This window comes from Vipera berus, assembly GCF_964194415.1.
Source record: "Vipera berus genome assembly, chromosome: 3".
Lineage (NCBI taxonomy): Eukaryota > Metazoa > Chordata > Lepidosauria > Squamata > Viperidae > Vipera > Vipera berus.
In genome coordinates, this window is record NC_138204.1 from 207,085,940 (window position 1) to 207,230,118 (window position 144,179).

The window sequence follows — 144,179 nt, forward strand, 5'->3', positions numbered from 1 at the left end:
TATTTAATGTCAATAGGTAATTGTTTGTTTCAGTCTATTTTTATAGATCATGCTTTTTCTCCACCATCCTAAAATTTCTAATTACATGAGTCCGTGAATGGAACTGTGAGAAAATTGTCTTTGATTCAGTAATTTTTCCTGAAATACAGAATTAGGCTTCCTTCTGTTCTCCAGTTTTCAATCAGCTACTGCAAAAGAAAATATATTCATTCTCAACTCCCAGAGGAAGAAATGGCCGAAGACTGAAGATGGTTCTGTGAAAAGCAAAGTCAACAACTATGGCAAAAAACAACAACAAGGAAGTCAATGGACCAACTCTTTGAACCTCTCTGGACAAAGAGAGAATGGGAGATAACCACAAGTGCTCCAGACAATTGTTCTCATAAGATGATCGCAACAATACAGTCTCTGGTGGGTTTTGAGCACTGCTGCAACTGCAGTCAGTTACAACAATTTTTGAATCAAGGTACCAAAAACTCACTAACTTAATGCATAAAAAATACAAGACCCATTACTCCTGTGGAAATGGAACTTCCACAATGGTCACACCAATTTTATTCACAAAGTTATGGCCATTGCAGTCCTGCATGTTATATCAGATACTTCCTGTAGCTTCATACAAAGTCACTGGGAAAGCTGGCAGGAAGTTGAAAGTCATTCCACTCCAATTGCTTTTTTGCCTGCCTGTGGTCATTCTTTTTATCTAGGTAAATATTCATTTCTGTCACTAGAATTATTTTACTATTTATGATATATACTCTTCTAGATGATTAAGAAGAGTATTGTTGGAGATGACTAGGCTGAGACTGGAGTCATAATCAAAATCATAATAGTAAAGTTGGAAGGGATCTTGGAGGTCATCTAGTCCAACCCCCTGCTCAGGCAGGAAACCCTATACCATTTCAGACAAATGGCTGTCCAGTCTCTTCTTAAAAACTTCCAGTGTTGGAGCATTCACCACTTCTGGAGGCAGGTTTTTCCACTGGTTAATTGTTCTCACTGTCAGGAAGTTTCTCCTTAGTTCTAGGTTGCTTCTCTCCTTGATTAGTTTCCATCTATTGCTTCTTGTCCTGCCTTCAGGTGCTTTGGAGAATAGCTTGACTCCCTCTTCTTTGTGGCAGCCCCTGAGATATGGGAATGCTGCTATCATGTCCCCCCTCGTCCTTCTCTTCATTAAACTAGACTCCAGCAGCTGTTCCTTATATGTTTTAGTCTCCAGACCTCTAATCATCTTTGTTGCTCTTCTCTATACTCTTTCCAGAGTCTCAACATCTTTTTTACATCGTGGTGACCAAAACTGGATGCCGTATTCCAAGTGTGGCCTTACCAAGGCCTTGTAAAGTGGTATAAACACTTCATGTGATCTTGATTCTCTCCCTCTGTTAATGCAGCCTAGCACTGTGTTGGCTTTTTTGGCAGCTGCAGCACACGACTGGCTCATATTTAAGTGATTGTCTACTTGGACTCCGAGATCCCTCTCACAGGGATGCGCGGGTGCTTATGTGAGTTTCTCGATACTCCCATGTTACACCACTCCTGCGTGAGCTGCATTGGCTTCCGGTTGCCCTCCGGGTGCGATTCAAGGTGCTGGTAATTACCTTTAAAGCCCTACATGGCTTAGGCCCGGGGTACTTGTGAGACCACCTGCTGCCATTGTCAACTTCCCATCACCCGGTTCGCTCCCACAGAGTCGGCTTCCTCAGGGTTCCGTTGGCTAAGCAATGCCGGCTGGCGACCCCTAGGGGGAGAGCCTTCTCTGTGGGTGTGCCGACCCTCTGTAATGAGTTGCCTCCGGAGCTGCGGATGGCCCCTGACCTTCGTTCCTTCCGCCATGACTTGAAGACATGGATGTTCCAACAATCGGGCCTGGACTGACTATAGTTTTAAATTTGGTTTTATTGGGTTAATTGTGTATTTATTACATTTGTTGTTTAATTCTTTTTTAAATTTTGTATTTTATGTTTTTTACTTTTTATTGTTGTGAGCCTCCCTGAGTCCTTAGGGAGAAGGGTGGCATATAAATTTAATAAATTCAATTCAATTCAATACAGTTACTACTATTGAGCAAGGTAGTCCCTATACTATACCTGTACATTTGGTTTTTCTTGCCTAAATGTAGAACCTTACTTTTTTCACCATTGAATTTCATTTTGTTAGATAGTGCCCAGTGTTCAAGTCTATCCAGATCCTCCTGTATCTTAAGTCTGTCTTCTGGATTTTTGGCTATTCCTGCCAGCTTGGTGTCATCTGCAAATTTGATGAGTTCCCCATCTATCCCATCTATCTATCTATCTATCTATCTATCTATCTATCTATCTATCTATCTATCTATCTATCTATCTATCTATCTATCTATCTATCTATCTATCTATCTATCTATCTATCTATCTACAGTATCTATCATCTATCTATCTATCTATCTATCTATCTATCTATCTATCTATCTATCTATCTATCTATCTATCTATCTATCTATCGTCAAATGCATCGTCAGTCTGGAATCCCTATGCCAACAGAAGAGACCCAAGTCCAACTCCCCTTGAAGTCCATTGTCTCTTATCTGGCGCCAATTCACATTGACCATTAGTAGATTAGATTCTTGTGTATAGGCTACATGGAACAGTGCTTTTGAACTCTAGCCTGGCTCATGGTTCCCTGTGCCTGACAAGTACAAATCATAAATAATTTAAAATAATTTAAAAGTACCACTTTAACATCAATGCCAAATGGCCACATGGAAGATCAAAGCAAAGGTGGCAGAATCCAACTGACATGGACAGGAAGAGAAGAGCAACTAGGATGATCAGACGCCTGGAGACTAAAACATACGAAGAACGGCTGCGGGACTTGGGTTTGGCTAGTCTAAAGAAAAGGAGGAATGGGAGACACATGATAGCAGTGTTCCAGTATCTGAGGGGCTGCCACAAAGAAGAGGGTTGTTCACCAGACCACCAGAGGGAAAGATGAGAAACAATGGTTGGAAGCTGATCAAGGAGAGAAGCAACCTGGATTTAAGGAGAAACTTCCTGACAGTAAGGACAATCAACCAGTGGAACAGCTTTGCCTCCAGAAATCATGGGTGCTCCATCACTGGAGATTTTTAAGAATCTGTCTGAGACGGTTTAGGTACTCCTGATTAAGCCGGGGGCTGGACTAGAAGACCTCTAAGGTCCCTTCCAGCTCTATTCTATTCTACTAAGATCACCCAATTGGACCCAGTTGCTGCATCTGACTATGTGAAAGAGCATTTGTTGATTCAAAAAACTGTACCCTTCACCCACAGGAAAGTGGTAGGACGAAGAAGACTTTTATTTTTATTTTATTTTTTTTATTAAAGAGTTTTACAAAAACAAAATTTTACAATATATCCCCAAATCCCTCCCACCCCAAACCCGCCCACTTCCCCCCCCCCACTTCCCAGAGCTAAATACAGGATTATAGTTACAATAATCATATTCTAAATAAAAATTATGCATAATATACAATTAACCAAATTCATAATGTGCTTTAACTCCCCTTTAACATAACTACAAACAAAGTACCAATAACAATATCCCACTAAAATCTACTCATAAGCTAAATGGAACTTTTTAGTCCCATATTTGTTCTGAATATAATTTATCCATCTCCTCCAAACTGAAATATATCTTTCCTGTGAATGATCTTTCAAATAAGCAGAAATCTTAGACATTTCTGCAAGATTCGAAACTTTAAACACCCATTCTTCTAATAGTGGGCAAACTATCCTTCTTCCAATATTGTCCCACTAGTAAGAAGTCTTTTAGATGATCACAGGGCCATCCAGCATTAGGTTAAAAAGAAAAGAAAAGAAATATGGTCGGCCTAAATTTTATTGTTCATTCTGGTCACATCAGATTGCATTACCTTCCTCTCAAAGGATAACCCAGAGGACCACAAGGTTGTCTAGTCTTTAATAAAATTACGTAAAAGGAATACATTAAAAAAAATGATGTATTCCAGTGTTGGTATTTACCTCCCGAACACTGGAGTAGAGAGAAAGGCAGGATGACAACTTTGGTTGACGCCTCCGGCCCTCCAAATTATGGCTGTTCTAATCAAAGAACGCAGTTCAAAATCCAATGAAGAAATAAAATATATATTGTGGGAGGTTGCGCACAACACTGTACTATTTTAAAGTTTGCAGAAGCTCGGGTGCCTGAAATATGCAATGTGCTGGGGGCCCGCCACAAGACAGAGAAAAGTTCTATTTTAAACTTGTGAAAGATGAAGATCGCACCATTTCCCATATCTTAATTGGGTAGAGGAGGAACACTTTCACTTCCTTTTTTCCCCACTCCAGAAAAAAAACTCTTTGATTCCCTGTAAAATTTGTTCTTCCACCTCTTTCATTAAATAACGTTAAAGGTTCTGCTGTTTTATCCCAATGCCTTATCTGTCGCACCCCAGATGGAGACATTTTAATGAGATATGTTTCGTTTCGTTTCAGTGAATTTGTGACATGGCTGGCCCAGGAGATCTTGCATAAAATCTTAATGTAGAGACACCAAGGAGAGGGATTCTGCATAGGAGCTGAATTATAATGCTGGGATTTTCAACCAGGCTGCACTGAATTTGAAACTCCAGCTCCAAGTGACCAAATTGCTTGATTGATAAACTGGAGTTGAAACCATTTACACAGTATGTTCTACATTCTACATTTTTTATTAGATTAGATTTTTATCCTGCCTTTATTACCTTATAAGTAACTTCAGGAGGCAAACATACTTAATACTCCTTCTTCCTCCTGTTTTCCCCACAACAACCCTGTGAGGTGAATTGGACTGAGTGACTGGACTGAGTGACTGAGTGACAAAGTCACCCGAATGAATGAACCTTTATTGTCAAAGTACAACCGTGTATACATCAAGATTGGCTGAGCCTCCCTTCGTGCCCCCCCCCACAATTCACAGTGACAACAAACCCACCGTCTTGTTACACCATGTGAGCTAATTGCACAACACACCGGTCTCGCAAGTCAATCATACATAGAGTTATTTCCCATTCAGGAGCCTGACAGCCCACGGATAGAAGCTGTTCTTCAGCCTGTTGGTACGGCTGGCTATACTCCTGTATCTCCTACTCTCCTGGTAGGAGAGTAAAGAGGTACCGACCAGGGTGTGAGTCATCCCTGAGAATTTTCCTCACTCTTCCAAGGCAGCGGGCCCTGGCGATGTCATCCAGAGGTGTCAGGGGACAGCCCACGATGTTTTGTGCTGTTGGTTTTCGTGCCTAAGGTGGGAGTAAAACTCAGAGTTTCCTAGTGATTGGCCAAAAATCACCTTAGGCTTTCATGCCAAAGACAGGACTAGAACTCAGAGTCTGCTAATGATTGCCTGAAGTCACCTAGCCAGTTTTCAATGCCTCAAGTGGGAATAGAACTTACAGTCTCCTGGCTTCCGGCCTGGTATCTTAACCACTAGACCTAACTGGTTCTTTCAAAATGATTTAAAATGATTTAAAATGAACGGTGACAGCCATCAATTAAAGGGCAGTTAATCAAAAACTGGTTAAAGAAACCCAATAGAATAAAACAAGTGCTGGAAAATGGTCATATCTTGTTAAAACCATCACTGTCATCCGTAACTCGACAAGAATAGCTGTTGAAGGGAGAAAGAAATTCTGTCAGCTTTTTCTGAGTTAAACAAAGCAGATTTGCCAACTTGCAAGGGGAGAGTCATTGAGTTTTGAAGTGCAGGATTCACCTGGAAAAGGGCACCAAATTCCCTGAAACATTTGGAACAGGGATGCACAAATAATAATAATAATAATAATAATAATAATAATAATAATAATAATAATAATAATAATAATAATAATAATAATAATAATAATAATAATAATAATAATAATATGGAAGGGACCTTGGAGGTCATCTAGTCCAACCCCCTGCTAAGGCAGGAAACCCTATACCATTGTGTCCTTGCTAGGGAGGGCTAACTTGCAAGTCTAAGTTATGTGGGGTCCTTGGTGCTTGGTGTTCTCTGAGCTTGGTTGTTTTCTTGCAGACCTTTCATTACTCAGCTAGGTAACATCATCAGTGCTGCTAGCTACTACTATTAGCATTGATGATGTTACATCGTTGGGTAATGAAAGGTCTGCAAGGAAACAACCAAGATTAGGGAAGACTAAAAACCCCACAGTTCAAACCTGAGCCATCAATATACTGTTCTGTTAGTCTACAGTAGTGCCAAAAACTGTGGAAAGCTTTTGGGGAAAGTGTACAGTAGAAATGCCAGCTTTGGTTAAGTTTCCACCAATTTTTCTTCTAATTTCTTTATAACTGTAACCTTGTTCACTTAATAATACTATTTTACAACGCTTTCTGAGTGACCAGTCAACTCTTTGCACCATTACTTTAATTTTATTATGTTTTACACGCTCACTAAATGAAAGAACATAAAAACCCCAACCCACTTGATAGCGATCACATAACCCACTGACAAATGTCCTCCTCTCAGCTTCAATACACGACATCAATAACTGAATCCTACTGTGCTCTGATTGGCTCATTGCCCAAACAAGATGACACCTGATTGGCTCTCTAAACACTCATGCTCATTGGCTCCAATCAGGTGAAGGAAAGCTACCTGATATCAACCTAAGCAAGTTGTGCTTCCTTTTTCTGGTTATTTGGCTATAACGTTTCATAGAATACAGTATGGATAATTGAACAAACTTTGTTGCATTACATTCTTGATTAAATAATCTTTCCATTGATATATAACTTTACGGTACTACTCCAAGAAAAAAAGTGGTGTTATTAGCCATCAAACCTCAAATGTACACTTTTTCCCAAACGTTTTCCACAATTTGGGCCATTACCGTAGGTTTTGATTTCGTTCTTGTAGCATGCTGCTCATGCCCCATTTTCTCCAGTGGAAAGAAAAATACAGCATTCTCTTCCCCAGAATATCTTCTCCTGGGGATACATGGAAGTGAGAGACACCAAGAAGGTTGTTGAGAGCAAGAGAAACCGGACAAAGAAAGGGCGTGGAATTCATGGCTCCATCTACAACTAAAGAAGAGAATATTTGTAGCTCAGGATTGAACTGGTGTTCTACGAGCTTGGTTGTTTTCTGGAAGATGTTTCATTATCTGACTAGGTGACATCATCATTTCGAGAAGAGGCTGGGATTTGTCCCATTTCCTTCTAACGCTTATGATGTTACCTACTTTGGTAATGAAACATCTACAAGAAAATACCCTATCTCAGGAACCCCACCTATAACGATGTTAGAAGAAAGTGCAAGGCCACCCAGATTCCACCCACGAGGATGTCCCTGAATTTCTCTTCTCCTTTGAAAGGACACACACACACAAATGTTCTTCATTAACTAGATTGAAATTAGATTCCCCCCCCATATTAAAGCAATTTTAAGGCAGGACAAGAAGGAACTAATTAAGGAGATAACCTACCTAGAACTAAGGATAAATTTCCTGACAACAAGAACCATTAACCAGTGGAACGACTTGCCTCCAGAAGTTGTGGGTGCTCCAAACCTGGGGTTTTTAAAGAAGAGATTAGACATCCATTTGTCTGAAATGGTATAGGGTGGTTGGACTAGAAGACCTCCAAGGTCCCTTCCAACTCTGTTGTTCTATTATTCAACCTACAAGTTTTTGGTGGGCAGTGTTTCTCACTGCTCTGGACTGTTTACCAATGAGCCTTTCTCCTTTTCACTCGTCTCCTGCACTGTGATTGGATAATGTACCACCTTTTGCATCTCTTCTTCTTAAAAACTTCCAGTGTTGGAACATTCACAGCTTCTGGAAGCAGGTTGTTCCACTGGTTAATTGTTCTAACTGTCAGGAAGTTTCTCCTTAGTTCTAGGTTGCTTCTCTCCTTGACTAGTTTCCATCCGTTGCTTCTTGTCCTGCTTTCAGGTGCTTTGGAGAATAGCTTGACTCCCTCTTCTTTGTGGCAGCCCCTGAGATATTGGAACACTGCTATCATGTCCCCCCTCGTCCTTCTCTTCATTAAACTACACATACCCAATTCCAGCAACTGTTCCCTATATGTTTTAGCCTCCAGCCCCCTAATCATCTTTGTTGCTCTTCTCTGTACCCTTTCTAGAGTCTCGACATCTTTTTTACATCGTGGTGACCAAAACTGGAGGCAGTATTCCAGGTGTGGCCTTACCAAGGCATTGTAAAGTGGTATTAGTACTTCACTTGATCTTGATTCTCTCCCTCTGTTAATGCAGCCTAGCACTCTTCTCTTAATAACAGGACTGATGAAAAGAGTTGAGGGGGAAAAGATATTATTTTCTTTATTTAACGAGCCAAGATTATTCTAGCCACCAAATCTCATTAGCCTTTAGTATTTTAAATCTTTGGAGGAGAACATTTCATTATTTTGCAAATGATACTTGCGCGCGCACACACACACACACACACACATATATATATATATATATATATAAATTTTGAGTGTGGGTAGGATTGCTCTAAAGCCTGTCCTGTAAATTAGCCAACTTGCAATCCCAGCTTCTATTGGCTTTGAGGTTCCTTTTCTTTCTTTTGTTCATAGGCTGGTATTTTTATCTCTCTGTTCTAAAGCTGAAAATAGAAATCTTCAGGGCTGCTATCCATGGAGATAAAAGGTATAATGCAAAGCAATCTTGGCCAACTGGCTGCCTCACAACTCTCAACAGCCACAGCTGCTGAAGCCAGGAGTCTTTTGAAACATCTGGAGGCACCTGTGATGAGAACAAACTCAGGAAAAAGGTAAGAAGCATTGTTTTCTGTTTCTCAATCTCTTTCTCTTTTACTCTCTACCTACTCTACTGCTATGTAAACCATCCCTACCTCCCCTATACAACTGTACATCTGCTAGAGAGAAGTTCTCTAAGGACGGGCTCCAGTACAAGTCCAAAAGCTCAGAAGATGAAACCTCTGGTCTTGTTGACCGACCCAGATTGGATCCTGCAACATTATCCAGGGACACGTACGTATATTTACCTTCATTCATGACGCATATTTGTTCTTCCAGGCTGTAGCATGTCTGCAAAATAAAACTGAGGTAACTCCCATGTTACACCTCTGCTCCGTGAGCTGCATTGGCTCCCAGTTGTCTTCTGGGTGAGATTCAAGGTGCTGGCAATGGTTTTTAAAGCCCTACATGGCATGGGTCCGGAGTACCTCAGGGATCACCTGCTGCCGGCGTCAACTTCCCTCCGTCCTGTGCGTTCCCACAGAGAGGGCCTCCTCAGGGTGCCACCGGTCAGAGAATGTCATCTGGTGGCCCCCAGGGGGAGGTCCTTCTCTGTGGGCGCCCCGGATTTATGGAATTGGTTGCCGGTCGAGCTCCGGATGGCGCCCGACCTTCGCTCCTTCCGACGCGATCTGAAGACTTACTTGTTCGAACAAGCCAGCCTGGCCTGATGGGTGATGGGTTTGGGTTTTATTGTTGTTTTAATGTATTTTAATCTACTGTTTTAAGCTTGGGCATCTTGTTTAATTCTTTTTAATTTTTGTATTTTTATATGTTTGCCCTGTTCACCGCCCTGAGTCCTTCGGGAGAAGGGCGGTATACAAATAAAATTATAAAAAAAATTATATATAAAAAAATAAAAGGAGCTAATGACAAATGGCTCCATAAGAATCTGTAGATCTATAGATATACATTTATTTACTTATTAGAAAATTTATATGGCCACCCAGCTCACCCACAGTGACTCTGGTTGACTTACCAAAAGAAAACCTCAATACAAACCCCAATAAAACTCCAACCCCCTGGCAACAACAATCAAACCAGCAACCTGATGGAATCCATATCACTCTGGGGTCCCCAGGCTAGCAAAACCACATCTTCAGGGTCTTTTGAAAGAGTGTCAAGGTGGGGCCAATCTTACCTCCGCAGGGATGATGTTCCACAAAAAGGAAGCCACCACAGAGAAGACCTGGGACCCACTAGATAGACCTCCATAAGAGAGGGAACCCATAACAAGCCTTGCCACCCCACTCTTGTGGGTCAGATAGATGTAACTGAGGAAAGATAGTCCTTCAAATAACCTGGCCCCAGGCCATGTAGGGCTTTAAAGGTGATGACCACCACTTTGAGTTGCACCCAGAGGCAAATTGGCAGCCAATGCAACTTCTGCAAGACAGGTGACATGTGTGCAAATCCAGACATGCACAAAATCATGTGGGCTGCTGCAATTGAAGCTCTCAGATACTTTTCAAGGGCAGTTGCATGTTGAACATATTGCAAAAAGTATTCACCTTTCAACACAGCTATCTGAATTTTTTGAATGTTCTGATATGTTTATGTTTATTGGACTTATATACCGCCCTTCTCCTGTAGGACTCAGGGCGGTTCACAAGGTATTTAAAATAACAATACAAATACAAAAGTTAACAACAATTAAAATAATTAAATTTAGTCCTTGAATAAAGTATAAAACCCCTGTTAAACTCCAATTAAAACCCAATTAAAATAAAATTAAAATTAAAATTCTCAGTCCTGGCCGGAAAGCTCAAAGAGCCAGGTCTTCAGGTCCCGGCGGAATGAACGAAGGTCAGGGGCAGTCCTGAGCTCTACGGGCAGCTGGTTCCAAAGGGCAGGCGCACCCACAGAGAAGGCCCTCCCCCTGGGTGTTACCCGCCGGCAGTCTTTTGCCGGCAGCACCCTGAGACGACCCTCCCTGTGGGAGCGCACAGGACGAAGGGAGCTTGATGCCGGCAGAAGGTGTTCCCTCAGATATCCCGGACCCATGTCTGCCACTGAATGTTAGTGTCAACGTCCTTACTGGTCCCTGGTTTCTTCCACCCCAAACACGGAATCACAGGTGGCTGGAAAACAGGAACATTGCAACCAATGCTTTAACGGTTCACAAACAAAGTCAGCACTGGGAGTGGTTTGCTCCCAGTGTGTTAAATCCCTTCCCCCACCCTTCCCCTCACAGCAGGCCAACCTCCGATGTTCATCTGTAAAAGCCACCAGATCCTCCTCCCGCCTGCCTTCCTGCTCGGTGTTGGTCCATGGAGCGTTGGAGCTGCCTCCAGCTCGGTAAGTCTCCCTGCTCTGTAGAGACCGTCCTGGTCGATCAGCTGCTCGGCAGTGGTGGGACTGGGCCGCCAGACCGCCCAGCTGCCTGGCGGCGTGTTGGGAGGCTGTTCCGGATTGATCAGCTGCTCGGCGGCATCAAGAACGGGCCGATGGACCTCCCAGCTGTTGTAGCCGGGGCAGTTGTAGCTGTACTGTCACTGGGTTAATGACCTGTGTGACCTGGAAGGGCCCCAGGTACTTGGGACCTAACTTTCTGCAGAGCACCTTCAACTGTAGGTATTTTGTGGAGAGGCACACCTGGTCGCCCACCTGGACAGGTTTTTTGGGCCTTCGTTTCTTGTCGGCCTGTTCCTTTGTGCTTTCCTCTGCTTTTGCCAAAGCTTTGTTTATGTCCCCCCCCCTTGATGTGTGTTATCTACTCTTGTGGCTGGCAGGGCGAAGGGTCCCCTTGTTTGTACTCAGGGATTAGGATGAAGTCCAGGCCGTGCACCACCCTGAAGGGGGCAAACCCGGTGCTGCTGTGCACCACATTGTTGTATGCCACTTCCGCGAATGGCAGGAGTTCGACCCAATCCGTCTGCTGGTACAAGACGTAGCTCCATAGGTAACGCTCCACCATCGTGTTTGCGCATCCCACCACTCTGTTGGTGCTGGGGTGATATGCTGAACTGAGGCCCTGAGACGATCCAATGGCCCGGATGAATGTTTGCCAAAACCGAGGTGTGAACTGTACCCTCGATCCGAAATGATCCGCCGGGGTACCCCATGCAAGCAATACACGTTGAATGAAGAGGTTGGCCAGCTTCTGGGCCAACAGCAACCCCTTACTTGGGACAAAGTGGGCCTGTTTGGAAAAGAGGTCTATGATGGTCCAGATCATGGTGTAACCACGACTCTCTGGCAGCTCCACAACAAAGTCCATTCTGATGTCTTCCCATGGTCGGGTTGGGTCTGCTACCAATTGTAACAACCCTATTGGCTTCCCTATTTGGTGCTTTGTGGTGGCACAAACATGGCAACCTTGGACGTAGGCCTCTATGTCTGTTTTCATGTGCAGCCACCAAAACTGATGCCACACCAGGTGAAGGGTCTTAAGGAATCCAAAATGTCCCGCTTGTTTTGCATCATGGCACTGCCGTAATACCCCTTCCCGTAGGGCCTGTGGGATGTACAGTTTATTGCCCTTCCACGCTAGACTAGATTCAGGATCTCCCATCAAAATCCCTTCAAGAGCACAGAATAAAATTGTCTAGAACAGGGGTGTCAAACTCACAATGTCACGTGATGTGTTGCGATGTATCGCAACTTTTTTTCCATTGCTGGCAATGGGGTGGCCGTAGTTTCAGCATGACGCATCCAGACTGCGGGCTGGCAGTTTGACACCCCTGGTCTAGTAGGTCACAAAGGGCCTAGAACAGGGGTCTTCAAACTTGACCCTTTTATGACTTGTGGACTTCAACTCCCAGAAATCCTCAGCCAGGCATGCTGGTTGAGGAATTCTGGGAGTTGAAGTCTACAAGTCATAAAAGGGCCAGGTTTGAAGACCCCTGGCGTAGAACAACATCGTAGAACAGCATCCCTTTTCCTTCTGTTTCCGGTATTAGAGAATTTTTATGGACAACATCAAGCCATCTCTTTCTTAAGGCACCAGATTAGAATGTGGAACATCATTAGATCAACTCCTGCCTTACGTACAAAAGCTGGCCAGATGATTTTGGGGCAACCACCAGGAGACTATGACTTCTAGTCCTACATTAGGTATGAAAGCCAGCTGGGTGACTTTGAGCCAATCCCTCCCCCCTCTCTCTGCCTAACTCACCTTGCAGGGTTGTTGTGGGGAAAAATAGGGAGAGGAAGGTATGTTGGACGTGTTCGCCAGCTTATTTGTAAAAATAATAAAGGTGGGATACAAATCAATCAATAAATAGGTCAAGCAAGAAGATGAGGAGGATTCCAAACATACAGATCAATTAATAATACAATGAATGAAGAGGAACAAATTAAAACTTTTAGACTAGCTAGGTCTAAATTAAATCCATCCAAATTGATTTTCTAACAGTTCATTCAAGAAAATCCTCAAATGGTACTGGGGGTGGGGGGGAAGAGTTAATCATAAAGGAGTAGTCAAAATTCCTCCATAATCATAAGAAGTATAATAAGAGGGTGATCATCAATTACAGGAAGTGTTTGAGTTGCAAGTATTGTTGCTAAATGTGGTGAAATCAGTTACTGAATCTAAGGGGCCGATTGCTTAAATAATTGCTTGCTGAATTACCCCTGTTAATGAACTAAATAAAATGTGAACCAAAATTTGGCACTGTTTGTTCACTCAGACTCCATGGAGACTCAGGTACAGCTGTTTCACTGGGAAAGAAACACGGACATTCAGAAAATTCAAAAAGCGAGTTAATATTTCTTTCACAGACCTGCAAGTTCATAATACATTTCTGATATTATCCAGGGATGTAAGCAGAGATTTGAACCTCTTCACTTGGGTGGGTAAATTATGTTCCTGTGCTTGAATGAGATTTTCAGAAACTCTTGCAATTACAATTGGCAAACACTCCCAGCAGAGTCCTGTCCTTGCAAGGCAATAAATAATTGTATCATCATCCTCTCTCTCTCTCTCTCTCTCTCTCTCTCTCTCTCTCTCTCTCTCTCTCTCTCTCTCTCTCTCTCTCTCTCTCTCTCTCTCTCTCTCTCTCTCTCTCTCTGTGTGTGTGTGTGAGAGAGAGAGAGAGAGAGAACTGAATTTCTCTACCCATTTGAAAGTAAAGAAGAATCCACAAAACCTTGATTCTGCCCATAACTACAGTATAACCCCACTTACTTTGCATTATCACCCTACCCAATTATCCTTTCTCCTTCCAGAAAATTATGTTCGATCCATCAATAAAAACCTGGCCAACCCATCACCTATTAATCCACCTGATGCCACAACTTTTCATATATCTGGAAAGGTTCTCTCTCTAACTCTGTGTGTGTGTGTGTGTGTGTGTGTGTGTGTGAGAGAGAGAGAGAGAGAGAGAGAGAGAGAGAGAGAGAGAGAGAGAGAGAGAATGATTTAATTTAGATAAAAAATAGGTCAAGTCCAATCAAAACCAGCCAGGTCGATCAAGGTGGGAGAAATCAGATCAAAGGTATTTACTTGTACGGTTATAGCAGATTTTCAAGAGCAAAAAAAAAAGGTGACTTTTGGGGACCAGGGACTGGCTCCGTGGAGAGAGGTTTTTCCATGGACAGGAGAGTGCATGGTTTTGTGTGCTGCCTGCATCTCACAGATGGGGCTTTGCTTGTTTGTGCAGACCGGTTGCTGGCATGCCGCAGCCCGGTACCAGTCCACGGACCAGGGGTTGGGGACCCCTGTTCTAGAGATTTAAGAAGGCTGTCTATGATTCACTTTCAAGGGTTTCCACTCCCCAAAACATCTTCTCTGTCTCTCTGTCTCTCTGTCTCTGTCTCTGTCTCTCTGTCTATCTCTCACTGCAGCTTCATTCTCCCAAATAAGAATTGCAAGGGCTCCCCCTTCATCCTTAAGGCCAACTTGATGATAAAGTTTGGGTCTAAATCATGTCCAGGGCAATTCTGTGGTCCAGATGTACAGTAATAAATAGATCAGACTCCATGCTCTGCTCTGTTGTTGCATCAAAGATAAACACTCTTTAATTACTTGAAGCCATAGTTGTCTAATTGCCTGGCTTCTAATTAGTTCAACATCTGCAAAGATTCTCACCAGTTGTGGGCACAAATGCCTGATTAACAACTCTACTCAGTGACAATAACTGGGACTGATGATCTGAGCCAGGTGGGGGACAAATGTGTTGACTTAGGAGATCATATGCATCCTATATTACTTTGGGGAACCAAAACGACACCTTCAGGAACATTTTGTTCTTCTAAAATACCTGCCTACTAAAAAAAAAGATGTAAGTCACTTATTCAGTCGAGATAAAATAAAAGGAGACATTCCTCTACTTGTTAACATGTCTATGGAATTACCAATGGATTTCTACTGTCAAACAAGCTCGTCTTAAGGGACTTTGACATTTAATGCCACAGATGAAATCTGACAGATTGGACATGACACACCACTAAAAGGATACCCATGACATGAGTGCAAGGACTGGGATTGTAGAAGAAATTGCCAGAAGTCACAAGGTAGATACAGATTGGTGCACAGGCAGTCCCCAACTTACAACCATTTGTTTAGTGACTGTTCAAAGATACAATGGCACTAAACAAAAATTACCTATGACCAGTTTTCATGCTTACAGCCATTGCAGCTTCCCCATGGTCACGTGTTAAAAGTTCTGGTGCTTGACAACAGCCATGTATTTATGACAGTTGTACTATCCGGGGTCATGAGATCACCATTTGTAACCTTCCCAGCCAGCTTTTGACAAGCAAAGTCAACAGAAGGATTCTTGGTGCCCTCTGAGCTTGTTTTCTTGCAGACATTTCATTACCAAACTAGGTAACATCATCAGTGCTAGAAGGGAGTGGTGTTTGTGGAGAGGAGGAAGAGGAGGAGGACTGTGGGGTCCTGGATGCTCCTCGAGCTTGGTTGTTTTCTTGTAGACATTTCATTACCAAACTAGGTAACATCATCCGTGCTAGTCAATAGAGGAAGCCAGATTCACCTAAGAACTGCAGTGATTTATTTATTTATTTTATTATATTTGTATACCGCCCTTCTCCCGAAGGACTCAGGGCAGTGAACAGGGCAATACATGTTAAAAAACAAGAATACAAAAGTTAAAAAAAGATTAAACAAGATGCCCAAAAACTATAACAATAAGTTAAGTTAAAATACATAAAAAACAATAAAACCCAAACCCATCACCCATCAGGCCAGGCCGGCTTGTTCGAACAGGTAAGTCTTTAGATCGCGCTGGAAGGAGCGAAGGTCAGGCGCCATCCGGAGCTCAACCGGAAGATGGTTCCATAAATCTGGTGCTTAATAACTGTGGCAAAAAAAGGTGGTAAAATGGAATGCACCTCACTCAACAAATATCTTGCTTAGCAATGGAAAGTTTGAGCTCAGCTGCGGTCGTAAGTTGAGGACTCTCTTGTATATGCCATCTAAGCAATGTTCAATGTTCTTTCTTTTCCTTCTCTTTTTGAAGAAGGTAACTATGTCTTCAGATGGGATTAACTATTTCAAAAAAGAAAGCCCATTTCATTTCAGGAGTTGGACTCCCACATCCCTTTGTCCACACAGTCAAAGGATAGGCTTCGTCAAAGGGATTAAAGTGGTTTCTGCAGAATAAGGCTAATAATAATGATGATTTACCATGGAAGATAAACTTTATATTCTGCATTACAGAGTGCCTTCCTCTTAATGCCACTTGCTGAAGAACAAGAACTCTATGTAGACTTCAGTTTTATCCCTATAGGGATTGAATGTGTATCAGGTAGGCTTCTGATCTGACCTGTTCTGTACCAGCCTGCTACCAGCCCTGCAGAAAAGGCAGGGACAACCCCTCCACAAACGGCAAGAGGCTGGAATACGCTTGCCAAATTTATTGCAACAAAAACAAACAAGACACGAACCAAGAAACAGAAGCTTAAAGAAACATGAACCATCCGAGCGGTTGCCTTCAGCAAACCAGCCCTCCCAGACATTCCCCTTATATAGAGTTCAGGGCGTGGCTTCTCTCTGCCTCCTTCCGAGAAGCCCCATTGCCTTCCTCTGTTTACTCCTAATTGATTGCCTCCTGCGTCGGGCGTCCTTGAACAGGGCCAGCTGCGGGTCATCTTCATCCACACTGTCAGGCTCACACAGCTGGGTCTCCGTGGTGACCAAGTGGGAGGGGCCTGGCTGAGGGCTATCATCAGCAAGATCTTCAACCCCCTCAGCAAGGTCTTCAACACCCCCCTCCTCCTCTGAGTCGTCCGAGCCAACTGCCGAACCCACAGGCTGACCCTGAATCACAACTTGACCCAGCATGGATTATATTCTGCATTCTGTGGCGTAAATTCTCACATGAACTTGAATAGAGTTCTTTTTCTAGTGGGATTCTTCCTGACAGTTTCAAGATGAAATGAATGTTCTAAGAATTATTCTTCAATCTAGTCCTGCTTGGGAAAGTCTACTTATTGAAACTCCTTGATATTCTCTGATCTCAAGGCACAACTGAGGACCTGCTTAGCATGCCCAAAATCTCAGGTTTCAGCCTTTAGCTTAGAGTTAATAAAGACAGTACAGCGATGGATAGGGTGTTTAATACGGTATGTATAAGGCAAATGTTTCTTCTGGGAATGGAGGGAACATCTCTCTGGACAAAAACGATAATTTCGGGGAAAGAGCTGTTCTCCACCAGACAAACAAATAAGCAAACACCAAAAGGAAGGTTTTCTGAATGTTGCCATTTCGGGAGCTGTGCAAAACTCATTCATCTGGCCAACCTTAAGGATATCGTTATGGTAGGTTTCATAGTCTGTCAGATGTTTAGACTGGATTTGGCATTTTTATCCACCCATCAAGTCTTTCCCAAAGACCTGGGATAGGCAGATGTTTTAAGATGTTAAAGGCATCTTCACAGAATGTAAGCTATTTGAAACCAAGCTTCCTTTTACAATTGACTGACTGTGTTTGGTCAATGTCAATGGTGTTTAAGTGGTGTTCCAGATGCTTTGGGATTGCATCTAGTTGCCAATTACAATTGGCACTATTTTTCTTCTTCTTCTTTTCTTTGCCATAATAGTTCTACTTCTATTTGTAGGTCTTCATATTTTGGTGATTTTCTCCAGATCTTTCTCTTCTATTCTGCTTTTTCCAGGTACCACAATCCAGAGGGGTTTTTTTGTCTTTCTTATATACAGTTATTTAGTCTGCAGTGTTATATCTTAGGTGCTTGTCTATCTCAATTCTAAAGTGTCACTTTGGTTCATATTTAGTTTCTTCATTTTCTGTTCATTTGTCTGTTTTGTGGTCCCAAAAGTTCTTGCTCTGAAACAAATGCTATTTCTTGAAGATCTTCCAATGCACCCTTGTTACTCCTTTATCATACCATTGTTTGCAGTCTGTCTATATGATCTTGCATCTTGGTCCTAGTTAGTTAAACTTTGCTATTTAGGGAATTCTGCAAAATTCACTAATTTGCCCTATCTTTAGTTTGGTAGGATAGTATTGTTGTTGATGTTATTATGGTTTGTGGCACAGTCAGCCAGATGTTTACACTGGATCTGGCATTTTTGTCTACCTATCAAGTCCTTCCCATGTTTTTTTGTTGTTGTTGTTGGTTGTGGTGGTATTAAAGGTATTGTTGCAAGATGCATGTTCCAACTAAAGCTTAGTGTTTTTTCCATACTGCTTCAGACTGTCCATATAAAGGTCGTAAGATAGCCTGGTAGTATTACTGATGTTTCATAGACATGCCTGACTTGCTCAGAGTTGTTGACAGAAAAAATCAGTTTAATGACAAACAGTAATGACACCAGTGAGTTTCTTTGAAAGATTCTTCTCTTGATATTAATCTCTCCCAGTTTTTCACCACTGACCAGCCAGTGTGATGTTCTTACTAACTCCTGATATTTGTAGGCACTTGACTAACCAATCATGTAGTGGCCAAGTTGTCATAATCAATCCAAACTACATTAGGGTTGGTCTTCCTTATCTTGCAGTTTTCCAAAACCATCTTGTCAATGAGGAGCTGACATATGGGATGAATGAAGGGAGGGGTCCCACTATCCCTTGCCAAAGGCCTGGGTGAAATAACCACACAGATGTGGATAAACTCTAACCAATATTGTTGGTTTGTTTGCTTATTCATGTCAGAAGCATCACAATTAAAATAAGGTATACTATATGACATAAAATGTAAAATATAAATTACAAGATTAAAATATGTACACATTAAACAGCTCCTGGCCAGAAACTAGCAACATTGTGTTCTGTCACACTGCCATGAGGTCCTCAAGTGTCCAGTGAATATTGTTGGCTGTCTGTAGATACTGGAGAACAAGCCAGGGGCTCTATTAATGACTGCAGATATCCACCTGCTATCTCTCTCCCTCACCTCCATTTGGAATACCTAGCAGTTTTTCCCATTTAAACCCTGGAAATGAATTGTTAATGAGAACTATCAAGCTTCCAAGCTTCGGAAATTTACCCAGTTAATGAAGTGGAAAGCTGGCAGTGTGGGCCATAAAATAGATGAAAGATGATAGAAGAAAAAGGAGAGATCCTTAACCCCCAGAAAAGAAGTTTGAACTAATAAAACAATGTATTACTTTTTAAAAAAATGAATAACATAGAAAGCTGTGAGTGTCTTTAGGGAGAGGACAGCTCTGAATGCTTACAGGAAGAATCCCAGTTTTGTTGATGGAACTATAAGCCTGCCATTTCCCACTTTATATAATTTGTGCATTGGGGTTGTCACAAGTACTTCTAATAATTCAGCCTAATAATTACATTGTTGTTGTTTGGCTCAGGAAGTGTGAATTAAGTTGGTTGGCATGACAATGCGAAATAAATCAATTTCTCCTCTTTCTCCGATCTTCTTAGAGATGGGGTTAGGTGGTTAAAGAGCTCAGATATATCAGACAACAACGGATTGACTGTGGCCTGCTTCTATAAATTCATTGAGCAGATGAGATTTGGACTGCTTCATCTGTGAATGATGTTGCTAGTAATAATACCATTTGTGAGAATATCATATAACTCCAATCAGAAGTGAAAACATACTAGAAATATTGAAAAGGCTCTGAGGTCCTTGGTGCTCTCTGAGCTTGGTTGTTTTCTTGCAGACATTTCATTACCCAACAAAGTAACATCATCAGGGTTAAAAGGGAGTGGGGTTAACTCTCTGTTTTATACAGTGGATTGCCTGTCAGTGATGGTAGGAGTGTTCTTGGTGGTTCCTTGTTTAGGCTGTTGTTTACTATCTGATTGTTTGTCTGAGTTGGTAGTTTCTTGATTGGGATATTGTCTATTTACAAGTACAAGGATATAAGGGACGCAGTGGCTCAGTGGGTTAGGACGCTGAGCTTGTTGATCAGAAGGTCGGCAGTTTGGCGGGTCGAATCCTAAGTGCCGTGTAACAGAGTGAGTGCCTGTTACTCATCCCAGCTTCTGCCAACCTAGCAGTTCGAAAGCACGTAAAAATGCAAGTAGAAAAACAGGGACCACTCCGGTGGGAAGGTAACAGCGTTCTGTGCGCCTTTGGCATCTAGTCATGCTGGCCACATGACCACAGAGACGTCCTCGGACAAGCGGTGGCTCTTCGGCTTTGAAACGGAGATGAGCACTGGCCCCTAGAGTTGGAAACAACTAGCACACATGTGCAGGGGAACCTTTACTTTTACCTTACAAGGATAAACCAAAAACACTGCCAGCAACAAAAGAAGGGTCAAAGAGGCCATCTGTGTCAAAACTGAACAGCCCTCTCTCAACAGAGGGGGAGGGATACAACATCATCTCTCTTCAGTCTACAACATGGTCCTTTCAACAATTCCAAGAAGGCTCCACACCCATTTGCACCACTCAGGTGACCCTGAGAACACAGATAAACCTCCAAATGGCATCAACAACTCGCTAAAAGAATGCAAATGAACAGCTGTCTGCAAGGAATATAAATTCTTCCATTCCCCACCATCCAGTCAGAGCTGAAGAAGCTTCTTGGATGAGAAGGGAAATGTCTTCAAAGAGAGAAAAGAAAGTCCAGTTGCCTCCTGAAAAAAGCACCTTTGGGACAACCATGAGTTGGACAACTGAGAATCTCCATAGACAACTACCACCAGCACTGACAGGGAAAGCTACTTGTATGTAAATACAGCAAACCCTCCTTCCTTCTAGCACTGTTGATGTTACCTAGTTGGGTAATGAAATGTCTGCAGGGAAACAACTAAGCTCAGAGAGCACCAAGAACCTCACAGTTTAACCCTGAGCTACAGATATTTTCTTCTATTAGTACATTACCAAGAGTTACAACAAAGATTTACCAAATTATATTATATTGAGAATGGATGGATTAGTGAATTGGACCCAAGTATTTTTTTTGAAAGATATGGATTCGCCTCAAGGGTTTAATAATTATTTTATCAGAATCAAAGTATAACAATATTGGAAGGGGCCTTGGAGGTCATCTAGCCCAACCCCCTGCTCAAACAGGAAACCCTATACCATTTCAGTCCAAATGGTTGTCCAATCTCTTCTTAAAACCCTCCAGTGATGGAGCACTCACAACGTCTGGAGGCAAGCCATTCCACTGATTAATTGTTCTCACTGTCAGGAAATTTCTCCTTAGTTCTAGGTTGCTTCTCTCCTTGATTAGTTTCCATCCGTTGCTTCTTGTCCTGCCTTCAGGTGCCTTGGAGAATAGCTTGACTCCCTCTTCTTTGTGGTAGCCCCTGAGATATTGGAACACTGCTATCTTGTCCCTCCTCATCCTTCTCTTCATTAAACTAGACATACCCAATTCCAGCAACTGTTCCTTATATGTTTTAGCTTCCAGTCCCTTGATCATTCTTGTTGCTCTTCTCTGCACTCTTTCTAGAGCCTCAACATCTTTTTTACATCATGGTGACTAAAATTGGGTGCAATATTCCAAGTATGTTCTTATCAAGACCTTACAAAGAAGTTTCAACACTTCGCATGATCTTGATTCTATCCCTCTGTTAATGCAGCCTAGGACTGTGTTGGCTTTTTGGGCAGGAGCCTCTGCCAGCACTAGTAAAACATACCACCCATCCTCCACTTCATATCGATTTATCATCTCTGGACAAGATTTCCCCTCATTTAGACAACTTTAAATGGACTCAGCTTGATTTGACATTCCTTGCCTGGATCTCATATTGTCTGCTTTAATTCAGTTTGCCTTCGTGTAATTTGTTTTCTTTGCACAAAGATGAATGTTGAAAGTGACATAAATGCAAGTTGGCAAACGCCAGATCATTTGCATGTTTTAAAAAGGGAGCTGAATTTTTAAAAAGTCACTTGCTATTGTAATTCTTGTTTCAGTCAGTTCTAGTTAGAGATGATGAAGCAGGCCCATGGGAAGTTTGTTTCCAAATCACAGAAATAATGTTTGGGAGATCTCCTCTCAATGAAATAAATACTGGAGTTTATCAAAGTCTTCAGCTGCCAGCATAGCTCATTCCAGTGTTTTCAACCATTTACAATTTTATTACACCCAGCAATCTTTATTGCAGTATCTGTGATCCATCTCAGCCTCAATATTTTCAATTACATTTTTTAAAAAAATTCAAGGACTGCACTTCAAAAAGTGGGTGGGGTCAGGATAAAAAAAAATAAGGAAGATAATTACGCCATCAGTATTTAATCATTCTTATTCTCATATTAAAAATATAACTGATGAGAATCTTGGAAGGCTATAAATGCTGCACCCACAACTTTTGGATGAGATAAAGCACATAGTCTTAAAACACCTTTACACTATAACTAAACTGTAATTCATTTAACTCTACAGTGTTAGAAGAGGACCCCATGGTCTATCTACTCCAAATCAAATAGCATTAGTGCTTCTGGTTCAGGAACCTGGCTGAAACGAAGATTTATTGAAAGCAAATTAGAGATGTAAGATGTCACTGAATACCACTGAAGATCTCATAACATACAAGCAAGCCTTTCAGTCCCATTTCTTATGTCTTACTTTAGCCAACCAGAATAACAGAGTTGAAAGGGACCTTGGAGGTCTTCTAGTCCAACCCCGCCCCCTCCTGTTCACCCAGGAAAGCTTATACCATTTCAGACAAATAATTGTCCAATCTCTTCTTAAGGACCTCTAGTTTTGGAGCACCCACCACCTCTGGAGGCAAGTCATTCCTCTAATTATTTTGACCCACATCTAGCTTTTCATTTCTCAGTCATCCACCCCTTGAAGACTAACTTTTTCTGCATTCTCTGCCTTTCCCCCCACAGATATACAGGAGCATTTACACCTCAGATCCATAAGGCTCACAAATAAATGTGGGGATCCTGCAAATAAAATCTATGGAGAATGCCTCATGATGGTGGTCTTCAATGACCTGCAAGTAAAAAAAATACCCCACCTTTGACCATTTTTCCTTATTCAGAGCTCCTCCAGATATAAAAAGTAAAAAGGTAAAGTTTCCCCCGCACATGCGTGCTAGTCGTTTCCGACTCTAGGGGCCGGTGCTCATCTCCGTTTCAAAGCCGAAGAGCCAGCGCTTGTCCGAGGACGTCTCCGTGGATTCCAAATGAATGTAGTCCTTTTTTTCCCCAATGGCAAATAGATTGGGATTATTATTTATCATAACTTAGACATTTGGCTTGAATGAATGCACCTTAAAAGAAAGGAGAATATTTGTAGCTTAGGGTTGAAATGAGGGGTGCTTGGTGCTCTCTGAGCTTGGTTGTTTTCTTGCAGATGTTTCAATACCCAAACTAGGTAACAACATCAGTCCTAGCACCATCGGTTTCATTTGGGTAATGAACCATCTGCCAAAAAAAAAAAACCCACACACAGAAAAAACAAACAAACAAACAACCAAGCTCAGAAAACACCAAGGACCCTGCATTTTAAAATTTCAGTTTGCTATATTACTCATTTATACACCATTGTTTGACTGGTGATCATTGCCAACTCAAAGATCCTTAATACTGTTATTAAGCCAACCCCCCCCCCCCGATTTTGGGCCTCTGCATCTGATTTCTAAAAACTTATTTATTTGAGCAATCCGGCCTGGTTTGATGGGTTAGGGGTTGGGGTTTTAACTTGGTTTTTTAATTACTGTATATATCGGGCATAATATTTAATTGTTTTTTAACTTTTGTATTTCGTTTCTAATATTTATTGCCCTGTACACCGCCCTGAGTCCTTCGGGAGAAGGGCGGTATAAAAATTAAATAAATATTTCCTTTTGCTAGAATGCAGATTTCACATTTCTATTTCCTGCTGTTATGGTCAGTTCAGTTTTGGAGCCTATCAAGGTCATCTTCAAAGTTGTCTCTGTCTTTTACAGTGTTTGCTATGCTGCCAAGTAGTTAATTGATTTCAGCATGATGTGTCATTCTAACTCAGCCGTTCCCATACCTTGTGATGGCAAAAGTAATTGTCCAACTAAGCCCTATGTGGAGAAATCTGTGCTCTTGTCTAATCTGTCCTGAATTCCCAACTTATTATTTGGATTAGGTAATGTACAGCACCTGCATAAAGACTTTGATGTAAAGCTCCAAAATGTAAACTGGACTATTGAACGTTCAGATTCTGGGGGAAAAATATACCTGACCCTACACAAAAGTTAGTGGCTTTTGATGCCACCTGCCAGTGCTGGAAAACTGATCCAAACCTTTGTGGCATCTGCCAAGACTTTCTGTTTAAATGAAATAACAGAGCTGGAAGGGACCTTGGAGGTCATCTAGTCCAACCCCCTGCTCAAGCAAGAACCCAATATCATTTCAATCCAAATGATTCTCCAATCTCTTCTTAAAAACCTCCAGTGTTGGAGCACCCACAATTTCTGGAGGCAAGTCATTCCACTGGTTAATTGTTCTGGCTGTCAGGAAATTTCTCCTTAGTTCTAGGTTGCTTCTCTCCTTGGTTAGTTTCCATCCATTGCCTCTTGTTCAGCTTTCAGGTGCTTTGGAGAATAGCTTGACTCCCTCTTCTTTGTGGCAGCCCCTGAGATATTGGAACACTGCTATCATGTCCCCCCTTGTCCTTCTCTTCATTAAAGTAGACATACCCAATTCCAGCAACTGTTCCTTATATGTTTTAGCCTCCAGACCTCTAATCATCTTTGCTGCTCTTCTCTGCACTCTTTCTAGAGTCTCAATATCTTTTTTACATCATGGCGAGCAAAAGTGGACGCAATATTCCAAGTGTGCTCTTAACTGAGAGCTTATACAGGAGGAAAGCAGATTTTCTCCAAGTAACAAATGCTGAGCTTAATTGGATAAGTGGCCTAGATATTACTATAAGGTAAGGTAAAGGAAAAGGTTCCCCCGGACATACATGCTAGTCGTTTCTGACTCTAGGGGCCGGTGCTCATCTCTATTTTAAAGCCAAAGAGCCAGCACTTGTTCGAGGACGTCTCCGTGGTCATGTGGCCGGCATGACTAGACGCCAAAGGTGCACGGAACGCTGTTACCTTCCCACCGTAGTGGGCCCTATTTTTCTACTTGCATTTTTACGTGCTTTCGAACTGCTAGGTTGTCAGAAGCTGGGACAAGTAACAGGCGCTCACTCTGCTACGCGGCACTCGGGATTCGACCCGCCAAACTGCCGACCTTCTGATTGAGAAGCTCAGTGTCCTAACCCACTGAGCCACCACATCCCTATAGATATTACTATATAGAACACTTATTCCATTCTTACGAATAATCGTATTTTAAAATATAATCTATAACTCATATTTAATTTCCTGAATTCTTCAAATCTTACAAAATTGACCACATACAGTATTTTCATCATACATCTACCTGTTGTGATTCAGGGTCAGCCTGTGGGTTCGGCAGTTGAGTCGGATGACTCAGATGAGGGGGAGGAGGGGGGTGTTGAAGAAGAACTTGCTGATGATGGCTTGGAGGCTCCGCAGAGCCCCCAGCCAGGCCCCTCTTACTTGGTGGAGACCCAGCTGTGCGAGCCCGACAGTGTGGATGAAGATGACCCACAGCTGGCCCTGTTCAAGGACGCCCGACGCAGGAGGCAGTCAAGTAGGAGCAAGCAGAGAAAGGCTGTGGGACTTCTCGGAAGGAGGCAAAGAGAGGCCACGCCCTGAACTCTTATAAAGGGAGTGTCTGGGGGAGGGCTGGTTTGCTGAAAGCAACCGCTCCGATAGAGGATCAAAGCTCCGGTATCTTGTTTCATGTTTTGTTGTTTGTTTGTGTAATAAATTTGGCAGACATATTCCAGCCTCTGCCGTTTGTACAGGGGTTGCCTTTCTGCAAGGCCGGTAGCAGGCTGGTACAGAACACTACCACACAATTATGTGCTCCTTGTATATGATTTTATTACAGTTATATGTGCTTTATGCCACATGCTAAATGCATATTTGGATTGGGTAACCAGCTATTCTAGCATTTAAAAATGGGAAGATAAGCTCCAGATTAAAAATGCCCTCTCACTTGCCTTTATTCTAGATTTAAATTATTGCACTTTTTCTTTGTAGGAGAATGGTTCTAGCCCATTGATTGAAGATCCCTTTCTCCATTTTACACAGCTTTGCAAGATCTTTTCAGTCAGTGTGACTACATTGCACAGGCATTACACTTTGGTGTTTTCAAAATGTCAGAGAACGATAAATAGCCAAATTGCCACTTTTTATAAATAACTCAGAAATGGGAGAGAAAAGAGGACAGTTTGGCACTTCATCCTACATTGCAATATCACGTTGTCTTTGCAGCCTGAGATACAATGTTGGAAAACTAGATTACCAGCCGTCAGACAAACTCAAGAGCTTTCAAACAGAAAGGCTACAATTAACATTAAGCAATTATCCTTAATTTTAAAAAAAAAACAGGGCTGAAGGGAACATTTAGTCTGCTGGATGTTTATCTGATAGAAAATGATGCAGCACTAGGGCAGAAATGACAATGTCTCATGCTTCGTTTTGTTTCTTTCGTGGTAGGACTCAAAATGAACATCGATGCAAGAACACATCAGGAATCTGGAGGTCTCTTGGATCACAGCTTCTTCTGGACCAGCACACCTAAGGAAGCCCTTTCCTGGGGCTGTTCCCGAAATGGGCCCTAGCCTGACGCCAAAGCCGATAAAGACCACCAGACACAAGGAATGGTGTTTTCAGCTTCTTTTATTGGAATACTCCAGAAAAAGGATCTCAGCAGCTAAAGAAGCTAAGATCCCAAACAGTGGAGTGGAATGGAATGGAATGGAATGGAATGGAATGGAATGGAATGGAATGGAATGGAGTGGAGTGGAGTGGAATGGAATGGAGTGGAGTGGAGTGGAGTAAAGTAGAGTAGAGTAGAGTAGAGTAGAGTAGAGTAGAGTAGAGTAGAGTAGAGTAGAGTAGAGTGGAGTGGAGTGGAGTGGAGTGGAGTGGAGTGGAGTGGAGTGGAGTGGAGTAGAGTAGAGTAGAGTAGAGTAGAGTAGAGTAGAGTAGAGTAGAGTAGAGTAGAGCTGGAAGGGACCTTGGAGGTCTTCTACTACAGCCCCCTGCTCAAGCAGGACAAGTGACTGTCCAGCCTCTTCTTAAAAACCTCCCATGATGGAGTGCCCACAATTTCTGAAGGCAAGCTGTTCCACTGATTAATTGTCCTCACTGTTAGAAAGTTTCTCCTTAATTCCAGGTTGCTTCTCTCTTTGATACACAAATTGTATATAGTTATGATTAAGGAAGTCAATACCCTAAGAATCACTCATTGGTTGCTTGATACGTGTTTCTTTTGATTGGATTCTTCTACGTAACCTTCCTTCTTCATACATTGCATGTTTATGCTAATAAGCTTTCTTATCAAAAGGGGTGTGTGCTTTACTACTATAATAAGCTAGAGGTTACCAAAGTTTATGTCTACGTGCCTTAGCTAGCATCCTTCTAATGTCTTGTTATAACTTGTAACTTTCTTGTTGCTAGGCAGTAATGTCCCACCACTATTACTGGTCTTGATACACTCATCACAGCTGCAACTTTCTGCCTGAGCAATTCCTTTAACAAACTTTCCAAATTCCAGCCTGAGACCTTCGCTAGCTTCAACGTGGTGTCCATTTGTGAAGCAGGAGACTCTGGAAACAGTAACTCGGTACTCATTCAATTTCGAGTAGTGCAGTGTGCTTGACCTAGGACTGCCTTTGAAGACTACCAACTTGGAAACTATCAGAACCTTGACTGCCTCCATCAGTAAGGTGGATGCTACCTTAGCTGCACAGATGTTTCCAGGTATAGTTCAAAGTTTGGGTCTACAAAACTTTCTATAGCTTATAGTCAGGACTAGCCTCTCTAGATAGGTTCTACCACCCTGTGCAGTGAACCTGGGAAGGGATGCTTTAGACCAGGGGTAGGCAACCTCGGCTCTTTTATGACTCATGGACTTCAACTCCTAGAATTCCTGAGTCAGCTATGCTGACTCAGGAATTCTGGGAGTTGAAGTCCATGAGTCATAAAAGAGCCGAGGTTGCCTACCCCTGCTTTAGACCTTCCCTTTCCAGATGTTAGAGGGGTGAGAATTAGGCAGGAGGCTTCTACCCCTGGTTTTTGGCATGGCTCACGCCCTTCTCCAGCTCCACGTGGCCCCTGGTTTAGTGACGTCTTTAGTGAAGCCTCTGTTTTTCCATCCCACTTTTGGAGCTTAATGGTTGCTTGCTAGCCGATTACAGCTTTGGTTTTAAACTCATCCTACTGTAATTTTAATTGTACATAATTTTAATTTGGAAGGGAGGAGGCTGGTTTTATCAACCCAAACAGCATTAATCTGCTGTTGTTTTTGGATGTGCATGCAAGCTGTCCACAGGATATAAGTTATGAAATAAATATACTGTTAGCAGATTTCAGCGCTGAACTGCCTTTTTTTGATAATGAAGATTATAACTGACCTACTTGGTTTCTTTAGATCCTACATTGTTTGTTTGTTTGTTTGATTGTCTGTGTACATGTATATCTCTCTGCGTATGTCTCTTTATTGTTTTTATCCAGGGTGGTGAATATAGCTAATGCTCCTTCCTTCTCCTCCAATTTTCCCCACAATAACAACTTTGTGAGATAGGTTGGACTAAGAGACAGTGATTGGCTCAAGGTGATCCAGTCCGCTTTCATGTCTAAGGTGGGACTAGAACTCACAGCCTTCTGGTGATTGGCTCAAAGTCCCAGCTAGTATTCATGCCTAAGGCAGAACTAGAACTCACAGTCTCCTGGCGATTGGCCGAAAGACACCCAGCTAGCTTTCATCCTAAGGCAGAATGCCGCTGGGGGGGGGGGGGGAAAGCCTTAATAAGCAGGCATATACATAGAATGAAGGCTATTGCTAAACACATTGATTTGTGCTTTAAATTGTAAGCCGCCCTGAGTCTTCGGAGAAGGGCGGGATATAAATGGGATTAAAAAAACAAAAACTAGAACTCACAGTCTCCTGGCAATTAGCCCAAAGACACCCAGCTAGCTTTCATCCTAAAGCAGAACTAGAACTCACAGTCTTCTGGTGATTGGCTCCAAATCACCCAGCTAGTTTTCATGCCTACAGCAGAACTAGAACTCACAGTCTCCTACTAATTTGTCCAAAGTCACTCAGCTGGCTTTCATGCCAAAGGCGGGAATTGAACTCACAGTCTCTTCTAGCCTGGAGCCTTAACCACTAGACCAGACTGGCTCTCCACATTCTTTATTCACAAACATTCAAAGTCTGCATCTCCAAATATTTAACTAAGTTTTTTAACTCCCTCATTCTCTCTCTCTCTCTCTTTCCTACACACATAAATGTACATGCACATTGCTACTTACCTATCTGCCCACAGTACCTATTGCAAAGATAAAATGACAATTTAAGTAGCCTTTATATTTTAATGCAGTTTTTAAAACTGAGATATAGATTTTTCCCCCCAATGTATTACCCTCTGAAATTGCTTTGCTCTGCAAAAACAATTTAAAAGAAGCTGGGAGATAAAATATTAGTAGGAGAAGCTATATCATAATTATCGGCTTTTTCACCTTAAGGAAGGTAAAATGGATTTATAAATATGCATGACTGAACTGGAAGAAGATGGGGAATGGATTTCTATATTCATTGCATTGTTCTTATTTACACTGTGGCTTTGGGCTTCTGACTTCAAGCTGAAAATCTGAATTTCTAGTTGTCACCATCCTCTCAAACGGTGCTATCTGCATTCTATGGAATTCAAAGAGGCATAACTGATCGTGCATTTAAAAGTAAGATCTTTGGACAAAGGATGATTTTGGTGTCGTATTGTTTTGGTGATTTAGATCCAAGTGGTTTAACCCCAAATTTTAAAAGTGTTCTCTATTAGAGACTTAGCTAAATGATAATTTAAACCATTAAAATCATGGAAATTTTATTCTAATTCCACTTCAAGGAACTTGCTGTACGTATGTTGAGATTACAAATGGAAAAAAAGGACTCAAATTCCATACTCTAGGGATTATTTGTTTGTTTATATTTTAATAATAATAATAATAATAATAATAATAATAATAATAATAATAATAATAATAATAATAATAATAATAAAGTTGGAAGGGACCTTGGAGGTCATCTATTGTGTTATGCAATTAGATCACATGGTGTAACAAGATGGTGGGTTTGTTGTCACTGTGAGTTGTGGGGTGGGTGGCACGAAGGAAGGCTCAGTGGGTTGGGACGCTGAGCTTGTTGATCAGAAGGTCGGCAGTTTGGTGGGTCGAATCCCGAGTGCTGCGTAACAGAGTGAGCGCCTGTTACTCGTCCCAGCTTCTGCCAACCTAGCAGTTCAAAAGCACGTAAAAATGCAAGTAGAAAAATAGGGACCACTGCGGTGGGAAGGTAACAGCGTTCCGTGAACCTTTGGCGTCTAGTCATGCTGGCCACATGACCACAGAGACGTCCTTGGACAAGCGCTGGCTCTTCGGCTTTGAAACGGAGATGAGCACCGGCCCCTAGAGTCGTAAATGACTAGCACGCATGTGCGGGGGAACGTTTACCTTTACCTCACATATTCAATTTCTAATTTAAGTGTGGAATTAGCTTCCGTCCAGTCCATTAGAGACTCCCTTCAGATGGAGGTCACAAGTGTTCTTTGGCTGTAGGACATGTAGAAACAAATCCAAATGTATTTGCCTTAAAATAATAACATCTCAGAGAATGCCATTACTTTAAGACAATAAATCCAGATAAGAGATGGGCAGCATACAGGTAATTCTCAACTTACAACCGTTCATTTGATGACCGTTCAAAGTTACGACGGCACTGAAAAAAATTGAACTATGATCATTTTTCACACTTGGGAACCACTGCAGCATCCCCAGGGTCACCTGATCCAAATTCAGATGCTTGGCAACTGGTTCGTAATAATAATAATAATAATAATAATAATAATAATAATAATAATAATAATAATAATAATAATAATAATAATAATAATAATAATAATAATAATAATAATAATAATAATAATTTAATTTCTATACCGCCCTTCTCCCGAAGGACTCAGGGCGGTGTACAGGGCAAATACAATAAAAATACAATATACAATATACTTATGACGGTTGCAGTGTCCCAGGGTCACGTGATCCCCTTTTGTCACCTTCTGAAAAGTCAGTGGGGAAGCCAGATTCATTTAACAACCATCTTTATTTATTTATTTATTTATTTGTTTGTTTGTTTTTATAAACCGCCGTAAAATTCACTTAACAAGTAACAGAATAAGAGAACTGGAGGGGACCTTGGAGGTCTTCTAGTAGTCCAACCCCCCTGCTCAGGCAGAAGACCTATATCCTTCCAGACAAGTTGCTGTCCAGTCTCTTCTTAAAAGTCTCCAGTGATGGGGCACCCACAACATCTGAAATCAAGCTGTTCCAATGGTTAGTTGCTCTCAATGTTAGGAAATTTCTCCTTAGTTCTAGATTGCTTCTCTCCTTGATCCATTGCTTCTTCTCTTGCCTTCTAGTGCTTTGGAAAATAGGTTGACCCTCCCCTTTTTTGTGGCAGCCCCTCAAATATTGGGACACTGCTATCATGTCAACACTAAGCCTTATTTTCATTAAACTAGAACGTGCCCATTTCCTGCAACCGTTCTTCGTATCATCTAATCATCTTTCTTGCTCTTTTCTGCATTGTTTCCAGAGTCTCCATGGGAGAGCCTCTGCTGGCATTCAGGTTTCAGAATCGGCCATTTTGCCTCCCTCTTCACAAGCAAAGCCACACCCACAAGGGATCGCCATTGTGCCTTCTCCCTCAAAGACAGAGGCACGCCCACAGTGGAATCTTGTGTCAGACGAAAGGGAGCCTGACTGTCTTCTGTGTCCAAGAATGCAGAATGCATTTTCACAGATATCCCTTCAGCAGGCATCGCTTCAAGCTGCCACACCTCCTCATTCATTGAGAGCTTCAGCTAGAATGCCTATTAATACTGCTACTATTAAAGTTCCTGTCTCAGATGGAGCACAGCAGTCTTCAACCCAAGTGCAGCCTCCACTGGTTCCTCAAATACAAAGGCCAGTGCTGACTGCAGGCCAACTTACTGTAGCAGCTCAAGCACCAGCACCTTCTGCTGGCCAGGGTGGCATTGCAGCTCAAGTACAGCCACCCCCAGCACCAGTACCTGTAGCAGCTTCAGTGCGACTGCCACAGGCCCTGGCACAGGCGCCACTGGTGCCCCCTGCAGGCCAAGTCCCAATTGCACAACCTGCACAGCCAGTACCCCAATTGCATGTTCCTCAACAGGCACTCTCTATTGTACCACTGGCTGGTGATTCAAAACTGAAGTGGTCAGGACAGAATTACAGGGCATGGGTCAGTGAAGTTGGACTTTTGCTTCGTAGAGAAGGTACCCATGTGATGGTGTTTAATCCTCCTGCCCAGCCATGGCCTCCTGACATATGGGACTTGAATACTAGAGCATGCACAACGTTATTGATGTCCATGGACACTGAATTGCAGCTCACATTTTCACAAGATGCAACTGCCCAACAAATTTAGGCTCAATTAGAAGCATGTTACCAGCCTACGTCCATTGAGTCTACATGTTTACTTTTGTCTGAGTTCCATGGTTCTAGAGTTCCCACAGAGAGGGCCTCCTCAGGGTGCCACCAATCAGAGAATGTCGATTGGTGGCGCCCAGGGGGAGATCCTTCTCTGTGGGCGCTCCGGAGCTGTGGAATCAGTTGCCGGTAGAGCTCCGGATGGCGCCCGATCTTCGCTCCTTTCGTCGCGATCTCAAGACGTTTTTGTTTGTACAAGCCGGCCTAGCCTGATGGGGATTGGTGGGGTTTTTATTTTTTTGTATTCTTAATTTTATTTTTGGGGTTTTATTATTGTATTAATTGTTTTAACTTGGGCAATTATTTAATCTCTTTTTAATGTTTGTACTTTGTATTTGACTTTTGCCCTGTGAACCGCCCTGAGTCCTCAGGGAGAAGGGCGGTATATAAATATTATTAAATTAAATTAAATTAAATTAAATTAAATTAAATTAAAACCTGGTGAGCATATTGGAGAACACTTAACTAAAATGAAAGGAATAAGAAAAGAACTGGGTGAAAAAGGCTATCCTATTGATGACTTTCAAATGATCAGCATTATCATTAACTCTTTGAATTATGAATGGAAAGATGCTATTTCTAAGATTAATCAAGTGCCTATTGCTCAACGCACAGTGGATCATGTATGCAGAATTTTAACCGAAGAAGAGGCACTTATGCAAGCCGCGCCACATTTAAGGGAACCACCTGCATCAAAAGCTTCAGCGAGGCGTCCGTTCCGTGGAAGAGCCTACGTTCCAAGAATGCCAAGATGCTACATCTGCAATCGTGTGGGACATGCCACCCGGGATTGTCCCCAACGGTTTCCAGCGCCCGCCATGTACCAGCCCAGAGGAACAGATTCCAGAGGAGGCAGAGGTAGAGGCGGACGACAAGGTCGTGGTCATGGTCCCAGGCGTGATCCTCAAGCTCCACTTGCCACATTGGTTGTAACCAACGATCCACAGCCTCAACCAGAGTACGACAGACGCCTACTTTGGACTTTGGACAGTGGAGCAGCGTTACATGTTACCTACAGAAAAGAGCTTTACACAGAGATGCACGAGCCTGAACCTGAACTTCGTGAACTGTACTCTTTTTCAAATCATCCTGTTCAGGTCATGGGAAAAGGAACTGTCTACATTAAAGAGCTCGGTGCATTCATTCCCGATGTTTACTATGTTCCGTCTGCCAGTAGTAGTTTGCTTAGTCAGAGTCACTTGTCTAGAGTATCAAAATTCCAGGTACAACATCTCGAAAAAGCAAGTTATGTAGTTAAAGATGGAGATATTGTTGCTGAAACCATGTTGATTGGTGGTGTTTATTACTTAAAACCAAAGTCTAAGCCGCAAGAGCAGGCAAGTATACAAGCTCCAAAAAGGGAGAGCACAGGCCCAGTGAGAGATGTCCCAGAGAGAGATCCTGTTGCTACTCCAAAGGTTCCTAAAGCCAATAAAAGGACAAATAAGACACAGGTTGCTCACAGCAAGCCTGAGGTTCCTAATAAAAATGTTAATGTTGAGAATTCACTAACAGGTAAACCTTTGCATTCCAGGTGTATCCATAAGTGGCATAGAAGATTGGGTCATGTCAGTTTCCGTGTTCTGAAGGAGATGCCAGAGTTCGCAAGAGGTTTGGATCTTAAGGGGTGTAAGGTGTTCTTGGACTGTGCTGTCTGCAAGAAAGCCAAATCTAAAGCAGCAGCAATTCCAAAACGCGCTACACGCCTGTCAACACGCATTTTTGATTTGGTACACACTGACATAGTGGGTCCTTTTGCACCAACAATTGGTGGTAAAAGATATTTCTTGACAATTGTTGATAATTACTCTAGATATGGTTATGTATTTCCTATGAGAGAAAAATCTGAGACCTTTCAGATCTTTAAAGACTTTGCCAATCTTGTCTATACCCAATTCGAAGTCAGCATCGCCAGAATTCAGAGTGATCGTGGTGCTGAATTCATGTCTCAGCGTTTCCAGGACTGGATGCGTAAGAGTGGGATACTACACCAGACCTCAGCTCCTTACACTCCAGCTCAGAATGGAGTGGCAGAACGCAGAAATGGAGTTCTGCAAACCATGATGCATTGCCTCCTTGAAGATGCTAACCTCAGTCTTCCATACTGGGGTGAAGCTATCAAATATGCTAACCATATCATCAACCGCACTTGGAGTAGTGTGATAAATCAGACCCTTTATTTCATGTTATATGGACACAAGCCTGACCTCTCACATCTCCATATTTTTGGTTCCTATGCTATGGTCAATATTCCTTTAGCCCAAAGAAAGAAAGGGGGTCCTGCAGCAAAAAGGATGAGATTTATGGGCATTGATGATAATTCAAAATGGAGCAAATATATTGACTCTCATCATGTAATAGTGATTTCACAATCTGCTATTTTTGAGGAAGATGCTGACTGGTCCAGGATTCATTCTAACGATCCTGGAGTTTATTTTCCTAGAGATGATGCTGCTGATGCCACACAGCCTGATGACCAAGATGCACAGGTGAATGTTCCTTCCACGAGTTCTTCTCAACCCACTGTTCCGTCTTTGCAAGCCACCAATGCTGCTGGCGATGAAGACGAGGACGAAATGGAAGAAGAATGGACAGTTGGTCCGAGACGTTCCAAGAGGACCACAAAGGGAATTCCACCAAAACGGTATTCGTGGCAAGTAACGAAAGCACCTTTACCTTTGATTTGTAACGTTACACTTCCTCCTGAGACGTTCACACAAATCAAACATCTTCCTGAAGCAGAGCAAGATAAATGGTTTGAGGCAATGCAGGCTAAAATGGACAGTCTAAAGAAACCTCAGGTGTTTACGCCTGCAAGCCCTCCAGCAAACAAGAAAGTCATTGGCACTCGATGGGTCTACAGAATTAAAAAGAAGCCAAATGGTGAGTCATTGTACAAGGCCAGACTTGTAGCCCAGGGTTTCGCACAACGTTATCCTGAGGACTATACAAATACCTATTCACCCACAGTGCGGACGGAGAGTGTGAAAATCGCCTTAGCCACTGCAACTATCCTTGGCCTAGAAGTTTTCCAGTTTGATGTTGAAACAGCTTATCTACACGCTGATCTTGATGAAGAAATTTATGTCAAAGGTCCTCCAGGTTTCCGACAGCAAGAAGGGGATACTTGGTTTCTACACAAAAGTCTTTATGGTCTGAAACAGTCTGGTTTAATGTGGTACTTATGTCTTTCTGACAAACTAAATTCAATGGGCTTTATTAAGTCTGAAACAGATGAATGCGTGTTTACAAAAAGATCTGATAATAGGTATGAGATAATTCTTGTTTATGTTGATGATATTGTTTATATTGGTCCAAATAAGCAGATGAGTGAATGTTTTGCTAAAGCTTTACAACAGTTTTTCACATTGAGGTCTTTAGGACATATTAACACTTATTTAGGTGTTCAAGTTACCAAAACTCAGAAGGGGTTCAGTCTTACACAGGAAGATAAGATTGAACAACTATTGCATCACTGCAACATGAAGGATGCTAAACCTGTGAGTATACCCATGCAAACTGATTTTCACAACTTGACACATGAACCGAGTCCTGAGTTCGAGGATCAAACACTTTATCGCTCAGTCATTGGGTCGCTGCTATATGTTAGTAGTTGGACTAGACCTGACATTGCACTTAGTGTTAATCTCCTATCACGACATGTAGGCAAGGCAAAGCAGTTTCATTGGACATGTGTTAAGAAATTATTGAGGTATCTAAAACACACCAAAGACATGAAGTTGTTGTTAGAACCCACACATACTGACTATGCAGAGTTATGTTGTTATGCAGATTCAGATTGGGCAAGTGATAAGAAATCACGTAAAAGCACTTCAGGTTATATGATGTTTTTGAATGGATGTCCTGTTTACTGGCATGTGCGTAAACAGAATTATGTTTCTTGTTCTTCTACAGAAGCTGAGTATGCTTGTGTTTCAGATGCATGTAATTCTCTAACGTGGTTTGATGCCTTAGTCACAGATATCTGGACACCTCCGATTCAATCAATCACTGTGATGGAGGACAACGAATCTGTGGTTTATATATCTGAGAATCGCTTTACAGGTTCCAGGTCTAGACACATTGACATCCGTTACCAAAATATAAGACAAGCAGTTAAACAAGGTTTTGTCAAATTGCAGTATGTGCCTACACATGACCAAATTGCTGATATGTTGAACAAACCACTTCCTACAGCCCAACACGAGTATCTGCGCAAGAAGATGTGCCTTATCTGATTCTCTGCTTCGCTGACAAAAGAAGGGGATGTCACTGCGTGTTTTTTTAGTTTTGCCAGCTTCGCTCATTCCTAAGTGTACATCTCTTTCTGCTCTGCACCTTATCTTATCTTGTAACCATAGTGACTCCAGATATGTCCAGCCAATGTTTTGGTTTTAAACTGTTTTGTGCGCAGGCCTGAAAAAAGTTCAGTTTCAGTTTTACTTTCTCCTTCTGCCTGATGGAAGAATGTGGTCAGTCTAAGGTCTTTTGTTTTCTCATTAAAAGTTTTACTACAGAATATGCCTTGGATTTCTTTTCTTTGATATTGACCATGCAAATGAACCACGGTCCATCCACCTCTGGTCAGACTGTTAATTGTTCCGCGACATTTTTGTAACATGGTGACCAAAACTGGACGCAGTAATGGATGCAGCTAAGGAATATCTTGCTTAGCCATAGAATTTTGGGCTCATTTGTGGCCATACAGTTGAGGACTATCTGTAAAGGTTTGGTAAATATATAAATAATAGCAGTTAGGTTTGATAATGTTTAGCTTTTGCAAAACAAAGCGCAGCAGGATTTTGGATTTCAGCCTGTTTATTTTCACTTTTATTTTCCTGTTTTCCTTTGCACAGATCAGGTAAGGACAAATAATAACGGTTAGCTGTTTGTCTCAAGGACTCTCTAGCTACTTGACACATACTTGATAGCTCTACAAAAATGAAATATGTACAGAGCTAATGTTTCTAGTGTGGTTTGCTCTAAGCAACTGCTCTGCATGAGTACAGCTCCCTAGCTTAGATGCCGCAGCTGGGAATACCAACAGGAAAAGCACCAGTTTGAAAAAGCAAGCGTGCATTACAATCAAGGAATCCTTTCTTTTTCACCCATGGTTTGCAAAGGCCTCGGAAAGTATCTGACACCAGAACAATAAAATCAATTGATGCATTAAAATGAAGGTGAAGCACACTTGAAATAATTCAATACCAATTAGCCACAGGTATCAGAGAAACCCCCTTCATGGATTACTGCCTTGTCGTGGCGAAGGGGCTTGCGTAATTCAATGAAGCTATGAGCTATGCCGTGCAGGGCCACCCAAGACGGACAGGTCATAGCAGAGAGTTCTGACAAAACGTGATCCACTGGAGAAGGAAATGGCAAACCACTCCAGTATCTTTGCCATGAAAACCCTATGGACAGTACCAAAAGGCAAAACGATATGACGCTGGAAGATGAGCCCCTCAGGTCGGAAGGTGTCCAATATGCTACTGGGGAAGAGCAGAGGGCTAGTACTAGTAGCGCCAGAAAGAATGAAGCGACTGGGCCAAAGCCGAAAGGACGCTCAGCTGTGGATATGTCTGGTGGTGAAAGGAAAGTCCGATGCTGTAAAGATTTTTTCTCCATAGGAACCTGGAATGTAAGATCCATGAATCAAGGAAAACTGGATGTGGTCAAACAAGAGATGACAAGACTGAACATCGACATCTTAGGTATCAGCGAACTAAAATGGACAGGAATGGGTGAATTTAATTCAGATGACCATCAGGTATACTACTGTGGGCAAGAATCCTTCAGAAGAAATGGAGTAGCCTTCATAGTCAATAAAAGAGTAGGAAAAGCAATACTGGGATACAATCCTCAAAATGACAGAATGATCTCAGTTCGAATCCAAGGCAAACCATTCAATATCACAGTAGTCCAGGTCTATGCCCCAACCACCAGTGCTGAAGAGGATGAAATTGACCAGTTCTATGAAGCACTACAGCACCTTATAGAACTAACACCAAAAAATGATGTTCTTATCATCATGGGGGATTGGAATGCTAAAGTAGGAAGCCAAAAGATAACTGGAATAACAGGCAAGTTTGGCCTTGGAGTGCAAAATGAAGCAGGGCACAGGCTGATAGAATTCTGTCAAGAGAATACGATGGTCATAGCAAACACTCTTTTCCAACAACCCAAGAGACGGCTCTACACATGGACATCACCAGATGGTCAACACAGAAATCAGATTGACTATATGCTCTGCAGCCAAAGATGGAGAAGCTCTATACAGTCAGTAAAAACAAGACCAGGAGCTGACTGTGGCTCAGACCATGAGCTTCTCCTTGCAAAGTTTAGGCTTAAACTGAAGAAAGTAGGGAAAAACACTAGGCCACTCAGGTATGAATTAAATCATATCCCTGTTGAATATACAGTAGAGGTGACAAATAGATTTAAGGAATTAGATCTGATAGACAGAGTGCCTGAAGAACTATGGACAGAGGTTCGCGACATTGTACAACAGGTAGCAACCAAAACCATCCCAAAGAAAAAGAAATGCAAGAAAGCAAAATGGCTGTCTGAGGAAGCTTTGCAAATAGCTGAGGAAAGGAGGGAAGCGAAAGGCAAGGGAGAAAAAGAAAGATACACCCAATTGAATGCAGAATTCCAGAGAATAGCTAGAAGAGATAAGAATGCCTTCTTAAATGAACAGTGCAAAGAAATAGAAGAAAATAATAGAATAGGGAGGACCAGAGATCTTTTCAAGAAAATTGGAGAAATGAAGGGAACGTTTAATGCAAAAATGGGCATGATAAAGGACCAAAATGGCAGGGACCTAACAGAGGCAGAAGAGATTAAGAAGAGGTGGCAAAATTACACAGAAGAACTATACAAGAATGAGCTTAACGTCCCTGATAATCACAATGAAGTGGTCACTGACCTCGAGCCAGACATCCTAGAATGTGAAGTGAAGTGGGCCTTAGAAAAGCTGAGCAACAACAAAGCTAGTGGAAGTGACAGTATTCCAGCTGAGCTATTCAAAATCTTAAAAGACAATGCAGTAAAAGTGCTACACTCAATTTGCCAGCAAATTTGGAAAACTCAACAATGGCCACAGGATTGGAAAAGATCAGTTTACATTCCAATTCCAAAGAAAGGCAGTGCCAAAGAATGTTCAAACTATCGCACCATTGCACTCATTTCTCATGCTAGTAAAGTCATGCTTAAAATCCTACAAGCTAGACTTCAGCAGTATGTGGATCGAGAACTACCAGAAGTGCAGGCAGGATTTCGAAGAGGCAGAGGAACTAGAGATCAAATTGCCAACATACGCTGGATCATGGAGAAAGCTAGGGAGTTCCAGAAAAACATCTACTTCTGCTTCATTGACTATGCTAAAGCCTTTGATTGTGTGGATCATAACAAACTGTGGCAAGTTCTTAAAGAGATGGGTGTACCAGACCATCTTATTTGTCTCTTGAGAAACCTATATGCGGGTCAAGAAGCAACAGTGAGAACTGGACACGGAACCACTGATTGGTTCAAAATTGGGAAAGGAGTCCGGCAAGGCTGTATACTGTCGCCCTGCCTATTTAACTTATATGCAGAGCACATCATGAGAAAGGCAGGGCTAGATGAATCAAAAGTTGGAATTAAGATTGCCGGAAGAAATATCAACAACCTAAGATACGCAGATGATACCACTCTAATGGCAGAAAGTGAAAAAGAACTAAAGAGCCTCTTGTTGCAGGTGAAGAAGGAGAGTGCAAAACTTGGGTTGAAACTTAACATTAAGAAAACCAAGATCATGGCATCTGGCCCTCTCAATTCCTGGCAAATAGATGGGGAAGAAATGGAGGTAGTGACAGATTTTATTTTCCTGGGCTCCAAGATCACTGCAGATGGGGACTGTAGCCAAGAAATTAAAAGACGCTTGCTCCTGGGGAGGAAAGCCATGGCAAATCTAGACAGCACACTAAAAAGCAGAGACATCACCCTGTCAACAAAAGTGCGTATAGTCAAGGCTATGGTCTTCCCAGTTGCAACGTATGGCAGTGAAAGTTGGACCATAAGAAAGGCTGAGCGCCAAAGAATTGAGGCCTTTGAACTGTGGTGCTGGAGAAGACTCCTGCGAGTCCCTTGGACCGCAAGGCGATCAAACCGGTCAGTCCTAGAGGAGATCAATCCTGACTGCTCTTTAGAAGGCCAGATCCTGAAGCTAAAACTCAAGTACTTTGGCCACCTAATGAGAAGGAAGGACTCACTGGAGAAGAGCCTAATGCTGGGAAAGATCGAGGGCAATAGAAGAAGGGGACGACAGAGAATGAGGTGGCTGGATGGAGTCACTGAAGCAGTAGGCGTGAGCTTAAATGGACTCCAGAAGATGGTAGAGGACAGGAAGGCCTGGAGGAATGTTGTCCATAGGGTCGCGATGGGTCGGACACGACTTCGCAGCTAACAACAACAACAACATCAGAGAAACAGAAATACACTGGATAAAAAGACATAAATGTGCAAACAAATTACAAGATGAGGAGAAAAACATGGCTGTGGAACGCTGCAAGGATAAATCTATTGTTCATTTCTCCAGTTCTATTTAGAACATGGAGCTCTTCGCATTGCAGGTTCACTGTTTGCATACTGTGCACTTTAACGCTGCTTCATTGTTGCAGGAAGGGTTCTTGGGAAGGATGAGCAAAAAAATCGCCAGGAATGTATGCCAAGAATTTATACTGATGATATTACCTAGTTGGGTAATGAAAGGTCTGAAAGAAAACAACCAAGCTCAGAGAACGCCAAGGACCCCCTCAAGAAAAGAAGAAATAGGGGTGACATGATAGCAGTATTCCAGTATTTGAGGGGCTGCCACAAAGAAGAGGGGGTCAGATTATTCTCCAAAGCACCAGAGGGCAGGACAAGAAACAATGGTTGGAAACTGATCAAAGAGAGAAGCAACCTGGAATTAAGGAGAAACTTCCTGACAGTGAGGACAATCAACCAGTGGAACAGTTTGCCCCCAGAAATCTTGGGTGCTCCATCACTGGAAATTTTCAAGAAATAATAATAATAATAATAATAATAATAATAATAATAATAATAATAATAATAATAATAATAATAATAATAATAATAATAATAAAAACCTTTATTGTCAAAGTACAACATGTGTACATTGAGATTAGCTGAGCCTCCCCCCGTGCTCTCTCCCCCCAACACACAGTGACAACAAACCCTCCATCCCACCACACTATGTGAACCAACTACACAACACACCAGCCTCCCAAGTCAATTCTGCATAAAATTATGTCCCATTTGAAAGCCTAACAGCCCATGGATAAAAGCTATTTTTCAGCCTGTTGGTACGGCTGGCTATATTCCTATATCTCCTACCGGATGGTAGGAGAGTAAAGAGATACCGTCCAGGGTGTGAGTCATCCCTGAGAATCTTCCTCACTCTTCCAAGGCAACGAGCCCTGGTGATGTCATCCAGTGGTGTCAGGGAACAGCCCACAATGTCTTGTGCTGTGCTCACTACCCTCTGTAATACTTTCCTGTCCGCGGCTGTCAGACCAGCATACCAAACCACAATACCATACGAGAGGACGCTCTCTATGGTAGACCGGTAAAAGAGGGTCATTAGCCATTGTTCTACCCTGTAGAAGAGACTGGACATTCAACTGTCTGAGATGGTATAGGTTCTCCTGCTTGAGCAGGGGGCTGGACTAGAAGACCTCCAAGGTCCCTTCCAGATTCTATTCTATTCTATTCTATTCTATTCTATTCTATTCTATTCTATTCTATTCTATTCTATTCTATTCTATTCTATTCTATTCTATTCTATTCTATTCTATTCTATTCTATTCTATTCTATTCTATTCATTATACTATTCCTTATTCTATTCTATTCTATTCTATTCTATTCTATTCTATTCTATTCTATTCTATTCTATTCTATTCTATTCTATTCTATTCTATTCTATTCTATTCTATTCTATTCTATTCTACCTTTTGTGAGGATCAGTGGTTACTTTGAACAGTCACTAATCTACTGATCTATGTCAAGGACTAGCTGTAAAGGCATTATTTTATATAGGTAATCCTTGGACTTCAATAGACACTGGAAAATTCATGCTTAGAAAACTCATTCATGCTTAGGAAAATAGAAATCCCTGAACACTAAATGGTTTTCATGCAAAATCTTGGTCACCATATCACAAAAAAGATGTTGAGAGTTTGGGGAAAAATTCAGAGAAGAGCAATTAAGATGATCCAAGGACTGGAGACTAACTCTATTTTGACTGAAGTTTCCAGAGAGTAGAGTTCCCCTGGAATAGTCTATGGAAGTAAAAGTTGAACTTTCACAGCAAGGTGGATAGACTTAATTACTTTAATGGTATGTGAGAATGACCTTGAGAGGCAGGAGGAAGAGCCACAGACTAGGCAACATCAAACAAGAAATAGCTGAGCCCATAAAAATAATGGGGCCATGGTAAGCCAAGAAATTAAAAGATGCTTGCTCCTGGGGAGGAAAGCCATGGCAAATGTAGACAGCACACTAAAAAGCAGAGACATCACCCTGTCAACAAAAGTGCGTATAGTCAAGGCTATGGTCTTCCCAGTTGCAATGTATGGCAGTGAAAGCTGGACCATAAGAAAGGCTGAGCGCCAAAGAATTGAGGCCTTTGAACTCTGGTGCTGGAGAAGACTCCTGCGAGTCCCTTGGACTGCAAGGCGATCAAACCGGTCAGTCCTAGAGGAGATCAACCCTGACTGCTCTTTAGAAGGCCAGATCCTGAAGCTAAAACTCAAGTACTTTGGCCACCTAATGAGAAGGAAGGACTCACTGGAGAAGAGCCTCATGCTGGGAAAGATTGAGGGCAAGAGAAGAAGGGGACGACAGAGAATGAGGTGGCTGGATGGAGTCACTGAAGCAGTAGGCGTGAGCTTAAAGGGACTCCAGAAGATGGTAGAGGACAGGAAGGCCTGGAGGAACGTTGTCCATAGGGTCGTGATGTGTCGGACACAACTTCGCAGCTAACAACAACAAAACTTCTTAGAAGGGACCCTCCCTAGCTCTCGGACTGTAAAGGGGTGGGGGGAGATATACCTTCAGACTTGCAAGATTCCATTGATGTAAAACATAAAAATAGCGCTAGCACTCCTAGTTGTGCTTCTTGTCTGAATTACTTCACCAATCGGTATTTACAGGTGTGATGGGTGCACTGTTGAAAGACCTGAAGAAACCTAACCTGTATGTGGTCATCTATATATGTTAACCTGAATGTGTTAATCTATATATATATTAATCATTAGATTTTGTCTGATCTGACTCTCAGCATCAGACCAAGATGTTAACCAACAAAGATCCTAAGGTATTTTTTTAACGGTGAATTATTATGCCCATGAAGCTGGAAGTGACCAGTGTCTAAAATTAACCAGGTTAGATTTTGCATTTTTATGAGCAGTTTACAGCTATAATTTAAAGCCAAAAAACAAGTTCGCTTCCTATTGATACAATTATACTTTATTGAAGCTAAGTAAAATAAATGTATAAGAACTAAAACCAGTTCTACAGCCAAAACTCTTTGAGTGCAAATAATTGAATTTGGGTGGATTGATCCCAGTGAGTCAGAGGGATAAAAACCAGCTGAAATGCAAATAATTTTCTACTCAGTTATGGATGAAGCTATAAAATAAAATAAGGTTTTAGAACTTCATGTTAGTAGTAAAGTAAGCACCCTCTCCTCATCAAATTAAGGATCGATGGAAAGTCATCTCAAGGACATTTCCCTGTGTTGGTTCCCTGATCGTGGTCAGTGGGACTTAATGCATTTAGGGGAAAAAACTTAAAAACTGTCTGTCTGATTGGGCTTCTGAATTCCTATTTCAAAAGCAAAGCTCTCTTCTTACACATTGCAGCCATTCCGGAAGACATAGAATAAAAGTTTCCATGAAGTACTATTTTGTTTCTTATAAAAAAGAATATTTATAGCTCAGGACTGAACTGTGGGGTCCTCGTCACTCTCTGAGCTTGGTTGTTTTCTTGCAGATGTTTCATTACCAAGCTAGATAACATTACTGTATCAATGCTAATAAGGGAGTAGGGTTTCCCCTCATTTTATACATGAGAGCAGGGGTCTTCAAACCTGGCCCTTTTATGACTTGTGGACTTCAACTCCCAGAATTCCTCAGCCAGGCACGCATGCCTGGCTGAGGAATTCTGGGAGTTGAAGTCCACAAATCATAAAAGGGCCAAGTTTGAAGACCCCTGCATTAGAGGCTTGCCCTGTCTATTTTGGTGAGTGGACTTCACGATTCTTTGACTGGGCTGTTTGCTTGTTTGCCTGAGTTGGTAGTTTCTTGACTGTGGTATTGTTTGCTTCTTGATTGCTGACCAAGTATTAATCTTGATATTAATCTTTGGTCAACTGGGCATTGATTGCTGGTAAGGAGGGGGTTTAGTTCTTTTTGTTTCCATTGTTGCTTCTTGAGCGTCCCTTTTGAATGATATGTAGATGTTCTTTATCTCTGTGTGCCTATTGATGGCTGATTTGTCTGATTTGTCTTCCAAGAATTCTCTAGCATTTTTTGGGCTTGGCTTGGCTTAGGATGCTCATTTGAAACTACAGTTAAGTCTGTCCATGTGTTGTGAAATTAAGGAGTTTTCATCATGCCTCCTGACTGATAATAGCTGTTCGTGGATGGGAACACCATTTTTCAATTCTGTGTTAATTAAAGAATAGGGTGCCTCCATCAATAAACTAACTGAATTGGAATTGTCTATTCATGTACAGAACACATAAAAGCCTAGATCAGAAAACCAACATTCGTTCTGTATTAATCTACATCTTCAGTGTAAAAAAATCCTCTATGTTTCAAGCTTGTTTTAATAGCAGCACGTGGAAGAAAAGATGAAGATGGTTGATTTTTAAGACAAGCCGTCATGCTCATCTTAGCAGGCTGAGGAAGAAAAATAAAGCAGAACTTGTAAATCTCTTTCCAATATCGTAAAATGGATGATGCAGGAGATAGTTGATCAGTTCCTGAGAGACGTAATTCGATGTAGGACTTATAAATGGGCTCATCAATCAGTCATACCTTTGTTTCTCCTGTTGTATTAGCTCTTCTATCCTCTCTATTAAATTAGCCCTTTTTTATAAATCTGCCTTTATTCCACCTTCTGTGAACATTTGAAATATTCCCCCTTACTGGAGATGTGCTACTGAGATTGATGAACTGCTTCCAGTTTCAGCAGGAATCTTTTTTCTTCTTCCCCACATGGGATGACAATGTGGTTCTTTTCAGGATAGTCATGCTGTAGATTTATCAGCCAAAACAAGAAAAGAGACAGGTCTTCTTTCTGATTTTACTTGCAATATAAAATTTGAATTTACTCCCTTTATTCTGCCTAGTTTGCAATAGCAATAGCAATAGCACTTAGACTTATATATTGCTTCATAGTGCTTTTGCAGCCCTCTCTAAGTGGTTTACAGAGTCAGCATATTGCCCCCAACAATCTGGGTCCTCATTTTACCAACCACAGAAGGATGGAAGGCTGACTCAACCTTGAGACGGTCAGGATTGAAGGAATCAAACTCCTGGCAGTGAGCATGGTTAGCCTGCAATATTGCATTCTAATCAGAGCCTGGGGTTGGGGTTTATTTATTTTTTATTTATTTTAATTCCATTTATATCCCGCCCTTCTCCGAAGACTCAGGGCGGCTTACAAGCTTAGCAGTTAAGAGAGGAATCAGCCTAGAGTCATTACATTTCCACAATTCCAACCCCTCTTGAATTTTGTGAACTCTTATCTAGTGCCAATTGAGTATTGACAGTTGAATTAACTAAATGATAAGCTTCTAGGGATAATCAATAAATCAGCTTAGGTGTAACTGAACATGTGGTCCTGATTCTTCACACATAATATATTCCCACTACTTTTTTGAGCTGGGTTGGGTTGAAAGAGATTGACTTAGCCAATGTCCATGTCTAATGGAGGACTAAAACTCACTCTGCTTAGCTTCCAAACAAAAATGAAGGTAGCCCAATGCTATCCTCTATTGAGATAGTAGATTTAGTAGAGCAAGGGTCTTCAAACTTGGCTCTTTTATGACTTGTGGACTTCAACTACCAGAATTCCTCAGAAATCCACAAGTCATAAAAAGTCCACGTTTGAAGACCCCTGAAGTAGAGAGTAGCTGGCAGTTGTTTAATAGACAATAGATAATATAATTAGCAACAGTTGAACTATCATTACAATATTGACTACTAACAAGCCCAAACTTACTTCTGAAGGTACTCGGGAGAGCTATGATCACCTTTTTGATAGATTTGCAAAGGTGCATCAATTGAATCCATAATTCTGGCTATATGTCTATCTGGCTGTTTGCCTACAGGTATATAGCCTTCAGAAACTGCATGAAGTAAGTTATTTTCTTTAACTCTCTGATTATTAGATAGAAATGTTGGCATAAATCCTTAGTGGCCCATCCCGTAGTTGATCTGAGGTTGGTAGCATCTCTTATGCCACAGAAGAATACGATGAATTACATTCTTTGTGTATGTGCAATGATTAATTAAACTTGTCTGAGTGCATTTAATTCCTTTTGAGCCTCACTTCTATTTTTAGAGACTGTAATTTGGGAACTGCCACTTCTTCAGTCTCAGCAACAACTTCTGGTGAGACTATTTTTTTATTATTATTTAATCTCCAAAATAAGAAAATGAATTTACAGCTGGCAACAACTTGGGAGAAAACTAATTTAATGGACCTTCACTGTTCCCATGGAGAGATAAATTCATCATTCTGGAACTATGGGTTTTGGACTGGTGTTATGCCATAGATAACATGTGGGGACCTTAGTGTTCTCTGAGCTTGGTTGTTCTCTTGTCGACCTTCCATTACCAAACTAGGTAAAAGTGCTGATGATGTTATCTAGTTTGGTAACGAAATGTCTGCATGAATACCACCAAGTTCGGAGAGCACCAAGGACCCCAACAGTTCAACCCTGAGCTACAAATGCCATCCCAAGTGCTCTTAAACCCTAGGTAAAGGTAAAGGTTCCCCTGCACATGCATGCTAGTCGTTTCCGACTCTAGGGGCCGGTGCTCATCTCCGTTTCAAAGCCGAAGAGCCAGCACTTGTCCGAGGATGTCTCTGTGGTCATGTGGCCGGCATGACTAGACGCCAAAGGTGCACGGAACGCTGTTACCTTCCCACTGTAGTGGTCCCTATTTTTCTACTTGCATTTTTACGTGCTTTTGAACTGCTAGGTTGGCAGAAGCTGGGACGAGTAACAGGCGCTCACTCTGCTACGCGGCACTCAGGATTCGACCCGCCAAACTGCCGACCTTCTGATCGACAAGCTCAGCGTCCTAACCCACTGAGCCACCGCGTCCCTTTTCTTAAACCCTAACATCCTAGCAAATCAACAGAAACCTGTTCCTTTTTCAGTTCCCAATGGTAATGAAACTGGACTATTCAAACTTGATTTCAATAGTTTTTGCTCTTCAGCTGGCCCCAGTGCCCTTCAACATCTTCATAAATTATCTAGATGAGGGGACAGAAGGGGAACTCATAAAATTTGCAGGCAACACCAAACTGGGGGAAATTGTTGACACCTTGGAAGACAGACTCCTGATTTAGAACAGGGGTCTTCAAACATGGCCCTTTTGTGACTTGTGGACTTCAACTCCCAGAATTCCTTAGCCAGACACGCGTGCCTGGCTGAGGAATGCTGGGAGTTGAAGTCCACAAGTCACAAAAGGGCCAAGTTTGAAGACCCCTGGTTTAGAAGGATCATGATAGAGTTGAGCTTTGGGTCAGTTCAGTGGAGACGAAAGCAAGGTCCTGCAATTAAGCAGGAAAAAAACCAAATGCATAGCTACAGAGTGGGTGGTACCTGGACAAACAGTAGTAACTTCAGATGGACCTTGATGTCAAAAAGGACCATTATTTAAGTATGAACCAACAGTGTCCTGTAGCTGCTAAAAAAGCCAATTCAGTCTTCGGCTGCATCAATAGCACAGTAGGATCAAAATCATGAGAAGTGATAATATTTCTCTGTAGTGTACTAAAGAGACCACACTTAAAATACTGGATCCAGTTCTAGTCACCATGGTACAGAAAAGACACTGAGGTCCTAGAAAGAATACAGAGGAGAGCAACAAAGTTGTTTCAGGCCCGGGTACAGCACAGAGACGGCATTGGTCGCTCTGGTGAATGATCTCTGGAGGGCTCGGGACAGAGGATATTCCTCTGTCCTTGTCCTATTAGACCTCTCGGCGGCTTTCTATACCATCGACCATGGTATCCTGCTGCGACGTCTCAGGGGATTGGGAGTGGGAGGCACAGTTCTTCAGTGGTTCTCCTCCTATCTCCTGGGACGTTCGCAGTCGGTGTTGGCAGGAGGACAGAGGTCGACCCCTAGGACCCTTGCTTGTGGAGTTCCTCAGGGGTCGGTCCTCTCGCCTCTCCTGTTCAACATCTACATGAAACCGCTGGGTGAGATCATTCGTGGTTTTGGAGTTGGGTATCATCAATATGCCGATGATACCCAACTTTTTATTTCGACCCCAAACCACCCCAGTGATGCACTCAATGTGATGTCCCGTTGCCTGGAGGTGGTTCGGGCCTGGATGGGGAGGAACAGACTTCAACTCAACCCTGACAAGACTGAGTGGCTGTGCATTCCGGCATCCCGGGACATTCAAAATATTCCATATCTTCTTATGGGGGGTGAGTCCTTACCCCCTGTGGATAGGGCTCGCAACTTGGGAGTCCTCCTAGATTCACGACTTACTCTGGAAGATCATATAGTGGCCGTGACTAGGGGGGCTTTCGCCCAGGTTCGCCTGGTGCGCCAGTTGCGGCCCTATCTGGACCGGGATGCCCTGTGTACGGTCACTCATGCGCTCGTGACCTCTTGCCTGGACTACTGCAATGCTCTCTACATGGGGCTTCCCTTGAAGACCACTCGGAGGCTCCAACTGGTACAGAATGCGGCCGCGAGAGTTGTCTTGGGAGTTTCCCGGTACTCCCATGTTACACCTTTGCTCCGCGAGCTACATTGGTTACCAGTTGTCTTCTGGGTGAGGTTCAAGGTTTTGGTTATGATCTTTAAGTCCTTACATGGCATGGGTCCAGGATACCTCGAGGACCACCTGCTGCTGGCGTCAACTCCCCTCCGCCCTGTGCGTGCCCACAGAGAGGGCCTCCTCAGGGTGCCTCCGGTCAGGGAATGTCGACTGGTGGCCCCCCAGGGGGAGGGCCTTCTCTGTGGGTGCTCCGGCATTATGGAACCAACTGCCAGTTGAGCTCCGGATGGCATCGGACCTTCGCTCCTTCCACCGCGGGCTGAAGACCCACTTATTTGAACTAGCTGGTCTGGCCTGATGGGGAATATTAGGGTTTTTTAATGGGTTTTTACTATTTTATTGTCATTGTATTTTAATTGGGCATTGGTTTAATTTCTTTTTAATTTTTGTACTGTTATTTATATATGCCCTGTTAACCGCCCTGAGTCCTTCGGGAGAAGGGCGGTATAGAAATTGAATAAACCTAACCTAAACCTAAGGAGTCTGGAAGCTAAATGGTATGTGGAGCAGTTAAGGGAACTAGGTATGTCTAGCCTAATGAGAAGATAAGCATTAGGATGACACCATAGCTGTTTTCCACTTCTTGAGGAGGACAAACACAGGGAGAAGGGAGACAACTTCAAAGCATTTGAAAATAAGACAAGAAGCAATGGGCAGAAGTTCTCAGAGAGCCACACTGGAACTAAGGAGAAATTTCCCGACAGTGAGAACAATTGATCAATGGAAGAGTTCCTCCTGGGGTTGTAGGTGCTTCATTGGTGGAGGTCTTCAAGAAAAGATTAGAGAGCTATTTGTCCAATGCAATAAGACCGTGGTGGCAAACCTATGGCACGCATGCCACAGGTGGCATGAGGAGCCATCCCTGTGGGCATGTGCGCCATCGCCCCAGAGGGAGGTGGGCCCAGGCTGCTCCCCTCCATCTCTCCACGTGTGCCTGCTCTCTCTCTCTCTCTCTCTCTCTCTCAGCTGCAAGAGCTGAGTGGATCTGGACTGGATGGGGGAGGCAGCTGCCAGTGCGAGTCCAGGTAAGCCTGCAGAGCAATTTCGCGCACCTGCCCATGGCTGATCTGGGCAGCAGACGCCTTTTCCAAGCCTCCAGAGCTCGGATCGAGCCACTGGGGTGCTGCAAAATCACCCCGCAGCCATGGATTCAAGCTCTGGAAGCTTGGAAAAGGCCTCTGCCACCCGGATCTATGGCTGCAGAGTGATTTCACAACCCCCCCCATGGCTGATCCGGGCGGCAGAGGCCTTTTCCAAGCGGCAGCGATGGCAGGGTGATCCATGTGATGGATGGGAGGGAAATGGCAGTGGCAACGCAATCTGCATGGCAGGTGGGGGGGAACTTGCCCCACTTGTTCCAGGGCCGCTTTCATCTGAGCCACATTGCAGCAACATTAGGCACAATACGCAAGGTGGCAAACAGCTGTGTTGTGCCGAAACTGTCCATTTGCTGCCCAGTGCCACTGCCATGAGGCCACAGAACAAGCTAGGCGGTGGTAAGAAACCAGTGTACTGGTTCCTTACCTCCACCTGGCGTGTTCCTTGGCCTTATGGCAGCCACATTGGGTGTGATGCGTGAGGCAGCAAAGAGCCACATCATGCCAAAACCGAGGGGCCAGCAGGCTGTGGCTGCTGATGGACACAGTTGGCCCCCATGCACTCACTGTATGCGGGGGCCAATAGTGTCAGGTAGCAGCCACCCTGGCCCCTGCATCACCTTGCCTTGCCCTGCGGCAATGGTACCCATGCCCTGACCCCCTGCCTCACCCTGCCTCAACCTGCAGGACGAGCCTCCTGCCCACCATCCCACTTGCCAGAGATCCCCTGGATCTTCCCCAACCCTGCCTGGCCCCCACAGGCATCCCTCCTCACAAGCAACAAGGTGGTCACGCCCACCCAATCTGCCATGACCACTGCAGCCATGCCCACCCAATCGGCCATGCCCACCCAATCGGCCACACCCACCCAGTTTTGGGTTGCAGTTTGGGCACTCGGTCTCTGAAAGGTTCACCATCACTGCAATAAGATGTCTTTCCTTGGGCAGGAGGTTTTAACTAGAAGACCCTCAAAGTCCCTTCCAACTTGATGAGTCCATGTTTCTGGTTCACAGCATCTAGAAACCTATTAATACTTGTCATCTGGTAATTCCTGCAGGTCACGTTGCTCTTGACTGGCTAACCCTCCTCTTTCAATATAAATATTAAGATTAGATTTTTTTTAAAAAAAAAGTTCTGACACTCTTTCTTGCATGCTACTTTATAAAAAAACAACAATAATCTTAATCATCCCTTCATTGAAAAAGGTCTACTGTCTTTATGGGGATTTGCAACATTCCCAGAAAAAGTTGCTTTGCATCTTCTTGGATACATTAAGCCATCATTGCAATGTAGTACTACATATCCCAGGAAACATTGCAACCAGACAAGAAAGGAAGCGGTTAGGAAAGGAGTAGAAGAGAGAAAGAGTTGGAATAGAAATGGTGAGATTGTTCTGTCTAAAACTGCTGCATAGTAAAGGGTTTTGAGTTATAGCTTCCTTTGAAATCTGTATTAAGGACCCTCTAAGAAAAAATAAAGGGAGGCGGTGGCTCAGTGGGTTAGGATGCTGAGCTTGTCAATCAGAAGGTTGGCAGTTTGGCGGGTCGAATCCCGAGTGCCGCGTAACAGAGTGAGCGCCTGTTACTTGTCCCAGCTTCTGCCAACCTAGCAGTTCGAAAGCACGTAAAAATGCAAGTAGAAAAATAGGGACCGCTACGGTGGGAAGGTAACAGCGTTCCGTGCGCCTTTGGCGTCTAGTCATGCCGGCCACATGACCACGGAGATGTCCTCGGACAAGCGCTGGCTCTTTGGCTTTGAAACGGAGATGAGCACCGGCCCCTAGAGTTGGAAACGACTAGCATGCATGTGCAGGGGAACCTTTACCTTTACCTTAAGAAAAAATAGAAGCCTCATTTTGCTTACTTCCAAATTCACCCCTCAGGAAATGTGACTAGGTATACTATCATTTCCCCCCCCCCCCGAGTTGAAATCTTTAGGGACTTGGCTCAAATGAGCTGCAAAACTTCACCTTACTGCATTGTGTGCCAAGGAATTTCTTTGTGTACATTTCTTTCTGTCTATGTCTCCAGGCAGGAATACTTTCATTACTGTAGGTGGGTCAGCCCTCTTGATCTCTCATAGACTTTAGAGTCCTTACCAATGGCAATTAGGACCAAACTGACTTAATGATGGCATTCTGGCAATCTTGGTTGCCATCATTAGGTGAATCCCCCATGGTCACAGCATTCCATATGATCTTGAACCTCAAAGGAATGCATGATGAGACACATTTTCCCATTGGCTTTTTTCAGATTGAGTCAACCAATCCAAATGGCAGAGGTGTTGCAGAAGACAATCATATCAGAAGTTCCCTTCCTACCATCTCTTTTTCCTCCTCCTCTTCCTCCTCCTCCTCCTCCTCCTCCTCCTCCTTTTCCACCACCATCACCACCTACTGGAAATAGAATAGAATTTTTTATTGGCCAAGTGTGGTTGGAAACACAAGGAATTTGTCTCTGGTGCATAAACTCTCAGTGTACAAACAAGCAACAAGTGATAAATCATCATCATCATCATCATAAAAATACATTCATCATAAATCATAAGATGCAACACTTAGTGATAGTCATAGGATACTAGCTAAGCAAACAACAGAAATCTTACTGGGATACTAAATAAAACAACATAAATCGTAAGATGCAAGCAATAAAGTTATAGTCATAAGAAGCCAACACTGTGCTAGGCTGCATTAACAGAGGGATAGAATCAAGATCAAGTGAAGTATTAATACCACTTTACAATGCTTTGGTAAGGCCACACCTGGAATACTGCATCCAGTTTTGGTCACCACGATGTAAAAAAAGATGTCGAGACTCTAGAAAGGGTACAGAGAAGAGCAACAAAGATGATTGGGGGACTGGAGGCTAAAACATATAGGGAACGGTTGCTGGAATTGGGTATGTCTAGATTAATGAAGAGAAGGGCGAGGGGTGACATGATAGCAGTCTTCCAATATCTCAGGGGCTGCCACAAAGAAGAGGGAGTCAAGCTATTCTCCAAAGCACCTGAAAGCAGGGCAAGAAGCAACGGATGGAAACTAACCAAAGAGAGAAGCAACCTAGAACTAAGGAGAAACTTCCTGACAGTTAAAACAACTAACCAGTGGAACAACCTGCCGCCAGAAGTGGTGAATGCTCCAACACTGGAGGTTTTTGAGAAGAGACTGGACAGCCATTTGCCTGAAATGGTATAAGGTTTCCTGCCTGAGCAGGGGGTTGGACTAGATGACCTCCAAGGTCCCTTCCAACTTTATGATGATGATGATGATGATGATGATGATGATGATGATGATGATGATAAGGATAGGTAATAAGAAAGATGAGAATAATAATAATAATAATTTATATTATAAATTATTATAAATGTATAACATGATATGATATATGATACAATATGATATGATACGATACGATACAATATAACAGTAATGTATAAGCAATGGTGGGATTCAGCCAGTTTGCACCATTTTGGAAGAACCGGTACCTAATTTTTTGTTGCCCAGGCCCAGAATGGACTTCTGGAAGAGGCATCCACACAGAGAACCGGTTGTTTACCTATCTGAATCCCACCACTGTGTACAAGTAATAGTAATGATGGTAATAGAAATGTGAAAACGTTAGAAATCCTTTTTTACGAGGAAAGAAAATTTTGAAAGGTTAGAAAGGCAAGTTTCAAGGGTGTTCTTTCTGGAAGAGACCATTGGTGTGAAAAGTCAGATTCAGGCGGAGAATGGGAACTGGGCAGAGCATTGCCCACTTGGTCCCTCAGGCAGTGAAGATTATTGATAGGGCCAGATCTGGGTTGAGAAAAGAAAGGAGACCTCCAAGATTGGAATGAATGAAAGAATGACCTCATGAAGAAGGTCTCTTTTAAAAAACTGAAACCAGGATTGGAGCCTCTTTGGTGGATCAGGAGGAAGACTTAAGTTTGGTTTTCCTAAGTGTATTTTTTCTAAAAGATGATGATGATGATGATGACGACGATGATGATGATACCCATTCAATCATGATCAACTCTTGGTGATCCAATGGGCCAGGGCTCTCCATGTCTTCCGACCTTTGCACTACTTCTTTGAGTTGTTCTATGCTCTGGCTGGTGTCAGCTTGGATGGTGATCAGCCATTTTGTTCTTTGGTCACCTATTTTCCTTTTTAGTACTAACTCTTCCAAACATAATTGCTTTCTCTGGTGAATTCCCCTGCATGCCACGGCCAAAGTAAGTGAGACTTCTTAAAAAAAGAAAGAACTAAAAATAGATCGCCCGTTGGACGCTAAACACCTCTATACAATTGCTTTGTCCCACCTGGATCAACTATGGAATCCAATGGAGTGGCATGATCCCTTTTAAGTCCAGGTATGATTGTGTGTATGTTCATCTCTGTCCATCTCTTTTGGATGTGATTGTTGTTGGTGTTATATTGTTCTGTGTCGGTTTAATATCGGATGTTCCCAAGAGCCATTATGGAGTCAAGCTATCTTATAAAAATTTAATAAATAAAGTATGTTCTGGCACTCACATACACCCAAGAGGGGAACAGGCTTCCCTTGACAAACACAATTTCTGTTTATACCACACATGAAGCTCAGTTCATGTGTTAACCCTTTTTAGGGTTGTATATTGAATGTTCAACAAATTGGGGAAATTTGTACTATGTCCCAAATCTCTCTCTCTCTCTCTCTCTCTCTCTCTCTCTCTCTCTCTCTCTCTCTCTCTCTCTCTCTCTCTCTGTGTGTGTGTGTGTGTCTGTCTGTCTGTCTGTCTGTCTGTCTGTCTGTCTGTCTCTCTATCTCTGTCTCTGTGTATCTGTCTGTCTGTCTGTCTGTCTGTCTGTCTGTCTCTCTCTCTCTCTCTGTCTGTGTGTGTGTGTGTGTGTGTGTCTGTCTGTCTGTCTCTCTATCTCTCTGTGTGTCTGTGTGTCTGTGTGTCTGTGTGTCTGTGTGTCTGTGTATCTGTCTGTCTGTCTGTCTCTCTCTCTCTCTCTCTCTCACACACACACACACACACACCCCTAGATGAAAAGCAACCAAGCTGAGCATATAGGAATTGCAAGCACTGGGTCTTTCCCTGGCCTGATTAAGAATGCAATATGAATGCAGTCCTCGAACTGAAAATATGTAAAGGAGGATCCAACTCAGTCACTCTCAGTTTCCACCCAGCCAATAAATCCCCTTCCCCTGCTCTGTCTATGCAAAGCAGAAATATCTCTTCCAAGGAAGCTTTGCCTGATACCTCTACTAAGTGATGTACCGTGACCATTTTTGACCCAGAAAAAAATTAGAAGGATTTGCTTAAAATGCTTCCCAGTCTGCCTGCTGGGGTGTGTAATCAGCCAGCTACAGCCACAGTGGAATAAGCAAAAGAAATGTTTTTTCTCAGCTTGGCTCGGTCCAAACAAAAGGTGTATGAGAGCTGTGCCTCTGAAATTAGCTAATAGGATAGAATGCGAATGCTTGTTGAGCTGGAAACTTCACCAAACTTTGTGAAGACCATTTAAATCAAACTCTTAGGGCATTACTTCCCTTTTGGTCTTCTGAAACTTTCTGAATCCAAGTGATTTGACTTTTTTCTCTTCCTTAATCTGTTTCCTGCCCATCACTGAACCGTAGTCACATCATTTCTACAAGAACAAGCTATCTCAAAGGTGCTTTTTTCAGGAGGCAACTGGACTTTCTTGTTTTTCTTTGAAGATGCTTCCCTTCTCATCCAAGAAGCTTCTTCAGCTCTGAATGAGAAGGGAAATGTCTTTAAAGAAAAGCAAGAAAGTCCAGTTGCCTCCTGAAAAAAAGCACCTTTGCTATATGACCTGGATGAGTGAAAATCTCCATACACAAGAACAAGATAATATGCAAATTCTACTTCTTCTGTTGCCACAACAAGAAGACTTGGAGGAATATCCGAATTGCCAGCCCAAATGTTGGAGGTGTGGTTGTGAAGATGCAACGTATTTTCATATATGGTGGACCTGTAAAAAGGTTAAAGCTTTTTGGATTAAAATTTGGTGGAATATGCAAAAAATATTCAAGAAAAGGATAAAGTTTTGTCCGCAATTGTTTTTACTGGGCATTATTACAGATACTACTGTCGTGGACACTAAGTTGATGTTGAACTTAATTATGGCAGCGAGACTTTTAGTAGCGCAATATTGGAAGAAGGAAGAACTGCCGACTATAGAAGAATGGACTTTAAAAGTTTCCAATTTGGCGGAAATGGCAAAGATCTCAGCATACTTGAAAGACCAGTCGCAACAGAGATATATTGTGGAGTGGAGAAGATGGATTGATTACATCCAGAATAAATATGGGACTAAAAAGTTTCACCTAGCATTTGAATAAGTATTGATGGGATATATAAATTACTTGTATTTATTTTAATAAGAGTTAAAGTGCGATAGAACTTAATATTTTATTGTTGTTTGCATATGGTAGACTATGATTGTTTGTATTTTTATACCCTGTATTTAGCTCTGGGAAGTCGGGGAGGGGGGAGGGGGAGGGGAGGGAAGAGTTGGGGAGGTTTGGGGAGAGGGGAGGGGGTTGGGAGGGGTTTTGTCTTTTAAAAAATGTACTGTAAAACTTTTCAATAAAAAAAGAAGAAGACTTGGAGGAATATTTCCATATTTAATTGTGGCTCATGGTGTTTCTTGATCTACACTGCTTCATTGGGTAACATGTCTGAAACCGAGCTAATTTTAATACGTATATAGTTTAGGAAGCAGCTTAGAGATACCATGGATAACAAACATGATACAGTATGTCTAGTCTAGTGAAAAGAAGACTAGGAGATGGCATGATAGCAGTGTTCCAATATTTGAGGGCCTGCCACAAAGAAGAGGGGGTCAACCTATTTACCAAAGTACCAGAAGGCAAGATGAGAAACCATGGATGGAAGCTAATCAAGGAAAGAAGCAACTTAGAACTAAGGAGAAATTTCCTAACCATGAGAACAATTCACCAGTGAGATGGCTTGCCTTCAAAAGTTGTGGGTGCTCCATCGCAGGAAGCTTTTAACAAAAAAACTGGACAGCTGACCAAGGAATTCTGGGAGTTGAAGTCCACAAGTTTTAAATTTGCCAAGTTTGGAGACCCCTGCACTAGTGATCCCTATCTCTAGAAATAAATTTCTGCTGAGACCCGACAATTGTTTCTAATCCTGATAGCCTCCTCAATGGAAGAAATTAGTATCCAAAATAAGATATGTGGGATTCTGCTTCAGTGTTTCCACCAGTCAGAATGCCTTGATTTATTTTGGATGATGGCTGAAATTCAAATAGAGCAAAAAGAACCTTAATTTGTGGTATCCTAAACTCTTTGCCTAATTGACACAATCAGTTTTTGGAACAGTTTGGTTGGGTCTCTTTTGACTTCCTCCTTCATAGAGTCATAGGGCTGGAAGGGACCTTGGAGGTGTCCCAGTCCAACTCTTTGCCCATTACCAGCTTGGCATGAGTCTGTGACATTATTCTGCATTTCAAAAAAAAAATAATAATCCAATTTTATCTCCGACAGTGTTATGCTTGTTCTAGTTCTGACTCTTCTTTTTGCAGTGGCTGAGGTGTTCCATGCTTTAGCAGAGCAATCCTATTTTTAAAAAATGTTCTGACAACACATCTTTAAATTTGGAGAAGAAGTTATTCTAATTGTGCATTAATGAAACCCTGTCTAGAAGTGGCTGAGGTTTCATGCTATATTTTGTTTTTTTAAGAGGCAGTGCAGACAGTTGAACATAATATCCAAGGGGTTGTCCCATAGATGAAGGCAAGTATTGGGTCTCTGAAGTTCTAAATCTCTACTAGATTTAATCAGCTTAAGAAGATACAAAGTAAAATATAGTAGATTTAACCTGAAGATCTGATGGAATCTTACTTGAAAGAGTGTTTTACAATGGAATCGAAGAACTAGTTAGTTTTCCCTCATGAAAAGTCTTCAGAGAGATTACACAAAATCATCTGTCATGGTTGGTATAGTTTTAGACTTAACATCAGCTATAGAATCACACATGAGCTCCTTCGAAGTCTTGTTAAGTTCTAGGACTTAGAAGTCCACCACACTTCATTGAAGTAACAGAGTCTCCCCTATGTTTTGCTGGATGAAGGTTTAAAAAAAGATATCAAAGGCAAAATCCCAGTAGAAAAATCATTTAATGAGATCTCTTTTTGCTTTCAAGTGGAATTAAATGATCCAGATGAAATCTTTCTCAATCATTGACTGGTTCCTTTCGTATTGTCCTCCTCTCATCCAAACAGCTTGTGCATGGCTAAACTTAATTTAGGGGACATTTTTGGATAAAGTTTTTCATAGCTAAGAGAAACTTTTATTACAAGGAATCTCTCACAAAAGAAAACAAAACCATGGAAGATGTCTCATTAGAACTTATGAATTCACGGTGAGAAGAAATTAGCAATCGTACAGCAACATGGGCTATGGGGAACAAATTAATCAACTAGATCAATGAAAGATCCAGCCCAGAAAAGTCAAGGTTGGAAGAAGACTTCTTTATACCAACTGGATTTGCTGAGTGTTTTTCAAATAGGGCTGCTCTTGAAAAGTATCTGGAAGCTTCAACTGGTTCACAATGAGGTAGCCCCCATGATTTTGTCAAGTCTCAATTTTCACACATGTTATCTTTCTTCTGGGAGCTGCTTCTGGGTCCAATTCAAGGTGCTGGTTGTCATTGTTAAAGTCCTACGTGGCATGGGGGCAGGTTATTTAAAGAACTGTCCTTTCCCAGTCATATCTGCCAGAGCAGGAAGTCAAGGAATGTTATGGTTCTCATCTCTTAAGGAAGCCCATCTAATGGGACACAGAAGAAGAGCTTTCTCTGTTGTGGCTCTTCCCATCCTGTGGAACATCATCCCTGTGAGAATAAGATTGGCCCCCACTTGAAACTCTTTCACAAGGCCTGAAGAAATGGTTTTATTAATGAGCCTGGAGACCCCAGGGAGATATGAAGCCCATCAAGTGAGATTGATTGATTGATTGATTGATTTATTGATTGATTGATTTTACAAGGGTGGTGAGGTTTTATTGGTTGCTGTATTGGAGGTTTATTGCTGTAAGCCACCTAAGTTCAGTGTAATTTGGGCAGCTATATGAATTTTCTAAATAAATAAGCAAACAAATAAATAAATAAAACCCTAAGACAAAGTAGACTACACTCAGCTAATGTAAATGTGATCAAACTACGCATAATTGTAGTCAAATCCTCCTTCATTAAGAAATGTTTCCATCAGCACAGTTACTAAAATTGTGCGGAGATGCTCCCCTGTATGGCCTGCCTATCACGTAGCAAATGTCAGGCATGGAAGAACTGAAATGTCTTTACAAAGACAAGAGCGAGACCGAAGGCATAGATTCATAAGTTTATTCGGTTCAGCTCCGGGCAGCTGACTGTCAAAACAATCCCGGCTTTTATAGGGAACTGTCAAACATCATAACCAATCAGATAACAGTATTTTTCCCGCCGCTCGGACAACAGCCAATCAACGGCGGCACTCTGACAGCTCGGCGGCTGTCGGGGAATTCCTCTCAGCTGAGCGCTTGGCTCGGTTCGGAGGACCAGATTGTGAACTGCCGATTTGACAGTTCCGGGAACTGTCAAATCCGGCGCGTGCGTGTTTGGTCTCGGCAGCCCGTTTGACAGCTGTCATCGGGAATGGCGGCCGGCAGGGCGGCGCGCGTGCGCAGTTGCTTCTGGCAGCCATTTGACAGCTGTCAACTGTCAAAGGTCTGCCGGGCCGGTGCTTCATTTGCTGTTTGGAAGCCCCTGGGTTCCTGATATGATTCACCCCCTTTCCCCCCCCATGAACTGGTACGTTATTTGTAACAACAGTTGAACTTTTAAAACAAGTATTGTTAACGGGGTTTTTGTCCGTCGGAGGGTTTCCCTTCCATTCAAAGTCCGCGAGGTATGCGGGGGGTCTAATGACTCAGCTGGACCGTCGGAGGCAGGGGGTGCTTTCTTCGGGTTGCGTTGCCAGTGGAGTTGTTTCTGGAGGGATTTCGGCAGGCGGTTGTAGGTCCTGGGGAACAGGAAGTTCGATGGGTCCGGGGGTGTCGGATAGCGCAGGCTCCTCCAGAGTCGGTGGCAGCGTGGGGTTGGGGGGTGACCTGGGTCGGAGCTGATCTGCGTGTCTGCGTTGTGCAAGTCCTGTCCCCGTGTCCACTGTGTATGACAACGGTCCTGTTTGGTCCAGGATAACCCCCTGAACCCACTTATCCCTTCCCCCATAATCCCGAGACCAGACATTTTGTCCCCTGGAGAATGTTTTTGGCTGGGCGTTGGGGGTTATTTCGGCTGCAGGTCTGTCCGGGTGGAGTCTGTCGAGCCTTGTCACCAGGCGGCGGCCCCATCGTAGTTCGGCAGGACTTTTGCCGGGGGAGGAGCAGGGCGTAGCGTGGTGGGCTAAAAGAAATTGTGCCAGGCGACGGTGCCAGTTCCCCGTGATGATTCTCTTGAGGGCGTCTTTGGTGGCCCTTACCATAACTTCCGCAAGGCCGTTGGACGATGGGTGGAAGGGAGCCGACGTTGAGTGCCTAATACAATTGCTCCTCGTGAAGATCTGAAAGTCATGAGAAGTAAATTGAGGGCCATTGTCTGATATTATTACGTCGGGGAGACCGTGTGTTGCGAAGATTCCCCTGAGGGCTTGGATGGTTGCGGTGGATGTCATGCTGTGAACCGGGAGAACCTCCAGCCACTTGGAATAACTGTCCACGACTATGAGGAAAACCTGCCCTTGGAAAGGTCCTGCATAATCAATGTGGATGCGGGACCAGGGGTTTTTTGTGAGTTCCCATTTGTGAATCGGAGCTCTGGGTTGGAGCGGGAGGGATTCCTGGCACAAATAGCAGCCAGCGATGTGTTTTTCTATGTCTTGGTCTATTCCCGGCCACCAAACGTAGCTGCGGGCCAAGGCTTTTGTTTTTACGATGCCAGGGTGACCCTCGTGTAACGTGTGCAGTACCTTGGGTCTGTGTTTGGGTGGCACGATTACCCTGCACCCCAGAGTATGCATCCCAGGTGAGAGGTTAATTCATTTTGCCTGGAAAAGTATGGCTGGAATTCTGTGCCTGGACAGGAGGATTGCCAGCCAGTATGTACCCCCGCTAACACTCTGCTAAGCGTTTTGTCCTGGGATGTTGCGGCAGCGATATCGTTCGCTGTCAATGGGCATTCTTGGAGTTCCTGAATAGCCAAGATGTTGCTCGCTGGGGCAGGGTCTGGTTCCGTGTGGGGTAGGAGCAGTCTGCTGAGGCCGTCAGCGTGACACATTTGGTGTCCCAGCTTGTATACTAGTTGGTAGGAATATGCTGCGAGGAATGTTGTCCAGCACAGCATCCTGGGAGACAAGATTTGGGGGGTTTGGCGGTCCCAGGTGAACAATCCTAACAATGGCTTGTGATCTGTGTAAATCACAAAGGGGCGGCCATAAAGGTAGTCGTGAAATTTTTTTATTCCCACCACTATTGCCAGGGCTTCCTTATCTATCTGGGCATAATTTCTTTCCGTTTTGGAAAGAGTCCTGGAATAATAGGCCACCGGGGCTTGAGTGCCGTCGCTATCTAAATGGCTTAAAACTGCTCCGATCCCGTATGGAGATGCGTCGCAGGCTATGCAGAGAGGTTTGTCCTCTTTATAGTGGGAGATGGTGGCGTTGCTGGATAGCATTTGTTTGAGTGATTTGAAACTGTTGTCATGGACTGTTGTCCACTGCCAGGCTGCTCCTTTATCGAGCAACCTGTGGAGTGGTTCTGCGATTGTTGCCTTTCCAGGTAGGAAGGCGTGATAAAAATTCAAAAGCCCGAGGAAGGCCTGGAGCTCTGTTTTATTTTTGGGTGTGGGGGCGGCTTTGATTGCAAGGATTTTTGAGTTGGTGGGGTGGATTCCTTGCGAATCAATTTTGTAGCCCAAAAAATCTGCGGATGGGACGCCTATGGAACATTTTTCTTTTTTGAGTTTTAACCCCGCTTTCTGAAATCTGGATAGTACCTCTTGTAGTCTGGTTGCTAAGTTGTTTTCAGATTCCCCTGCGATGAGCACGTCATCGAAATAGGGGCAGACCCCTGGGATTCCTTTTAAGGTTTTTTCCATGACTTCCTGGAAGATACCAGGAGCCACTGAAATACCGAATTGTAGGCGGTTTACCTTAAAGGCGCCGCGGTGTGTGACAATGGTTTGGGCCTCAGCTGTTTCTTGGGTGACAGGTAACTGAAGAAAAGCATGCGCCAGGTCGAGTTTGGCGAATATTGAGCCAGAACCTATTTCAGAGAGTACGTCCCTAACTGCGGGAACTGGGTATGCATGGGGATTTAGTGCGCGGTTTAGAGTTGCTTTATAATCTGCGCATATTCTCACGTCCCCATTTGGTTTAACTGGTGTCACGATGGGTGTTTCCCAGGTTCCCCCATCTGTTGGTTCTAGGACCCCGAGGCTGACTAAACGATCTAATTCGGCCTCGATTTTTGTTTCAGCGCGAAGGGAACCCTTCTTGCCTTGATGCGGATGGGACCCACCTCAGGTTTTAGTTTGAGGTCGGTAGGGGTGCCGGTATATTTGCCAAGCGTTCCGTCGAAAACATCCGTGAACGCTTGGCAGACCTGTTCTAGGGTTTGGGATTGTATGCAGTTGGTCCCCTCCAGGCGGATGCCCAGAGCCTCGAACCAGTCTAACCTGATGAGGCTGGTTCTGGGTGCCTCTGTGATCTGGACTGTTAAGTGCCCCAGGAATTTTTTGTATTCTACTTTTAATTGTGCTTGTCCCTTTAATTGGATAGCAGCCCCCTGGAAGTCTGCGAGGAGTATTTTGGAGGGCTGTAGGGAGATACGGCGTCTGCTTTTAAAGCCGATTTTTTTGAGAGTGTCCCAGGACATTATTGAAACAGAGGACCCGGAGTCGACCTCCATTTCGCAGGGCACCCCTTGAATCTTTTTTTTTTATTGAAAAGTTTTAACATACAGTTTATCTTTAACAATCCCCCCTCCCCCTCCCCTCTCCCTCCCTCCCTACCCCTCCCCCCCTCCCCCCCCCCGACTTCCCAGAGCTAAATACAAGGTATAGAAAAGAAAAACAATCATAAACAAACATATGCTAACAACCATAAACTCTAAAATCCATCACTCTCTAGCTTATACAGGATAATACAAATCTTAATAATATTAAGTATATATAGAAAAGGAAAAAGAAAGGGGAAAAAAGGAAATAAAGAAAGAGAAAGTGAAGGAAGACTTATTCAAATGCTACATGAAACTTCTTAACCCTGTATTTGTTCTGGATGTACTCAACCCATTTTCGCCATTCCATAATATAACGTTCTTGCGAGTGATCTTTCAAATAAGCCGAGATCTTTGCCATCTCTGCCAGGTCGGAAACCTTTAAAGTCCATTCTTCTATAGTCGGCAGTTCCTCTTTCTTCCAATACTGACCTATTAAAAGTCTTGCTGCCGTGATTAAATTCAACATCAACTTAGTGTCCACAACCGTAGCATCTGTAATTATTCCCAGCAAGAAGAGTTGCGGACAGAACTTTATCCTTTGCTTGAAAATCTTCTGCATATTCCACCAAATTTTTATCCAAAAGGCCTTAACCTTTTTACAAGTCCACCATACATGAAAATATGTTGCATCTTCATCACCACACCTCCAACATTTTGGTTGATAATTCGGATACATACTTGCAAGCTTTTTAGGATCTAAATGCCATCTATAAAACATTTTATAAAAGTTCTCTCTTAGATTTTGAGCTTGTGTAAATTTTACATTCCTCACCCAAATCTTTTCCCACGTGTCTATTGTAATAACTTCTTGAATATTTTGGGCCCATTTTATCATACAATCCTTAACAAGCTCTGTTTCTGAATCAATCTCTATCAATGCAAGATATATCCGTTTAATATGTGCTGGACCCTGATTTCTGATTTGCTTTATCAGATTTTCATCAGTCATTGTAAAACCATTTTTCTGATCTTCTTTCCACCTGGCCCGTAGCTGAGTATATTGAAACCAATTCTGAACAATCTTCTCATCTCGCAAGACACTATATGGTTTCAAACACCAGATATTTCTTTCCAAGTTTAGAATCTCCTTGTACGTAGTCACATCATGTTTGAAACCAGCATGTATATTTTCTATTGCGTGTTTTGGAATTGCCCACAATGGTATCTTGCAGTCTAGCTTATGTCTGTACTTCTTCCAAACTCTCAGCAATGCCTGTCTTAAAATATGCACTCTAAACACATTATCTACCTTCTTATCATACAACAAATATGCATGCCAACCAAACAACAAGTCGTGGCCCTCAAGATTTAATAATCTCTCTTGTGTCAAATTAATCCAATCACTTATACCTACTAACGCAGCAGCTTCATAATATAATTTAAAATTAGGCATTTTAAGACCACCTCTTTCACGAGTATCCTGCATAATCTTAAGTTTAACTCGTGGTCTTTTCCCTGCCCAAACAAATTTATTGATACCTCTCTGCCATTCCTCCAAATTAGAATCTTTCTTAAGAATCGGTATCATTTGAAATAAAAACAAAAATTTAGGCAGGACATTCATTTTCACTGCTGCAATTCTTCCCAGTAAAGACAATTGCAATTTTTCCCAACTCTCCATTTCTTTTTGGATTTTTCCCCATAATTTTTCATAATTATTTTTATATAATTTTGTATTAGAGGGCGACAAAAGCACCCCCAAATATTTGACCCTTTTGACAATCTCAAATCCAGTTAACCCTTCTAGAAGGGCCTTTTGCGATGCTGTCATGTTTTTGGCCAAAATTTTAGTTTTTTGTACATTAACTTTAAATCCGGAAACCTTCCCATATTGCATTATTATCTCCATCAGGTCCACAACAGAGCTCTCAGGCTGGGTCACTGTAACAACCAGATCATCTGCAAACGCTCTCAATCTATAATCCTGATCTCTAATCCGTATACCCTTAATTCTTTCCGAATTTCGTATTTTTACCAATAATATCTCCAATGTTAACACAAATAACAAAGGCGATAGCGGGCACCCTTGCCTTGTACCCTTCTCAATACTACAAGCTTCAGTCAAGCTGTTGTTAACTATTATTCGGGCAGTTTGTTTTTGATATAATGCCCTAATTGGTTGCAAAAATTTATCCCCAAAATTCATTTTATCTAAAACTTTCATCAAAAATTGCCAATTCAATTGATCAAAAGCTTTTTCAGCATCTAAAAAAATTAGCGCCGCAGGGATCTGGTTGTTCCTTTCCAAAAATTCCAACACATCAACTATATGCCTCACGTTATTTTTCATTTGCCTACCACTAATAAACCCAGTTTGATCCCCATGAATCACCCGTTGCAGAACCCTCATCAATCTATTAGCCAACACCTTAGCAAATATCTTATAGTCTGTATTTAATAGTGATATCGGTCTATAGTTTTTTACTTGAGTAGCATCTTGGTCTTCCTTCGGAATCAAAGAGATAAAAGCAGTTCTCCAAGATGGAGGCACCTTTCCCCCTCTCTGGATTGTCTGGAACAATTCCTTTAACGGTTTAACCATCTCTAATTGTAAATTTTTGTAGTAGGCCGCAGTCAGACCATCTGTACCTGGCGCTTTGTCAACCTTCAACTCCTTAATTGCTGTAAATATTTCTTCTTCTGTAATCAATTGATTAATCTCCTCTTTTTGTACTTGCGTGAGAACCGGGATGCTAGCATTCTCCAAATACTCATCAATATCTTTTTCATTAATCTTCTCCTTAGCATATAATTTAGAATAAAAATCCACAAAGGCTTCCTTAATAAAGTCCTGTTGAAACACTACCTTCCCCTTATGTTCAATTTTGTCTATGTTAGAAGCCCTCTGCTTTTTCCTTAGTCTATAAACTAGCCATCTACCTGGCTTATTAGCATTGCAAAAAGTATTATGCCTGGCAAACCTCAAGTTGGTTGCCACTTGATCAGCCATTAATTTATCAAATTGCCCTCTTAATAGCTTAATAGCCTCCTTAGTCTTCACATCCACTGGATTCAAAGTCAAGGCCTTCTCTTTTTCCTTAATTTCATTCTCCAATTCTTTCCTTCTAGCTTCCAAAGTACGTCTGCATTTATTATTCATATATATCAGCACCCCTCTCATATATGCCTTGCTAGCATCCCAAACCATGTCCATAGACGTATCCTTATTCATATTAATTTCAAAAAAATCCTTCATCCGTTGTTTACATTCTTCCACATTTTTCTGGTTTCTAAACAAGTTCTCATTTACGCGCCACGAGCGCCTATCTCTATTGTCCTTATTGATCTCTAACCATACTGGACTATGGTCAGAAATAGCTCTTGCACAGATCTTTACCTTCTTAATCCTAGAAAAAAAGTCATTAGTCAGCAAAATGAAGTCAATCCTAGAAAAAGATTGATGTCTATCAGAAAAAAAGGTATAATCCTTTTCATGCGGGTGTGTGTCACGCCAAATGTCTCGCAATTCCAAATCATCCTTCATTTCAAAAAAAGACTTAGGCAGTCTGGCATGGCACGGAATACGCTTAAAAAAACCAGCTTTATCCATCTGTACGTCCAAAACGCCATTCCAATCCCCCATAAAAATAAACGATTTGTAATCCAACTGAGTAAGCTTTGTATGAAGTGAGCTAAAAAAAATCAGCCTGTTGTTGTTGTTGATTAGGAGCATACAGTCCAACTAAAAGCGTTTTTTTACCTTCTAACAACAAATCTATCATTACGTATCTTCCATGCTTATCTGCTTCAATTAAGTCCGCTGTTATAGCACTTTTAACATAAACAACCACTCCGTTTTTCTTATTCATTGCAGAGGCAACAAATTGCGTACCCAATCTTGAATTCAGTAAAAACTTTTGGTCCATAGCCCTAATATGCGTTTCTTGCAAACATATAACATCAGTCTTAAATTGTTTTAAATATTGAAAGACTTTCTTCCTCTTCTGAGGCGAATTTAGTCCATTAACATTCCAAGTTAAGAATTTAATCGCCATTCTTGTCCCCCCGAAGCTTCTGGAGCACCTCTCCAATGGCCCCATCTTCTTTGGGCCGCGCTCCTCCCACTGCCTCGCTGTAAGTACGCTTTGAAAGTTCCATAAACTTCTGGTGGTCTTGTTCTTTTATTTGTTTTGCTCTTTTTAAAGCAGCACGCGTCACCCTTAGCTCTCCAGCATCAGCCAACAAAGTTGTAGTTTGATCCCTTCCAGCACCATCCTCCTCTGTCAGACCATCTTCAGCCTCATGAGGTTTTTCTTCACCAGATCCCTTTGCCGCTTCCAAAAGTGATAGTGGGGTTGCTTTTAAGACATTATTGTAGAAATCACGCGCCTGTGCCACAGTAGCCAGACGGTATCTTTTACCTTCATACATCGCCACCAGCCCAACTGGAATCTCCCATCTGAACCTTATATCACGTTGCTTAAGTTCCTGCACGAGAAATGCAAAGTCCTTTCTTCTCCTTAAAATCTTTGGAGGAATTTCCTTTAAGACCAAAACTTCTTGGTCAGCAACCACCACTTTAGTATCGTAGGCAGCTTGGATAACTTCATCTCTGATTTCTCTCTTTGTAAAGTAAACCACGACATCTCTAGGTAACTTCCTCTGTCTGGCAATCCATGAGTTAACACGAAAAGCTTTATCCATACATCCCTTTATTTCAGATGCTGGCTGACCCAATACTGCTTCCAGGGCTTCAGAAATCAGCTGCTTTAAATCTTCTTTAATATTTTCTTTTAAGCCTCTGATTCTAACAGCATACTGCATCTGATGAAACTGAACAAGGCTTAACTCTCTGTCCATTTTGTCTCTTAAGTCTTCATTCTCCAATACCTTTACTTCTAGTACAGCATTTTTTTGAGTCAAATCTTCCACCTTTTCTTCCAAACTTTGCACACATTCAGCCACACTTTCCACTGTAGACAAAATGTCTACCCTCATCGCACTAAATTTCTCTTCCATCCTCTCTTCTATTCTCTCCTCCATTTTTGCCAGTTTATCACCCAATGTTACTAAAATTACCTGGGCATGTTTTTCAAGGGCATCTTCTAAATCCTTCGATGTCAATGCAGCAGGAGGAAGCAAGGCTTGCAACGGTGTCTGTTGCACCGGAGAAGTTCCAGCACTCTGAAGGGTTTTTGAGGGAGGTTTAGCCGCCATCTTTTACTTTCACTTGTGACGCAGTTTCACTTTAAGTTTAAAAAGTCCATTAAGCTCGAGAGTAAGAATAAAGATCCTCTTCTCCTTTTTCTCTTGTACCGCTCTGCCTGCTCCTTTTATTCCAGGGTCTTTCCTTCTGGCAGGGGTGGTCGTAAACGCCTGGCTCTGCTCCAAGAAATCCGGAGCAGAGACGCTGACCAGCTGGGAGCAACCCAGGCTACGGGGGAGTTCGATCCTTCAGCCGCCCAAGTTTTGAACTCAGGCGGCCCCGGAGAACTCAACCCCTACCTGGGGCCTCACCCCCTCCTCTTCTCCCGAGGAGGGGGCTTCAAATTCACCCAAACAGCTGATCGGCGCTGTTTCGGGTGAAATCTACACAGCTGAGCCGCGGGCAGCCCGAAAAGGCTGTCTCCGGCGCTCCGCCGCCACCGGAAGTCGGCACCCCTTGAATCTTGACCCAAATCTTAATTTTGGGTTGTAAATGGTGGATGGTCGAGATTTTTTGTTTGGCCCGAATGGACAATACTGAGGGCTGGGGGATTTCTTTGGCAGGGGGAAGGATTTTGGTCCTACCTGCCGGAATTTCCTCAAGCTCGTGGAGGTTTTCCTGGTTCAGGCTGCGGCACGCGGAGCGAATGTGCCCAGTCTTCCCGCATCCGTGGCATTTGGCATTTCTAAAATGGCATGTGGCTCTGGCGTGAGCCCCGCCGCAGCTGGCACACTTCGGTCTGGGGCCGGTGGAGGTGGGTCTTTGGCCTGGACCGGCTGGTTTGAATGGCCTACGGTTCCTTCCGTGGTCGGCGCTCATTTTGTTGAAGCGGGACATGATGTCGTCGACGCCGGTGTAGGTCTCCGGTTGCTCGTTGTCCGGTTCCCAGGTGTGGTGGACTGACCCGGCCGGACTGCTTCTGAACGCAGGGGAGCCCTCACGGTGGCTGTCTTCGTAGGCCATGATCTCTAATGTGAGTTGAGCGAGGTCCAACGTGGGCTTGGCTACCAATTTCCACTGGAGCCGCTCGTTAGAGAGACCGGCGATAACCTGGTCTCTGATGCGGTCTTCCAGGTCAGGAAATTGGCACTTGCGGGCGGCGTGACGTACCCCAGCGATGAAGGCTGTGGTTGTTTCGCCAGGTTGCTGGCGGCGGTGGGCGAAGTGGAGGCGCCAGTACAGCTCAGACCGACGGGGCATGAAGTGCTTGCTGAGGCGGTCGGTCAATACAGCATATGGGACGGTCACGACTGGGTCCGGGCTGCAGAGCCCTACAGCGATGTCGTAGACGGCAGGCCCGCTGAGACACAGAAGGGCTGCAGCTTTGTGGCGGTCCTCCGTTATCTTGTTGACAACGAGGTAGCCTTCAATTTGCCCCCAGTGCGACTCCCATCCCTCGGGATGGTGGACGTCGAATTCTCTGACGTGACCTAAGTTTGCCATGGTCTGGGTCCACAGTACTGTTCAAGCTGCAGAAGGGTTCCTTTGCCCTCAATAAAGTGGCTTCAGCAGTGACTTGTCAGCGAGAGGGATCGGAACTCCTTCGCGGTGTGACTTAGCTCAGCAGGCAGCTCTATAGTACCCGGATCCCACCTTCGTCGCCAGGTGAAATGTCTTTACAAAGACAAGAGCGAGACCGAAGGCATAGATTCATAAGTTTATTTGGTTCAGCTCCGGGCAGCTGACTGTCAAAACAATCCCGGCTTTTATAGGGAACTGTCAAACATCATAACCAATCAGATAACAGTATTTTTCCCGCCGCTCGGACAACAGCCAATCAACGGCGGCACTCTGACAGCTCGGCGGCTGTCGGGGAATTCCTCTCAGCTGAGCGCTTGGCTTGGTTCGGAGGACCAGATTGTGAACTGCCGATTTGACAGTTCCGGGAACTGTCAAATCCGGCGCGTGCGTGTTTGGTCTCGGCAGCCCGTTTGACAGCTGTCATCGGGAATGGCGGCCGGCGGGGCGGCGCGCGTGCGCAGTTGCTTCTGGCAGCCATTTGACAGCTGTCAACTGTCAAAGGTCTGCCGGGCCGGTGCTTCATTTGCTGTTTGGAAGCCCCTGGGTTCCTGATATGATTCACGAACAGATCCACACATGAAGATCCAATTAAACTAATTTATTGCTGCTCAGTCATGCTTATGCACAGGAATTTTCTCAACTAACCGCTTGAGTTTAGATAAGGGTCCACAAAATTCAAGGGAGGTTAGACTAAGTCCACTTGTGACTATATAAGGATTCTACACTGATCCCTCTTTTAATTCCAGCCCCAGGTTCTGCGACGTCTTCTCTTACAGCAATTTTCCCCAATGTGTCTCACCTTCTTGAATCTTCAGCTCCAAACATTTCTAGATGTTCAACTCAAACAACAGTGCCTCAGTTCCATCTGGCTTCAATTCCATCTGCCTTATGTTAAAAAAAATAAATCAAATGCAAAAGCCAAATAACCATACTTGTTTAGCTGACCTTAGATTTATTGTCCATATTTCCAAAAAGGTTGCGACAGAAGACATGAAATTAACTTTTATATTAGGTGCCACCTTGTCTGTTGCAAAATGCTGCCAAACTAAAGTTCATCTTTCTCTTTTTTAATCAAAGCTATTTAATTAAAAGTGTAGGAAATAGCACCAGCTTAGGAATTAACAAAGCAAAGAGCCTTAACAAATCCTTAAAAGAAGGAATGTTTTACTCAGCTTTGCTGTCAATTAATATTTGTGGCATTAGAAACTTCCTAACTGATTGTCTTCATCAGTAGAAATACCTTTCTGGGTCCAAATTAATCTACAGAAGTTTAGAACTTTTGTGTTTCTAAGGATATGAGATAGCATTAACACACTTTGAAACTGTTTTTACTCAATTTCAATGTTTAATGCTTTGTCCTCTTTTTTTATTGGTCTAGTTTGTTTTTCTTGATGTTCTGCTAAGTGCATAAGCTGTTTAATGGGCTGTAGGCAACAACAGGATGGTTTGCAAGAAATTTCTAGCAGGAGATTCTTGCTAGCCTGGAATAGTGTAGCCATGCAAAAATAAATTCAATGATGAAAAAAGTAAAGTTCTACATTTAGGCAAGAAAAACCAAATGTACAGGTATAGCATAGGTGGTACCTTGCTCAATAGTAGCAACTGTGAGAGGGATCTCAGAGTCCTAGTGGACAATCTCTTAGATATGAGCCAGCCGTGTGCTGCAGCTGCCAAAAAAGCCAACACAGTCCTGGGCTGCATTAACAGAGGGATAGAATCATGATCATGTGAAGTGTTAATACCATTTTACAATGCCTTGGTAAGGCCAAACTTGGAATTCAGCATCAAGTTTTGGTCACCACAATGTAATCAAGATGTTGAGACTCTAGAAAGAGCACAGAGAAGAGCAACAAAGATGATCAGGGGACTGGAGGCTAAAACATATAAGGAACGGCTGCTGGAATTGGGCATGTCTAGTTTAATGAAGAGAAGGGCCAGGGGTGACATGATAGCAGTGTTCCAATATCTCAGGGGTTGCCACAAAGAAGAGGGAGTCCAGCTATTCTCCAACGCACCTGAAGGAAGGACAAGAAGCAACAGATGGAAACTAACCAAAGAGAGAAGCAACCTAGAACTAAGGAGGAATTTCCTGGTGGTTAGAACAATTAACCAGTGGAACAACCTGCCTCCAGAAGCGGTGAATGCTCCAACACTGGAAGTTTTTGAGAAGAGACTGGACAGCCATTTGTCTGAAATGGTATAAGGTTTCCTGCCTGAGCAGGGGGTTGGACTAGATGACCTCCAAGGTCCCTTCCATCATCATTATCATTATCATTATCATTATCAGATTAGTATTAGTATTAGTATTAGTATTAGTATTATTAGTATTATTAGTATTATTAGTATTAAACATTCTGATTGTTTATTTTATTTATTTATTTATTATATTTTTATACCGCCCTTCTCCCGAAGGACTCAGGGCGGTGTACAGGGCAATAAATACAAAAACAGGATACAAAAGTTAAAAGCGATTAAATAAATGCCCAAGGTTAAAACAATAATTAAGACGTATTAAAACCCCAACCCAGAAAGAGAGAATGAATGAATATAGACTGAATTGCAAAACAAAGTATAGAAGGAAAAGTGAATGAAACTGAGAAAGTCATGTTTGGAATGCATTTATAAGATCCTCAAAAATTAGAGATGTTCATGTTAATGTGTTGTCTTCTTTTTTGAGTGGTCTAGCTTGTTTGTTTTTCCTTAATGTTCTGCTGAGTGCAGAAGCTGTTGATTGCCTATAGGCAATCAAAATGTTGGTTTGCAAGGAATCTCTAGGTAGGAGATCCTTGCCTGCATAGAAAAGTATGTCCATGCAGAGTGACCGATATCAGTGAAGAACATTATGGTGGTCTGGCCAGACAGAGAGAATGAATGAATATAGATTGAATTGCAAAACACAGTATACAAAGGAAGAGTGAATGGGAGGAGAGGAAGGCAGAAATAGAAAGTCATGGTGGGGTTGCATTCATGAGAGTCTCAAAAAAGAGCAATGAGAAGTTTAAAGAACAAAAGAGAAACTATGGATAAGAGAACAGGATTTTGTAAGGTGGAACTCTTAGAGAGAAAACTTCATCTCACCCTAAACCTCAGACCTCAAAGAAGGAGAAAATGTTCAGTAAGTATTCTCTTGTCCCAAAGGTGTTTTCCCCCCCCCAAAAAAAGCAACTGGACTTGCTTGGTCTTTTCTTTGAAAACATTTTGCTTCTCACCCAAGAAGCTTTTTTCAGTTCAGTTCCAAAACTAAAGAAGCTTCTTGGATGAGAAGCGAAATGTTTTCAGAGAGAGAGGGGGGAAAAACAACCACCGTATTTTATTATTTTCAATAAATAAATAAATATAGTTTGATTTTGTAAAAAATCTTGTGAAATTGTGAAACCCAAGGAAGAGCTGAACTCCTTAGCTTCACTTCTTGCCAGAGCGTACACAGTCTTATTGTGCAAGATAACCCAGGAATAAAGAGTAAACAGTGATCTATAGTAAATGATGGTTTATCTTATACTATCTACAATATCATACATCAGGAACAATATGCATACACATGCTAATACAGCAGGATCCAACAAACCACAGTTACAGCAGGAAACAGAAGAGAGAAAAACACATCAGCAGAGCCTTCCCTTTATACAAAGGCTCTTAAAGAGACACAGACCCTGCTGAGTCATTCCCATTATTACATCTTACATCTTACATTACATAAGCTGGTTAGCTGTTAAATCATTACCTTGACACATCTGTAAGCTACTTAGCCAGGAAGTTGCATCGCAGTAGTCATTCCATTTTTATTTCATTTTTACAGGATTGCTCCATCATCAGTATATAAAAGACCCAAAACAAGACCATTGCAGGACAAGGCGGGGTAAAGCTCAGATTTTTGGCAAAATTTGGACCAATGACTTTATAGTAAGAACTACAGGGTGGCAAACTATTTTATGAACACAGTTTATAAGTGAGAGATACCCTAAATAAATTTAAAATTAAATGACTCAAACTACTGGTTTCAAACTACTGTCGGCAATATTTGGTATGCATTATAAAGGTAGTCCACAACTGAGCCAAAAATTGTGTTGCTAAGTGAAACGTTTGTTGAGTGAGTTTGGCCCATTTTATGATTATTCTTGCCACAGTTGTTAAGTGAATCACTGTCGATGTTAAGTTAGTAACCTGGTTGTTAAGTGAAGCTGGCTTCCCCATTGACTTTGCTTGTCAGAAGGTTGCAAAAAAGAATCACATGACCCCAGGACACAGCCACAGTCATAAATACATGCCAGGTGCCAAGTTCCAAATTTTGATCACGTGACCATGGGGATGCAGCAATGGTTGTAAGTTAGGGTTATGTGATCAAAATTCTGACGCTAAAAGCAAATTAGAAATCAGAGTCAAGCACATATCAAACGGATATATCTTGCACTGATAGAAATTGATTCAGAGACAGAACTTGTTAAAGATTGTATGATAAAGTGGTCTCAGAATTTCCAAGAAGTCATTACAATGGATACTTGGGAAAAGATTTGGGTGAGAAATGTAAAATTTACGCAAGCTCAAAATTTAAGAGAGAATTTTTATAAAATGTTTTATAGATGGCATTTAGATCCTAAAAAATTAGCAAGTATGTATCCGAACTACCAGCCTAAATGTTGGAGGTGTGGTGGTGAAGATGCAATGTACGGTATTTTCATATATGGTGGACCTGTAAAAAGGTTAAAGCTTTTTGGATCAAAATTTGGTGGAATATGCAGAAGATATTTAAGAGAAGGATAAAGTTTTGTCCGCAATTGTTCTTACTGGGTATTATTACTGACACTACTGTTGTGGATACTAAGTTGATGTTGAATTTAACTACGGAAGCAAGACTTTTAGTAGGGCAATATTGGAAGAAGGAAGAACTGCCGACTATAGAAGAATGGACTCTAAAAGTTTCTAACCTGGCGGAAATGGCAAAGATCTCAGCGTATTTGAAAGACCATTCGCAACAGAGATATATTGTGGAGTGGAAAAAATGGATTGATTACATCCAGAATAAATATGGGACTAAAAAGTTTTATTTAGCATTTGAATAAGTATTGATGTGATATTTATATTGCTTGTAGTCATTTTACAAGAGTTAAAGTGCGATAGGCTTAATAACTTATTGTCGTTTGCATATGGTAGATTATGATTGTTGTTACTTTTATACCTCGTATTTAGCTCTGGGAAGTCGGGGAGGGGGGATGGGGAGGGAGGGAGGGTTGGGGTGGGTTGGGAAGGGGGGGTGGGTTGGGAAGGGGTGGGTGGGTTGGGAGGGGTTTTGTTTTGTTAAAGATAAAATGTACTGAAAAACTTTTCAATTAAAAAAAAAATTCTGACGCTTGGCAACTGACTCATATTTATGACAGTGGCGATATCCTAGGGTCAGTGATCACCCCAGTGGTGGGATTCAAATCTGTGAACAACCAGTCTTCTGTGTGGATGCCGCTTCTGGAAGTCCATTCTGGGCCTGGGCAGCAAAAAATTAGCTACCGGTTCTGCCGAACTGGTGCGAACTGGCTGAATCCCACCACTAGATCACCCCTTCTGACAAGCAAAGTCCATGGAGGAGCCAGATTCACTTAACCACTGTGTTACTAATGTAACAATGGCAGCAATTCACTTAACAACTGCCTTGCATAGCAACAGAAATTTTGGGCTCAGTTGTGGATGTAAGTCAAGGACCACCTGGGGATTAGGATATTTCTTTTTAGAAAAATAAAAGTAAAGATAGGCCTCAAAGCCTAGTCCAGGGGTAGGCAACTTTGGCTCTTTTATGACTTGTGGACTTCGACTCCCAGAATTCCTGAGCCAGCCACGCTGAGGGGAAAGGGAGAGGTTTCCAAGCTGAGCCATGCTGGCTCAGGAATTCTGGGATTTGAAGTCCACAAGTCATAAAAGAGCCAAGGTTGCCTACCCCTGGCCTAAACCTAGGTCACTTTATGACTCGTGGACTTCGACTCCCAGAATTCCTGAGCCAGCCATGCTGAGGGGAAAGGGAGAGGTTTCCAAGCTGAGCCATGCTGGCTCAGGAATTCTGGGATTTGAAGTCCACAAGTCATAAAAGGGCCAAGGTTGCCTACCCCTGGCCTAGTTAAAGGAACTCCTTGACTGAAGGGATTTTCTGCTGGGATAGTCTGAAGATGAAGGATTGTAAAGAAAAAACAGTGGTTTTCAAATTACCCTTCATCTTGGACAGAAAATGTCATAAATAACACAGGCAGGCTAATAGGTCTTCTCCGTCATGCTGGGCTTTATTGTACTTCAGTTTTAATAAGTTCTACTGATTATTTTTGGCAGCTATAACTATCAATTAGCACATATAATACTGGATACTGAATAGAATCCCTGGCTCTCATTAAAAGCACATGCAGCTTCATCTCCTCCCTCAGATCCTGAATTTTGCAGATCTGTTCAGGCTGTTGTGTCGCAGCTGGGATTTTTTTTTTTTAGTTTTCACTAAAACGTTTTGTTTTGTTCACAATTTTGTTCAATCCACCTGGATTTCATAAGCCACTTGGCTAGATTTTGGTCCGTATTTGTGAAAAACTGAGGGAATTGCATCGCAGAAGAGTAAATGAATGAATCAGAATAGAGCTGGAAGGAACCTTAGAGGTCCTCTAGTCCAGCCCGCTGCTCAAGCAGGAAACTTTGTACCATCTCTGACAAGCGACTGTTCAGTTCCTTCTTAAAAATCTCCAGTGATGAAGCACCCACAACTTCTGAAGGCAAGCTAGTCCACTGGTTAATTGTTCTCCCTGTTAGGAAATTTCTCCTTAATTCCAAGTTGCTTCCCTCTTTGATTAGTTTCCATCCATTTTTTCTTGCCTGGCCTCCTGTGCTTTGGAAAATAAACTGACCCCCTCCTCTTTGTGGCAGCCTCTCAAACACTGGAATATTGCCATCAGATACTCCTTAATCCTTCTTTTCTCTAGACTAGCCAAACCCAAATCCTGCAACTGTTCTTCATTTGTTTTAGTCTCCAGGCCTTTTATCATCTTAGTTGCTCTTTGCACTTTTTCCAAAGTCTCAACATCTTTTTTTGTAATGTTGGATGCAGTATTCCAGGTGTGGTCTTACTAAGGATTTATAAAGTGGTAGTAAGTCTTCATCTGATTTTGATTCTATGCCTCTGTTTATACAACCAATGATTGTATTGGCTTTTTTGGCTGCTGCTGCACACTGCTGGCTCATATGTATGCACTTGGGGAAAAAGAATCCACTAGCAGGGTTGAGGAGTACAGTGTTAGACAGAACAGCAGAAGAAAAAGATTTAGATGTCCCTATAGCAAATGACGGGACACGGTGGCTCAGTGGGTTAGAACGCTGAGCTTGTCGATCAGAAGGTCGGCAGTTTGGCGGGTCGAATCCCGAGTGCCGCGTAACAGAGTGAGCGCCTGTTACTCGTCCCAGCTTCTGCCAACCTAGCAGTTCGAAAGCACGTCAAAATGCAAGTAGAAAAATAGGGACCACTACGGTGGGAAGGTAACAGCGTTCCATGCGCCTTTGGCGTCTAGTCATGCCGGCCACATGACCACGGAGACGTCCTCGGACAAGCGCTGGCTCTTCGGCTTTGAAACGGAGATGAGCACCGGCCCCTAGAGTCGGAAACGACTAGCACGCATGTGCGGGGGAACCTTTACCTTTACCTTTTATAGCAAATGACTGCAAAATGTGCAAACAGTGTGCCCAGGCAGCTGTGAGGACAAACAAAATTCTGGGATGTATCACTAGAAGGACCACAACTGAGCTCAACACTTCTCATGGTAAGCAAGACCATTCTTAAGCAAGTTTTGCCCCACTTTACGACCTTTCTTGCCACCATTGTTAAGCGAATCATTGCAGTCGTTAAGTTAGTAACATGGTTACTAAGTGAATCTGGCTTCTCCCATTGACTTTGCTGGTCAGAAAAATCACAAAAGGGGATACGTGACCCCAGGACACTGCAACCGTCCTAAGTACATGCCAGTTGCCAAGCATCCAAAAAAAAAATTTGTATAGATTTTATTAGTTTTTATAGAGTTAGGAATAAGGTAGGGTCGGGATTGGGTTTGGGATTTGGGATTTGGGTTAGGGTTAGGATTAGGATTGAGGTTGGGGTTTTCCCAAATAACATTCTCAATATTTAGCAAACAGCATAATGTCTGGGTTCATGTGTTTAACAAACAATAATAGATAATAGTTAATTATCATAAACAATATGTTAATTAATCTCTCAATAGCCTTCTTCTTGCTAATATATATTCAAAATTACATATCACATTTCTTTCTCTCTAACTCGTTTTTCTAGCCATTGATAGAAATTATCCCATGTTCTAAAATACACTGAGTCTTATTTCTCTTTTATCTTTAAAGTCACTCTGTCTATTTCTGCGCACTCTAAAATTTTCTTAATTAGTACTTCTTCAGCTGGTAAATTTTTATTTTTCCAATGTTGGGCAAATACAATTCTTGCTGCCGTTAGTATGCGTAGTATTAAATATCTGCAATCTTTCTCATAATTTGCTCCTATTATTCCTAACAAAAATAATTCTGGTTTAAAGTCTATTTGTTTTCTAGTCATTTTCTCCAACCATAAATATATTTTAACCCCAAATCTTTTTGCTTTAGGGCATGTCCACCAGATTTGATAATGAGTACCTGGTCTTTCTTTGTCATTTCCAACAGTTATTTGAAGTATTTTTAAACATTTTTGCTAATCTCACTGGTGCCATCTGTAAAACATTTTATATAAGTTTTCTTTATATGCCACTGCTTTAGTTAATTTAATATTTCTTTCCCATAACTTTTGCCAGTCTTCTAATTCTATATTATAGCCAAAGTTCTTTGCCAATGTTATCATTGTTTCTTTAACCTGTTCTTCCCCCATCTTTAAGTTTAACAGAAATCTATAGAGGTTCTTAATCATCTTTTCATCTGTTTTTATCAGTATCTGATCAAATTCTGTCTGTTCTTTATAAAATCCCATTGTTTTAACATCTTTTTCATATCTCGTTTGAATTTGCAGATATGGCCACCATGCTAGATCAACACCTTGTTCTTGCAAATCTTGTCTGTCTGTCAATTTTCCTTCATTTTCCAAAATATCTTTATAAGTCACAACTTTAGTGTGGTTAATTAAATTTGGATAAGCAAAAGCTTCCATTGTTGAAAGCCATTCAGGTATCTTAATATATATATATATATTTCTTTTATTTTTTCCCATTCTGAAAGAAGTGCATTTCTTACAAAATGGTTTTGAAAGTATCTGTGAATTTTATTCTTCCCCTACCACAGATGGCAAGCATCCATATTTTGATCATGTGACCATGCGGATGCTGCAGTGGTTGTAAGTGTGAAGTTGTAAGTGTGCCACTGTAACTTTGAACATTCACTAAATGAATTCTTGTAAGTCAAGGACTACTTGTAAATTATTCTTGGGTCCCATTCCAACTATATCCTTCTGCTAGTCTTTCCGTGACATCTGGACCCCCTGTTTCAATTCTGCATTTTGCTCTGGACTGGCCACGGATGCTTCCAGAGACTTGCGTAAAAACTGTCCTACAAATAGACATCAGGAATGTTTCGCTTAAGGAAAGGGTGGTGTGAGTTATAAACCAGGAGACAATAGAAGACAGCAGAGTATTTGTCTCCATAAATATGCCTCTCATCTGGGATTATCTGCAATGGAGATATTTTCCCACCCCCATGCTTCTAAGATGAGAAAGGACAGAACAGAGTAGAATAAAATAGACCAGCAGGTGTAATAGATGGGAGCCATTAAAGGAATGAGCCATGCTGAGAAACATTAAAAAGAGAAAAATGAATAAGTGCCACCACATTCACAATAATAATAATAATAATAATAATATAAAAAAAATAGGTCAGGCTTTCACCAAGTCCATCAAGACCGTAGTTTTAAAGTTTAGAAGAGAACAGTCCCAGATCTGAAATGTTAATGCTTAAAGTTGTGTTCTTTGCCAGGTCAAAATCTGTCTGTTTAGCTGAGCATTTAAACTTCACATATTTATTTATTTTATTAAATTTATATGCCGCCCTTCTCCCTAAGGACTCAGGGCGGCACACAACAATAAAAATTAAAAACATAAAATAGAAAATTTAAAAAAGAATTAAAAATAAATACAATAATTATATGACAATTTAAAAACCAGTAAAAAGCTAATTTTAAACCGTGGTCAGTCCAGGCCCGCTTGTTGGAACAACCATGTCTTCAGGTCACGGCGGAAGGACCGAAGGTCAGGGGTCGTCCGCAGCTCCGGGGGCAATTCATTCCAGAGGGTCGGCGCGCCCATAGAGAAGGCTCTCCCCCTGGGGCTCACCAGCCGGCATTGCCTGGCCGACGGCACCCTGAGGAGGCTGACTCTGTGGGAGCGAACCGGGCGATTACAAGATAGTTGCACTGCTTCTGTTTACGGTTCCTCGCCTATTTAATTCCTATGCCGCCCATATCCCCAACAAGATGATTTTGGGTGGCTTACAACTTATTGGTTGATATTGATATTTTGAAGGGTGAGTTGTGTGGTGCCCTAGTGGGGAAGATGCTCGCCTCCCATCAGAAGGTTGAGAGTTTGATCTTAGATAGTGGCAGGGCACAAAGAGAAAAATATCTACTCAGAACTCTGTGTAGACATCAGGAAGGGCATCCGTCTAGTAAATGCTCAGCTCCATCCAGTTGCCCTGACCCCACCCTGAATTAAGGGACTACAGGGTTGTAAAAAAAAACACCAATATTTCGAAGGGCCCCCAAAATGTGGTTTTCCCCCCAGATCTTTGGCAAGGAGGATGGGTGTCACCCTATTCACCCTTTCCCTCATTACCGTCCTAGTTCGTTTTCTCTGCTATCTTTATCCCCCGCTCTTGTCTTCTTTGGGTGTTTCTGTATTTGGTCGTTTTTAAATGTTTGTAGCAATTTGCAAAGCACACAGAGTTGCTGGGAGTCAGGTAGCATATAAAGGATTGCCTCTCAATTCAATTTAAATTAACAGATCGGTAAAATTATTGTGTTACTGTACTATTTGACACAGTTTCATCTTGACTTATATTATTAATCCTATTCAATCTCTATGCGGGTTTTGTATGAATTGCTTTGGATGATTTCAAAAGTAGCTCAGCAGGAACTATTGTCTTGGAGGAGAGACCAAAAGTGGTACTTGAAGCACTTGGAGGAGAGGCCACTGGTGGTCCTCAGCTTATGACTACAACTGGAACAGAATTTTCATTACCAAGCAAGATGGTTGTTATCTGAGTTGTGTCCAATTTTACGACCTTTTAAGTCAATGGTTGTTAATCAAATCACTGCGGTTGTTAGGAGAATTACACGGTCGTTAAGCGGATCTGGCTTCCCGCATTGACTTTGCCTTTTGAAAGCCAGATGGGAAGCTCACATGTGATGATCACATGAAATCATGGGTGTTCCATCACTGGAGGTTTTTAAGAAGAGACTAGACAGTCACTTGTCTGAAATGGTATAGGTTCTCCTGCTTGAGCAGGGGGCTGGACTTGAAGACCTTCAAGGTCCCTTCCACATTCTGTTCTGTTCTGTCCCTGTTCTGTCCCTGTTCTGTCCCTGTTCTGTTCCTGTTCTGTTCTTGGTTTTGTCATTGACCAAAAATAGGCCATTATTGCTACATGTTTCTGGTAGAAGCCAACATATCAGCAGATGGGCTGGACTCTGTGTTTCTCCACATTCACATAACGTGTTGTTATCTGCTAAGAGCGTAAGTGTGAAAAATGATCTAAAGTCACTTTTTCCAGTGCCACTGTAACTTTGAACAGCTGCTAAATGAACTCTCATAAGTGAAGGACTACCTGTACTTAATTCCAGATTTTTTCCCCCCTAGTTTTGCGATTTTTTCCTAATTTAGACCTTTTTTTTCTGCCCTCCAGTGGCACGTCATTGTTGACAGATTAACTTTGAGAGAATATATCTCCCAGCAGAGGGAGAGCACTGAATCAGATTTCCGGATTTAATCTATCTTTAAATCTGGATAATCCTGAGCCAATCACCCTGTTTTCAGACTCCTTTATTTGCTTTATACAATGACCGAATATTTCTGAGAGGAGGGGTAAAAATAAGAGAATAAAAATGTTCTAAATAAGGAGGGACTTAGATTTTGGTCTTCTTAACTTTGTAACACCATCACGGTTTAACCAAGGATCAAGCAAGAGCCGCATAATTAGCTAAGCAATGTGTACACTCCTGCCAAACAAAATGTACAATTAGGAAATGGGCACTGACCGTTGCATAATTTTGCCTTAATTTGGATAAATAGGCATCATTAGCATCACAAAAGATTGCAAGCTTCTTGGCGAAGGATTGAAGTGTTCTCTGTTCACAAACAACTGAAATGACCACATGAAGCTTTCAGAAGCTGATCTGGTCTATATTTATGTGGAGGGCAGAAGTGCAAGCTAATGCACAATTTCCCAGGGAAATTACACCTTTTCTTCAAAGAATAAGTGAAGGAGAACTTCTTTTGAAAAATGCCGTCTTCCTGGGAAGACAGCCACAAGTGTATTGCTGGCATGGTGTCAAGAGGTGATCGGATGAGCTGTTTTCCTTGCTGTAGCCTCCAAGACAGGTGTTTTAACAGTTAAACTCCACTTTCTTTTCTTTATTTAAGCAGAAAATTACTCTCAGTGGCGCCATAATCTGAAGCTTTAGCATCAGACAACAGCCTGCTGAGCTGTTCTGTAAGTTGGCCAGAAGCTTTTCTCCAAAAATGGAAGTTTCTGCCATAGCAACTCACATTTCATGCTTGTTGACAGCAGATCGAGGTTTCCAAACATGCTCTTTGGCTGCAGAAAAGTATCTATCTATCTATCTCTATTTGTCTATATCATATCTATATTTATCTATATCATATCTATTTGTCTATCATCTATCTCTATTTATCTCTACCTATAATCTATCTATCCCCCGCCTTTATTATTTTTATAAATAATTCAAAGCAGCAGGACTAGAACTCACCATCTCCTGGTTTTTAGCCTGGTGTCTTAACCACTAGACCAACCATTAATTAGACAAAGCAGTATAAGGTTATAATCTTCTATTCCTAGCTTAGACAATTGTCTCTCTTTAAGTAACACAAACTGATGAAGTAGCTGAAGTCACAGGAAATGACTTCCCCATTAACTTAATTTATTAATCAGTTGTTTTAGCCTTGTTTCTACAGTCCTGCTACATATTTTAAACAGGGTGAGGCCAGTTGATTAACTTTTGTCAAAGAAGAAGGGCAATCCTATAGAAATTAATCTAGAGTGGTGCAAAAAATCAGTGCAAAAAACATTGTTGCATGTCACCCAGAATCACTTTCCATGAGATAGGTGGCCATATAAATTTTATTTAAAAATAAATAAAAAATAAGTTCTTTTTGCTGAGACAAAAATATTCCCTGAAAGATAATGGATAAATTTCAATATATATATATTCGTAGATTTTCATGGGTATACTGTAGGTATGTAGGTCTTGGCGTATTCAGGTCTTTTCCCGTGTAAGATTGAGTGTCTTGGCGACGTTTCGATGAGGTCCCACTCATCATCTTCAGGCTGGTGTCTTCAGCTTTGTGCTTGTGCATGAAGCCGAAGACACCAGCCTGAAGATGACAAGTGGGACCTCGTCGAAACGTCACCAAGACACCCTCAATCTTACATGGGAAAAGACCCAAATACACCAAGACCTACATATATATATATATATATATATATATATATATATATATGGATCCTTGGTTTTTCGGGTTTTTCCCCCGCGTAGAACTAAAGGTGTAGGCGCAACGTTTCGACGGAATCCCATCCGTCATCATCAGGCTGGTGGCTTTAGCTTCCTTCTTCTGGGAGAAGCATGTGGCTGTTTGTTCCTCTTTTTAAACTGCCAGAGGGGGTGTGTTCTGTGGAGGTGTGCTCTGATTGGGTAGGGGACCAAGTGTGTTCTGATTGGGTGGGAGTGTGTTTTGAATGGTGGGTGTGTTCTGATTGGGTGGGGGGGGTGTTCTGAGTGGATGGGCTGGTCTCAGCTGCCAGCTCCAGACCTGAGCTGGTGAGTTGTGCTGCTTTTGTTCGGCTTCGTGTTTGTGGTGGTGCCATGTTTTTATAGTGGGTGTCAGTTTGCTTATTGTGTGGTTTGGAGGGGTTTAAAGTGGCTGATGTTGCAGCTGTAGTTAGGTTTCTGTTTTGTGGTTGTGCCTCGTTATCATTGTGGGTTCGGATTTGCTTTTTGAATGGTTGTGTGGTGGTGATGTCATGTGATGTTATCATGAGTTTGGGTCTGGCAGCTGAGACCAGCCCATCCACTCAGAACACCCCCCCACCCAATCAGAACACACCCACCATTCAAAACACACTCCCACCCAATCAGAACACACTTGGTCCCCTACCCAATCAGAGCACACCTCCACAGAACACACCCCCTCTGGCAGTTTAAAAAGAGGAACAAACAGCCACATGCTTCTCCCAGAAGAAGGAAGCTAAAGCCACCAGCCTGATGATGACGGATGGGATTCCGTCGAAACGTTGCGCCTACACCTTTAGTTCTACGCGGGGAAAAACCCGAAAAACCAAGGATCCACATACAGGCACCCGCGAAAACCTCAGAAAACATATATATATATATATATATATATATATATATATATATATATATATATATATATATATATATATATATATATATATATATATATATATATATATATATATATATATATATATATATATATATATATATATATATATATATATATATATATATATATATATATATATATATATAAAGTGTTTACATATGTGTGTGTATGTGCATATATGTATGTGTGTATGTGTGTATACACACACACACACACACACACACACACACACACACACACACATATATATATATATATATATATATATATATATATATATATACACACACACACACATACATATACATAAATTCCTTTTATCATAATTAACCCTGACTTTGTATTTTATTCGCTGGATTAAATTAAGATTGGGTTAAATGGCCTTGATTAAAACTAACCATTTACTCTAAGTTGAAACAAAAAGATAAAAATATCATATAAAAGTATTTAGATTAAACAGTAAAAATAACATTAAAATGACGTAATAAAAAACCCTCTTTCTCTAAATTTCAACACGAACATGTCAGTCCCCACCATCTTGCCTGATTCATCTTTATTCTCTTAACAGTGTGTGGTGAGAGAGGGGAAAAAATGGAAGGACTTTTTTAAAAAAAAATTGCTGAATAACCTGGACAAAGAATTAATGATTTTCTATGTTAGGATAGCAATTCAGCCCGCTTTGATAGGGGTGAGAACATCACTTTCATCATCGTTCACATATTTCAGGATGCTAAGCAACACTCCTTACACATCCCCACTATTTATAGTTTTTTTTTGCACTTTTGCTTCCCATATCCCAAGATGGCTGTTTATACATTTTCCAGGCCTTGATAATAAATGAGATGCACGATCTTTACTTTTTGAACTGCATTAGCAAATTTTTATATGGTATTCCAGGGGATGTTATCATAGAACATAGAACACAGAATAACAGAGTTGGAAGGGACCTTGGAGGTCATCTAGTCCAACTCCCTGCTGAAGCAGGAGACCCTATACCATTTCAGACAAAGGGTTGTCCAATCTCTTTTTTGAAAGCCTCCAGGGATGGAGCACCCACAACGTCCGAAGGCGAGCCATTCCATTGGTTGATTGCTCTCACTGTTAGGAAATTTCTCCTGAGTTCCAGGTTGCTTCTCTCCTTGGTTAGTTTCCATCTATTGTTTCTTGTCTTGTCTTTTGGTGCTTTGGAAAATAGTTTGACCCCCTCGTCTTTGTAAGAGCCTCTCAAATATTGGAAGATTACTATCATGTTTCCCCTGGCCTAGTCCTTCTTTTCGCTAGACTAGATATATCCAATTCTAGCAACTGTTATTTCTATATTTTACCCTCCACCCACCCACCCACCCTGGTCATTTTTGTTGCCTCCAGACCTCTAATCATCTTCTCTGTACTCTTTCCAGGGGCTCAACATCTTTTTCACATTGTGGTGAGCAGAACTGGATGCAGCATTTCAAGTGTCGTCTTACTAAGGCTTTGTAAAGCAGTACTAGAGCTTCACGCGATCTTGATTCTACCCCTCTATTAATCAGAATATCTGAATATTACAACTCTGAATGGGATAAATCAATAACAGTGTTATTGGTTTGTCCATCTTGATCTTTGGTAGACAAATGCACAGATCCACCCGCCCACTCACACCAATCATTTGGAGAATTTCCTGACGAGATTAAAATCTATCTGCGATAGGAAAAACAACACAAGTTTGGTGAGATCAAAGTGCACACATGGGAGGAAAGCGATTGAGGTTGACAAACGGAACTTGAAACAAAATGTTGTTATCCCTGTGTGGTTTTTTTTCCTGAATTCTAGGCAGGCATTCATGATTTCCCTGAAGATATTCCACATCTCTCTTTTAGGTTTCATTTCCAACTGAAGTGCAACAAGAATTATTATTTTTTTTTAGAAGTAACATGCTCAGTTCTCAGTGGACATTATTGAGAGGAGAGATGTCTATTCTCATCTAATTTTTCTACATGTTTCTTCAGCTATGGGTTTTTGTATATCTGTCAGTTGTGACTTCCTTCTGCAGGTGCTAATAACTCCGCATGCACACACCTTGTTTTTGTGGGTTCATTTGATTCACAATATGTTGGGCATGGGAGGTGTGGGACTGGTGTTGGAAGTCAGAAAGAAGGGTGGGCTACAAAACAGGAATTTTCTAATTAGAATGAAGGAATGTACATTCTTGGAAATTAAGGCTACACAGCTGTGCATACTCACATGCAAACACAAAAGCAAACTGTAGCCTTATTGTCCAAGACAATATAAGAGAATAACAGAGTTGGAAGGGACCTTGGAGGTCTTCTAGTCCAACCACCTGCTCAAGCAGTCCAGTCACCTTGAATTCCATTAACCCTTATCTAACTCTTAGCAAGTGCTAACTCTGTGCATAGACATGAGTAGCAATAAATCACTTTAATTGGACCTTCACCTTTGAACCTGGTCTTTTGCACAAAACAACTGGTGAAAATATAAAGATTCAATATTCTTCTCTTTCCACTTCAACACAGCAATAACTTTCTGGATTCAACTTCTTCAGTCATGCAAGAACTTAAGCTAACCACTATGTATCTCCCATGTATGTGCATACTGGCCATACACAATTCAGATGTAAACTTGTCCTGTCCTTTAGTACCGTCTCTACGATAAAGGTAAAGGTTCCCCCGCACATGCGTGCTAGTCGTTTCCGACTCTAGGGGCTGGTGCTCATCTCCGTTTCAAAGCCGAAGAGCCAGCGCTTGTCCGAGGATGTCTCTGTGGTCATGTGGTCGGCATGACTAGACGCCAAAGGCGCATGGAACACTGTTACCTTCCCACCGTAGTGGTCCCTATTTTTCTACTTGCATTTTTACGTGCTTTCGAACTGCTAGGTTGGCAGAAGCTGGGATGAGTAACAGATGCTCACTCTGCTATGCGGCACTCAGGATTCGACCTGCCAAACTGCCGACCATCTGATTGACAATCTCAGCGTCCTAATCCACTGAGCCACCACGTCCCTATACCGTCTCTACAGGAGAAGCTAAAATAATTTTTCTATAACAAATAGGAAGGGAGAGAAGGACATGGGGGAATATCAAGATGGAGAGCATGGAAAAATATAGGCTCAAGCACATTCTAATAGCACAGACATATAGATAACAAATCCCAGGAGAGAAATATTTATCAGCTCTAAATGTTAAAGCTCCCAAGGTGAAATTTCAGAACCACGGACAGCTCCTTTGCTTATATATTGCTTTCTCTGTTTAGCTCGGTGGCAACTCATGGTCTTCTGCTTTACTAGCCTGATGCCTTAGCTTCTACATTAAATCAGCTCTCTTTGTTTAGTATAAGATGGGGCAAAGAGAAATTTAGACAGGCCTACATGATTTTGAAAAATCCTACCATGTCATTTTCTTGCCTTTCTCTGTCTTGAACAGCTGACAGTAAAGTAGAGAGGAAAAAAATCATTCAAAACCAACTATCTCACTGTCCAGTGTCTCTGGCCAACATAGCAACATCATTAAAGCAAAAATACAAAAACATTAGACATTAAAAATTAACCAAAGGTAGGAACCAGTTTATAAGTAGGGTGAAGGTGGGATCTTCTTAGTTCATATGTTTTAGTCCACTAACCACCTCAAATTATTTTCAGTAGAAATACACCTACATCCCCACATTCTTGAATAAATAAAAATTTTTTCCTCCTTTCCATTATAGTTACAATTTTAACTGATGGGAGTGGAAGAGAGATAAGGAATCAGAAATTGGATCCATCGAACCCTAGGTCTTTAAACACTAGTTCATTCTTCAGAGTTCTTTGTATTTGATAATAACTGTGGAGAACACATGCTACTATGTTGAACAGCAAAACAGATTGTGACGGTAACCCCTTCTCACTTGAGTACAAAACTGCCTTTAGGAATAACAGACTGAAATCTTTTCACTGCTTTATATACATTTTCAACCTAATCAAGACAAAAATGAGTGTCAGATTCACTGAGTCAACTAATTGCACTCTGATTAAAGCACCAGGGTTTATTCCATTGTAGAAAGAACAGAAGAACAACATTTTTGGAAATACGAAGTACAGAAAGCAAATGTTAAAAGTTACAGTCACTAACTTCGAAAACAATTTAAGCCTGATTTTCCCCCCCACAAAAAATGCAGTGATATTTTTCCCCTCTGCTTTTGTCAAGGAACTGAGGCAACAGTATGAAATCAAAGAAATGGGAGTGAACATAGAATAACTGAGTTGGAAGGGACCTTGGAGGTCATCTAGTCCAACTCCTTGCACAAGGGTCTATATCATTTCAGACAAGTGGCTCTTTAGTCTCTTCTTGAAAGCCTCCAGTGATGGGGCACCCACAACTTCTGAAGGCAAGACATTCCACTGGTTGAATGTTCTCACTGTCAGGAAGTTTCTCCTTAGTTCTATAGGTTGCTTCTCTCCTTGATGAGTTTCCATCCATTGCTTCTTGTCCTGCCTCCTCTGCACTCTTTCTAGAGTCTCAACATCTTTTTTATATCATAGCAACCAATCATTCCTTGGCTCTGTGTATATATGAATGGATTTAAACAATGAGTTCAAAATACAGATTTTATTCTAAGTAGATGCTCACTGGTCACCATTCTCATATAGTCTTGAGTCTCTTAAGGTGAAATTGTTTTTTTGTTTTTGTTTGGTTTTTGTTGTCTTATCTTGTCCTCACCCATCCATTCCTGTCATCTAGCAAAGTTCTTTCCCTCTGAATTGCATTTATTTAGGCTATGAGCATGGGGTTGGACTAGATGACCTCTAAGGTCCCTTCCATCATCATCATCATCATCATCATCATCATCATCGATCATCGTAGTCAGACAGATGTTCAGACTGGATTTGGCATTTTTGTCTACCTATCGAGTCCTTACCAAGGACCTGGGATAGGCAGATGTGGATGTTTGATGGTATTACAGATATCATCACATCCAGTTTTGGTCACCACAATGTAAAAAAGATGTTGAGACTCTAGAAAGAGTACAGAGAAGAGCAACAAAGATGATTAGGGGACTGGAGGCTAAAACATATAAGGAACGGTTGCTGGAATTGGATATGTCCAGTTTAATGAAGAGAAGGACGAGGGGGGACATGATCGCAGTCTTCCAATATCTCAGGGGCTGCCCCAAAGAAGAGGGAGTCAAGCTATTCTCCAAAGCACCTAAAGGCAGGACAAGAAGCAACAGATGGAAACTAACCAAAGAGATAAGCAACCTAGAACTAAGGAGGAATTTCCTGGTGGTTAGAACAATTAACCAGTGGAACAACCTGCCTCCAGAAGTGGTGAACTTCCAACACTGGAAGTTTTTAAGCAGAGACAGGACAGCCATTTGTCCAAAATGGTATAGGGTTTCCTGAGTGAGCAGGGGGTTGGGCTAGATGACCTCCAAGGTCCCTTCCAACTTCTTCTTCTTCTTCTTCTTCTTCTTCTTCTTCTTCTTCTTCTTATTATTATTATTATTATTATTATTATTATTATTATTATTATTATTATTATTATTATTATTATTATTATTATTATTATTATTATTATTATTATTATCCGTTGTCTGAAATGGTATAGGGGTTTTTTTTGCTTGCTTGCTTGGACTAGACCTTCCAAATCTATTATTCTGTTATTCTGTTATTTTCCCAAGAAGCCACATGAGAAACTGAGACTGTTGTGGAGGTCCATTGCTGCCACCCCCAACTCCCCCCCTCCATGATACCCGACTCTCCCACTGATGCTGCCTACTGATGTGGACCAGACTGGAGCAGCCCAAGGGCCAGACATGACCAGTGGGCTATAAAGTTCCCAGGTCTGACTTATACCCAACAGAATGAATCCTGCCAAAGTAAGACAATAATCTTCTACCTTACTTGATACATCCGGAGAACGTCTAGTGTGAGGCTATCCTGAACCTCTTCCCACTTCTGCCATTCAGTTTGGGACAACAGAGTCTCTTGTTTTGGGCCCCTCTCTGGAATGTGCTGCCTGCACCCCGGGAAAGTTCTGGGCTGCTAAGACTCTCTCCACTGCTTCTCCAGGTGCACGCTCCATCGCAGTTTGGCAGAAACCTATTTTTCTTTTTCTTTTTTCTACTTCATTCATGAATTCCTGCTCTTTACAATTTACTCTTCTGACATTCCACAGTTTTCCCTATAACGCGATCATCAACAGATGGAGCCTGCAGGTATTTTAGCTCTACTCATAAACAAGGCATTCATATACTGCTTTTTAGAAATGTACAGATGGCGACGCTTAGATTACCAGACTTAGTCACACCTCTGCTACAAAGGTAAAGGTAATTCCAATCAGATTGTGCAGATTTGAGCTAACATGGCACAAAGTTTTATCCCAAGCTTGCTTGCTAACAAAGACTAGATCTGGCAAGTCCAGAAACAGAGGCTGTGGGACCAATATGATTCAGGGGAAAAAAGAAACATTTGACTTGGAGGAAATCACTTGTACGGATAATCCACAGCTTATAGCAATTCATTTAGCACCATTTCTGTTAGAGCATGCACAGTCTTATTGTACTGAGATAACCCAGGGGTAAACAGAGTAAACAGTGGTCTATATTATATGGTGGTTTATCTTACACTATGTACCATATCATACACCAGGAACAATATACATAGACGTGCTAATACAGCAGTCTCCAACACACAGTAGTTACAGCAGGAAACCAGAAGAGAGAGCACACATCTGTGGAGCCTTCCCTTTTATACAAAGGCTCTTAAAGAGACACAGACCCAGCCGGCCCTTAAAGGGACACAGACCCTGCTAAGTCATTCCCAACATTACATCATACATCTCACATTACATAATCTGATTAGCTGTTAAATTATTACCTTTACAATTTCAAATTATAATGGCAATGGGGGGGAAGTGAATTACAACTTTGGACTTTAAACCGTCACAGCATCTCCCCGGTCACATGATCAAAAATCATGTTGCTGACAATTGGCTTGTATTTACTACAATTGCAAGGTCCTGGGGTTATGTGATCACCATTTGCAACCTTCCCAGCTAGCTTCTGACATGCAAAAACAACAGGGGAAGATGGATTTGCTTAACGACTGCGTGATTCACTTCACAATTGCAGTGTTTCCTTAATACCATGGCAAAATAGAATATAGAATAACAGAGTTGGAAGGGACCCTGCAGGTCATCTAGTCCAACCCTCTGCTCAGGCAGGAAACCCTACACCATTTCAGACAAATGGTTGTACAATCTCTTCTTTAAAACCTTCCAGTGTTGCAGCGCCCACAACTTCTTGAGACAAGTTGTTCCATGGGTTGATTGTTCAAATTGTCAGGAAATTTAAATAGATTTTAGAACAGGGTGCAACTCAACAACCGCCTTGTTTAGCAATGGATATTCTGTTCTCAATTGTGGTCATAAGTCAATAACAACTTGGAGAGAGAGACAGAGAGAGACAGAGAGAGAGAGAGAGAGAGAGAGAGAGTGAGAGACAGAGAGAGAGAGACAGAGAGAGAGAGAGAGACAGAGAGAGAGAGAGAGACAGAGAGAGAGAGAGAGAGAGAGAGAGAGAGTTTTTAATATATTTTTAATATATATATATATATATATATATATATATATATATATATATATATATATATATATATATATATATATATATATATATATATATATATATATATATATATATATATATATATATATATATATCAAGGCCTTCTCCGTGCTTATAATAAAATGATCAAGAGCTGAGTCCTCTAATCTCTGCTTCCATGCTTCCAGTATATATCTGACAGCTCAAATCTGTAATCCAGGGATTACCTTGCCACATAATATATTGCTGCCTGCATCCATCAACTCGAGAGATTCACACAGAGGCTGACACCCACACACTCAGGATACCTTAAAGTAATGAAAAGTAAAAAAAGAAAAAAATGCCAGGATCTCAAGATCCTCCATTTCTTGCAATATTCTCCAGAAGGCAGTAAAAAGTCAGTCCCCCTGACCCATTTTGAAGGAATTACTTTTCTTCTAATGAGGCAAAATTACTAGTTAACCTCGTCAAACCACAAAGATTTGGTCAAATCAGTTGCGTTTATATCTCCAGCTCTGGAGGAGTATTCCTGTTGATGCTGCCCGCTCGAATTACAACCTTTCACTTAGTTCAGGGGTCACCAACTTTTGGGGCACCAGGGACTGGTCCTGTGCAGAAAGGTTTTTCCACAGACTGGAGAGCACGTGGTTTTGTGTGCTGCCTGCATCCCATGGATGGAGCTTCGCTTGTTTGGGCAGACCGGTTGCTGGCATGCCGTGGCCCAGTACAGGCTCACGGACCATGGCTTAGTGACTATTCGAAGTTACAACAACATTGAGAAAAAGTGACTTATGACCCTTTTTTCACACTTAAGCCCGTTGCAGCGTCCCCAGGGTCACATGATCAAAACTGGGATGCTTCGCAAACTGGCCTGTATTGGTGACGTTTGCAGTGTCCCTGGAATCGTGTCATTCCCCCTTTTGCGACCAGCAAAGTCAGTGGGGAAGCCAGACTGACTGGACCACTGTGTCAGAAAGTTAACAATTGTGGTGATTCGCTTAAGAACCGTGGCAAGAAAGGTCATTAAAAGGGGCTGAATTCATCTAACCATCGCTTCGCCTAGCAACAGATTATTATTATTTTTGGGGGGTTGTGGTTGTAAGTTGAGAACAACCTGTATTTTAGCCTCTCCCGGATAAGAAACATGATACTATCCGATACTGCCAATTTCTTTGAGGAGCAGCCCAAAGTTCACTCTAAACCGTTTGTACTTGTTTCCCAGCTGTTGACTGTTAAATTGATCTCCTCCTCTGTCTGCCTCTTCCCCCACAGCTGCGATCTCACTGGGGCTTTCTAAATGGAAATCTGGGTTTTCTGAAACAAGAACCATCACGCTGGGAAGCCCTCGCTGAAAGAGAAGGTCAGAAGTTTCCTCTCCTGGCGGCTGCTGCCACAATTTGATGTCTCTATTTGGGCTTCAGCTCATTTCTTTCTTTCTTTTTTATTGTTATGATTATTCCCAAGTTGTAAGCCTCTCAGCAAATATTTGATTCAGCTGCAATTTAGAAAAAGAGGTATTTACTAGCCTCACAGGAGTGAAGAGTGGGGGGGGCGGGGGGGAAACACATCAGTTGGAGAAGACACAAAGGGAAGACTAAATCATAGCAATTGAGCTCTGAAAATCGGAGGCCGTGCAGGGCAGAGAGACTTTATTTTTTATTTTTTATATTTGTAATCCCATTTATATCCCGCCCTTCTCCGAAGACTCAGGGCGGCTTACAATTTAAGCATAAACCAATGTGCTTAGCAATAGCCTTCATTCTATGTATATGCCTGCTTATTAGGGCTTTCGCCCCCCCCCCCAGCGGCATTATTACAAAGTCAGCTTATTGCCCCCAACAATCTGGGTCCTCATTTTACCTACCTCGGAAGGATGGAAGGCTGAGTCAACTTTGAGCCTGGTGGGATGCGAACCTGCACTAATTGCAGGCAGCTGGTGTTACTTAAGGAGGCATTAGCCCACTGCTCCACCAAGGCTCCTTATCTTGGACATAGGACGTAGAATAATAGAGTCAAAAGGGACCTTGGAGGTCTTCTAGTCCAAACCCCAGCTTGAACAGGAGACCCTATATCATTTCAGAGAAATGGTCTTTTTGATAGCCTCCAGTGCTGGTGCACCCACAACTTCTGAAGTCAAGTTGTTCCGTTGGTTGACTGCTAGGAAATTTCTCCTTAGTTCTAGGTTGCTTCTCTCCTTGGCTAGTTTCCATCCATTGTTTCTTGTCTTGCCTTTTGGTGCTTTGGAAAATAGTTTGACCCCCCTCGTCCTTTCAGGAGCCCCTCAAATATTGGCCCACTGCTATCATGTCTCCCCTAGTCCTTCTTTTCATTAGACTAGACATGCCCAATTCCTGACTAGACATGACCAGTTTCATTAACCTAAACATACCCAGTTTAGATCCAGGATAAGAAGCATCTGGACCATGGACTTTCCATCTCTGGAGGAGAAGATGGGAGATGCTTATATGTGAAAAGTTGGCCCAAAGTTGTTGTAAAAGCATACCCGTTGTTTGCAAAAGTTTATTTGGAGAAGGGAGCCCTTTGTTCTGTTTCCCGCTGAAGGCCCTTGGCTCTGCCATACCAGGAAATACTAGGATCATGGAAACATTATTTCTCACTACAGTTAGTCCTCAATTTATGACCACAGTTGAGCCCAACATTTCTGCCACTAAACAAGGCAGCCATTCAGTGAGTTTTGCCCTGTTTTGTGACCTTTCTTGCCACAGTTGTCAAGGGAATCACTGCAGTTGCTAAGTTAGTAACACGGTTGTAAAATAAATCTGGCTTGCCCACTGGCTTTCCTTGTGAGAAGGTTGCAAAAGATGATCACATGACCCCAGGACACCGCAATCCTCAAAAACATGAGCCAGTTGCCATGATCGCACACCGTGGGGATGCTGCAATAGTGGTAAATGTGAAAAACGTTCCTAAATAACTTTTTTAAAAATATTAATTTAATATATAAAATGCAAAGAAAAATAGGAATGAAAAATAAGGGAAGGAAAAAGAGAGGGGGGGGGAGAAAAGGTGAGGTACAAGGGAAAAAAGAAAAAAAAGGCATTGACTTCTGAAAAGCACAGTACAAGATGAAAACACTCCAGCCTCAACTTTTTGCTTTTACACATTAGTATATAACTAGCCATTTCTATAATAACAAATCTATCTAAACGACAAAACCAAGTCAAAATTTTATATATTTTTTCTTTTTTTTATTGAAAAGTTTTTCAATACATTTTATCTTTAACAAAACAACCCCTCCCCACCCCCTCACACCCTTCCCAACCCAACCCAACCCTCCCCCCTCCCCGACTTCCCAGAGCTAAATACAAGGTATAAAAGTAAAAAACAATCATAAACTACCATATGCTAACAACAATAAACTATTAGGTCTATTGCACTTTAGCTCTTATAAAATGACTACAAGCAATATAAATGTCCCATCGATACTTATTCAAATGCTAAATGAAACTTTTTAGTCCCATATTTATTCTGGATGTAATCAATCCATTTTTTCCACTCCACGATATATCGTTGTTGCGAATGGTCTTTCAAATACACCGAAATCTTTGCCATTTCCGCCAGGTTAGAAACTTTTAAAGTCCATTCCTCTATAGTCGGCAGTTCTTCCTTCTTCCAGTATTGCCCTATTAAAAGTCTTGCTGCCGTAATTAAGTTCAACATCAACTTAGAGTCCACAACAGTAGTATCAGTAATAATGCCCAATAAAAACAATTGCGGACAAAACTTTATCCTTTTCTTAAATATCTTCTGCATATTCCACCAGATTTTATCCAAAATGCTTTAACCTTTTTACAGGTCCACCATATGTGAAAATACGTTGCATCTTCGCCACCACACCTCCAACATTTAGGCTGGTAATTCAGATACATACTTGCTAACTTTTTGGGATCTAAATGCCACCTATAAAACATTTTATAAAAGTTCTCTCTTAAATTTTGAGCTTGCGTAAATTTTACGTTTCTCACCCAGATCTTTTCCCAAGTATCCATTGTAATAACTTCTTGAATATTCTGAGCCCACTTTATCATGCAATCTTTTATATATTTTTTCTTTAAACGCACAAAACCCAGAAGTGATATCCAAGTAAAAAACGTGCTTAAATATATTCTCCTCTTTGAATAAAATGGTCATTTTAACCATTCCTGTTTAATCTTCCTTGCTATGGAAATATTTGCACCTAATAATCTTTGTGAACTATCCCCATTTGTTGTTAACAAGGTAATAAATAATTTTTTTCAAGGGCGGATTGTGGCTTTGAATGGTCACTAAACCAATGTTTGTAAGTCAAGGACGACTTGTCGTGGCAGCCATTTTCATTTCGTAATAACAGAGCACCCAGAATATTCTTGGAAAAAAGAAGGGTAGATAAAAAAAAACTGACCAGCTTGTTGCCTCAGCCTGATGTAGGTTTGGTCAGTGTTCAGCTCAGGACCTCCCTGGTAGGTGGGCAGTATCCAGCAGCCACCACTAGCAGGAACTACCCTCACTGCCACCCAAATCGTCTATTATCCTAAGAATATCAAATCTGATCAAAAGCCAACAGCTCTTCCCCAAACAAAGAAGCAATGACATCTACAAATGAAATGGAGGTTGTCTTAGAAAGGAAACCAAGAGTCACATTGATCACCATGATGTCAACAAGATGTTGAGACTCTAGAAAGAGTACAGATAAGAGCAACAAAGATGATTAGGGAGCTGGAGGCAAAAACATATACGTAAGGAACGTAAGGGACGCGGTGGCTCAAAGGGACGTGGTGGCTCAGTGGGTTAACACACTGAGCTTGTCGATCGGAAGGTCGGCAGTTTGGCGGGTCGAATTCCAAGTGCCGCGTAGCAGAGTGAGCGCCTGTTACTCGTCCCAGCTTCTGCCAACCTAGCAGTTCGAAAGCATGTAAAAATGCAAGTAGAAAAATAGGGACCACTACGGTGGGAAGGTAACAGCATTCTGTGCGTCTTTGGCGTCTAGTCATGCCAGCCACATGACCACGGAGACGTCCTCAGACAAGCGCTGGCTCTTGGGCTTTGAAACAGAGATGAGCACCGGCCCCTAGAGTCGGAAACAACTAGCACGCGTGTGTGGGGGAACCTTTACCTTTACCTTTAAGGAACGGTTGCTGGAATTCGGTATGTCTAGTTTAATGAAGAGAAGGACTTGAGGTTACATGATAGCAGTGTTCCAATATTTGAAGGGCTGCCACAGAGAAAAGGGGGGGTCAACCTGTTCTCCAAAGGACCTAAAAACAGGACAAGAAGCAGTGGATGGAAACTGATCAAGGAGAGAAGCAACCTAGAACTAAGGAGTACAATTAATCAGTGGAACAACCTGCCTCCAGAACCTTTGAATGCTCCAACACTGGAAGTTTTTAAGAAGAGATTAGACAGCCATTTGTCTGAAATGATACAGGGTTTCCTGCCTGAGCAGGGGGTTGGACAAGAAGACCTCCAAGGTCCCTTCCAACTTTATTATTATTAGTTAAAAAACTGCAATTGCCCAAGCCCTCCTGTTAATAATGCTCCCATAATGAACAGCCTGTGGAAAAGTCTTAACTCCCTGAGCCCAAGTGAACCATTAAACCGTATCTGTCAGAAGAGAGAGTGCTATAAGCCTGATAAAATATTTAGCTCCCATCAAGGGTTCCATTAGCAGATTCAGACTTTTCTGGTGATGTGCTTTGTCTGATAAAGCCTGGGTGATTTATTTGCTGTGTCTCGCAGAGAACGCTCGCCCGGGACGGGTTCATAGTGGGCTATTGAAAGCTCGGATTTGTGTCAAATGAGAAGACGAGGGTCAGTGACTCGCCTGGCAGATGCGTCCAGGAAGCCCACAAAATCAGTGGATGATGACCTGGCAAGCAGAGAGGAAGATTGGCAGAGACCTTGCACCAAGCTCAGATCCAGATGCCAGGGAGATGAACACAGCATTTATGGCCAGCCATACTTAATGGCTGGTATCCTGATTTAATAAGAGAATAAATGGTACAGCTCACATGGAATGCCTTGTGAGAAAGGCGAGTCCATAGTTCTCTGAATGCGCCATAGCTGTTTTCTCAACCTTCTGCAGAGACTGTGGGGATTGTGTTTTGTTTTTTTTTTCTGCACGCAGCTTTATTTGCAAGGAGAGGCTTCTTCTATTATTAACCAAAGGGTTTGGTAGAGTGGTTAAAGCATCAGGCTAGAAAGCAGGAAGCTGTGAGTTCTAGTCTGACCTTAGCCATGAAAGCCACTGGGTAACTTTGGGCCAATCACCAAGAGACTGTGAGTTCTAGTCCTGCCTTAGGCAGGAAAGCCAGCTGGATGTTTTTGGGGTCAATCACTGGGAGACTGTGAGTTCTAGTCCCATTTTAGGCATGAAAGCCAATTAGGTGACTTTGGGCCAATAACTGTCTTTCAGCCCACCCACCTCACAGGGTTGTTGTGGGGAAAATAGGAAGAGGAAGGTGTGTTGGATGTGTTCAGTGCCCTTGAGTTATTTGTAAAAATAATAAAGGTGGGATGTAGATAAATAAATGCCAAGTCAGATATTATCCTGAGCATTGTCTCTTTAACCCTTCCCGGGGGTTTTCAAGTCAAGCCAGGGCGTGGTACATTTTTCGGCCTGAGGACCACACTCTGTGGTGGGATTCAGCCAGTTCACACCACTTCGGCAGAATTGGCAGCTAATTTTTTGTTGCCCAGGCCCAGAACGGACTTCCGGAAGTGGCATCCACACAGAGAACCGGTTGTTCCCATATTTGAATCCCACCACTGACCACGCTTCCTGTTTTTAAAGGAATATTGCGATACCAGCCACAAAGTCTTCGCACAGAGGACAGCAGTGAAATTCTCTTTCCACTTAAATTTGGGAGAAGACTTAATGGTAGAGAATATGAAAGTTATAAATGCAAGAATTTGTTTGTTTGTTTCCTATCTATAGGGCCATCCATAGAATGTGACTCTGGGTGGCATACAAGACAGGCAATCCTCAGCTCACAACGTTTCATTTAGTGCCTGTTTGAAGTTATAGCAGCACTTGGGGGGGGAAGTGACTTATGAGCATTTTTCACCCATTATGTTTTCCCAATTCACACTGCGGCATCCCCAGAATTACATAATCCAAAATTTGGATGCTTGGCAACTGGTTCATATTTACACAGCATCCCTGGATCATGAGATCTACTCTTTGCGACTGTTCTTTCCCAGCCTATGTGAGTCCTTGTTATGCTGACAAGGAGAAACCCCTCTTCCAACAAGCAGGCAGGAACCACAAGAAAAAAACAACCTTTTTTATTATTTACAGACCTGAGTCAGTGTCCAAGGCAAACAAACACAGTCCACAGAAACTTGATCTTCAACACAAATGGTTGCCTTCAGCAACCAGCACCTCCCACACCTTCCCTTTTATAATTCAGCCAAGGCATGGCTTCCTAATGCCTTCTCCTTTGCCTTTGGAGCCGCCCCATTGCATTCCTCTGTCCTACTCACTTCTCTTGCTGGCACTTTCGTGCATCCTGGATTTGTCCCAGCTGCGCTTCATCACTGTCCAACTCAGACTCCCAGCACAGCTGTGTCTCAGCCTGAGCGCGAGTAGAGGGGCCAGGTTCTTCATCATACTGTAAGTCTTGGAGCTCCTCAGAGCCTTCCTCTGACTCTAATGTCACTCCAGGCCCCTCCTCCTCATCTGATTCCTCAGACTCAGTTGCCAGATCCACTGGCTGGCAAGGAATCACAACAGCAACCTTCTGACAAGCAAAGTCCATGGGGAAGCCAGATGCACTCAATGGCCAGGTTACTAACTCAACAGTTGCAGTGATTCACTTAACAGCTGTGGCAGGAAAGGTTGTAAAATGGGGCAAAGCTCACTTAACAACTGTCTCGCATAGCAAGGGAAATCTGGGGCTCAGTTATGATGGTTAGTTGAGGATGACCTGTACAATCATAAAATGACAATGTGAAAACACACTACCGTTAAAAACACTTGATGTTATTATGAAGGGAAACGATGTGAGAGCATTGGATATTACAAACTAGCGAGCCACCTCAAGAGTTCACTGCTCCTTTGAGACGTCCAAACATAGCCACATTTTGAAGGATTTCTAGAAGGATGGCAGAGAAGGTCCAATCACATCTGGCCGGGAAGGTGTTCCATAGAGCTGTTGCCACTGCAGAAAAATCCTGTGTCCCATCAAATGTTACTCCAGTATAGCTTTTTTGCTAGATCTGATTGGACAGATCAGTGGTACAATGGGTGAAAAGGTTGAAAATCCCTGCTCTAGACTTTGACTCTCAGGATGATAGCATTGACATTGTGGAGAGTATGGGGGTTGCATCAGGAGAGACCAATACTGATAATTGAGACAGTGAATGTAGGTTCCAAGAGGATCTCAGTGCTAGGCTGTGACACCAATGAATCAAGTTTCCTAGACTTTTTAGCCAGCTCCTGTCCTTCCACCTTCTTCTAGCACTGAGGAAGTCATGATGCCACTCTAAATGATGGGAAGTTGTTAAGATGGTAGGTAGACATCCTGCTGAATTTTTCCATATGGATCTCTTTCTTAGGGTAGAGTGGAGAAAGAGCAGGTGTTGTACTACTGGATTCTAGATTTATCCCAGGATTTGGTGGGAACAAAAGTTGCTTTCTAAAGGACAATAAGCTGCCTATAAACAATTATCAATCTTTACGTGAAATGAAGACCATAGCTCACTTGACTTCTTCTCCAGACAACACATGTTATTATCATGGTGGCATAGTGGCATAGTGGTTAGAATGCAGCTGTCACAGTTCCGATTAATGAGACAGGTCAAAGAACAATGCATGATTGTTTATTTCAAAAAAGTCTATTATAATGAGAACGGAGCATCGGCACTCATGGATGGATGCCAGAATCTGAATTCTCCTTCCCTTGACATACCACATCATACAGAATTTCCCTCCCTTAATTACATTTACCGATTAGTTTAACACATGAAGTTTCACTTCCCTTCTGAAGCTGCTATCCCTTATCTTCTGAAAACATCCGGGTTGAATTCCTCCCGTGCTTTAGTGATTCAAAACCAAACAGTTAAAGCAAAAGGCTGCCTCTTATATTGTCAGTGCAAAAACATATCAATGTTTACAGCATCGACAGCAGGCTACTTCGGCTGACTCCCAGCTGCCAGCAGCACAGCTGTTCGAGCCTCACCAGCTCAAGATTGACTCAGTCTTCTGTCCTTCCAAGGTTGGTAAAATGAGGACCCAGCTTGTTGGGGGCAACAGTCTACAACACAGTCCTTTCAACAGGTCCAAGAAGGCTCCACATCCATTTGCACTACTAAGGTGAGCCTTATGGCACAGATAAACCCCCAGGGTGCTTCAACGACTCTCTAAAAGAATGCAAATGACCAGCTGTCTACAAGGACTATAAATCTTTCCATTCCCCACCATCCAGTCAGAGCTGAAGAAGCTTCTTGGATGAGAAGTGAAATATCTTCAAAGAAAAACAAGAAAGTCCAGTTGCCATGTGAAAAAGCTTCTTTGGGATAACTATGAGCTGGATGACTGAGAATCTCCATAGACAACTTCCTCTTAACATCCCCACTTCTAAAATATAACACAAAATCTCTTCCAGCTACAAGCCTGAGGAGACAACTGAGGGGAAGAGAAACAATGAACCACTCACACTATTGCTGTGGTCAGGCCCAGCGTAGCATCTTGTCCAACTCTCACAATCTTGCAAGTTTAGAGTGAGAATTGTTCAGTAGTGCCAGTGCTTTTTTTGTAAAAGAAAAAGGCGCCGGAACTCACACATGCCATACAACCCGCCTTGCCTACCCTATAAGGTTCCATCCAAAAAAGGTGCCGGAACTCTGTTCTGAGCGTTCTATGAGAAAAAAAGCCCTGAGTAGTGCTAACAGGTTCCATGAATGTAAAAAAAACACAACCCAGCCACTTTCACGCATAACAGAAAAGGAGAAATCCATTTAAATTGAAAACCCACAGGGCCCTCTTTGGAATGATTATACAACAGCTGTAACTTTAGCACTGAAGTTTTTCATACTTGACAGTCTCTTGGCTGGAGCTGCTTCCTTCATAATCCATCAGCTCTTCAAGTCAGAAGAGTTTGTTCATCTTCTCAGCACAGACATAAAACCTCGGGCAGAATTGTTGATCTCCGCATTGTGTTACAAAGCATGGCAAAGCTGCACTTCTCATCGAGCTAAGTTCAAGGTGCAACATTTTGCCCCTATTCGCCACAGATATCCATGTTCTATTATGTTTCAGAGGCTGGCAGATTTCATAAGCACGAAATATGCTACGCAGTCATCAGTCAAGTGGCTTCGTTTTGACAATGATCAAGACACTCCGAATTTCAGCTTTTCTACTGAAATTTCTACCCCTTTATGCCCAGAGTATGGGATTGGACTATAAGACCTCCAAGGTCCCTTCCAAACTCTGTTATTCGGTTATTCTGTCCTTGATGCTTGTAAAAATAGTACCACTGAATTTCCAGGCTGTAAACCGTGGCTGAGGTGAAAGACAATCAGTCCATAACAATAGCAATAGCACTTAGACTTATATACTGCTTCACAGTGCTTTACAGCCCTCTCTAAGTGGTTTACAGAGTCAATATGTCACCCCCAACAATCTGGGTCCTCATTTTACTAACCTCGGAAGGATAGAAGCCTGAGTCAACCTTGAGCTAGTCAGGATCAAACTGACTGTGGGCAGAGTTTGCCTGGAATACTACATTCTAACCACTGGGCCACCACAGCTGCTTTAATTGTTTCTGTGTTAATATCACATGTACAAGAGAGAGATCCCTCAACAATCAGAGTCCTCATTTTACCAACCTCGGAAGAATGGAAGGCTGAGTCACCCCTGAGCTGCTCAAGATTGAACTGCTGGCAGTGAGCAGTGAGTTAGCCTGCGATACTGCATTCTAACCACTGCATACTAACCACTGCGCCAACACAGCTCTTTCCTTCCTTCCTTCCTTCCTTCCTTCCTTCCTTCCTCCCTCCCTCCCTCCCTCCCTCCCTTCCTCCCTTCCCAATAGTACTTAGACTTATATACCACTTCGGAGTGCTTTATAGCCCTCTCTAAGCAGTTTACAGAGTCAGCCCATTGCCCCCAACAATCTGGGTCCTCATTTTACCGACATTGGAAGGATGGAAGGCTGAGTCAACCATGAGCCAGTAAGAATCGAACTGCTGAACTGCAGGCAGCCAGTGACGTAGCCAGCAGTACTGCATTCTAACCACTGCGCCTGTTTACATGTGGGATTTATCAAAGATGATAAAGGCATCTAGAATTGTTGGTTGTCCTAATCCTATTAGTTTGGATCATCTTGCCACCCACAAAGGAAGCACTTCCATAATTCTGAACAGGTTCCATCCGCCCTGAGTGATATCAACAGATTAAAAAAAAACTGATATCACATATAAATGGAATTAAAATAAATAAAATAAATAAATAAATTAGGAAGCACAGCGTCGACTTATGACTGTGACTGAGCCCCAAATTTTTGTTGCTAAGTGAGCCATTTGTTCAGTGAACTTTGCTCCATTTTGTGACCTTTCCTGACCTAGCTGCTATGTGAACCACTGCAGTTATTCAATTAGTGACAGCGGTTGTTGACTTTGCTTGTCAGATGTTCGCAAAAAGTGATCGCATGACCTCCGGGACACGGCAACCACCATCATAACTACGAGGCATTTGCTAAGCCACTGAATGTTGATCGTGTGAGCATGGGGATGCTGCAACGGTCGTAAGTGTGAAAAACGGTCATTGCTCGCGTTTCAGTGGCGTTGCAACTTTGAATAGTCACTAAACGTACTGCTTGTAAGACAAGGACTACCTGTACTAAGAAGAATAGCCCCATGAATCAGAGATCATTCCTGTTTCTGGCCTTCTGAGATACAAAAAAAGTCATCTCAGATATTATTATTATTATTATTATTATTATTATTATTATTATTATTATTATTATTATTATTATTATTAAGTTGGAAGGGACCTTGGAGGTCATCTAGTCAACCCCCTGCTCAGGCAGGAAACCCTATACCATTTCAGACAAATGGCTGTCCAGTCTCTTCTTAAAAACTTCCAGCGTTGGAGCATTCACCACTTCTGGAGGCAGTTTGTTCAATAGGGTAATTGTTCTAACTGTCAGGAAGTTTCTCCTTAGTTCTAGGTTGCTTCTCTCCTTGATTAGCTTCCATCGGTTGCTTCTTGTCCTGCCTTCAGCTGCTTTGGTTACCTCTCTATTTGTCCAGGAACCTAAGATTAGAAAAACAGCTTTAGGAATCACAGTCAGCACCCAGAAGATACGAATCTTAGGCCAGGATTTTGCAGCTTTCTTAAAGCTGTGGTTGTCTCCGGATACTTTGCTAAGACTTCATCTCTGCTTCTGACATAATACCCCAAACAGTATTTTTGCTCCACACTGAACACATCTAAAAATAAACACAAAGACGTCATAAAACAATAGTACATCAAAACAACTGCTTCTCTGCAGCACAGGATTAAAAATAGAACCATCGCATGGAAGCAAAAACGAGGAGAGTTAAAGACTCTGGGAGAAGGGACGAGATACTTCTCCTCCAAAGAAGGCAGATGAGATGCTACAGGCAGAAGGCACACAAAGAGTAAAGTCATAGCCAGTGGTCCTTTTAGAAGCTCAGACTAAAGGTCAACACAGATAGTCCTCAAATTGCAACGATTCATTTAGTGACCATTCAACGTTACAACGGCACTGGGAAAAGTGGCTTACAACTATTTTTCACACTTACAACCATTGCAGCGTCCCCACGGTCACGTGATCAAAATTCGGATGCTTGGCACCTGGTTCATATTTACAACGGTTGCAGTGCCCCGGGGATACGTGATCCCTTTGTGTGACCTTCTGGCAAGCCCAGTCAATAGGGAAGCCAGATTCACTTAACAAGCCTGTTTACTGACTTAACAGTGATTCACTTAACAACCGTGGAGGTCGTAAAATGGGACAAAACCCACTTAGCAACTGTCTCGCTTAGCAATGGAAAGTTTGGGTTCCGTTGCGGTCACACAGTAGATAAAAATCCCCAAACAAGGACAAGTTATCCATTGTCCATCTGGGTCTCTCAATCGTTTTCTCTAACGGTCAATTGTCAAATGGTTGTCTGGTTTTGAATTAATTTACAGGTACTCCTTATCTTACAACATGTGTTTAGCCACCACGTGTTACAACGGCACTCAAACAAGGGACTTAGAACCAGTTGCCTTCCAACATTATTATTATTATTATTATTATTATTATTATTATTATTATTATTATTATTATTATTATTACTATTATTATTATTATTATTATTATTATTATTATTATTATTATTATTATTATTATTATTATTATTGCCTCCAACAAGCAAAATCAATAATTTGCTGAACAACTGCATAGTTCACTTAACAACTGCAGTGTTTCGCTTAAGAACCATGGGGGGGAAAGTACATGAAATCAAACATAACTTGCTTAACAACCACCTGGCTCAGCCACAAAAATTCTGGTCTCAATTGTCATCATAAGTCAAGGACTATCTCTACAATTTCCAAAAAAAGTTTCTTTAGGAGAAAGACATACACCAGGGGTCTAAATATTATATTCTCTCCCTTCTTCTAAGCATCATTAAGCTGACTTTGTAATAATGCCGCTTGGGGTGTGTGTGTGAAAGCCCTAATAAGCAGGCATATACATAGAATGAAGGCTACTGCTAAGCTTGTAAGCCGCCCTGAGTCTTCGGAGAAGGGCGGGATATAAATGGAATTAAAATAAATAAATAAATAAATCTGTATATGGGATTTGAAGCTTAGTGGTAAGTTTTGCTCGCTTCTATGTCAGGGGTTCCCAACTGGAGGTGCTCGCATCCCCTGGGGGGTGTGAGATGATATTCGAGGGGGCGCAGAAACTTGGGTTTAGAACAGGGTTCTTCAAACTTGGCCCCTTTATGACTTGTGGCCTTCCAGGCATGCTGGCTGAGGAATTCTGGTAGTTGAAGTCCACAAGTCACAAAAGGGTCAAGTTTGAAGAACCCTGGTTTAGAAGTTTCAAAATTATAGTGTATTTGCATAATTCGTTGCCATTATTTTGAAGTTTTCTATGGGGTGCAAGAATGTATTGGAAGCGTTCTAGGGGTGTGGGGTATAGAAAAGGTTGGGGGCTGCTGTTCTATCTGAATGCATTTAAAAAAAAACACATGATGTTTCATTATCTTTTTACAGCTTGGTTGTGTGTGCTGGGCTAGCACAGCCACGAATAAAGATGCTGGTGTCCAAATGCCTTTGGATAATGTTCCTCTATATTTTATCAGGCTCGCCTTCTGTGAGGCTTTAGTGATAATATTTTAATTGCCCTTAATTGTCTCCTTGTGCAATGGAAGCTATTGTACAATATTTGTCCTTTTTGCTCTTCATCTCTTTTGGAGCCATTGATTTCCCCACGTTTTTCCTGGATCGGTCATGTTGCAATCTTTTTCAAAACCTGATTTTTATGAAAAATCTTAGCATCGCTTTGGCTTGGCCCCTGTTTATCTTGTGTTGACCTGTGGCAGCCAGATCCTCTTAGACACAGCTGCCCGTGCACTGTGTGCACAGAGGTCTGGACGCAGCTCAGCCATCTGCCAATTGGTGACTCTGTTTCAGCCTCTGACAGACAGCCTCTCAAGCCTTCTCTGCAGCAGTTTTGACTGGGTCTATTTTTAGATGGTGGTGTGATCTGAAATCAGATGTTCTCTGCTTAATTCCTGGCTGCCTATCAATGGGGAGAATCGTGGTATAAATTACAGGCACGCTGAAAAATACAACACAGTGGGAAAGGAGAGAGAGAGAAAGGTTTTGTTTTACTAGAGGTGGGAAGCAGGTCTTAACCAGGGACAGTCTGTGGTCACCATAGTCTGCATTTCTTAGCTGGGCATATTCGGAACCTGGTAAGTCCTTGGAGAGCACACTGGGTGTAGGAGATGACTGGGCTAAGCCTGAGGGAGGGGTCAAATGCGTCATTAGTCATGCATCCTTTCATGCCCACAAGAGATCTAAGTCCAACCCACCCTGGATTCCTGTGACTCTTATCCACCACCAATTTGCTTGGACAGTTAGTAGTTCAGATTTTTGTAGAGAGCTTAAGCTTGCAATAAATCTTTATACTCATTTGAACTGCCTTGATCTCCTGATTTCCCTGGCACTTGACACTGGGAATTAAAATAACAGGACAAGATGGAAACTTATCAAAGAGAGAAGCAATCTAGAATTAAGGAGACATTTCTTGACTGTCAAAACAATCAGGAACGACTTGCTTCTGAAAGTTGTGGATGCTCCATCACTGGAGGATTTCAAGAAGAAATTGGACAGCCATTTGTCTGGAATGATGTAGAGTCTCCTGCCTGCACAGAGGGTTGGACTTGAAGACCTACAACAGGGGTGTCAAACTGCCAGCCTGCGGGCCGGATGCGTCATCCGGAAGCTGTGCCCACCCCATTGCCGGCAATGATAAAACTGTCCCGATACATTGCATGACGCGAGTTTGACATGTCTGACCTACAAGGTCCCTTCCAACTCTATTATTCTGTATTCTGTATTAACTCTCCATAGAAACTTCTTACATATTTGTTTCTTGAAGGCCACTAAGCATATCACTTATCCACAAAAGAAGATATGGATATTTTTCTACTTTCTGATTAAATTTGGTTGATGATAGGGGAAACTTCAGATTGAAAATAGAATTAGCTCCTTAGGAAAAGAGACATTCCCCTTTGAAGGATATGCTCAAGAAGAAGATACGTAGACATATGGTGTGGGTGATTTCATTTCAATTCCGGCTCTAAGCAGGAAATTAAACTCAGTGCTGTGCTTCTAACACTAAAGAAGATGCCAAATGCACAAGCAAAGAGAGCAGTGAAAATAATCTGCATTAACAGTCTTCTATTTTGGGCTTAGCAACATCGAGCTAAGTTTGAATGCTTATTTCTGATTAAGATGGCAAAACTCTCTGTCAAAGCAACTCTGATATCTTACAGGGCCAGGAATAGAATAGAATAGAATAGAATAGAATAGAATAGAATAGAATAGAATAGAATAGAATAGAATAGAATAGAATAGAATAGAATAGAATAGAATAGAATAGAATAGAATAGAATAGAATAGAATAGAATAGAATAGAATAGAATAGAATAGAATAGAATAGAATAGAATAAACAGAGTTGGAAGGCATCTTGGAGGTCTTCTAGTCCAGCCCCTGGTCAAGCAGGAGACCCTAGAGTATTTCAGACAAGTGGCTGTCCAATCTCTTCTTTAAAACCTCCAGTGATGGAGCACTCACAACCTCTGGAGGCAAGTTGTTCCACTGATCAATTCTCCTTGCTGTTAGGAAGTTTCTCCTTAATTCTACGTTGCTTCTTTCCTTGATTAGTTTCCATCCATTGCTTCTTGTCCTGCCTTCTGGTGCTTTGGAGAATAGCTTGACTCCCTCTTCTTTGGGGCAACCCCTGAGATATTGAAAGACTTATATCATGTCACCGCTAATCCTTCTTTTCATTAAACTTGTTGTTAGTTGCGAAGTCGTGTCTGACTCCTTGCGACCCCATGGACAGCGTTCCTTCAGGCCTTCCTGTCCTCTACCATCTTCTGGAGTCCCTTTCAGCTCACGCCTACTGCTCCAGTGACTCCATCCAGCCACCTCATTCTCTGTCGTCCCCTTCTTCTCTTGCCCTCAACCTTTCCCAGGATGAGGCTCTTCTCCAGTCAGTCCTTCCTTCTCATTAGGTGACCAAAGTATTTGAGTTTCAACTTCAGGATCTGGCCTTCTAAAGAGCAGTCATTAAACTAGACATATTTCCAGCATGATGTTAATGTTTCTACAACCTATGGATCTTGGCAAAGTGAATAGCAGAGGAATAGCTTGGCTTTCAGACAATCTTTCAGATCCCCAAATCCTTATTGTCTGCCTTGCATATATACTCTTGTGCTCTTGTTTTGGGGCCTGCCCTTCTACTGGAGGGAGGGGGGATATTTGCTTGGAATAACTTTCGCTTTCTACTTTTCCTCTCCTGCCTCTATCCAAGGAATGTGTGAGAACAGTGAGAACAATCAACCAATGGAACAGATGCCTTCAGAAGTTATGGGAGCTTTATCACTGGAAGCTTTCAAGAAGAGACTGGACATTTCTGTCAGAAATGGTCTAGTGTTTCCTGGCTGGGTGGGGGGGGGGGGGTTGGATTAGATGATCTACAAGGTACCTTGCAACTTATTTTTTTCCAATGCAATAAACGAAGCTGAAAATGTCATTCCTCATATCTGGTGGTCTTTATTGGCTTCTGCCTCCATCAGTTGGGGTATTTCATCCCATTGATGTGGGCATTCTTTGGTGGGGAGGAAAAAAACCCCCTCGTAACATACTGTATATCAAAACGTGGGGTTATTATTTCTAATTTGAAGTTGTTTCCTGACATCACTTCTTCCGACCTGTAAAAAAAAATCACACCTTGGAGAGTATTTCAAGATATTTCTGGCAAAAATGGCAGCGTAAACTGTTTTTTTTTTTAATGTCATGTTAATATCAGTTTGTCAACCTTTTACTAGTGATATGCCCACATGGCATTTTAATAATAATAATGTTGGAAGGGACCTTGGAGGTCATCTAGTCCAACCTCCTGCTCAGGCAGGAAACCCTATACCATTTCAGACAAGTGGCTGGCCAGTCTCTTCTTAAAAACGTCCAATGTTGGAGCATTCACTGCTTCTGGAGGCAGGTTGTTCCACTGGTTAGTTGTTCTAACTGTCAGGAAGTTTCTCCTTAGTTCTAGATTGCTTCTCTCCTTGACTAGTTTCCATCCATTGCTTCTTGTCCTGCTTTCAGGTGCTTTGGAGAATAGCTTGGCTCCCTCTGCTTTGTGGCAGCCCCTGAGATATTGGAACACTGCTATTATGTCCCCCCTCGTCCTTCTCTTCATTAAACCAGACATACCCAATTCCAGCAACCGTTCCTTATATGTTTTAGTCTCCAGTCCCCCAATCATCTTTGTTGCTCTTCTCTGTACTCTTTCTAGAGTCTTGACATCTTTTTTACATCGTGGTGACCAAAACTGGATGCAGTATTCCAGGTGTGGCCTTACCAAGGCATTGTAAAGTGGTATTAGTACTTCATGTGATCTTGATTCTATCCCTCTCACTTTAGAGAATGTCAACAATGATATAGAATTATGAGTCAAACTTTATGACTCAAGATTCTGTCAGGGCTGGGTGAGTATTCTCTACAAGTTGGGGCTTAATTGGGAAAACAACAAGCAGTCATTGTTCATTTCCTGAGAAATCTCCTTAATCAGAGATTTTAAAAAGTGGTTTTAGAAATAACAGCACAGAACAGAATAACAAAATAACAGAATAAGAGTTGCGAGGGACCTTGGAGGTCTTCTAGTCTAGCCCCCTGTTCAAGCAGGAAGCCCTATACTGTTTCAGACAAATGGTTGTCCAATCTCTTCTTAAAAGTCTCCAGTGTTGGAATGCCCACAACTCCTGAAGGGAAGTCATTCCACTGATTAATTGTTTTGACTGTCAGGAAATTTCTCTTTAGGTCTAGATCTGATAACAACGAGAAAGTAATTGCAAACACTCAGTCCATCTCAGTTGGCCCAGCTTTTCCATTGCAAGGGCCTTTCTCCATGTATTTTTTGTTCACATGAAGGGTTCAGAGTGTTCCACTCCCACTCCGATTTTCAACCCAGAGAAAATATAATTCCTAATGGGGTCCAGTCCTGCCAACCTACACGGGTGCACACTTTTTACATAAGTTTGCCTGGTTCACACAACACTCTTAGTTCTTGTCAGCCCATCTAGATTGTCCAGATCAAGAAACAGATTCCATAAGAAACCTAAAACTATTTACTATGTATTGAGGCAGGCTATAGAAAGAGACGCGGTGGCTCAGTGGGTTAGGATGCTGAGCTTGTCGATCAGAAGGTCGGCAGTTTGGCAGGTCGAATCCCGAGTGCCGCGTAACAGAGTGAGCGCCTGTTACTCGTCCCAGCTTCTGCCAACCTAGCAGTTCGAAAGCACGTAAAAATGCAAGTAGAAAAATAGGGACCACTACGGTGGGAAGGTAACAGCATTCCGTGCGCCTTTGGTGTCTAGTCATGCCGGCCACATGACCACGGAGACGTCCTCGGACAAGCGCTGGCTCTTCGGCTTTGAAACGGAGATGAGCACCAGCCCCTAGAGTTGGAAACGACTAGCACGCAGGTGCAGGGGAACTTTTACCTTTACCTTATAGAAAGAGAATCTTACAAGACTGATTGTGTCTTTCTTCCTTTAGGGACTAGAGGAGATATGATAGCAGTGTTCCAGTATTTGAGGGGCTTCCACAAAGATGAGGAGGTCAAACTCTGGCCCAAAGCCCAAGAAGGCAAGACCAGAACCAATGGATGGAAATTAATCCAGGAGAGAATGTTTTAGCATGAGAAATGTGGCTTATGGTGCACTTGGCATTTGATAAAGGGAGTAGGCTTGAAATATACTGTAGATAGTATTTACTGTTTTGCAGAAATATGAAGGCAAGATGAAAACTCCTTAATTTTGCAACATATGGACATAACCATAATTTCAACTGGGAAACTGTGAGCAGCCTAGACCCAGCCAAGTCCAAATACGCTAAAGAATTACTGGAAGTCTTGGATAAATCAGCCATCAACAGGCACATAGAGATAAACAACATCTACATACCATTCAAAACAAGCAATAAAAAAACATAAAGGAAACAAAAAGACCCAAACACCAGCAATCCATACCCAAATGATACCAGGTTAAAGATATTGGAAATACAATTTCAGTGGCATTGATTTTTCAGTATCTCGCAAGCTGCTGATCACAAGAAACAGCAAACTGCAGATGGAGAGAGAAGATTTAGTATGTGTGCTTACTTTTCCTATCACTCTCCCTGTTTTATGTCTGGAAAATTGCTAACATTGGTATAACTTCCGTCTGCTTTTGTGCCCGCATTTTTGATTCTCCAGAGATGATACAGTTCACCATGTACTAGACTTTATCTTTTCCTATCATGTGTTTTCTTAAATAAATCTCTTTTCTGGAATAGTTATGAAAGCCGCTTCAGTAATCACTTCCAGTCTCAGGAGTACTCATATGTATGCACCGAGATTAGATGGATTGCTTAAAGCAGTTTGAGGAGTATGTGACGGAAATGAACCAGGCATGAGACTAGATGCGGTGCTTATATTAATATTTACTTACAGAGATTATGGATACACATGTAAGAAATGTTCGGTGTGACAAATTTTAAAAGACAGTTACAAAAGGAAACCACCATCAATGAAAGAGGAGTCAGCCTGCCGTAATCTGGAGAGGGGTGTGTGTGTCGCATTCATATCTTATCAGATACTTAGCATACCAAACTCCTGAGAACAGAAAAAGTCAGTTCCTGGATTAGAAAAAGAGGTTCTGGAAGAATGAGGGTGCTAATAGGAGAAAGGAGCATGTAAAGTGATTAATTAATTAACTGTGTGCCGTCAAGTCAGTGTTGAGTCTTACCAGCTCTGGAAAGAGTGCAGAGAAGAGCAACAAAGATGATTAGGGGTCTGGAGGCTGAAACATATGAAGGATGGTTGCAGGAATTGGGTATGTCTATCTTGTGAAAAGAAGGACTAGGGGTGACATGATAGCAGTCTTCTGACACTGTATTTGAGGGGCTGCCACAAAGAAGAGGGGATCGACCTATTTTCCAAGGCACCAGAAGGCAAGACAAGAAGCCATGGGTGGAAACTAATCCAGGAGAGAAACAATCTAGAACTAAGGAGAAATTTCCTAACGGTGAGAACAATTAACCAGTGGAAGAGCTTGCCTTCAGATGTTGTGGGTGCTTCATCACTGGAGGTTTTAAAGAAGAGACTCAACAGCCACTTGTCTGGAATGGTATAGGCCAGTGCTTTTTTTGTAAAAGAAAAAGGTGCCGGAACTCACACATGTCATACAACCCGCCTTGCCTACCCTACAAGGTTCCATCCAAAAAAGGTGCCGGAACTCCATTCTGAGCGTTCTATGACAAAAAAAGCCCTGGTATAGGCCAGGGTCTGCTGCTTGAGCAAGGGATCCTTCCAGCTCTATTCTGGCAGTACAGTATTTCCTGATGCTAAAGTCCCTGTCGCTTATGAAGAACTGATGAAAGCCAGAGGGAGGAAGCTATTCATGTGTTCAAAGAGAAGTAAGAGAGAGTGCCTGGCTAGAAATAGGATTGCTAAAATAGGACTAATCGAAATTCCAAAAGCAATTTGCGTAATGTGATAGTAGAAGTATATTGTCTGGAGAAGGAATTTGTATGGGTCATCTTTTATGTAGGTAATGTACTGTTGCTGGCTGGGGACGTGAGTGATTTGCAGAGAATGTTAGGTAACTAAACAAGGAATATGGATATGAGATGGATGCAAAACTAGGCTGGTTGTGTTTAACAGAGGAAATGGAATGACCGAATATGCAATTCTCATATTAATAGTGAAAAAACATGAGCGAGGAAAGGAAGATGAGTTTCTTCGTAGAAGGCTTACTAAAGATGGGGAGGGGGGAAAAATCAATGGAGAATTGTAAAACATGCAAATGCTATTGAAACATAAGTGAGTAAGATAGCATTTCTGGTGAGGAGTTAATGTTTTTGAGTGAACTGAAAATGGCTGCATACGAAGAGCTTCTACCCACTTTGATACATAGAAGTCAGAGCTGACTAATAAATGACTATAAAGGGGTTGGAGTGCGTAAGAGGGCTCACCATTAACCCAAAGTTGGAACAAATAGTCAGGAATGGATGAATGCTGATTGTATGTGGATTATTAAAGGGGATAACCAATAATAATAATAATAATAATAATAATAATAATAATAATAATAATAATAATAAGAAGAAGAAGAAGAAGAAGAAGAAGAAGAAGAAGAAGAAGAAGAAGAAGAAGAAGAAGAAGAAGAAGAAGAAGAAGAAGAAGAAGAAGAAGAAGAAGAAGAAGAAGAAGAAGAAGAAGAAGAAGAAGAAGAAGAAGAAGTTGGAAGGGACCTTGGAGGTCATCTAGTCCAACCCCCTGCTAAGGCAGGAAACCCTATACCATTTCAAACAAATGGCTGTCCAGTCTCTTCTTAAAAACTTCCAGTGTTGGAGCATTCACAGCTTCTGGAGGCAGGTTGTTCCACTGATTAATTGTTCTAACTGTCAGGAAGTTTCTCCTTAGTTCTAGGTTGCTTCTCTCCTTGACTAGTTTCCATCCATTGCTTCTTGTCCTGCTCTCAGGTGCTCTGGAGAACAGCCTGGCTCCCTCTTCTTTGTGGCAGCCCCTGAGATATTGGAACACTGCTATCATGTCACCCCTCACCCTTCTCTTCATTAAACTACACATACCCAATTCCAGCAACCGTTCCCTAAATGTTTTAGCCTCCAGTCCCCCAATCATCTTTGTTGCTCTTCTCTGTACTCTTTCTAGAGTCTCAACATCTTTTTTACATCGTGGTGACCAAAACCGGATGCTGAATTCCATGTTTGGCCTTACCAAGGCATTGTAAAGTGGTATTAGTACTTCACATGATCTTGATTCTATCCCTCTGTTAATGCAGCCTAGCACTGTGTTGGCTTTTTTGGCAGCTGCAGCACACGGCTGGCTCATATTGAAGTGATTGTCCACTAGGACTCCGAGATCCCTCTCACAGTTACTACTATCGAGCAAGGTACCACCTATGCTATACCTGTGCATTTGATTTTTCCTGCCTAAATGCAGAACCTTGCTTTTTTCACAATTGAATTTCATTTTGTTAGATAGCGCCCAGTGTTCGAGTCTGTCCAGATCCTCCTGTTTTAATGTAACACATTAAAACAAAAAAGATGTTGCAACTTTGGGAAAAGTGCAAAGATCAACTAGGACGATTAAAGGATTGGAGACTAAAACATATGAAGAATGGCTGCAGGAACTGAATATGGTTAGTCTCATGAAAAGAAGGATGAGGGGTGATGTGATAGTAGTAGTCCAGTATTTGAGGGGCTGCCACAAAGAAGAGGGGGATCAACTTATTTTCTAGAGCAGCAGAAGGCAGGACAATAAACAATGGATGGAAACTAATCAAGGAGAAAAGCAACCTGGTATTAAGGAGAAACTTCCTAACAATGAGAAAATAACAATAACAACAACAACAACAACAACAACAATGTTGGAAGGTACCTTGGAGGTCTTCTAGTCCAACCCCTTGCTCAGGCAGGAAACCCTATACCATTTCAGACAAATGGTTGTCCAATCTCTTCTTCAAAACTTCCAGTGTTAGAGCATTCATAAATTCTGGAGGCAAGTTGTTCCACTGATTAATTGTTTTCGCTGTCAGGAAACAGTGGAACAGCTTGCCTTCAAAAGTTGTGGGTGCTCCAACACTGGAGGTTTTTAAGAAGAGACTGGACAGCCCCATATCTCAAATTGTACAGTCCTGAGTCCTGTAACCCATTTTTCACCAGATATCCAGGAACTCCAACATCTAGTGCGGACCTTGTTAACCCGGACAACATCCGAGCCTGTATGGCATTCTGAAATTTACGTCTCACCATATATATTTTTTATGGGAGAGACACTCTTTGTCTGACTCCTCTGATGAGACCTGTCCAGTATGGTTGAACCTCTGGCATAGCTCTCGTCTTCCTCTGAGTACACAAGCCCCACAACCACATCAAGGTAGTGCCTCACTGGGGGATGATGATGATGATGATGATGATGATGATGACTATTATTATTATTATTATTATTATTATTATTATTGTTGTTGTTGTTGTTGTTGTTGTTGTTGTTGTTGTTGTTGTTGTTGTTGTTGTTGTTGTTGTTAGTTGCGAAGTCATGTCCGACCCATCGCGACCCTATGGACAATGTTCCTCCAGGCCTTCCTGTCCTCTACCATCTTCTGGAGTCCATCTAGGCTCACGCCTACTGCTTCAGTGACTCCATCCAGGCACCTCATTCTCTGTCGTCCCCTTCTTCTCTTGCCCTCAACCTTTCCCAGCATTAGGCTCTTCTCCAGTGAGTCCTTCCTTCTCATTAGGTGGCCAAAGTATTTGAGTTTCAGCTTCAGGATCTGGCCTTCTAAAGAGCAGTCAGGGTTGATCTCCTCTAGGACTGACCGGTTTGATCGCCTTGCAGTCCAAGGAACTCGCAGGAGTCTTCTCCAGCACCATAGTTCAAAGGCTTCAATTCTTATCATTATTATTATTATTATTATTATTGAATGAAGGTGTAAAGCTGGGTATCATCAGCATATTTGGTAATACCTCACCCAAACTTTCAAATGACCTCAGCCAGCAAGCTCAAGTAGATGCTGTCTACTCTCAAGATAATATACATGCATCTGATGATGAAATCTAGCCCAAAGTTTACACGGTAACTAACAGTTGATGTTCAGGTTGCTAGGATTTCTCTTTATTATAAACTTGTTTGTGTATTTTTTGATTTCTAGTCTGTGTATTCTCAAAGTTTGCGTGCTGCATACCAAATTTTAACGCACCAAAATAGCAGATCCCACAGTAAATTTGCATTATGGAATTGCTATTTCAGACTCAAAAATTCATATTAAAGTTTTGCACTCAGAACTAGACATATGTTAGAGGCCAATTTTTTTTAAAGGTGTTTTAAAGGCTTCTTATGAATGAGAATGCCCAAATACCAGCAGACACAGATCTTCTCAGATGAGCTAAATTTATTTATTTGTTAGATTTTTATTCCACCCTTGTTACTTTAGAAGTAACTCAGGGTGGTGAACATACCTAATAGTCCTTCCTTCTTCTATTTTCCCCACAACAACAATCCTGTAAGGTGGATCAGGTCGAGAGAGCGTGAATGGCCCAAAGTCTGCCAGCTGGCTTTCATGGCTAAGGCAGGTCTAGAACTCACAGTCTCCTGGTGATTGGCCTAAAGTCACCCAGCTGGCTTTCAGAATTAAGGTGAGACTAGAACTCACAGTCTCCTGATTTCTAGACCACCACCTTAACTATTAGACCAACCTGTTTCAAAATAAACAGTAGAAAACCTGCAGGAGGAAGGATCCCATTAGGTGATCTAGCCCAAGCAATCCAGAACTTTAAAAGAAACAAGCATATCACATCCAATGCCGGAAACTAAATAAACAACTAATTACAGAGTTTTCAAAATTGGTGAGATGTGGTCTCTGTAGATACTGCAGAAAGCAACCCACTCACAGCATTTTGTAGAATAGACATTTCCGAGTTGTTCACACAATCAGCTCAAAGGGTGTTCCAAAATAGGTGGTACCTTGCTCAATAGTAGCAACTGTGAGAGAGATCTCGGAGTCCTAGTGGACAATCACTTCAATATGAGCCAGCAGTGTGCTGCAGCTGCCAAAAAAGCCAACACTGTGCTAGGCTGCATTAACAGAGGGATAGAATCAAGATCACGTGAAGTACTAATACCACTTTACAATGCCTTGGTAAGGCCACACCTGGAATACTGCATCCAGTTTTGGTCACCACGATGTAAAAAAGATGTCGAGACTCTAGAAAGACTACAGAGAAGAGCAACAAAGATGATTGGGGGACTGGAGGCTAAAACATATAGGGAACGGTTGCTGGAATTGGGTATGTGTAGTTTAATGAAGAGAAGGGTGAGGGGTGACATGATAGCAGTGTTCCAATATCTCAGGGGCTGCCACAAAGAAGAGGGAGTCAAGCTATTCTCCAAAGCACCTGAAAGCAGGACAAGAAACAACAGATGGAAACTAGTCAAGGAGAGAAGCAACCTAGAACTAAGGAGAAACTTCCTGACAGTTAGAACAATCAACCAATGGAACGACCTGCCTCCAGAAGTGGTGAATGCTCCAACACTGGAAGTATTTAAGAAGAAACTGGCCAGCCACTTGCCTGAAATGGTATAGGGTTTCCTGCCTGAGCAGGGGGTTGGACTAGATGACCTCCAAAGTCCCTTCCAACAAATTATTATTATTATTATTATTATTATTATTATTATTATTATTATTATTATTATTATTATTATTATTATTATTATTATTATTATTATTATTATTATTATTATTATTATTATTATTATTATTATTATTATGCCTTAGAGGTTAGCGGATATTTACCATAATTTTGTGGACATTTTTACCTGGTAATGGATGGAATTAACTGATCACTCAAATCTGAGAAAGTTATTTGACCAAGATTCCACAGGAAGAATGAGGGAGGAAGAGCTACTCGCAAGTTGTGGACCCACTTTTAATGTGTTCCCTTTTATTCCTTAGTTGGTCTCAGTCACATCTGTCAGAATGACTGAAGCAATTTCACTCCCTTAAATCCATTCACAAATGATCTTGAGAGAGATCCAGACAATGTATCATCTAGGACTGTCTGTAGCTGTAATGGTATTACATCTGAGATGGTACACCTTGGCTGGATTGTATCCAAACATGAGAGGTTGGATTGTACCCAAGTATGAGTGATCTAGAGAAGGTTAGAGTTAGGTACCATTCATGGGATTTATCTGGTACACCTTCTGGAATAGGAAATCTTGACTTTATAGCTATTGCTCGGATGCAAACAATGTGTGACCCCTGAGTATTGCGGGAGTTCAAATCCCACCTGCAAAGTCGCGTGGTCGCACAGAGAGACGGACACTTGAGCTGGGTAGTACTTCTTTATTTGGATCAGGAATGAAGCTGGGGCAAAGGGGTTTACCTGGAGTCTCTTATACCTGCCCAGGTGAATGGTGACCAATAGATTTGAACCTGGGCTTCCCGCCAGTGCAGGTGGCCAATGGATTTAAACCCTGGCTTCCTGCCAGAGCTGACCATGCCTGGGGCTGTCAACGACTCGCTCTATTCAGGCTTTCCCGCCAAAGCGGTTATAGCCTGGAGCTGTCCAGCCCCCTGCTGTGCTGGCATTTCCGTGTGTGCTTAACAGCATACACTACACCCCTTCCCCCATAGTGAGGACTTTCCTCTGTCATTCAGTCTCCCTAACTATATACACTTATTTACACTGTACACTATTTACATACACAGGGTTACAATTGACAAACCTTGATTGTTCTGCCACCCCCCTAAGAACGCACATAGTCTGCGAGGTAGCTTGGCGCCTTGTGCGGCCTGCTTGATCTTCTTGGCACTAGTTCTCCTGGTGGTGTGGTGGTGTGTCTATGTTCTCCTTCTTGTTGCTCCTGTTGTGGTGGGTTGTTGTGTGTCTGTGTGTGTGATTTGCTGGGTTCTGGTGACTGTCTGGTTTCTCTGTCAGTCTCCTGCCTGGGGTGGGTTTGCCACTGAGCCCCTCTGGTGACCCTCCTAGGTGCTTGTGTTTGTGTTGGCTCTTGTGTTGGCTCTTCCTCCTCATCCCCCAGTGTGTCCTCTATCACCCTTTCCGGAGCCCTTTTCCTCAGTTGGTCCAGGTGCCTCTTCCAAAGGAGTCCCCCCTCCACCCTTACTCTGTAGGAAAGGGGTCCTGTCTGTTCTAAGATCTCCCCTGGCACCCATGGATGACCTGTGCTGTAGTTCCTAGCCCAGATGTGGTCTCCTGAGATGAAACGTGTTTTGATGTTGGGGGTCCCGGTGTCTGCGGCTACCCTGTCTGGGTGGAGCCTGTCTAATGTTGTTATGAGGCGTCTCCCCCATCTGAGTTCCACTGGACTTTTGCCTGTGGCGGTGCAGGGTGTTGCATGTTGGTGAAGGAGGAATGTGGCTAGTCTTTGCTTCAAATTTCCCTGTACTATGCGCTTGAGAGCATCTTTTGTTGTCCTCACGAATCGTTCTGCCAATCCATTACTGGCAGGGTGGAAGGGAGCCGAGGTGGCGTGCCTAATCCCCAAGGTCCTCAGGAACACCTGGAAATCCGAGGAGGTAAATTGTGTTCCATTATCTGACACGATTACATCAGGCAACCCATGTGTAGCAAACATCCCCCTCAATGCTTGAATGGTTCCTGCTGAGGTCATGTTGCTTACGGGCACCACCTCCAGCCATTTGGAATGACTGTCTACAGCTACCAAAAATGTGTGACCTTGGAAGGGGCCTGCATAGTCTATATGCACCCTGGACCATGGTGAGTGTGTTTCCTCCCACTTGTGGACTGGTGCATGTGGTTGTTCTGGCCGTGTCCTCTGGCATGTATAACACCCCGCTACCCGTGCTTCTATTTCCTTGTCCAACCCTGGCCACCACAGGTAGCTCCTTGCCAGAGCCTTCATTCTTACTATCCCTGGGTGTCCTTCGTGTAACGACTGGAGAACTCTTTCTCTGAGTCTCGTGGGAATGATGACTCTATTTCCCCACAAGAGGCATCCTTTGTGTGTGGACAGTTCATGCCTTCTGGAAAAGTAGGCAGTGAACTCTTGCCCTGGAGATTTGTCCTGCCATCCACTGCTCACCCATGATTGTACCCTGCTCAGAACTTTGTCCTTGGGGGTCTCTGTGGCTATATCCCTTGCGTTGAGGGGGCATTCTGGCAGCTCCTGAATTGCCAGTATTTGAGCAGCCGGTGCTGGGTCTGGCTCACTGTCCTTCAGGGGAAGTCTGCTGAGGCCATCAGCGTGCCCCATCTCCTTCCCTGGCCTGTGTACCAGTTTGCAAGAATATGCAGAGAGAAATATGGACCACCGTAACATCCTAGGCGACAGGATCTGTGGTGTTTGCTTCTCTGTTGTGAATAATCCTAATAATTGTTTATGGTCGGTGTAAATTAGAAATTCCCTACCATAAAGGTAGTCATGAAATTTCTTTACTCCAGCAACCACTGCCAGTGCCTCTTTGTCTATCTGGGCATAATTCCGCTCTGCAGCTGACAGGGTCCTGGAGTAGTAGGCAATGGGAGCCTGCGTTCCATCCTCCCTTAGATGGCTGAGCACTGCCCCAATCCCGTAAGGGGATGCATCACAAGCAAGACAGATTGGCTGGTCCTCCCTGAAATGGGTGACTGTGGCATTGCTTGCTAACATGTTCTTTAGTGTTTGGAACACGTTGGCATGTTTGTCAGTCCAGTCCCAGGATGCTTGCTTGTCAAGCAACCTGTGTAGGGGTTCTGCAATTGTAGCCTTGTGTGGCAGGAATGTGTGGTAGAAGTTGAGGAGCCCCAAGAATGCCTGCAATTCAGGCTTGTTTTTGGGAGCAGGGGCTTCCTTGATTGCCCTAACCTTGGATGCAGATGGGTGGATGCCTTGAGCATCAATCCTGAAACCCAGGAACTCTGTCTCAGTTACCCCAATCTTGCATTTCTCCCTTTTGAGCTTCAACCCTGCCCCCCTGAACCTTTCAAGGACTGCCTTCAAACGGGCTGCCAGTACATCCATGGAGCTAGCTGTGATCAGGACATCGTCAAAATAAGGACAAACCCCTGGTATTCCCTTGAGAGTCCTTTCCATCACCTCCTGAAAAATTCCAGAAGCCACGCTGACCACGAACTGCAACCAGTCTACCCGGAACGCTCCCTTGTGAGTGATGATCGTTTGCACTCTAGCAGCCCCTGGGTCTACCGGCAGTTGCTGATAAGCTTGAGCAAGATCCAATTTAGCAAACACCGACCCGTCTTGCAGGGACGCCAGGATGCTGCTGACCGCGGGGACCGGGTAGGAATGGGCACTTAAAGCTCGGTTAATTGTCACCTTATAATCAGCGCAGATCCTAATTTTGCCATTTGCCTTGAGCGGCGTTACGATGGGAGTTTCCCATTCCACTCCATCGACTGGTGTTAGCACCCCCTGGTCTACCAGCTTATCCAATTCCCGCTCTATCTTATGCTTTAGCGCGAACGGAACCCTCCTAGCCTTCATCCTTATGGGTTGCACCTGGGGGTCTAACTTAAATGAGATTGGGGAACCCGTGTACCTTCCCAGCTGCCCGTCGAACACGTCCAGACAGCTTCAAGGGAAAAACGGTTCTGCATCTGGTGAATCCCCGTGATTCCGATGCCCAGTGCGTTGAACCACCCTAACCCGATGAGGCTGGTCCGCTGGCCCTCGACGACCAGCACACTTAACTTGCCCTCGAATCCCTTGTACTGAACCCTCACCAACGCCTCCCCCCGGACGTTAATGGGTGAATTTTGGAAATCGGAGAGGGTCAGTCTGGATGGCCTCAAGGGAACCCGTTGGCCGCTCCGCTTGCAAATTTCCTTAAACATTCTGCCGGAGATGATGGACATGGCTGACCCTGAGTCCAACTCCATCGTGCAGGGGACCCCTTGCAGCCTCACCCTCAGTTTTATTTTTGGGGTTAGCGCCACAGGAGCCCCTGTTAAGAAAACGCCCGGCCGTCCCGCCGTGTGGCTAACAGTCAGTCCCGGCAACCGCTTCCCGGTACCTGTAGCGCACTGGAGCTCGGCTTCCACCTCGTGCAGACTGTCCCGCTGCTTGCTCCTGCAGACCGCCGCGATGTGCCCTGTTTTTCCGCACGACTGACACTTCGCCATCTTGAAATGGCAGGTAGACCGGGGATGCTGTCCTCCCCAGCTCGCACAATGGGTAGACCGGGAGCTGTTCGTACCGCAGCCGGAACACTGGGTAGACCGGGGTTGCCCGCAGCCGCTGTGCTGGGTAGACCGGGGGCCGCAACCGCAATGCTGGGTAGACCGGGGCCGATTTGCACTGTAGCCGTGGAGCTGGGTAGACCGGGGGCCGTTCGCTCCGCACCTGCACTGCTGGCCTCTCTCGTCCGCCGCAGCTGGTCTCGGCTCCCTCCCGTTTTCTCGGTTGGGGTTGAAGGGTTGCTGTGGTCGGTGGATGGCGTCCACTTCCAGCTCTGCCCCGTCTGCGTCGCCGCACCCTCTCAGCAGGTGGATGGATCTGCCTTCCCTCGCGTCGGACTCCTCAGCCGCGTCCCAGGCTACGAATTCCTTTTGGACATCCCTCAGGGTCAGCTTCTGTTTGGCAAAAATTTTCTGGCGCAGCTTCCTGTCCCTCAACCCACAGACAATCCGATCCCGCAGCCGGATTTCTAAGTTTTCAAAATTACAGAGGCGAGCTGCCTGCCTCAGGGCTGCCATGTATTGTTTGGCAGACTCACCCGGCCGCTGGTCCCGCTTCTCGAACCGGTACCGCCAGGCAATCTCGGACGTCTCGGGCTTGAAGTGTTCGGTCAGCTTCGCCAGCAACTCATTGTACCCGACGGAGTGGATGTAATCGGGAGCGCAGAGACCGACCGCCCCACGAACGCTTCCCACTCCTCTGGGTGGCTGCTATTGAAAAGGGGATACTGACCCAGTTGTGCCATTCTGCCGTCTCGGTCGTCCTGCGTCTTGATCCGGGGCTGCCGATTGGATTCTGTCTGCGGCTAGCGTTGTCCAGTGCAGCATCCCACCTTCGTCGCCAGTGCAATGTCACGTGGTCGCACAGAGAGACGGACACTTGAGCTGGGTAGTACTTCTTTATTTGGATCAGGAATGAAGCTGGGGCAAAGGGGTTTACCTGGCGTCTCTTATACCTGCCCAGGTGAATGGTGACCAATAGATTTGAACCTGGGCTTCCCGCCAGTGCAGGTGGCCAATGGATTTAAACCCTGGCTTCCCACCAGAGCTGACCATGCCTGGGGCTGTCAACGACTCGCTCTATTCAGGCTTTCCCGCCAAAGCGGGTATAGCTTGGAGCTGTCCAGCCCCCTGCTGTGCTGGTATTTCCGTGTGTGCTTAACAGCATACACTACACCACCCGTCCCTCAACCATGGAACCGTGGCCAAATAGCTAGGACTGACAAACCACATCCAGTGGGCCAAAATATGTTAATCCATGAAGGTAAGTGGGCTTAGAAAGGATAGCAATTCAAACAGCAAAGCAGTCAGTAGCAGAAAAAACTATGAGTAGCTGAGTAGTCTGCTATCTGGGTGGCAACCCTCTCACCATGCTTACTCCTTCTCTTATGATTTATTGACTGAGCAGCCTTTCAAATGAAGGGTGCCTTCAGACAGAGCAGTGTTTCTCAACTTTAGCAATGCTAAGGTGTATTGGGTTTTGATTCCTATGCTGGCTGAGGAATTCTGGGAATTGTAATTCACATATTTTAAAGTTGCTGAGGGTGAGACACACTGAAATAAAGAATTGTCTGGGACAGAACCACATTATCATTTGCTTGCTAACAAGTCTAATCAATAATCCTCCTCCTCCTCCTCCTCCTCCTCCTCCTCCTCCTCCTCCTCCTCCTCCTCCTCCTCCTTCTCCTTCTCCTTCTCCTTCTCCTTCTCCTTCTTCTCCTTCTTCTTCCTAAATTATTTTTCCCACACCTCTGTGGTTGGGCTTTCATTGTCATCCCCTCCCTCCCTGCCAACAAATGTCTTGTTTTGTTATTTTCTGCTCGTGTTGAAATCAGCAAGCTAAAATGTACACCTTCAAACACCACCAACTGTGTCGGACCATCTGTTTGGAAATTTAGAAGAGGAATGTTCTGTCTCTCTTAATGGGCTGAAATGACTCCATTTTGCTTTGGGAATTTACTTTGTAGGCATCGTTTTTCCTCTCTGCCCTGCCAATGACTCTCACGATTTCTTTTTTAGAGAGTTTGCAGCTTGGCAATTTAAATGCCATTTCAATTGGAGCCTTGCGGAGCATCTTCCACCGGCTGCTTCGTCTTCTTTATGAGTCTTCTGAAGCACTGGATATTTTGGTTTGTGCTTGGACTGCTTTTCAATTCAGACAATATCCCAAATAAAGTGATTTCAGTCTTCAGCGTTCAATGCTCAGTGCTTTGTGCCAGATGAATGAAGGCGAAGGTGGATGGTTGGATGGTTTTTATATCCAGGCACAGAGAATTGCAGCATTAGAGGAAGCCTTGCAAACAATGTAATCCAAGGACACATAACTATTTCAAGGTCATGCTGTACTCAAAATGAAAGGTCAGACTCTGCAAAACAAGTCACGAGTAGGGCCAGGAGAAAAAATGAAATTTGATTTAATGCTCATTCAGTTAAGACCGTTCGTGTGACGGCTCCGCACACTGCTTCTTTATTAAATGAGAATGTCAACGCTGCTAACATCGGATGTTTTTGCACGGACAACAAATGGAGATTCAGCCATTTTCTTCTTTTTTGCTTTTAGAGTTAGATGAGGCTGGGGAGTGGGGGGATGTGCATGAGAGTTTAGCTAGACATAACAATACTGAACCTAGTATGAGAACCAAGGTTACTGAAATAAGAGATGATAAGGAATTGGTGGGCTGGAGAGCTGGAGGGGAAGCCTGTGCTTCAAACTAATTGGGGGATGTGATTTATGACTCTTAACTGGAGGAGGGAATTGTGCTTTGATGCTATGTGCTCAGGGGAGGGGAACTCAGTGTTTGGCTTCGATTGTGTTAGTGCCAATGCTATGCTACTCAAACAAAGATTCTTTAAGGTAAACAATGCCTCGAAGTTCTTTGAAGAGTTTCATCTGTTGGAACCATGACAGAGAATTTGGTGGCCGATTTTGTAGGGCGACACTCGAGAGACCTCAAGATGCTTATCAACGGAGCAGTTCAAATTTTTGTTCCATGCAACAGCCTTGAGTCTGCATCTCTTCAAATGGTGAGTTGTTCCTGCCACACGTAAAGCTTTCCAGCAAGGAAAAAGCTACATTTCTAACAGGAAGTTCTCAACTTACGACCACAATTGAGCCTGAAATTTAGGTTGCTAAGCGAGACATTTTTAAGTGAGTTTTGCCCCATTTTGCGACTTTGCTAAGCCAGAGTTCTTAAGCGAATCACTGCCGTTGTTAAGCTAGTAACACGGTTGTTAAGTGAACCTGGCTTCCCCGTTGACTCTGCTTGTCGGAAGGTCACAAAAGGGGAACACAGGAGGCTGGGATATTGCGACCGTCATAAATATGAACCAATTGCCAAAAGTCCAAATTTTGATCAGGTGACCATGGGGATGGTTTAAGAGTCATGTGAAAAATATCCATGTCACTTTTTTCAGTGCTGTTGTAACTTTGAACAGTCGCTAAATGAACTGTTATAAGTCAAGGACTATTTGTACTACCAGAAAATTACTTCCATTGTCCAATTAGCCTTGGAATTAAGAATATCTGGCCATCACCCCTTGCAATGAAATCTTCAGCTAAACAGGAGGGAGGTATTAAGAGAGGACCAAAGTTAGAATTTGAAATAATAGAAAATACTTGTAGCTCAGGTTTTAGATTTTGGCTGTGGTTTGTTCTCCAAGCTTGTTTCGATATAATTTCTGAACATTTCATTACCAAATTAGGTAGCATCAACCACAGGATTTCCTTGTCCTATTCTCCTTAGCTTATAAATGTCTTGTGTGCCAGTGTGGTCAATTAGTCATGTGATTGGTTGTTTGTTTGGAACTATATTTGAATTCTGAGCAGCTGATTGGGTCTCTTGTTGATTGGCAGCTCAAATGGTCTGGTTTCTTACATATTCATATGCTGGATCTAGATCAAGACCTGGCTTAAAAACAGCAACTGTGAGAAGGACCTGGGACTCCTAGGGGACGATCACTTGACTATGAGCCAGCAGTGTGCAGCAGCAGCCAAAAAAACCAATACAATCCTGGGCTGCATAAACAGAGGCATAGAATCAAGATCACATGAAGTATTACTACCGCTTTATAAAACCCTAGTAAGACCACACCTGGAATACTGCAGCCAATTTTGGTCACCTTATCACAAAAAAGATGTTGAGAGTTTGGAAAAAAAATTCAGAGAAGAGCAACTAAGATGATCAAAGGCCTGGAGACTAAAACATACGAAGAATGGCCGCAGGACTTGGGTTTGGCTAGTCTAAAGAAAAGAAGTAACAGAGAAGACATAATAGCAGTATTGCAGTATTTAAGGGGCTGCCACAAAGAAGAGGAGGGGGTCACGTTATTCACCAAAGCACCAGAGGGAAGGACGAGAAACAATGGTTGGAAACTGATCAAAGAGAGAAGCAACCTAGAATTAAGGAGAAACTTCCTGACAGCGAGGACAATTAACCAGTGGAACAGCTCCAACACTGGAGATTTTTAAGAAGAGGGTAGACAGTCTGAGATGGTATAGGTTCTCCTGCTTGAGCAGGGGTCTGAACTAGAAGACCTCCAAGGTCCCTTCCAGTTCTATTCTGTTGTGTTCTGTTCTGTTTGTTTATTGCTCCTTTAGTAGAATACCACACCTCACGTGTGTGGCGGGTGTTGCCATGCCCAATAATTTTTGCTCCTTCCCAAGTACAAGACTAGAGTCCTTGTACTGTAGAAAGCAGCACAGCCCTGAGCTCCCTGAATCCCTAAAGCCATTCCCATTCGCAAAGGAATGTAGTCAGTCTGTTGAGATTCGTGTCACACAGACAATAACGTTTCTGCTTGAGACTCTTCCCGAATAGTTCTGGCTTCCTGCACCAGATGTTAATCTCATCAGATTCACTCATTCACTTCCCAAGGGGAAGGGGAGAGGAATCTTCTAAATGTCAGGGGTAGGCAACCTTGACTCTTTTATGACTCATGGACTTCAACTCCCAGAATTCCTGAGCCAGCCACGCTGAGGGGAAAGGGAGAGGTTTCCAAGCTGAGCCATGCTGGCTCAGGAATTCTGGGAGTTGAAGTCCACGAGTCATAAAAGAGCCAAGGTTGCCTACCCCTGGCCTAGGCCTAGGCCGCTTTATGACTCGTGGACTTCAACTCCCAGAATTCCTGAGCCAGCCACGCTGAGGGGAAAGGGAGAGGTTTCCAAGCTGAGCCATGCTGGCTCAGGAATTCTGGGAGTTGAAGTCCATGAGTCATACAAGAGCCAAGGTTGCCTACCCCTGGCCTAGCTGTTTGCAGGAGGAACCACCTGTTTGGCAGGATTCCTGGGAAGACTTGGAGAAGGATAACTCTTCTGACATGGCATCACTACCCCCACTGCCCACTTCCCATGAGAAGTCAGAAGAAGAAGAAGAAGAAGAAGAAATGGTGAAGGGAGAAGGCTTCTGTAAAGAATAGGATGATGTGATGGAATCTCCGGCTAGACTGGAAGGAGGTGTTAAGAGTGGGCCAGGTTCTTGCATTGCAGAAAAGCAGTACAGGCCTGAGCTCCCTCAGAATCTCTAAAGCCTTATCAGGCCATTCCCAAGGGAATGTAGTCAGTCTGGTGAGATTCTTGTAATATGGGTGACTAACAATGAATCCTGTGCCTGAGATTATCCACCAGTGGTCCCAGTTGCTTGTACCTCACACCTTGGATGAGAAGCAAAAGGTCTTCAAAGAAAAACAAGAAAGTCCAGTTGCCTCATGAAAAAGCATCTTTGGGACAACCAGGACCTGGATGACTGAGAATCTCCATAGACATTTGCACCTAACTCCTCTCTTGCTTAAATCAATCTTTCTGGGGAGCAAGCTTGCTCTATTCATAAGGCTCTTTCCAAGAACTGAAGAGGGCTCTCTGTCTATATTCAGGAATTTCATTTGAATGGTGGCTTATGTGATTAGGATGCTGGATCGACAACCTGCAAGCCTGCATCCAAAGCCTGAGTCCTGCTATGTGACAGCTCTAGTCATTCACTCCAGCACCTGCTAACCAGCAGTTTGAAAGCATACAAATGCGAGTAGATAAACAGGTACCATTTTGATGGGCTCGTTATTGAGGACATGAAAGGAGCCCCCAACTGGGCATTCCCTGGGCAACGGCGATGTCACCAGCTGATCCTTTCACCAAGAAGAGCTTTGGTGCTTCAGACACAGAAATATAGCGTATAACTGCATTTGAACACTCACTTAATGTGGTTACTGAATTCATCCATGTTCCATGTTGGCACAAAGCACTGTACCATAAGCTTCCCCAAGCCAGAACTGCATAACAGACAAAGCTGCCAAAAGCTAACCAGGTTTTGTGTAAATGAAGCCCAGCATCTTTAACTAACCTTGTTAAATCAGCTATGCAAACACAGCCTATGATTCCCACCCCTCTGCGCATACTAAAATGCTGATATGCATGACTTTCTCTCCCCTTCCACTATGAATTATGCATGGTTGACATTAGCGATGCATAAACTGGAGGTTATGAAACCCACATTTTTACTCTTGGTTCTAAACCTTGTTAACAGGACTGCTTTGCAGCCCTGGATGTAATGTATAACAAACTTCAGATTTTAAAGGCAAATTGGCTGCTGCTATGCTTTAATGACATGCCAGAAAGATCCCCATTAAACAACACATTCTTCCGAGTTCACGGAATACATTCTGAACTACACTCCAGAATAGGGAAGTAATTTAGAATATAAATCAAGATGATTGCAGAAAAGAGCCGAGAGTCAAAAGGGGGTTGATCCTTGAGGCTGTGTTTCAACAAAAGGGAATTGTAGGTCCACAGAACCTATTTATAACATGGTAAGCTGGGCCCAGATTTGCAGAACTGATGATGTTATCTGTTCAGTCGTGTCCAACTCTTGGTGATACTATGGGCCAGATCTCTCCACATCTTCCAATCTTGCACTTACTCTTTTTCTATGCTCTGGCTGATTTCAGCTTTGATGCTGTCCAGCATCATTGGCAGCCTGGTTTCCTTTTACCATTAACTCTTCCAAACATAATTGCCTTCTCCAGTGAATTCCATCACATGATATGGCCAAAGTAACTGAGATGCAGTTTTGTGGTTTTTGCCTTTTACTGACCTGTCTGGTGTTATGCACTCCAGCACTTGCCTGTTAGTTCTCTTTGCTGTTCAAGGAATACGCCTGTCGTGGTGCGATGGGCACAGTATAGTATAAACCCGGTGACCAGAATTGCTGGCCGGTGAGATGTAGAGTTTTTGGCTTAATCTCGTGGTTCCGACAGATGAAACTCTTCAACGAACTTCGAGGCATTGTTTACCTTAAAGAATCTTTATTTGAGAAACATAGTATCGGCACTAACATTTTGTTGTTGTTAGTTGTGAAGTCCGACCCATCACAACCCCATGGACAACGTTCCTCCAGGCCTTCCTGTTCTCTACCATTCTCTGGAGTCCATTTAAGCTCACGCCTCCTGCTTCAGTGACTCCATCCAGCCACCTCATTCTCTGTCGTCCCTTTCTTCTCTTGCCCTCAATCTTTCCCAGCATTAGGCTCTTCTCCAGTGAGTCCTTCCTTCTCATTAGGTGGCCAAAGTATTTGAGTTTCAGGCACTAACATAATCGAAGCCAAAATCTGAATTCCCCTCCCCTGAGCACATAGTATCAAAGCACAATTCCCTCCTCCAATTAACAGTCATAAATCACATTCTCCAATTAGTTTGAAAAGCAGGCTTTCCTTCCAGTTCTCCAGCCGGCCAATTCTTATCATCTCTAATTTCAATAACCTTGGTTCACATACTGGGTTCAGTATTTGAACCACAGTTCAAACAAATCAATTTTCTTCCTGTCTTGCTTTTTTTAGGCCCAACTTTCACAACCACAAGGAGCTACGGGGAATACAATAGAGTGGACTAACCCAGGGCTTTTCAACCTTTTCACCGATTGAAACACTTTTAGGATATGAGAGTATTCAAGTACCACCTAGCAAGGAGTCAAAAACTTGTTGACCAAAAAAAAGGAAAAAAAGTGATAAAGTACAGGTAGTTCTTGACTTAAAACAATTCGCTTAGTGACTGTTCAAAGTTACAATGGTACTGAAGTGACTTATGACCATTTTTCACTCTTATGACTGTTGCAGCATCCCCAGGGTCATGTGATTTATATTTGGATGCTTGGCAACTGATTCATATTTATGATGGTCACAGTGTCTCAGGGTCATGTGATCATCTTTTGCAACTTTCTGACAAGCAAAGTCAACGGCAGGGCTGCTGGTGGCCAAGTGCTAAGGCGGGACTTCCTCCAGACCCTCCCTCCCTTTCGTTCCAATCTCCCTCCCTCCTCTCTTCCTTTCTGTTTGAGTCCCACCCTCCCTCCTTCCCTGCCTCCCTCTTTCTCATTCCCATCTCCTTCCTTCTGAAGGAAGAATGTGAAACACACACACACCATACTTTCTCTCTTCTGGGAGCATATTACAGATGTTCTCACAAAAATGGTGCCACCTCCTGTAGCAACTCAGACTACTTCTGTTTGGGTGGACACACATCCGTTGCAGCATCTCCATGGTCAGGTGATCAAAATTCAGACACTTGACAATTGGTTGGTCACAAGTGCAGGACTACCTGTAATAATTAAATCTCAGCTTTTCTCTGTCTTTTATTCTATTTGTAGCCACACTTGTAAACCCAGCACTGCTTTTCAGAATGTCAACTTTTCAGTTTAAGCAATGCTTTCTTTGAAACATATACTCTTTTTTTAATTAAAGCTAGGCAGGGCAGAGAGACGTCAGCAGGCAAACCGATGCCTCTTAGATGTCACCTTGCCAACATCCTCTCCAGAAAGATGGTTTGGGGGAGAAGATGGTTTGAAGTTCAAGTCATTATGGCTGTCACAAATGAAGGCAAATATACGTGTCCCAGGATAATGTTGCAGGATCCAATCTGGGTCAGTCACCAGGACCAGAGATTTTGTCTTCTGAGCTTTTGGACTCGTGCTGGAGCCCATCCTCAGGGAACTTCTCTCTAGCAGACTGTGTGCTTTGCGAGTGGTATTTATATGGTGCCTGTTGTATGTGGATTTTTAGATGTTGATTGGGGTGTTGATGGCTGACAATTAAGTTGTGGGCTGTTATTTTCTTGCTCTGCCAAGCCTTCGCCTCCTAAGTACTTATAAGCTGGTGGTAAATCAGCACTCTGTTGACTGACAAGAGGCCATTTCCCAGGCTTCAATCAGTCCCCTGGCTGTTTTTGTGCCTGCTCATCCAACAATCTTAGTAGCTGCAAAATTGAATGGATGTCCTTGTTCATTGCAGTGTGAAGCTACCAATGAATTTGGGTCTCCTCGTCTGACTGCTCACTGGTGTTTTTGCAATCTGGTGGTTAGCTTCTTCCCCATCTATCCTACATAATCACAGGGGCAATCCATGGAGGGGATCCAGTAGATTATATTACTCCCACTTTGTTATGGCTATGCTCCCACAAGGTTCTACTTAGTTCTTTTTCTAATTCTTTCATCAAGCATCTCTCCTATCCAAGGGCCATATTTCTGATAGTCAGATTGTTTTCCTTTTGAAAGAATGATACTATTGCATCCTGTAAAACAATATAGAAATGAACCTTAGAGGAGGAATAAATAAACCATTAAGAGAGGAGAAATTCAGCCTTGGGAAAAAAATGAAAAGCATGAGGAAGCAGCTCAAAATCATTCCACCTTGACTTCATTTGGGATAAAAGATAACATAGAGTAACTCTGATAACCTTTCAATATTCTGAACTATAAAGTAATTCTGCAAGAATTCCCCTGATGTCTATTGCTTTTCCTGGTCTACAGCAACATCAAGTAAAAAAAAAGTAATTTTAAGTTTCTTCGTTATAATTTCCATTTTTCAGGACCGACTCGCCATTTTTCCTCCTTTAATGATCTGTTCCTTTCTCCCTCAAGATCATCTCTACATATCTTTATATATTCTTGACCATCCGAGCAAATTACTAGTTCAGTGGCAAAGTCTCTGTTGTGCTGAGAAAAGATTTCAGGGTCAGCCCTCAGCTTTTTCAACTAAGACTGGAGGAGATGTTTTGGAAACCTTTGAGAACTCTGCCGGTCAATAGGAAAAAAAATGACTGGCAGATTTCTGGATTGTCTTGATTTGAGGAGGATTCACCTTTGAAATTCCCTGGTTTGGCTATTTAATGGGACAGTCTTCTAAAACAATATTGTTTCAAACTTGGCAAATTTAACATGGGTGGACATTACCCCACTAGCAAGCTGACAGTGGAATTCAAAGAGTTGAAGTCCACCTATCTTAAAAGTGGCAAGTTTGAAAAAAAAGTGCTCTGCAATAAATTTGCAGCTCATTATATCATACCAAAGCTAGCTCTTTAAAAGAATGTAGGCTAGAACATAAACTTAGGTGGGTAAATTTGAGCTAGTTATTTTCTTTTAACCCTAGAAAGAAGGCAGAAGCAAACCACTTATTTTGGACAACTTTTCCTTTGCAAACTGCTCCAGGTCTCTCTTATTGGAAGGGCACCTTTTCCCAACAGCAATTTTAAGATCTCTCCACAGGTGTTCAATGGGATTCAGATCTGGACTCATTGCTGGCCACTTCAGAACTCTCCAGCGCTTTCTTGCCATCCATTTCTGGGTGCTTTTTGACGTACGTTTGGGGTGATTGTCCTGCTGGAAGACCCAAGATCTCGGACGCAAACCCAGCTTTCTGACACTGGGCTCTACAGTGCGACCCAAAATCCTTTGGTAATCCTCAGATTTCATGATGCCTTGCACACATTCAAGGCACCCAGTGCCAGAGGCAGCAAAACAACCCCAAAACATCATTGAACCTCCACCACATTTCACTGTAGGTACTGTGTTCTTTTCTTTGTAGGCCTCATTTCGTTTTCGGTAAACAGTAGAATGATGTGCTTTACCAAAAAGCTCTATCTTGGACTCATCTGTCCACAAGACGCTTTCCCAGAAGGATTTTGGCTTACTCAAGTACACTTTGGCAAACTGTTATCTTGCTTTTTTATGTCTCTGTGTCAGCAGTGGGGTCCTCCTGGGTCTCCTGCCATAGCGTTTCATTTCATTTAAATGTCGACGGATAGTTTGCGCTGACACTGATGGTCCCTGAGCCTGCAGGACAGCTTGCATTCCTTTGGAACTTGTTTGGGGCTGCTTATCTACCATCCGGACTATCCTGCATTGCAACCTTTCATCAATTTTTCTCTTCTGTCCATGACCAGGGAGATTCGCTACAGTGCCATGGGTTGCAAACTTCTTGATAATGTTGCGCACTGTGGACAAAGGCAAATCTAGATCTCTGGAGATGGACTTGTAACCTTGAGATTGTTGATATTTGTCCACAATTTTGGTTCTCAAAATCCTCAGACAGTTCTCTTCCCCTCTTTCTGTTGTCCATGCTTCGTGTGGCACACACAGACACACAATGCAAAGACTAAGTGAATTTCTCTCCTTTTTATCTGCTTTCAGGTGTGATTTTTATATTGCCCACACCTTTTACTTGCTCCAGGTGAGTTTAAAGGAGCATCACATGCTTGAAACAATCTTATTTATCCACAATTTTGAAAGGGTGCCAATAATTTTGTCCAGCCCATTTTTGGAGTTTTTTTTTGACATTATGTCCAATTTGTTTTTTTCCTCCCTTTTTTGTTGTGTTCCAATACACACAAAGGGAATAAACCTGTGTATAGCAAAACATGTGTTCCTGCAATACTTTTCTATGAGAAATACTTGATTTTCTGGAAAAATTTCTGGGGTGCCAACAATTTCGGCCATGACTGTATATATAGTGTGTTTGTGTGTGTGTGTGTGTATGTGTGATTCAAACCTAGGCAGCCTGCATGCTAGGCAGCTGTATTAACCTCCAAGGGTATGGCTAGCTGATGAGACCTAAGAAGCTCGAAATAGCTATTCTAGTCTCCCATTTAACTCTTTAACTCTTTGTCAGCAAAAAAAGAAATTTGAATTTATAATGTATCGCAGTAGCGACTTGAGCCCTGTTTAACGCTCCTAGGTTGGAGCTGCAAGGCAAAAGCGATCATAAAAATAGAACTGCAATATAGCAGTTCAAAACCAAAGGTGCATCAACCAGACCGGTACATACAGAGGCATATACACCACATACATACAAAGACACCTACATACTCATAGACAGATATGAAAATAAAATTTAAAGTTCAGATAATTATCACTGTTGAACTTTAAATGGAACAAGTATGTTCAAAATTTACAAATCTCTACTGAAAATCCCTAAAAAGGAAACAATATATTAAATCAGTATTAAAAATTTAGATTGTTAAAATATGATTCTATAGAAAAGAGAGCCCTAATCTCAGTGTGCTACAAACTTGTATATAGCATAGTTATATAGCATAGTTTTCAAGTAGAATTAAATTGAATTCGACATCTGATTTACTTTTTATATAAGAAGCTGTTCTTGGCATCAAAGTATACTCTTATAATTTAATTTAATTAGCTCTTCTTCAAAAAAATGAATCAAAGATCTTTTTTTCAATATGGAGCATATGCCTTGCAGCCAGTAGAATATATAGCACTAGTTCCAGGAATTTTGAAGGAATGTATGGTTTGATGAAATTTAGTAGAAACGTTTCAATTGTAATATAGCTTCCTTTTTCTTTGTAAGCTGGATAGATAAGCAGTAATGTGTCTCAATTGGACTTCAGGTGGTGAAAAGGCCAGAAAGCTATATTTCAGATTCCCATTTAGTAGAAATCAGCTCAGAGACTGGGTACAGTGTTTTGCCTGTTTCCATAATATTTTCACCTGAAGAACTTGTTAAAAAGCAATTATGTACAATACATTTCCATGTTTAACACTCAAAACAGTCAAAGTCCAGGGAAGTTAAAATGTTTAATATCACACCAAGGTAGAAGAAAGAAATGGGAAGGACATACTCAATTTTCACATTGCAGAAGGCAAGCTGCTGAAGGGAGTCTAATAATGGACATAGATTTCTCTCTCTCTCTCTCTCTCTCTCTCTCTCTCTCTCTCTCTCTCTCTCTCTCTCTCTCTCTCTCTCTCTCTCTCTCTCTCTGTATATATATTTGTGTTTGTGTGTGTGTGTGTGTGTGTGTATAGATGACAGATAGATAGATAGATAGATAGATAGATAGATAGATATACTGTAGATATAATCTATCTATCTATCTATCTATCTATCTATCTATCTATCTATCTATCTATCTATCTATCTATCTATCTATCTATCTATCTATCTATCTATCTATCTATCTATCTATCTATCTCTATCTCTATCTCTCCATCCATTCATTTATGTATAAATTTATATGGCTGCCCAATTCATACAGGGGTGACTCTGGGCAGCTTACAATATTAAAAATCCACAACATAAAAACCCATAATCCCCTAATCCCGGGTTGCAGCCACACAATCTACTCAACTTATTGATCATCTCCATCCCCTGGCCTGCTGACGCAACCACATTTTTAAGGCCTTTCAGAAAAGCCACAGGGTGGGAGCCAATCGTATCTCCAAGGAAATGATGTTCTATAAAGGGGCCACCATGGAGACACCAGGCTGATTGTGGACTGCAGAGAAGAGCAGTTGGGTTGATCGTAGAAGGAAAGAACTGGGCAAGGCTCTCTGTTGGCACTTTGGTGACCTGGGTGCGAAGACTGGTCTGGAAAGCTGCTTTTTTTTTGCTTTTGTTTTTTGCCTTCCTTCTCTGGCGCCTGCCTGATGACAAGCCAATTCCTAATGGTTCATGAGCTTCAGGGAGGTTTGGATTGAGCTCTGGGCTCCTTGCTTGCTCCAGTCCTCTCCACGTGTCAGCTGTCATCCTGGAGTCAGCATCTAACGTCCTACTGTACAGGGCCCGTCAGACAAAATTGCTCTCATCACTGAACTGCACTGCTCTATCCCTTTTGTGAACTGCTTGAGCATCTGGCTTCCCACTATGGGTGAATGGAAGGACATTTTGATTCCCACCATGGACGAATGGCTGCAGAAGCTGATGGAACTGGCAGAGATGGCTAAACTGACCGTTTTGATTAAAGGAAAGAATAGAAGTACTTTTGCTTCTGCTTGGAGACCGCTTCTGGATTTTGTGCTTGAGGTGGAAAAGAACTTTGATTTGGGGGCTTCACTTGATTGGATTGACTTGTTATAGAACTGGCTAGTTTATACTATTATGGAAAAGTAAAAAGTCAAGGTTCGATGTTAATGCTTTATTCTACTGCAAGAGAGGGAGTCAGTGCCTTTTTTTTCTTTTTTCCTTCTCCCCCTCACTTTTCTTTCCCTTCCCCCCCCCACTGTGCCCTACTATTTGCTTTTGTGTTTTTGTATTTGATGATAGGTAAGGTAAAGGTAAAGGTTCCCCTGCACATGCGTGCTAGTCGTTTCCAACTCTAGTGGCCAGTGCTCATCTCCGTTTCAAAGCCGAAGAGCCAGCGCTTGTTTGAGGACGTCTCCGTGGTCATGTGGCTGGCATGACTAGACGCCAAAGGCGCACGGAAAGCTGTTACCTTCCCACCGTAGTGGTCCCTATTTTTCTACTTGCATTTTTACGTGCTTTCGAACTGCTAGGTTGGCAGAAGCTGGGACGAGTAACAGGTGCTCACTCTGCTACGCGGCACTCGGGATTCGACCCGCCAAACTGCTGACCTTCTGATCGACAAGCTCAGCGTCCTAACCCACTGAGCCACCGCGTCCCTTTATTTGATTATATCATCTAATAAAATGTTACATATCTGGTGGGGGAAGAGAACCCAGTTTCCCCGTTTCATTTTGCTTGTCACAAGGTCACAAAAGATGATCACGGGACCCTGGGACACGTCATAAGTATGAGTCAATTAGCCAAGGATCTGAATTTTGATCATGCGACCATGAGGAGACGGTAACAGTCATCAGTGTGAAAAACAATCGTGAATCACTTTTTTCAAGGCCGTCGTAATTTCAAATGGTCACTAAACAAAATGCCATAAGTCGAGGACTACCCGTAGGTGGGCAGGGTGGGGATTTTGTAACTTGTTTTTATTGGATTCGGGAGAACTTGCAGGAATTGGATGGGGAAGATTCAGAGCTGAGGAACACATTGAGGGGGGTTGCAGCTTGCCTATGGCTTCCTATATTGTTTTGACAATTCTTAATTTTAATATAAATGTTAACAGGAAGTTAAACATGGGAGAAAATCTTTTGAATGATCCAGCCTGGCCCTGCCTGACTTTTCCCGAGTTTGTGTGGCATTTAAATAAAGCATCAAGTAATCATCAGCCCGAGTGTTATGACAGTTGTTTTTATTAATCATTAAAATATCCGTTTGAGTAGCAGAAGCAGCCTTTGCTGTGAAACTAATCTGGCCTCATTTCAGAGAGAGCCGATTCTGGTTTTCAGCAGCAACTTTTAAAATAAAATAAAAAGTCACGAAAGGCAATCTCTGTGAAAAGAAACAGTAATACCCCAGCATGTTTAAGATATTAAATATAATAATTAGAGCTATCTAATTGCTCGGAGGTGGAGGGGGTGGAATATCAAGCCATTCCAGGCCTACAGATTTAGCCGCAATGCTGCAGTTTGTAGAAACCATTACTGTGAAAATGCTGCTGGGGAATAAATTTATTGATTATAAGGTAGTTACAGATTAAAGGAAAATTTTAATGCTGGTCATTGAATCTGGAATGGCTTTACCACTGACAAGGAAAAATATTACCGTATTTTCCGGCGTATAAGACGACTGGGCGTATAAGACGACCCCCTACATTTCCTGTTAAATTATAGGGTTTGGGCTATACTCGCCGTATAAGACTACCCCTCTTCCAACGCACACCAAATAAAAATTAAAAGCATCAGATTTGATTTTAATATGGTAATTTTAATTCAAATGCTTATGACATGCAGGTGCTTAGTAGGAAAACTGTCACTTATAAACATAAGGCTGTTTGTCATCAAACATGTAAACATAAAACAGTGCAAGTGGATTAAACTATAATAATAATAATAATAATAATAATAATAATAATAATAATAATAATAATAATAAGAAGAAGAAGAAGAAGAAGAAGAAGAAGAAGAAGAAGAAGAAGAAGAAGAAGAAGAAGAAGAAGAAGAAGAAGAAGAAGAAGAAGAAGAAGAAGTTGGAGGGGACCTTGGAGGTCATCTAGTCCAACCCCCTGCTAAGGCAGGAAACCCTATACCATTTCAGACAAATGGCTGTCCAGTCTCTTCTTAAAAACTTCCAGTGTTGGAGCATTCACCACTTCTGGAGGCAGGTTGTTCCACTGGTTAATTGTTCTAACTGTCAGGAAGTTTCTCCTTAGTTCTAGGTTGCTTCTCTCCTTGATTAGTTTCCATCCGTTGCTTCTTGTCCTGCTTTCAGGTGCTTTGGAGAATAGCTTGACTCCCTCTTCTTTGTGGCAGCCCCTGATTCCAGCAACCATTTCCTATTTTCCTAATTCACTTTTTCACTTTTCCTAATTCACTCTAAAGCTTTCCCTGCGCAGAGCCTTAAATAACACAAGCTGCCTGCAATTAGTGCAGGTTCGCATCCCACCAGGCTCAAGGTTGACTCAGCCTTCCATCCTTCCAAGGTAGGTAAAATGAGGACCCAGACTGTTGGGGGCAATTAAGCTGACTTTGTAATAATGCCGCTTGGGGGGGGGGTGAAAGCCCTAATAAACAGGCATATACACAGAATGAAGGCTATTGCTAAGCACATTGATTTGTGCTTTAAATTGTAAGCCACCCTGAGTCTTCGGAGAAGGGCAGGATATAAATGGGATTTTTTAAAAAAAAGACCAAATGGGAGATCCGCTCCAGGTTTTCCAGCCAGCCCGCCCAGTTCCTGAGTCAAATGTGTCCTTAGAGCTAAGCCGCTGCTCTGGCTGCTGCCTTCCCCACCTGCCTTTCAAGTTGGGATATACTACAGCTGCTCTTCAACTTTAGAAGAAAAGACGCCCAGACCCCAGCCTGTAAAAAATCACAGACTGCAGCTTCTTCTCCAATTGGTCCCGCTTTCCCTGCGCAGACTAAATGGGAGATCCACTCCAGGTTTTCCAGCCAGCCCTGTCCCTAAATTTTCAGCACCCGGGGTAGATGAGCCCTGACTTTTGAGAAGATTTTCATGGGTTAAAAAGTAGTCTTATACGCCGGAAACTACAGTAAGCCTACAATATAACATTCTACATTTAGATTTTAAAGCAGAGAGTGAGAGAAATCCATGGTCCTCTAAAGCAGTGTTTTTCAAAGCTGGTAATTTTAAGACCTGCGGACTTCATTTCCCAGAATTCCCAAGCCAGCATGCTGGAAGTTGTGAAAAGTTATGAAAAGAAGGACTAGGGCAGTGATGGCGAACCTTTTTGAGACCGAGTGCCCAAACTGCAACCCAAAACCCACTTATGTATCGTCGGGTGCTGGGTGGGCGTGGCCCATCGGGTGGGCATGGCTGGGTGGTAACGGAAGACTGGGTGGGACTAAAAAGTTCAATCAATTCCAACTTTGTGAGATCTTTTTTTTCCTGCAAGAAGTTGAAATTGATTGACTGATTGAACCTTTTTTTTTTTTTGCACATGGTGGCAGAGGCCTAAAGCGAAAAAGTTTTATAAAACCCAGCTGAAGGCCTAAGACTGGGGCGATGGCACGCGTACCCACAGAGAGGGATCTGCGTGCCACCTGTGGCATGCGTGCCATAGGTTCTCCACCACGGGACTAGGGACACATGATAGCAATGTTCCAATATTTGAGGAGCTGCCACAAAGAAGAGGGGGGCAATCTATTCTCCAAAGCATCAGAAGACAATACGAAGAGCAAAGGAGAGAACCAACTTAGAACTGAGGAGAAATTTCCTGACTGATAGAACAATTAATCAGTGGAACCACTTGCCTGCAACACTGGAAGTCTTTAAGAAGAGACTGGACAGCCATTTGTCTGAATAGGGGGTTGGACTAGAAGACCTCCAAGGTCCCTTTTTCAACTCTGTTATTTTGTTAAGTTGAAGTCCACACTTCTAAGCCTACAGTATGACAATATGAGAGCAGAGGATGAGATCCATGGCTCTCTAAAGCAGTGTTTTTCAAATTTGGCAAACTACCGTGTCAAATGATAAGCCAATCCTCTAAATTTTCTTGTTTCAATTTTCATAATTGACTTGTTGGGTTATTCCTACAGAATATCTACTTTTCATGGCATTTAGTTTAGTTTAGTTTATTAGACTTATATACCGCCCTTCTCCCGTAGGACTCAGGGCGGTTCACAAGGTTTTTTTAAAAGAAACAATACTACAATTACAAAAGTTAAAACAATTAAAATGATTATATTAAACCTTGAATATAAAAAACCTAGTTAAAAACCAGTTAAAACCCCAATTAATACCCTCATCAGTCCAGGCCAGAAAGCTCAAAGAGCCAGGTCTTCAGGTCCCGGCCGAATGAACGGAGGTCAGGGGCAGTCCTAAGCTCTACGGGCAGCTGGTTCCAGAGGGCAGGCGCACCCACAGAGAAGGCCCTCCCCCTGGGTATTGTCCGCCGCCAATCTCTTACCAGCGGTACCCTGAGAAGACCCTCCCTGTGGGAGCGCACAGGATGAAGGGAGCTTGATGCCGGCAGCAGGTGCTCCCTCAAATATCCTGGACACAAGCCATTTAGGGCTTTATAGGTCATCACCAGCACCTTGAATTTGGGTTAAAAATTTCAGGGTGAGTGTCTGCATCAGCATATACAGTATTCTTCTATTTGGAAAAATGGTTACCATATAAATACTTGTGGATAAGCTCATCCGTACATAACAGGATATCAGGATAATAGAGTTGGAAGGGACCTTGGAGGTCTTCTAGTACAACCCCCTGCTCAAACAAGATAAGCCTGAGTAAGGGGTTGGACTAGAAGACCTCCAAGGTCCTTTTTTCAACTCTGTTTATTCTGTTATTCTGTTTTCCTAAAAGCCAAACCCAATTTTGGGGGTGCATTTTGGCACCTAAACTTCTTATCTTATTCTTAAATGTATGCAGTTCTTGTTAAATGTAGGAGAATTTGTCTGCTTGAACATCTGATAAGGGATAGTCTGTGAGGCACGCATGCTTTTAATCTAGGCCAGGGGTAGGCAACCTTGGCTCTTTTATGACTCGTGGACTTCAACTCCCAGAATTCCTGAGCCAGCATGGGGGAACTATGGCCCCTTCATGACTTGTGGACTTCAACTCCCAGAATTCCTGAGCCAGCATGGGGGAACTATGGCCCCTTCATGACTTGTGGACTTCAACTCCCAGAATTCCTGAGCCAGCATGGCTCAGCTTGGAAACCTTTCCCTTTCCCCTCAGTATGGCTGGCTCAAGAATTCTGGGAGTTGCAGTCCACGAGTCATAAAAGAGTCAAGGTAGCCTACCCCTGGTTTTGGGCAAAAAGGTTGGTGTTTTTTTTCTTTTTTGTTGCAGTGATAAACTGTTCTGAATTTCCTTAACCACAATGCAAAAGTGGCATTATTGTCTGGGGTTTTGTTCAGCTTCCCAGTCTAGCCTACATCCCTGGGCTTTCTTGGTGGTCTCCTCTCCACCAAGATAGTAACCAGGCTGGAGGCTGCTTTTGTCTTTTGAGCTCTGCCAAAGTGAACTGGTGCTGCCATCTGCTGCAGGTTCGATTGAATCTGGCAGGTCCAAATTCATTAATCCCCTGCCCACACGGAGACATTTCACTAATGATTCTGCCCAAATGAAGCAGTTGCTGTTTGTTGAATGGTGTGGGTGGTTTTGAACTTGACATTTTCTATATGGGTATAAATATCAGAGCATAAAATAAACAGGCGCTCTCTCTCTCTCTCTATTTCTCCGTTATGAAGGCAGATATATAAATAGTCGCATTTCTTGGGGAAGTACACAAAAGTGAGCTGGTGATTTTACGAGCTCTTGGCCCAAGGGATGTAGCCAAGGCCGCTACGTATCCACCTGCCCTTCTAGTCTCACTCAATAATGGCGGTAAAAATGCAAAAAGCGCAGAAAGTTAGGCTGAATTTAATAGCAGTAAGAGACGGAGAAGTTTACTTGGGTCTCTGGAGTCATCCATCTTTTTATTTTCTATTGCAGAACTGGCGCTGCTTCCACAGTGGTTGCATCGGACTGATTGCACAACGATTGTACAACTATGATAAAGAGGAGGAAGTAGAAGGCTTAGTCCTGCCTTGTCTGACTCCAAACAACAGGAAAGACATGTTGAGGTTCTTCCAAGCGTGTTCCTTTTATTGTTCCTCCAAGGCAGATTACTTGCACCATTAAACACATTTTATTTTTATTTATTTCTCTATTAGATTTTCATCCTGTCTTTATTATTTTATTGGAAACTCAACCCAGTGAACATACAGTACATAATTGGGGGCAATTAAGCTGACTTTGTAATAATGCCACTTGGGTGTGTGTGTGTGAAAGCCCTAATAAGCAGGCATATATATAGAATGAAGGCTACTGCTAAGTTTGTAAGCCGCCCTGAGTCTTCGGAGAAGGGCGGGATATAAATGGAATTAAAATAAAAAAATAAATAAAAATATTCTTTCCTCCTATTTTCCCCATAACAATAACACTTGGGTTGGGCTGAGAAAGAGAGTAACTGGCCACAAGTTACCCACCTGGCTTCTAAAACTCATAGTCTTTTGGTGGTGGGCCAAAGATACCTAGCCATCTTTCATACCCAAGGCAGGACTAGAACTCACCGTCTCCTGGTGATTGACCCAAAGACGCCCAGCCAGTTTTCATGCCTAAGGTGGGACTAGAACTCACCATCTCCTGGAGAATGACCCAAAGATACCTAGCCAACTAAGGTGGGACTAGAACTCACCGTCTCCTGGAGAATGACTGAAAGATACCTAGCCAACTAAGGGGGGACTAGAACTCACCGTCTCCTGGAGAATGATCCAAAGATACCTAGAGAACTAAGGCGGGACTAGAACTCACCGTCTCCTGGAGAATGACTGAAAGATACCTAGCCAACTAAGGCGGGACTAGAACTCACCGTCTCCTGGAGAATGACTGAAAGATACCTAGCCAACTAAGGGGGGACTAGAACTCACCGT